This window comes from Toxotes jaculatrix, chromosome 9 (genome assembly GCF_017976425.1).
Source record: "Toxotes jaculatrix isolate fToxJac2 chromosome 9, fToxJac2.pri, whole genome shotgun sequence".
Classification (NCBI taxonomy): domain Eukaryota; kingdom Metazoa; phylum Chordata; class Actinopteri; family Toxotidae; genus Toxotes; species Toxotes jaculatrix.
The window spans coordinates 11064468-11165510 of NC_054402.1; the positions used below are offsets into that span (position 1 = coordinate 11064468).

General features: G+C 40.7%; 7 protein-coding genes across 9 annotated transcripts; 5 read left to right on the forward strand and 2 right to left on the reverse strand.

Annotated features, from left to right (window-relative positions):
- The first annotated feature begins 358 nt into the window (after nucleotides 1-358).
- On the forward strand, nucleotides 359-4206 carry si:ch211-261a10.5 (potassium channel subfamily K member 13). Its single transcript, XM_041046577.1, has 2 exons — nucleotides 359-695; nucleotides 3347-4206. The coding sequence occupies exons 1-2, from the start codon at nucleotides 359-361 to the stop codon at nucleotides 4204-4206; spliced, it is 1197 nt and encodes a 398-aa protein (XP_040902511.1).
- Nucleotides 4207-5860: 1654 nt separating this feature from the next.
- Nucleotides 5861-13829, forward strand: calm3a (calmodulin 3a (phosphorylase kinase, delta)). The gene is made up of 6 exons (XM_041045842.1): nucleotides 5861-6086; nucleotides 9729-9759; nucleotides 10160-10303; nucleotides 10969-11075; nucleotides 11578-11713; nucleotides 12064-13829. Exons 1-6 carry the CDS (start codon nucleotides 6084-6086, stop codon nucleotides 12090-12092), a joined length of 450 nt encoding a protein of 149 aa, XP_040901776.1. The 5' UTR covers nucleotides 5861-6083; the 3' UTR covers nucleotides 12093-13829.
- A 10073-nt stretch (nucleotides 13830-23902) lies between these two features.
- ptgir (prostaglandin I2 receptor) lies at nucleotides 23903-45249 on the forward strand. The gene is made up of 3 exons (XM_041047097.1): nucleotides 23903-24136; nucleotides 24355-25411; nucleotides 43819-45249. The coding sequence occupies exons 2-3, from the start codon at nucleotides 24572-24574 to the stop codon at nucleotides 44110-44112; spliced, it is 1134 nt and encodes a 377-aa protein (XP_040903031.1). The 5' UTR covers nucleotides 23903-24136; nucleotides 24355-24571; the 3' UTR covers nucleotides 44113-45249.
- Nucleotides 45250-47332: 2083 nt separating this feature from the next.
- LOC121187115 (4F2 cell-surface antigen heavy chain) lies at nucleotides 47333-51644 on the reverse strand. 2 transcript variants are annotated; one of them, XM_041046231.1, is made up of 10 exons: nucleotides 51507-51644; nucleotides 49558-49942; nucleotides 49137-49301; nucleotides 48982-49064; nucleotides 48817-48894; nucleotides 48690-48745; nucleotides 48395-48593; nucleotides 48138-48245; nucleotides 47960-48022; nucleotides 47333-47835 (listed from the first exon to the last, which is right to left on the reverse strand). In XM_041046231.1, the coding sequence occupies exons 2-10, from the start codon at nucleotides 49931-49933 to the stop codon at nucleotides 47440-47442; spliced, it is 1524 nt and encodes a 507-aa protein (XP_040902165.1). In that variant the 5' UTR covers nucleotides 49934-49942; nucleotides 51507-51644; the 3' UTR covers nucleotides 47333-47439. The 2 variants fall into 2 exon arrangements, with proteins under 2 accessions (XP_040902165.1, XP_040902164.1); XM_041046230.1 differs by lacking the exon at nucleotides 51507-51644 and adding an exon at nucleotides 50094-50279.
- Nucleotides 51645-53016: 1372 nt separating this feature from the next.
- On the reverse strand, nucleotides 53017-57798 carry ppm1na (protein phosphatase, Mg2+/Mn2+ dependent, 1Na (putative)). Its single transcript, XM_041046234.1, has 6 exons — nucleotides 57390-57798; nucleotides 56025-56596; nucleotides 54156-54273; nucleotides 53949-54063; nucleotides 53771-53834; nucleotides 53017-53172 (listed from the first exon to the last, which is right to left on the reverse strand). The coding sequence occupies exons 1-6, from the start codon at nucleotides 57796-57798 to the stop codon at nucleotides 53140-53142; spliced, it is 1311 nt and encodes a 436-aa protein (XP_040902168.1). The 3' UTR covers nucleotides 53017-53139.
- A 2-nt stretch (nucleotides 57799-57800) lies between these two features.
- On the forward strand, nucleotides 57801-73216 carry rtn2a (reticulon 2a). Of its 2 annotated transcripts, XM_041046232.1 has the most exons (11): nucleotides 57801-57931; nucleotides 60445-60912; nucleotides 61964-62017; nucleotides 62537-63133; nucleotides 64258-64464; nucleotides 68848-69055; nucleotides 69305-69443; nucleotides 70820-70889; nucleotides 70994-71040; nucleotides 71142-71200; nucleotides 72431-73216. In XM_041046232.1, exons 2-11 carry the CDS (start codon nucleotides 60882-60884, stop codon nucleotides 72504-72506), a joined length of 1488 nt encoding a protein of 495 aa, XP_040902166.1. In that variant the 5' UTR covers nucleotides 57801-57931; nucleotides 60445-60881; the 3' UTR covers nucleotides 72507-73216. The 2 variants fall into 2 exon arrangements, with proteins under 2 accessions (XP_040902166.1, XP_040902167.1); XM_041046233.1 differs by lacking the exons at nucleotides 57801-57931; nucleotides 60445-60912; nucleotides 61964-62017; nucleotides 62537-63133; nucleotides 64258-64464 and adding an exon at nucleotides 65936-66035.
- Nucleotides 73217-75467: 2251 nt separating this feature from the next.
- rhoub (ras homolog family member Ub) lies at nucleotides 75468-81856 on the forward strand. Its single transcript, XM_041045924.1, has 3 exons — nucleotides 75468-75883; nucleotides 77732-77790; nucleotides 79337-81856. Exons 1-3 carry the CDS (start codon nucleotides 75667-75669, stop codon nucleotides 79790-79792), a joined length of 732 nt encoding a protein of 243 aa, XP_040901858.1. The 5' UTR covers nucleotides 75468-75666; the 3' UTR covers nucleotides 79793-81856.
- The last annotated feature ends 19187 nt before the right edge of the window (nucleotides 81857-101043 follow it).

Below are 101043 nucleotides of genomic sequence, written 5' to 3' on the forward strand. Positions count from 1 at the left end.
TGACATGTCATAAAAGGAGAACAAAGACGGATTATTGAGCTGGAGATAAGCAGTAGCCATATATAGATCATTAAACTCACTGTTAAAGCCACCTACAGACTCAGAAGCAACCTTAGCATCACAGATTTGGATGACAGAAAAAGTTTTGAAGGTCCTGTTAATTCAAGACTAAGAAGAAATAAGAAGAAATAAGACAGAACTGAATAAATAGCAAAGAACTGGTCTCTTCGACCACTTGTATACTGATGGTACCAAACAACTAAGCAAATATTATTCATTTTGTTGCTGTTATTTAGCACATTACATTGTTTTACAGCACACAAAGAAGAAAATCCATCCACAGCCTTCACAAGTGACAATGAGGAAGGATTTCTCATGCTGCTGCCCATCCCTGATCCCCAGCAGGGAAACTGCTCGTTTTTATCTGCTCGGTGTGCTCATTGCTCTGTACATGCTGGCTGGTGCTGCTGTATTTTCTTCCTTGGAGAGACAAGCAGAGTTGCAGGCCCACCAGCTCTGGGACAGGAGACTGAGGGACTTCAGCCACAAGAATAAAATTAGTTGTGAAGACCTGAAAAATTTGTTGCGCCACTATGAAGAAGCCAGGACAGCAGGCATCCGCACAGAACGAGGCAGAGCTCTATGGGACATCCCGGGTGCTTTCTACTTTGTGGGAACTGTAGTCTCCACCATTGGTGAGTCAGAATGAATGGTATACAGGAATTAAACTATAAGCTAAAACTACAAACCTGTAACAGAATACACTGCTAGTTCTCTGATTGTCCTTCACAGCATCAGGGTAATTTTAGAGTTATCTACTTGAAATCACACCACATTCATTTCTGACTCTCTTTCTTTTATATGATCATACGATCAAGTTGCAACTTTAATTCTAACTTAGTCATGATTCTAATTTAGTTCAACATGATGAGCAAAAAAAGTAGTTTTCACAATGTAAGATGTAGTTCATCATCCAGTGAATTCTGAATCATTCTGCTACCAAAATCTTATACCATGCAAAATCACAACATGATCAGCATGAACCAATACAGAGAGGATGCCTTTATGATCAATCATTACCATATCCAAGTAACATAAATCTATAATAATTTCACAAAACTGAAATAATCATATGAACCTAACTAGTTATATGAAGCCATAATGATTTTGGGAAAGCCATCAGGGGAGAGGTATTTCAAACTCCGCTACTATCTGTGAAAATCAATATTTTGTCTGAACCTATAGAGGACAAACATGTCTCCAAGATAAAAATTAAACCAGCCTGATCTCTGAGGATCAATTTACAGCCTTTCTATTCTCCATCCTATCTTTTGGCACGCTGTGTCACTGTGGAAACTGAGCACTGAGCCCAGGTCAATTTCCTTTTTACAACAACTCCCATATTTACTGTCTCCAGTCATTTCATGATGGAACTGCACAGGCGTTCATCTTTTTTTCCTTACAACATAAAATATTGTGTTTTTCAGTGTCACAAACCCCAGATGTGATACTGAAAAACACTTCCCAGTGAACTTTCCACAATATTTTACATGTGTTATGACTCATGACGACCCACACACTTTCCTTCCTCACTTTCAGCCTTTTGGTGTAGGATATACTTACCGCATCACAGCATCACTGCAATGGTCTGTCCCCTTGACTGACCGTGGAATCATATGGATTTCCGACATTTATTGCTGATTTATGAGATCTTACCACATATGAGAGAGAGAGAGCACACATGGCTGTGTGTCCTGTGTACTCTGAGGACTCAAATGATTCAGGTTCCGGTCACAGACATCAGTGACTTCCAACATCTCTGTTATCAGAAACCCTATTGTTTTGTATGGGGAAATGTCTATGTTAACTCACTTCCAAATACTCTCAGTGGCCAAAATCACAGGAAGATTACAGAGGATGGGTGGTAATCCTGTGGGAAAAGACGCACTTGACTGAGGAAATAAGTAACTGCCTACATGTTTCTTTTTGATTAAGTGGGAAAAGTAAAAGTGGCCCACAGAGAGTGTATTAATGAACTGCCTACTGTACACTAAGGAGACAGCCCTCCTAAAGAAACAAAACAAATGTTGCATAAATGACAGATGCTGTTCAACAGCTGCTTAAGAGGTACTCACAAACATGAATAGATTTTGGTTTCAGGATGGTGCTTGTCCAATTTTAATCTGGTCATTATCTTATGAAAACAAACACAAGGAAGGACGGAAGGAGGGAAAGGGGGTGGGAGGGAAGTGGGCAGGATGTCCATTGCTACTTCATGTGGTGTTCACCACAGACTGACGCAAAGGTCACAGTATTGTTATGGTCGCAGTATGGTTCAGAGAAACTTGGAGGAAGTGTCATCACATCTGCTCAGGAACATTAAGCTCTTAATTAATGACAGAGGGTGGTGGGCATACGCAACATAAGGACTGTTAAAGCAGAGACCAGGGTTCCCATCCACCATCCGTGGTTAAGTTTAGATGATAAAAGCATTGCTCATCTGTTCTTCTGCTCATCTTGTCCTTTATTGAATGACACTATTTTCTAAGGCAAGGGTGCTTGACAGTGGCCTGCCTCCTGGAGCTACAACCAGTAGCCGGTTAGCTTACCTCAACATGAAAACTGGAAAAGTAGAAACATGTGGCCTGACTTTGTCCAAAGAAAACAAAATCCTTCCACCAGCATCTCTAAAGGTCACCAATGAATACACTGTGTTTTATTCCTGTTCCCTAAAAATGCTATAAAACTCTGGTGACACTAGAGCACAGCTGTGGGAAAGAATTCAGGGTGGATCGGCGGTTCAGTATGGCGCCTGAAGTCATGACTCCTTCTGTAACTTTGTAAACAGGTTACAAGCTTTCCCTAACCAAGAGCCAAATGCTGTGAGTGCCTCAACATAACCATTAAAAGTTTTAGAATGCTGTAGTCACTGCAAATGCGTATTTCATTATAATATTGTACATTCTGTATCAGCGTATTTGTTGTTGTAGTTTACTTGCTGAGACAAGGTTGTCTTTTATATATCTTAATGTACAACAGTTGCACACATTTCTATGTCTGAGTTTGACAGACACACCTTTGCAGTATTAATTACAGTAACTCGATCATGTCTGAACCAGAAAATATGGAAATATATATCTACAATTTATGTCATTAATCATTTTTCTTTCACATTTTAATGTGATTTGCATGTTTTTCATGTATTCTAACTTTGCAACTCAAATGCAAGCCATTGTTAGTTTGAAAAAGTACATTGTTAAACTTCTCATTTCCTTAAAAAGTGACTTTTATGAAAGTATATGGTTGGCCTTTAACCTATGCCTTTAATCCTCTGTGTTTCCTACAGGATTTGGAGTGACTGCCCCATCCACTGTGACAGGGAAGGTCTTTCTTGTTTTCTATGGGCTGCTGGGTTGCTCAGGTACCATACTTTTCTTCAATCTCTTTCTGGAGAGAGTCATAACGTTACTGAGCCTCACGATGTTCTGGTGCCACAGAAGGAGAAGCAGTCATAGCAGACTGCAGGGCACAACCAGCAAAGGTAACAGAAACGAGGAATGGAAACCATCTGTGTACCAAGTTGCGCTCATCCTTTTTATTGCTGTCCTGCTGGTTACATGTGGGGCTGCCTTCCTCTATTCAGCCATGGAGGGCTGGACTTACTTGGAATCCCTCTATTTCTGTTTTGTGGCGTTCAGCACAGTGGGCTTTGGGGACTTTGTAAGCGGCCAGAGAGAGCACCATGAGGATACGTGGGCATACCAGGTTGCTAATTGTCTCTTAATGCTATTGGGAGTCTGCTGCACTTACTCCCTCTTTAATGCCATCTCTGAGATCATCAAACTGGGACTGAACTGGATGCTCAAGAAACTGGCCTGGATGTATGGTGGTATCTGCCATTACAGACTGCAACTCAGACCACTATTCAATCTCTCTTTTTCTGACTCCGAGCCACCTGTATGTTACTGTGAAGATGGCATTCTTCATAGGCAGCAGATGAAAGCAGTTTCGAGTTCAATCCACAGTATGCTCTGGCGTGCAGGAGCTCCCAGTGCTATTGTTAAAAGTATTTGTGATGAGGCCAAAGTGGAAACACTGTATCACTTAAATTTGGACGGAGCAATGTCTGCAAAACAAGGACAAGGAAGTTATTCAACTGAAAAGAATGCAGTGTATTCTAGACCACTGCCTATTGGGACTAATTAAGATTTCATATCACAAGGCAAAAAACAGAGGTGACATACTCAGATTAGCCTGAATAGAATTTCTTTCATTTCAAGTACATTTGGTGAACTCCATTGTTGTGTGCTTCAAATCTAACATCAACAACTGCTCCAAGTTCAGACTCTCTGGTATTTAAAGAAACAGACAGAAAATCCCATCCCAGTGAGTCATCAGAAATTCCCAAAACATGACAGTTACATCATTGTACGTGCAGTAATTTACACACAAGATAAGAAAATGTTGGAAATGACCTAACCTAAGTGGAACATTGTAGATGGGGGGCACTGTGTATTACACAGACATTTGATTTGGGCAGATTACAAGACAATGGGCCAATGGGCACAGACATTCTGGCTAAGGGCCCCCTTTACAATTTGGGCCCCTGGACCTGTGCCCAGTGGACACATTCACATCCATGCATAGACCTAATACTCCCCAAAATGTCTACTTCAACCATGTGAAAGTCTATGTTCTTGTTGTTTGTTTTGGTTACACTCAACTGAGCACAGTGGTTGTGCCATGTACACGTGCAGCTGCTCTTGGTCTAAAAAAAATTATTTTGTTATCGGATCAAGCAGCAATGTGGTGAAATATTCAGACTATGAAACCAAAACAGCTTCCAGATGCTTCCTCCCACAGAGTTACCAAAAGTAAACATTTTATAGTTATCACTATGAAAGCTAGTATTTTACCATAGTCAGTGGAATTTTTGTGGTCACTATCATTAAAATGTTACCCATTCAAGGATGTAATTATCTATGTAATATCCTGTGTTTGTTTCCTGCTATCTTGCGTTTGTTTCCTGCATTCATCCATTTGCTCTCTCAGCACTCCCTCAGAACCTTCTTGTTGGGAGGCAACAGTGTTAAGCATTGTGCCACTGTGCCGCCTCTGACGCAGCACTGCATATTTTATCAATGCCAGCACTGTGGTCACTTCAGTGGGAAAGACTAAAACAATGTCTCCCTCTGCTGGAGCGCTTTGTGACTCACATCGAGATGAGTCACTGAACTGCTTACAGTGCGCTATACTGACATTTCATATGGGGGCCTGCACAAATACATGACAACAGACCATCTTTTCCCAAGTATGCACAGGTTTTGGCTCATCTTCTCATCAAGCAGTTATAAAGGCTACAGTTATATTTCTTTTTTTTTTTAAAAAAAAGGTTTTTAAAGGAAAGTTGCTGCTGGTATAACAACAGCAGCAACAACAGCACTAATAATAATCATCTCATTGTGCAGCTTTATATATATATATATATATATGTGTGTGTGTGTGTGTGTGTGTGTGTGTGTGTGTGTGTGTGTGTGTGTGTGTGTATATATGTATATATGTAAAACAACCGGAATGTGTTTTGTTATAAACATCACGGTCAGTTGGACGTTGTTAATCTTCCATACAGAGTCCCTTCTGGAGGAGCTGTGGTGGGGGTGGTATCTTTGCGCGCTTCGTTTATATAGAGCAACAAGAATTGTTGGTTTTGGTCTATGTCAAGTGTCAGATTCGCGATCAGTAATAACCATTGAATGCGCATCGCAATTAAAACACTTTCACGTGTGTAGTATCCGGTATTTTGGCAATGCACCGAGTGGGACAACCAACGATGTACCGGCGGAGGGATACGGTAATCAAACTGAGAAATAGTCACACGCAGGCGTCGCTGGATTGAGGTTTCCGGGCAACTCTGCTGCAACGCCGGGATACAGACTCCACAGATTTCCCGAAACATATGTTTCAGTAAAGTCCGATATCATTTAAATACTTCACCAGAGTACGTATCTCCTCAATAAGTTAAATACAGAGTCGTACATTGGGCGTTTTGACATCTCCACGCAGCTAAAAAACTCAACGGGACAATGGTGAGTACAGGCTAACGTCTACGTGAGTAGCCAGCAAGCGTTAGCTTAATAGCGTTAACGTCGACTGCACTGCGTTGGTCTCGACATGAACAGCCAGAAAGTAGCTAATCGTTGTTGCATTTACTCGAAAGCACAAAGGAATATCATGTTTGACGTATCTAATGACCCAATTTAAAACTCCATACGAGCTAGCAATAGCGTTCTGGTGTTTTTCCCCTATATTTTTATGCGTAAAAAAACGGCTGAAAATGCTGCGATGGATTTAACTTTACCCACTTAACCTAGTTTTCAGTGCATCACAATTGTGGTCTGTGAGTTTATGCGTAAAACCGCTCAGCAGGCGATGAGAGAAAAGCATTTTCTTCATTAGTATGTCAGCTGCGCAGCATGCACGTCGTATTGTGAGAGGAAACGGGCGGTCTGTTTCCTGCTGTAATGTAATATCGGTCCTTTAGATCGTTTGCACAAGTGTTTGTAAATACTGTGGTTTTGCCCTCCGAGCTGGATGAGGGTTTGCAGCGTTTTTTTTTATTTTTATCGTTAGCTTTGAGTCGAGAGTGGGCGTGGTGGTGGTGGAAGGGTTGCTGTGTAAAAATAGACCGTCACCGTGTTAACGTGATCTTGAAACCCTTCTCGTTAATCTTGCAAGACAGATATCATAACTCTGGCTTGAACTGTCTTGCTAACTGCCATTTTTGCCAACCCACATAACAAGTTGCTGCACCATGGGTAATGCCTCTTGCAGGCACATCAGCAGGGTGTTTTGAATGTAGTGTGACATGCGCAACAAGCGAACAAAGGTTTCAATCGCCACCAATTGCGATTACATAAGAATACAGCTCACCAGGTAGTACTATACCGCTCACTTTTAGCAACAATTGTTTGTAATTTTGCTTGGAGTTTATGAGGGTGATGTTGCATCATTTTCGGACTGCCTGTTCTCGCAGCACCACCATGACAGCATCTCCTCCGTTACGTATTGCGCCATAACGTTGAACCGCATTCTGCTCCTGCTGAATGATCCTGTTTGCCACCCCTCCTTCCGCGCCTCCCTTCCCCCCCGCATTGAACCAAACCATGCTTGGTGCAGTAGGCTGTCAGGAACCGCAGTGCCCCGCTCCAAAATGGAAACTAACTACATCAAAACATCCCTATTGTGCGACTACAAATGAATCGTTTCCTCTGTGCCTCATCCTTTATTTTTCATTCGTGTTGCTATCTGTGTTAGAAAAGAACAAACACATGGTGTGCCAAGTAAGGAAACTTGGATTGTGGTACAATAGCCTATCAGTTGCATGCTGCCCAAACAGAATTTGCTTATCTTGAAAGAAAAAAAAAACAAATAACTTGCAGCCTTTGTAATGTTCTGATCCGGTCTTGAGATTGTGACATGATCTCTTGTTTACTGATGAGTTGAAAGCCAGCAATACTGTTTTCGCTGAGCTCTTTTCACAGCAGCCGTTTAAATCCTCTAACATTCAACTGTGCTCTGCCCTGATCCAGACACTGCTTGCTTCAGCACCACCAAATTGGCTGGCAGTGGACAGAGTGGATACTCTGCAGTCTGTCTTGCTCACTTCTTTTTACCCCCTCCTCCCCCCGCCAACAGGGTGACTCATTGAAATTGACTCAAAGAACACATGGCATTACCACCACCTCGAGCTACAGAAATATTAGCTTCAATCCCTGTAGTTTAGAAAAGGCACAGGATTGTCAGAAACTTATTTAACTTTCATTTGTGATGCAACAGCATGTGGCACAACTGAAGAAAGAGTTTTGTTTGACGCATTAGTTCTGGAGCTGCTTTAATTGCTACTTTACATTGAATTTAAATAAATAACCGTATGACCGTATAGCACTATTAGCTTGTCTTCATCATTTATCTTACATCAGTACTGTAATGTTGTAGACTTGTAGGATTTGTTGTATGCAGCAGCTGAGTGATCATGCAAGTTGCCTATCAGCCATCTGAGAATCCTAACCTGACAATGTGAAGGACTACATACAGACACAAAGCAGAAAGCACTGTCAAGCAACAGTTGGCACAGGGGTTAGTCGGTGATAATGAACTGAGCCTCACGTTTGCTCAGTGAAAAAAGGCATAAAGAGGTGGTTAGTTGCGGTGATATTCAGTGTGCTACATTGGCGACCCTGTTCGTGTCTCACTAATTATAGCAGGCGTGTGTATTTCGGGCTGTGGAATATTTATACCCGTCCCTCATCACACTTTCTCAGCCTAAAGTGGGCATGTTGACTGACTTAGACAGGCCTGGTAAGACCTCACGAGGATGACAGAATGACGTCTCAGGCGAAGTTGAAAAATGTGTTGGGTTCAAAAGGGGTAAAAACCTATCTAAGTGTATCTATGAGTGTATCTATTTGATGACCCCACAACAGCAATGCAACAAGTCTTTTAAATTAAATAGAACGCACAAGGCCTAATCTTGTATAAAACACCAGCTTTAATAGAACATTAGACCCAGGTGATCAATTTGCCCTGTGTTAACTGCCCACCTAATAAAGGACAGTGAGGTTAAACAGCAGTTTAGTAGTTTTTTATTGCCCTTCATCTGTAAGCATAGTCTTTAGCTAGGTCATAGGCAATGTCTGGGTCCAGCTGTCACAATATTTTGCAGTCTCTTTTGAATGAGTTTGTTTTGTAGTGCATTTGAATTGGCAGATTTTTATTGTTTACACAGTGGGGTCTGCTGCATGTGCACATAAGCTCCTCATTGGGCTGACTTGAAGTTTATTTCTATTTAATTATTATGTTGATGATTTTCAAGTCACACCCACCAAGCATTAATCTTAATAATATCAAGCACTCACCCTCTGTAGGTGTGAAAATTTATTTGTGGTTTCCTTCTCTACAACGAAACACAGCTGTGGTTGGCTTGAATTTATGTCATGTCTTATCATGACAGAACACTAAACTAGAAACAGAAATATGAGAACATGGACACAAGTTTACTTCTCTCTTTTCTTTTTCTTTTTTTTGGCAAGACCCTCTGTGCTGTGAGCTTTCCTGTTATGTGCTGGGTTGGTGAAATAAAGAAAAGACTGTTTGAGACATACTACAGGCTACTCTCAGTCTACATCTTAATTAAGTGTAACATAGAATTAAAAGTAAGTTGTGAGGCTTTGGCTGTCAGCTGCTGCCTGTTCACAATTTTATATCAGTCAGGTTTACTCCAACCTGTGCAACTACAATCATGGTGAATTCATTAGAAAGCCTTTATCTTGAGGACCCCACCTATCATCTTTTGTTCAGTAACCTTAGGGGTTTCATGACTGTCATCTCCAAAATAGACAGGGCATCCAGAGGCCGCAAGGGTCTGAGTGATGTAGATTTCTCAATTGTAGCAGAAACGCTGTTACATTTTATTACATTTCTGTGGTGTGATTTTATGTTTGACTGCATGATATTGCTTGATTTGCTGACTTTATAATATGACCGTATAATATTTACGTTGTCTAGATGTGTATTATTTTATGTCAGCTCTATTATAGTGTCAGATAAATTCAAATGCAACTGAACTTCCTATGATTTAAAAAAAAAAAAAAGTTAACTGGCCAGTGAGAAAGATTATTTTCATTATGTACTGTCAGTGCTTTATTCATGACTTTTTCTTTTGCTAACAGGCTGATCAGCTGACAGAGGAGCAGATTGCTGGTGAGTGCATACCCCAACTCTGTGTTTTGTTTTAGCTTTAGCAGCTCCTCAATTAATCACCAAACCAAAAAACACTAAGGCGTCTTAGAGATTAAAGGAACCAGAGGTGTATGAGGATGTGAGCTGGTAGTTCAGGTCACGTCCTGTTTATTGTCATGTCCTGCTAACTAGTTAATTACACTCACATAGATTCTATAGGTGGCAATCAGACCCTGGTGATGTGGTTGAAGCAAAAATAAGCAAGAATTTGAGTCAAGAGTATCAGAATAAAACCTCACATGAAAAATAAACAGTGAAAGATAGCTTTCTTTCCAGACTACTTCAGAGATTGAAAGTGAAGTGTCTGTACCCACCTGAATACTCATGGCATACTAACGGCGTTATTTCTGTGAATGTACAGAGTTCAAGGAGGCGTTCTCGCTGTTTGACAAGGATGGTGATGGAACAATCACTACCAAGGAGCTTGGGACTGTGATGCGCTCTCTGGGACAGAACCCCACTGAGGCTGAGCTGCAGGACATGATCAATGAGGTGGATGCTGATGGTGAGGAGATAAAATACAAACACACAAGGAAATTATATCTGATAAAAGATAATTAAATACATCTGTGACATTTATGTTATGCCAGGTATGTTATGCGTGAAACCAAATTACTTAAATTTAATGCCCCAACTTTGGTGGTGCACAGTGGTAGCATCAAAAGGGACACGGTGGCAACAGGTAGGCTCGTAACATCACTGGCATGGTAGCTTTTATAAATGTGTGGCATCTTCTTAATATATGAAATTTAAAGTTGTATGTGAAAATCTTACCTAATTTTCTCACAACTCTCATGATCCTCTTGTAATTCACCGAAATAAGATGATGTCATACGATGCAAGAGCAGGTCTCATTAAATGTGGATGATGTTAGTGCTGTATGGTAATTTTACTCAGGAAACAATCTAGGCTATTAAAAGGACACATTGGACAAGAGCCCAGCCAAAGCTGATGTTATTACTTGACTTGCTAACATCTCATTATTAAAGCATTATGGTCAAGATATGTACTGAGCAGGACATTTTACAGTTGAAAGATACACTGTGAACTTGTTAGAGCTCTCTGGTTGCACAATTATGTAATGGTGCAACATCTGTTTTGGTAATTAATAATAAATAAAAACAAATAAAAACTAAATAAAAACCTCTTTCTGTTTGTATGACTGTGTAGGCAATGGTACAATTGACTTTCCTGAGTTCCTGACCATGATGGCCAGGAAGATGAAAGATACTGACAGTGAGGAGGAGATCAGAGAAGCCTTCAGAGTCTTTGACAAGGTACGTTCAGACTGAGAATATTGACTATTACAACTCAACATAATTAACAATTGTGTGTTTTCCTCAGGTCAGTTTGTGTATCTGTTTTATCTTTGTGATGGCAGGACAAAATAGGTTCAAAACCTTTTATGTTACACATTCTTGTATGTTCAGAGAGACACAGGTCAAAGGTGATTTGTACATGATGTTTCGCTGTCAGACAAGATCACTTTTATTTTCCTTTGACCAGCACCTTGTGCCATTAAAAGACTTTAAGTTGGCGTCTCCTCACTGAACGATCATCTTTAGTATGCTAACAGCAAATATTTAGCGTTCAGCCCTAAGTACAAGTGATGCTAAAGAACTACAGTTCAGGCAAATGTAACATAAATATAGTTTTCTCTGGCCCTGAGAAAACTATAGAGATTGTCATAGTAGATACTTCAGCGGTGTTTGACTCTTAGCTCTTATGTAAAATGGGGAAAAAAAACAATAACAAAAGTTCTCCTGTTGCTGTCCCCAGGATGGTAACGGCTACATCAGTGCAGCAGAGCTACGGCACGTCATGACCAACTTAGGGGAGAAGCTCACTGATGAGGAGGTGGATGAAATGATCCGCGAGGCTGACATTGATGGCGATGGTCAGGTCAACTATGAGGGTGAGATATTCTTTTTTTGTTTGCTTTCTTCCTTTTGCTGCAAATGAAAATGCATCATACCCTAAATGTGCGGATGTTAAAATTATCAGTGATTAACTAATTACAACCCTGTAGCTGCTTATGTGTGATTGTTCTCTTTTCCATTTGACTACACCCTAATCTTTGTGTTTTTACTGGAACAAGGAACAAATTTCTTGTTGTGTGAGACCGAGACCAGTTCAAATTGCAACATAAATTTAATGATAGGCTTTCACCTAATGTGAACATTTTCTTATAACAAAAGCCTGAACAGCTGCCAAAGTTTTACTGTTTGCGTCTGTCCTTTAAGCATTGTTTTCTGCTTTTTACAGAGTTTGTCCAGATGATGACTGCCAAGTGAAGAGAACACTGAAATTTCTCTCAACATTGCTTGTCCTTCTAAGATCACTGTCTTTAAGAACCAAAAAAAAAGGAACAATTATCAAATGACAAACTAACCCCCCTCCCCCCGAATCACTTATCTGTAGAATTTTGCAATTTGTGCTTCAGTACATCCAACTACTTCTAAGGTATCTGTTTAGCAAACACCAACAGAATAATCCCTAGAGAAGTTAATGGACCAAGCTTTAAGAGGGCCGAAGCCCCTGTACTTCCGACCAAGATTCTGCTGAGTCACCCAGCTCCTGATTAATTTAGAGGAAAGAGCAACACTGAAAAGGCAGAGGGATAGGAACCCATGCCACAGTTCGTATAGAGAAGTTGGCTATTTAATTGTTTCCAATTAATCTTCAACAAAGAAAATTGACATTCTTGCACCAGTGGTGATTCTTCAAACACTGAATTGAGTACTCTTCTTGCATGCACCCTTTCTGTGGCAGTCTCTTGTCACAACAAGGAGGCTCTGATCCCATCAGAGGTAGTGGTCAGATTGTGTACACACTGGAGGTATATACATAAATATATAGCTATATATCTGTAAAAATTTGTGTCACCATTGATTATTGCAAGAGCAAATAGTTGCAATGTAGGGTGTTCATTGGTGCTCGGTTTCCGGTGAGAATTCTTATACCTTGAAGAGTTCGGACAAGACTGAGAGACTGAAAAGTGCTGAAGGTTTTTTTTTCCCCCCTTGGGGATGTTACGTCGTCTTGTTTTGAGTCGCGGGCTTTACGTTGCCTGCAGCACTGATTGGAGACAGTAGTATGTTGTATTGCTTCAGGACGACTGTTGTGAAAACACACTTGAGGACTGCAGTGAATACATTTGTTCTGCAAACAGATATCCTGATGATACAATATTGATGTAATGCTTTATAAATGTGTTCTAAAAATATTAATGTATTTATGACAAACTTTGGTCACAAAATATATCCATATATATTAGTGTATCGTAAAGTTTGCAATGCCTGTTGTTGTAGTAAATGATCTGTGACATGTTTTTTTCTTTGGTTTTGAAATGTGCCATAATACTACTAAAAACTCCTCAACCCTCTTGCAAGATTCGTAGTTCATTAGAATATAATAAATCTACTTAATATAATAACATAAAAATACAGGCAGTTGAACATATTTGCACTTTGGTATAAACCATGTGGATATTACAGAGGTTTTGTTTTAAAAGAAGAAAAAGAAACCAAATGTCACTGTTGCTGCTGCTATAACAACTCATGTTTCACTCATTTCTTGTCCTTGTTGGTGTCTGATTTTCAGTTTGTAGTCCGGTGATTCAAACCTCTATCTGCTTGCTGTTTTACTGAACAGAAAACATATACTGTATATTCACAAATAAGTACTTGTGGTGGGGGTGGTATGTTTCATTTGGGCTATCAGAAGGGGGCATTCAGATGGAGATGAAATGGGTTTGTAGCAAAGAGTTCAGCTTTAGATGTGAGGCTGGTTTCAGCGTTAGGTTTTTGAACAGTTGACTAAATTTGAGAAGCAGGTTAGCTGAGGTATCTTTGATTCCTGAAAGTAGGAAACTGAAATACTGCTCTGTTTGAGGCATTTAAATTGGTTACCTTTGATTCAGATGTCGGGAAGTAAATGGTGAACGGACTGTTAACTTCTGAAGGTATCTCAAAAATGTAAAGATGTGATATATTTTCCATAAATCAATAAATTGACTGAGCTTTACTTCACCTGCATTGCATTGTCACGTTTAATCTAACACAAGTCGTGTTTTACGCAGGCACACACCCTGTTGGTTTCAAGCCAACGACTGACAAAGAAATTCACAACTGCCTCTCTATAATACTGTACTATATCCTTTCTCTGCCAGTGTCCCTGTGCCAGAAAGGAGCACTAATCTCATCCAGACAGCCTCAGATTGGGTCAGGGCAGGTCACCCTTGCCTTCACTGGAGAAACTATCCCAGGCACAGGCTATATTTAGCGGCTCATGAGATTGCTACTGGAGCCTGTGGTAATCCAGGTTAGCAAGGGTCATGACCTCTCACCCACACATACTAAATGCAAACAGGGAGTGCTGGTCTTCTCACTGACAGGCAAGATCAAGAGCCAATGGGATGAGGTTTTAACTGGGACGGGCAGATGTGATTGGATGTGTGTCCACATGCTAATCATGTGGTTAAGTAGATAAAGTAAAAGACTTAGGAAACAGGAGCACACTCAGCAGGACAATAAGAAGTGCAGCATCACACACGCAGGCAGGTGTGATTATCCCTCTCTGGTTGTGTAACTACAACAGTGTTGTGCAATACTATAATTCTCACAGAGAATTAGACTTAAGATAAAAGCTGAACTTAAATACAGTTTTAATGTACTCGACAAGTTTTAATTTTGTGCTACTTCATACTTCTACTCCACAACATGTCAGTGGGAAATGTACTTCTAAGAAATTGTACTTACTACAGCTTATCACTCCACCACTTTTAACTTGTTACAGCTATAGTTACCTACTTTTCAGAAAATATATGATGGATTTAAAAAATTAGCTGCACCTCAACCAAATAACCTACTGCTTAAATGTTAATTTGTATTAATAATCCAGTAATATAATGATATAACTTCTACTTTAAGCTTACTTTAAAATAAACTTGTAGTTGGGCTGCTCGGTTAGCTCAGTTGGTAAAGCACCAGACTCAATCTCTCGGGGTTTTGGGTTTAAGCCCCACTCCGGACGCCTCCCATGGGCCCCCCACCCGTGGGAAGTGCGGACTGGGACTGGGCGGCAGTCGCTCCCGCAACCTGGGCCTGGACCCATATAAGCAGCAGATGATGACATGACATTTTGTAGTTGGCCAATGTAGTTTAAAATTTACACGTGTAGTTTATAACAAATATTTTTGATTTGATTGTTTGTTTTTTATGAGAAGTCCTAATTAAAATGCAACTGTCAAATGGAATACAGTATTTCCCTCTTAGATGTATTGAAGTAAAAGTAATTGCATAGAATCTGAACGCTAAAGTACATCAAAACTGTATTGACTTAGAGAACTTTATAATTAAATGTACTTGGTTACTTTCCATCACTGTCGGCCACTAGATCAATTTATTACCAAGCTTCAGCTCCACACTCATAGCTGACGTGAATATCAGTCAAATTAGTCATGCCAAAGGTCTAGTGAGACCACTAACATGATCCGGTAACAAAGGATTTAAACCTAGCTTCAACACTAGGTGGTGTTGTTTCATCAAATTCTGACTCAACTTGCAAACATCTGAGTCAAGAGCAGCACATGCAGTACCAGTGTGGCTGGCACAGGAAGGAGAGAAGACACAACTGAAAACAACAAATGATTTAGTGAAGTTTTCAGCTGAAGTTGATTTAACACAAGTTGTATGTAATGCATGTTCATCTCAAAATACACAACTACAGAACTGCAGTAAGTGTGTATTTGTGTGTGTATTTGTGTGTGTGCGTGTGCGTGTTCATGCATAGATTGTATGGTAAGTCATTTGTGTGTTTGCTTTGGCATACCACACCCACTACCCATAATTGTGCACACTTTGCAATGCAACCTAATAGCCCCTTTGCTTGAGAAGAGTAGAAGAGTATTCATTTTCATTCTCATTATGCCTGGGGGGAGAGCGTTGTGGAGTGTTACATAAACTGTACTATGCGTTACAGACTAAACAATTTAACTATTTTAGGAATAATATGTTTGTGTAGTTCATTAAATGTAAATGCAAAAATCCCTCTCCTTTCTGGAATATATCCAGTATGCTCACATTATTTGTCACTGTCTTGTGTCTCCTTCCCCTGAAACCATTCATTGCCACATGTCTCTTGCAACCCTTACTCACTTCTGCATGTGACCAAAACAGTCCTGAAAACACTTTTGCTTTCTCCCGCACGCTATACTGTCTTTCTTCTTTCCTCTTCAAAATCACATGACATCCTACAACTTACCATCACCATACATTCTGACTGTAAATATTTGGACATTCGTTACATTCCACTGAAACAAGCATACATACATAAAGAGTAGTTTGTAAGGTGTGGGTATACCTTGTTTTAGCAGTTCAGTACAAGCTCTCCTCACATCTATAACTACGCTTGATCCCCTCTCACAACTCTGGCTGAATATCTGCCCAGTATGTCACATACTCCTTTAGCAAAACTGGGCTGTTAAAACAGTGTCTTCTTCAACTTTTTCAGCTTGCGACCCCTCAAATTGAAGCTATGTTTACTCGTCACCTCTCATCACAGGTGACATGTACCTGCAGTGGTTTATTTTTATTTTTGAATTCTTTTATGAGTCCAGAAGATGCAAAGATGGGGGAAAAAAGTCTAAAGTAGTAAGTTATTTTATGCAGCAGAAATATTTTTTTCACCACGCATTCATTTTGTGTCTCCATAAGTGGGTCTAAGGCATTTGTTTAGTCACTCTGCTGGTTAACTCGCTGTTATGCAGGGAGGAGTGAGCTAATTACTATCTGTCACCACTATGTGACAACTTGTTACTCCAGTTTCCCACTTCCTGCTGTTCATACTGTTTCCTGTGTGTATGACATAGAGAAACAGTTGCTTTAATTTTTGTAGATGTGTGAGAACTTATGTAAACTTTCTCTTCCCACTGGTCTGATTTTCTTTTTAGATCCTTTTTTTTTGGCATTACTGTCCTGTTTTGACAGTAGAGAGCATGAGACAGGCAGAAAATATGGGGAGATATGCAACATAGGCCCTTGACTGGTATCAAACAGGGGATACTGCGGTATCAGTCTTAGCCACTCAACCACTAGGACACCACTTCTTTCACTGCTTTCCCGGAATTTCTCAAGAACACAAATGCACATTCATTTACTACATTTTCCACTATGTTGAAAACAGATGTTCAGTAACATGTTTACCAGAAACAAATTTTCAACTTAATGCAACAATCTGATTACTACAATGCATTGATATGATATTTACTGATTTTATAAGAATGGTAAGACCAGTCTGGTGGGGAATGAATAGAACTGGGCCATGATAACTTCTGTGGAGCTAATGAAGGAATGGGGAACAGGTGAGTAGGTGGGCATGGGAATCAGGTGACTGGAAATGGCAGGAGAGGACTGAAGATTTAAAGTGACGGAAATGGGATAAACAGGCAGATGTGAATTAAATAACTAGAGAATGAGCAGGAACTGCGTCATCTCAACAGAGTGCTTGATAAGACATGTTCATCATGTTCTTTGGAAGAATCATTTCAAGAGTATTTTCAGGTAACAACCTTACTGAGAAGGTGTGGAATATTTCAGGATTTTAGATAACATTGTGCATGGACATGTAATGATTAGAATGTATCTTGCATTTCAATCACTGTTGTGTACTATCACTGTCTAATTTCTGCCATGTTATGACTGAGGCTATCTATCATGCTAGCAAATGATTATACAACATTTTAATAAGCAATAATCTGATTAACAATCTGCTATCAGTTTTCAAAATTAAAATAGCTCTAGATTATTAAAATATAATGTTAATGAAACGCAATGTAATGATAGTTGCTGTTTAGAAAAAGATGATGAAGATGGAACATTCCCTTCAATCTATAAAAGAAAGTGATGTGGGACACTCAAAGAAAACATTAGTTTTGAGAAAATCATTTTTTTTCCCTAAATGGTCAGTTCTCATAACTTTATTATTCTATCAATACATCAGTGAAGTGGTTTTAGATGGAAAATTCCCACTAGGGCCATTTTCTAATTACAGACCCCAATGCCACTCAGTTTTGTTTTGTTTTTTTCAGTCCTACATTGTCACCCGGTTTGCTCAGTTAGTAGAGCATGAGAGTCAGTCCTTCGGGGTTGTGGGTTTGAACCCCACTCCAGACTGCACCACCTCCCATGAGCCCACCACCTGTGGGATGTGCCGTAGGACTTCGCTGCATTGTGGACTGGGTGGCAGTCGCCCCCGCAACTTAGGCCTGGACCCAGATAAGCAGCAGATGATGACATGACATTCCTACGTTTAAATGTGGTTGATTTTTTAACTGGTTCTATTTATTACAGATATTACTGAGACATCATTTTACAGTTTACTGACAACAAGTTATAAACACGTTAACTCTAAAGACAAGATTGGTGACTTTTCGGATAGTGGTGTTGTTAGAATACATTTGGATGCAAATACAGATACATCCTGCCAGCAAGATGTTGATGTTAGAAACAACAACTGATGGAAAAACATTTTCTAATGCGCGTTTATGTGACTGTGGATCCATCATCACAAAGCTGAGGACTGTGAGAATGGCTCAAAGACCCAATTTGTTTTCATCTTTACATCAGAGCCTGTTTTCAGTATTCAACAAAAACCAAGCTGAAAGCAGAGGCCAAGGCAGTGCCCCAGTTAGGCTCATGAAATCTCAATAACCATCTGTTACCCGTAAGATTCAACGAGACTAGAAAGAGAAGTGAAAACTTCTTACTTCCAGCACTACAAGAAAGGGGAACTACATAGCCTTTCTTTTTCCTGTCATGAAGAGCGAGAAGGGCTGAAGTGATATTTCACTTCAGGCTGAGTGCTGTCATTTGCACTTGGTGAAACATGATGTAATTCCTGTCTATTTGTGCTTGGAGAGGTAGTTAGGATTTTTCTGGGTATAACTTCTGGTATTTCATTTTTGTTTCCTTGGAAGTCACAATCCATTGATTTGCGTGTCTGTAATGGTCTCAATATGCTTCAAACAAACTAGATCTTATCATGTGTTATCTGATCTGATCAGATCAAAATTGTTTATAGTTTAAGTGCTCCAAATGGGCTTAGTCAATCATTATAGCCATTATGTCTTTCCAAGAATTAGGTGTCTTTTGGGTGTTTTTGTGGTTTTGATTTGGTGAATTTTACAATTGGAGATGCAGGGAAATAGTACTGAAGGAAAGACTTTCTGACAGTCTTTCCTCCAAAGTTGTTAGGGTGCATTTGTTTATACACTTGAAAAGTGACAGAAGTTGCTGTGTGGGGACTGAAGAAGAGAGAAGCTATAACCCTGAAGCATACGTGAGATCTATGAAAGTACAAAACTGAGAAATACCGTATGTACCTTTGTGTATTTCTGTTTAGTGAATGATTTTAATGTTTTTGTTAAAACATCCCTAAAATGTATGTGCGTGCTTTAAAGAGAGCACATCTGCAGCTTCAGCTGTTAAGATAGAGACTACAGCAAGTGAAGCCTATGAAAAAAACAACCTCTGACAGCAGACACATCATCTTCAAATTCCATTATGGTTTGAATTACATCAAACCATGTAAGCCAAGGCAGGTCTGGCCCATTAAACCTGTATTATAGGTGCCTGTGTATTGTCTACAGGATTGGGAAAGCCCAGTCTGTTTCTGCTTAAATTTCCACTGTACCATAACTGTGTGGGTGTGTTGCTAAATACAAATAAATGATATCACAGGATGTCACATACATACGACGCGGTAACTTTAAGCTTTTCTAGTGTTTTGCCTGTTTTAGCACTATTGAGACTTTGAGTTTGGGAGAGCTGCTTCACATGCCGTATATGACATCCTCTCCTACCACTAGACATAGCACTACAATTATACACCTCACTTTGCTGTTAATATTGTAGATTTAATATATTGTATTACACAGTTATTGCATACTACTGCTGCACACCTGAGTTGGACTCTTACTGTACAATTTGTTTTATACTATTATTTTCTATCTTCTACTTATTTTCTATCATTAAGGACAGCACGCTAAGAATGTCATTGTATTCTTACATCATTGAATAAGAGTAAGTTTTGAATCTTGAATCTAGCAAGATCTCAAATTCTGATGCAACTCTTAATGTGTGGTGTGGTGTTGTGTGTTGGAGAGGTACTGGGAACTGATGTGTAATGTCAGTAAAAATACTTCCTGTGTGTGTGTGTGTGTGTGCACGTGTGTGCGCATGTGTGTGTGTGCATGCATTTCTGTGGTATCCCCGTTTACATCAGCAGTATTTCCATCACCATCTTCCATGTAAGTCTTCACAGTCAACATCAGCTCCGGTTCATTGAACAGTGTTTACCCTTGTTGATCTTAAATCCAGCTTTGAGTTGTTGGTCTCCTGAATTTAAAAACAAACACAAAGGAGGAATTTAAGTCCTGGAAGGCAGAAACTCATTCCTTCCAGGGCCTCATGACATGCACAGCTGACCATAAATGCTGGCTATTTAAATAATTTGTTTATTAATATTTCCATGACTTAAACATTTGATATTTATCGGTCAGTGAAAACATATGGTATTAATTACAGAGTACACCCTTGATAATTATGGCTATCACACTGAATAATAATAGAAAAGAAATAAGCAAAGACATGGAAACCTTTTTTGTTCTCTCTGTCATGTTCTCTCTCTCACACACACAGATGCTTCTGTCATTCTCCTCAGGTTGAGTATCTTTGTGGAGTTGGGCCGATTTTGAAATATGGTAATACACATACGTACATAAATACAAACACATACCAAATGTGACCTTTTTCTTAATCAAATTAGAACCAAGAATGTGGGTTTTTCAAATCTCTACAGATTTGAGTTAAACCTCTATTTTACATTCAGCTCTCTGTCACCGGTAAAAATCTGCTTTCAATCAGAGATGAGAAAGTCAGACAAAAACATCCAAGACCGATATTCCCTGAGCTGCGTATGTTTCGTAATTCTGGTCATGAGTGTCAGATGTTACAATCCCACCATCATCCAGTGAATTATGAGTTATGATAAATGCTCAATTTTTTACTGATACTGGGCCTTTTCCTGAAAATGTCCCATTACCGTCAGTTACTTTCTTTTTTTGCTGCAATTCTGAAGTGACGTTCATCAAATATTTATCCACATATTACTGTGAGTGGACAGAAGCCCAGTTTTCTCTGTGATTCAACAAGAGGAGGAAATGACGCTTACCAGACCAAGAATATCCATCTTATGGTGAGACAACCTCTGTTCATGTTCACTCAATTCTTTAATGTATTTGAAAGCAGCTTCATCATGGTTAGTTACTGCAGTTACCCTTTTTAACTACATCTCTGGCACTAGTAAGAAAAAAGGAAAATAGCAACATTCACCTGGACTTTGGATTTCCAAATTTGTCTTCAAGGACATTGTGCAGGCATATCTAAGACAGATCAAAGTGTTTTGAACATTATATAACATGTTTTTATGTTTCACTCAAAAGGCATACCATGTCAAAACATGTAAGTAACTGATGTATTACAAAGTTCCTGCTTGTTAAGTTGCCGATATAAAAGTATTCTATGTTTTGAATATAGTGTCTTGTTTCTTTCCTTCTTTGTGCTTTTTTAAAGTTCTTGGCTGGTGCCATTAGGCCCCGGCCCTTTCATATGTCTGCTCTACCCACCTACCCTACACCTACCTGTGTGTTTGGTGTGTTGGTCTTGAATCACCACACGTCTCATCAATTAACTACATCAACCTACAACCAAACACCAGAAACCCCTATTGTAAATCAGTACTTCACTGCACTTATTGTAAACCGCTTATGTATCATTATAAGAGCTTGTGTAAATTTACCAAGTGTTATGATCTCTGTGTCTCAGTTGGTATGTTCACAAGCTAGGCTCCTGCTTTGGGGAAAGTGTGCAAGTATGTCTGCATTTGTTTTGAGCGTCTATGTCTGCTGTATATTTAAAGATGCCAGCCTGGTTTGTTTTATGGGCAGTGCAACTGTAAACACCCTGCATGCCATCCATGTCTTAAGGTGCCCCGTGGTAGTTAAAAGTAAATTAGAGCTTTGTTTGTCAGTGAGAGCTGTAGAGGTGGAGTGGAACTCAGAAGAAGATTAAAAACAAATACCTACATGTCTTTGTCTAACAATATCACAGTGGCCCACACCAGCAAACTACCTCCCACTACCAGCTGTGTAACTGTGCATCAACACTCTGCAGTGTAAAACAAGGAGCAACTTGATCTCCATTACTCCATCCAGAACTGAACATTGGCACCACGCTGTTATCGATATGTACTGTCATTTACAGAAACAGAAGCAGGAAACAAGTAAAATTACTGAGTGGAAATTGAGCTACAAAATGTAATTACTATGCAGCTGTTTGTATTCATGGCTATTTTCTGGTGCTACATCTTATTTTAGGTGTCATGAAAAGAAACCATTAGCGAGAACAGAAATGGCTGCACAGGAATATTTATAGTATATATAGTATATATTTATAATATATATAGTAGTTTAGGGGACATAAATAGCAAATAACTAATTATTATATGATTAGTTATTGTGCTAATGATAATAATGGTCATATAACAAAAGGGATTTGTAAACCCAGTGGACTAAATTAGGATTTTTAAAAGTGAGGGGGAAATGTCCCCCAGTGGAAATCATGCGCTTGCTTCCTTAGTCCCTGTGCACATGCACAGGTGTTTTTACTTATTCTATCTGATTAGACCTCTGCTCAGTTTGGAGCTGTGTGGAGATATGCTGGGAGTCATGTGGTACATTAAACCACATGAACTGTATCAATAAGGATATTAAAGGTGTGAAAAGTGAGACAAATAATTATAAAGATGTATGTTGGTACTACTGAAACAATATTATCAGAGTGTGGGGGAAATCAGGCACAGTCTGCACGCACACAGTCCATGGAAAAAGTCTAGTCTAATCAGGAACATTAAGTGAAAACACCATGGCACGGTCCTTAACATCCATATCGCTGCCTCCAGGAAGGGTTTATCACAATGAGCAAAACATGAATCAAATGTGTGGTCAACATCAACACAAGTAACTGTTCCTTATCAGGGCCATTAAAACGGGCATTGACAACATCTATCAGTGGTGTTTTAGACATCACACATGGGTGAACAAACAAATTATGTCACATCCACTTGGGGCCAAAGTAATCAGTTTAGAAAATGACACAGCAAAGTACCAGGTCATCCTGCCCTTGCGGTAATGGATGCCCATTAACGTATGTGTTGTACGTTTACAGTACATATGGTGATCTTAAAAATAATTCATTATTTTTTAAGAAAATCACAAAACGATGTGGTTGTTAAAATCGTGTTCTGGCTGGAGGCTCCACCTCCAACCTCCAACACAATGTATACTGTAGATTCCAGAAATGAAGAATGAACCAGCAGAGCAAGAGAAGCAGAAAGAAGCAGGGAAAACATGGCCAAAGTGCACTGGCTCTCCCTTTCTTTGTTGAGTTGTACCAAAGGCTGCGTGAAATGTAAACTAGCCGAGATTAAGGCTATTCAAAACACCTTTTTAAAACCCAAGAGAGACACTGCCAAGCCAAATACTTACACAAAAGACTAATTGGATTACATTTTTTTCTGAGCTCACATGGGGAACAAGCCAACAAGTATCTGTGTCAGTACATCTGGGCCCCGTGAAACCTAATCATTTCAGTACCGGTGTTTATGTTTTGTTATCTATTTCAGTGTATACGGCAATAAAAGTTCATTAGGGTTAACCTTTAAAGTGATGTGGCCTGAGTCTTTGTTTAAAATTCAGAAAAATAAACTGATTGTGGGGGTGAGATATTTATAGCCACCGCGCTCATGATGCATCTCTATCAAACGTTTACAAGATCTTGAAACGAGGAAGAAAAGGGCAAGTTCCTCCACAGATAACTCACCGTGACTGACAACCAGCAGAAACGACCTTTTACTTCATCTTCGCATTTTCTTGCTGCTTCTTGTGAAAACCGGCGTCTGCCGGAGCATCAGTGTTGTGGGCGGGACCATACATCGAAGCGATAGAGACTGGGAGGTGAAGAGAGAAAGTCGCCGCCGAGGAGGAGCGGAGCTTTAACAGTCTCTGTCTCTCGGTCTGTGAATTGGTTGTGTGTCTGCGAACAGGTTACCGGCAAGCGGCAGTTTTAAACTCCGTATCCGAGAAAGCGGCACAGGTACAGCGCTCGGAAGTTTACGAACAAGGAGTGTGAGTCCGTGGGAAGAGAAGAAAAGGCAGACGAAGTGACTTTTGAACAGTTTTAATCCCTCGTGGTATTGCTGTTTTCCGAGTCACAGAAAGGTGAGTAATCTCTAGTCACTAAAGCTGTGATAAGAGCATTGCTAAGGGTTTCACAGGCTCAGAACAAAATAGTAGAAGAAACAGAAAGACGTTAATATACCGAGAAGAAAAACCTACACGTAATGCCACCTTTGGTGAAAGACAGTTCTATGTTTCTGTATTTAGGAAAGGCACCTGAGCACTAAGAAGCTTTTTTTCTCGTGTTATTTGTTTCACAGGAAAATTCTAAGACCGTCTGCGAGGAACAGAGACGGGAAAGTTCACCAGTCATGTTTTAAGTCAACGCAGCATTATGGGTGTCACCATACATCCCTGCCTGCTGCTTTACCAACTGATGGTATCAAGAGCTCAGGGTTCCCCTTTCTTGTCTGGGCATTCATTATTATTTTCAAACTGAGCTGGCATTTTTTTTTCTTCTTCTTCAGAGAGACAGAGATGAACAAAAGCATGGTTTCAAATGAATCATGTCATGCCTGCAATGACACTCTCACTGTGAATGAGGATGGCAAACCGATAACAAGCATCATCATGTTTTTGGCTGGCGTGGTGGGAAACCTCCTGGCTCTCTTCATCCTGGGAGTGCACCAGAAGGAGCACCGCTCCAGGTCCTCTGTCTTCTGCATCCTAGTTACTGGCCTGGCCCTCACCGACCTGCTGGGCACATGCCTCCTCAGCCCACCTGTGTTCATCTGCTACGCCCGCAACATGTCACTGATAAGTATGGGCGGCAAAAGCCTGTGCAACCTCTTTGGCTTTGCCATGAGTTTCTTCGGCCTGGCGCCCACGCTCATCCTGTGTGCCATGGCTGTTGAGCGCTGCCTGGCCATCAGTCACCCTTATTTTTACTCTGTACACATCCGCCGCAGCTTTGCCAAATTCACTCTTTTCTTTATTTACCTCTTTTCTTTGGCCTTCTGCCTCCTACCGTTCAGCGGATATGGCAAATTCAGACAGTATTGTCCTGGGACATGGTGCTTCATCAACATGGATGCGACAGGGGATGACCGGGCCAGCCTGGTGCAGGCCTTCTCACTGTCCTACTCCTCCCTCATGGCACTGCTGATCTTTGCAGTGTTTGTGTGTAATGGTTCAGTGATTGTCAGCCTGTGCCAGATGCACCGGAGCCAGGTGATGCGGCGCGGTTCGGTCGGGTCGACAGGCAGAAAGAGGAAGCTGAGCCTGGCCTGGTTCGGACACGGGGAAGAGGAGATGGACCACCTTGTTCTGCTGGCGCTCATCACTGTCATCTTTGTGATCTGCTCCCTTCCACTCACTGTAAGTTGACATTTGACCTTCCCTCAATGTATGTGTTTGAGTGTCACACAGACTGATTTACGTTTAAAATTTTATCTCCCTCTCACTCCCTGTGTTACTTCTATATCACATTTTGTGGTCCGTCTGCAGCTTTGACCACTGAATCAGAGAGATGACACCCTAATGTGTCATTTATTCAGTTGTTGAAACATGAACCAAACCTCCTTAGAGAAATTAAGAGAAGTTAGAGCAAGTTTCTTCTGAAATAGGTACAGAAAAGGGAATTTTTAAAGTTGGTGCAGGAAGCTTTAGTAATTGTTATCATTAACACGGGTCCCTGACTGGGTGTATATCTGCACTTTGTCAGTAGAGGGTAGAGTTTACAGCATGTAATCGGTGTATTTGGCATTCAAGAGAGTTTCCTGACTTGCTGTGCATCTGCACTAACATTAATTCCTTCCTCTCCTTCATTAATCATTATGTACATAGAAAGCTCAGCTAGCATGGCGACGGTTAATGTTTTTGTTGCTGTGGTATGTGCTTGTGTGCCCTGTGAAAGTCTCACTAACGGTTGTGCTTGGTTCTGCTGGCTTCACTAATAAAAGGTGTGCCTGAAATTGAAGTCAGTGTGTACGTGGATGTTTGTGTTGTGCATTTGTCTACTTAGCTCCATATCTGTCCTCGCTTTGAGTGGAGTGTGTCAAACCTGACAACCCTGGAGGACTGGTCCAGGCCCGCCTCTCCCAGAGGGCAAAGCTCTTCTGGCAGGACTCCATGGTTAGCAAGCCTCCCATCTGTGCCCCTAAACATTAGCCTGGGGTCCTGAGGAAAGTCAGATTTAGGGAGCCAGTTAGAGGATGATTAATGTGACTTACATTATAAAGGCATGTCTGCTTTTATGTCTGCGTTTGTGTTAGCTTTTTTAACAGCGGTGGTCTGATGATCAGGTGGTTTATGGGAAACAGTAAAAAGTGTTTGTTCATGTTTTCGCTCTTCGCCATCTACTCATTGTCTGCATCTGAATGGCTTGTGGTAACGCTTGGTTTGAAGGCTTGACTAATCTGTGGTGCATGATGATGATGGCATTTGCCCAGAGTCGGGGCTGAGAGCGCCGTGGGGAATAAAATGTGATGACGATATATACTTGTCAACACGCTGAGTAAGACCTCAGGAAACTGTAAACTCAACTTTACCACTTTCGTATATGCATTCTCGCAGTACAATACTCATTTATTTAAAAAAATATATTTATACTTGCAGGTTCACCAAGAACCATGTTACCACAACAGTAAAGTAGCTTGTAAATGGCTCAGTTTTAAATTTGGAATTTTCAATTTGCTCCTTTAAAATAAATCTTTGCCCTCTAAATTTATTTCGTTACTGTACAGCTCTAATTTATCAGTATTCTCAATTTAATCATCTCTGACAGTTTCTTGCAAAGCTTGCAAGCTAGATCTGTTGATCATTCCAAATCATTCAAGACCCTGTTATTACGCAATGTTCTTGTTTACTCACATCCAGGTTCATTGCTTGTGGTTGTAACCAAATGAAATGAGATGGTGGTGGTGAACTGTGTGAGTGCATGTCAACAGATGTACCACGTTTTCAGACAGATGTGGCTTCATAATTAGCATTGTTTAGTTTGCCTCAAGTCAACAGATGTCGAGGGAGAAAGGCTGATTTTGTAAGGTGCATATTTAATCGATGCCACTCTCAGTAGTGACACAGTTAAGACTCTTGCAAGCTCTGTCCTTTGCATACACAAGTATACAAGCTGCATTCAGTCATTATTCTTGCATGTACACAACAATGTGCTAGCCCAAATCGTCCAGCATGTGTTTCCGGTTGGTCTTAATTCACTCAAAGCACTTTAATGTAACTGAATATACCTTGGAGAACAATGCTTTCAAGCTTTGAAGAATGGGCCCTGTCTGCAGTTTGCTCTCATCATGCTGGCAGATGTGGCTGAAATTCAAAGCAGGTGCTGGAAACTGAATGCTTCTTCTTCTTCTTTTTTTAAATATAATTTTGGCAGAGAAGATAAAAAAAAATGTAGAATCAGAACACATTCATTATTCTGCCTGTTCTTTGCCTCACAGGCATGAATAATGTTGCATACTTTGTATTTACAGATCAAGTTGCAAGGTTATGTATTTGCTAAACGGCTTTTGGACAGTATCACTAATGAACAGAGCGGTATTTGTTCTGTGGTATCACTGTTTCTTTAGTACAGCAAGGTTATTCAGTTTTCTGGAGGGAAAAGTTCACATGGTGGTGCGATCACAGAAGCAGGAAAAGATTCTGGAAAGTGGTTAATTGTTTTTTGTGCGGTTGTGAGTGATAGGCAGATTTTTTTACCTGAATCACTCCAGCTTCCCAGGCTTGTCACACTACAAACCTGGCCTTGGGTGAAAAACTGTGCAATTCCAGCAGACAGCTGAAAAAGATAAGGTGCCATTAAGCAATAGAACTTGAGGTGATGAATTATACCACTACAGCTGTTCTGTGAGAGAACATTTGATTTGTTTGATGTAGCATGAAACATGAGGTCCTACTTGCTTTGTTCTAGGACGGACTATTGACTCATCGTTTGAAATTTAGTGCCACATGGAACACATGGTTATTGCTTGTTAAACATTTTAAAATACAGCTACAAAAATACATCTCCAGCTGAAGGGTGGGATTTTAAGCTTCCCCTCCCAGTACAATAAAACACAGTGAGAGATTAAAATATAGTTATTTGACTGCAATTCTGCTTATAAATATCTTTGGGTGTTGGACTGTTGGGTGGATAAAACGTACGTGTATATACATATGTGTATGTGTATGTGTATGCCCTGTTCTGTGTATGTGTTGCTTTCATTCTCTTGTGAGTATTTAGGGTCAGTATTTCATGGGTCTTGACAGAAGGTTTCCCTCTGAAAGAGAAATCAGTACTCCTCCGTTTGGCCTTTCTTTGCTTCTCTTTGTTCTGTCATCTTAAGTTTAAAAATGATCAAAGCTGTCTCCTGTGGGAGGGACACTTACAGACTGATAGCTTGCTTGTGACGATCACCAATATCCCTCCTCCCTGCTGTTCCCATAGGAACCACAGAAGCTGCCTGGGGGCCATATGTTGTCGGTCAATACCTGGATCAATAAAGTGCTGCTAAAGTTATTCACAAAATTGTAGGTGGTTTTAGTTCTGATTTCGAATAGTTCAGACTGTGTAAAAAGAGTATTTAGGAAGATCTCAGTACCCGCAGGGCGGATTTGTTTTCAGGTGACTATAGCAACTTTAGTCTGCAGCATCACTGATGCTTCGACTTAATGATACAAGGTTTCCATTAGTATAGCTTTTGTGTGTCAGTCTTAGTCAGCAGACTAATATTGACGTGTGTATGTCAGGGCACATGACAGGGAGTACAACAAAGATCCATAAGCTGATTATTCTTCTCTTCATTGTTGGAAGTATCACATGCATCAGAATAGTATGGTAGCTGTAATGAGATTTACACTATGTGTTCAGGAAAACAATGTACCAGAAACAAATTCTGCAGATCTTGTGGGCATTAATGTAAAGTACATAGCGGCAGGTCATAGGTTAGGACATCGGAAATGGAGTAAAGAATTAATGGCACCCTGTTTTTTGTTGTAGAACGTTGTGCTTGCATTCAGTGTTTCCTTCCAAAACACACTGTGTGTATCCTGATATACTTGTTGCACTTCCTTCTTCTTAAAACATTTGGGGAGCCTTCATTGTTTACATCCCTGTTTGCTCTGTTGACAACCTTGTTTGCATGCACAAGTAGTAAAAGTAGTAAGTAAACTAGTAGTAAAATGGAGGCCTGCCCTTAACATTGCTTCACAGCACTACATTTTGTACTCCATAGGGTACCTTTAAATAAAGCATGTTTTGGTGTCACAGTCAGATTTTAAAATTGATTGAGATGGTGTATTTTTTCAGAGGTCTCCACCCAATGCTGCAGGATTTTTTTTTCTTTTTTAATTTGAATTCAAAATTTTATGAAGTTTTATTTAATAACTTCTAGACTCAAATGGATCATGGTTGCCACTGATTTAAGCACATGGATGACTTTGACATCAACTCTGGACCTTGTCCTTCTTGTTCCTGTCCAAATTTCTCTTCATTGCAGCTACTAAGTAAAAAATGTGAAAAAAAAAAAACACACACACACACACACACACACACAGTATCAGGGTTTTAGAGACACACAGTATGTTCTGTGATTTGGAAATAGAAAAATGGAAATACCAAACCACTTCCAGTAGCTCTGAGCAAACTGGGCAAGAAGGATTGTCAAGAAGAAGATAAACAATGGCATGTAGCTCTGACACATTTACAGTCACAGGGCATTTTGCCTATGAGAGTCAGCACAGCACCTCATAAATCCTGGCAGACTAGGCACGAGGAAAAACCACACTGAAAAGCACATGGGATGAAGTCTGAAAACAGTTATGTGAAAGAGCTGGATTCAAAAGATCCTAATGTCGGAGGATACAAAAACATAATTGTTCACCTGTTTGTGAGCCTGGAGACTTAAGAAAGATTGAGGAACCATTTAACTGGAACCATATGAAGACAGATTCTAGATGAGATCTTGCTTTAACACAACATTGGGACAAACAAGATACATTTAATGATAAGGACTTTAACCTTAAGCATGCAACTAAATCAACTTTAGAATAGTTCCAAAACAGCCCGGAGCTCTTAAGTCCGTCGACAGGCCTAGTCAAAGCCTGGGCATTAAAATATGCAGAATGATGGCTGTTCATAGACACTCCCCAAATCCAGCTGTATCCACACTGAATAATCTGTGTAGACGAAGAGGGGGAAATCCCCAAATTCAGGCGAATCCAAGATAGCTCTGTGCTGTCATCCTTGTAAATGCTGCCAGATGTGATCTCAGATGAGTCTACTTATGCAACAAAAATGTGGAAATAATGATGGAATCTTTTTTGATGGCTGCGTGGAGCATGGCATTTGCATGCGTATGAGGTGTCAGATGAATCCACGTCATGGGAGTGGTACAGTTATAGATGTAAAGGCCCACATGCCGTGAGAGAGACAAGATAAGTAGCTTTGTCTCCCAAACTGTTATTGTGCTCAAGGTGCTCCAGGTGCTGCTGGGGGATAAATGTCATTGTGAGCTTTGTCCAGGTTTCTATAAGGAAAGATGATGCTCTGCAATCACCAGCTGGCTTTGTGGACTGAACAAAGAGGATTCCCTTTCTTAGTGGATGAATGCTTGATGTATTCAACATATACGCAACACACATTCATGGACTTGCACACATTGACTCAATGGTCACAAGGCTGCTGGCTAGCTAATACTGCCCTTCATATCCTGCGGTTAAATCCTGGTTTGTTGTACTTCCTCACATTTAACTCAATTTAGAGAGAAAATGGACAGCAAATGACAGAAGATCCTCAAGGTAATGAGGTGTAGATATTAGACCCTTTAATGTGTTGCTAAAATGTGCGGGGGCCGGGAGAACACGGCCCCAGGCTTCAGTCAGAGCGCAATAAGCAGTGAGCAGCTGCCAAAGACATTTATAATGGCTGGGGCACAGAATGTGGGTAAAGACAGATCAGAGACAGAAAAAAAACAACAGCATACAGTCATTGTTCCACAATGTGTTTTTAGTTATCCACATGTTGCTAATCTCACCTGTCTGCTGTTTGGTGTTTTTTTAGGGCATTTTCCCATTGAAAATAGCTGCACACAACTGTAAATGAGGCTGTGAGACCCATGAAAATGAACCAGAACTGTAAAGTAAACAGTAAATGACCAAAAAAGTGAGTTGAAAAATACTAAAATGTTCACAGGATAATTCTCTGTGAGTTCATCAGTACAAGCAACTAGTTTAGAATTACTGAAACTCCCCTCCTCAGCCACTCGAGGATCTAATCACTTAAATGTCCACATTTTTTCTCTAGAAGTGAAAACAGTGGATGCAATCGTTTTTGTGGATGACTCATAACATGTCACAGCTTTACTGTTACACCAGTGGCAAAGCCATTGCGAATTTGAAATCAGCACAGTGTTAAAATGAACACTGACCATGCGACATCGAGCAACACCCTGTTTGTGTGTTCATGTGTATTATGTCTTATTCTCTGTCCCTTCTAGTCAGACAGCTTACCACACATTTAAACTGTAGCTACACATTGAAAACATTAACATGGTGGCCCAGATATGTTTTTTGATGTGCATTCACACTTGATGAATCTTTTTGAACAAACGCCCAGCAGTGTTTGTAACAGATGTGTATTATGCAACAGGAAACGTTCTTCGCTGTTTTGCTGGCATTTCCCAGCCTGTTTTGAGCTTTCGAAAGTCATTGACAGTTCATGATGGGATCATAAAAAACAAAATAAAAAAAAAGGAAAAAAAAAAAAAAAAAACATTTTTAGTGTATATTAGCAAGCACCATTTCTTTTCAGTTATCACTGCACAATTAATGGACAGCAGGCTGCCACTAAAAGGGTGCCTGTGTGGGGGTCAGTGGACATGGTAGTGTGTGGCAAGATGTCCAGATGAGTCAAAAGTGAAAGATTTTGCCATGTACTGAAAAAAAAAAAAAGTAATTTGTCTCCCAGAAGTAGAATCTGCACTCCTGTAGCCGGACTCAGCCTCATTTTAGTTTTTCCGGTGTCTTTTAAAATTGGACACATTATTAATTATTCTCGTTTGTCATTTTTTGATGAGGTGTTTTTCAGAGTTTTTTGAACCTGCCAAACATCCATGTCAGGTTGGAGCAACAGATAATTCAATGTCCCATATTGTGGAAATGTGTTTTGTGTTTTTTTTTTTTTTTTTTTTTTTTATAAGCTCAGATGTAAAGTAAAACATATCTGTGCAACAGTCTAAACAAACTTGTGCGAGTAACTGTAGATTAAGGACAGAAAGTTTTGTTTGCAGTTCGTGTTGACAAAGATGAGCTGATTGGATCAGCAGTATAAACTGTGAATGTAGCTGTACATGTATATCATGATCCACGTTTTGCGACTTACCGATCCTCCATGTTTATGGTAGCCTTCCGCCAAATCTGATCCCCGATGATCTGTGCTCAACCAATCGGAGCATTTGCTGATGAATTGTGCACGGTTACTTGCCACCTATAAGCAAAATCTGACTGTGTGTTGCTGAAACAGAAAGAAGCTGGGGGAAAACCAATTCAACATTGTTTTCTTTGTTAACACCATTACAGAATTCTTTATAGACTCACCAGACAAACGGTACAGATGTAAGTGTTAAAATAAGGGTTTTTACTGTGGAAGTGTAATACTGTCCTGCTATTCCCTATAGAGTCAACTTCTCCAGTAGTTTTATTGCCCACATCAACTGCAGTTTATTACATTGACTAAATAATAAAATCTTATTGATCTTGGCAAATGGTATTAGTTGTGGACCTACCTTCAGGAGATGAAAAGCCATCAGCCCAGAGTAAATCTGTCTTCTCCAATCGATATCTGCCTTCAGACCCATTTGTTTAGTTACTCATGATCTGTCTGAACAGTGGGCTGGCTGTCAGCAGCTGTTATTTGAGAGACGTGTGGACAGCCTTCCTGTTCAACTGCTTCTATTTAAAAAACACATTTTTGTAATGATTTGAGTGTCAATTTGTAAGCGCACAAATGACAAAACATGCTGAAGCTGATGTACTCTACAATGTCTTCTGTGTGTAGAGTTCACACTTGGCGCACACCGTGTCACACAATGTAGGTTGTTTGCGTCACAAACCGAGACAAACATAAGGATGAATAAAAGGACCTTGCTTGCAGAAAGTGAAAATGATTATTCTGTTCTTTTTCTTCTTCTCTTGTTAACCACTGTGGAACACAGACCAATCAGTCAATTAATACATTTTTTAGCAACAGAAGCTTCAATGAATACTTTCACTTGTTGCTAGCAGGCCTCTCTCCGAAGCGTTTTTCTTTTCAGTTGTGGTTGTTTTTGAGAGAGACAGCAATAGAAGGAAGATTTCTGTTTGATGCATTGGTTTGCAAAGTCATTAGTAAGTTGTGTGTATGTGCCTAAATAGAGGTTATCCGTGAGGTTGCTGGAAATATTCACAGTAGTTGCCAAGACATACAGAAAATATCAGTAAATCTTTCTCACGCAGATGTTTACTGTATGTACAAAAGAATTATTTATTGCTCTACATGTTTGTCTTACTGGTTTCTTGCCATGTGTGTCCACAGTCGTTTGTCATCAGTCAGCACCTTCATTGTTCACACTGCATTGCGAGAAATGCGCTCCACACCCAACAGCAGGATTTCTCAACGTAAGGCTTGGGACCCCTTGTGGGGTCACATTATATGCAGAGGCTGATATATTGATATTTGTCTGTTACCAGTGTATTTATGATACATTTTTATGACAAATACTGTTTAGGTATAGGATAAGTAACAGGTAGCCCTAGGTAGACAGCTTTCTTTCAGTGAATTTTGAGCTCCATTCATGCTTTTGAAAACGTAATGTAAGAATATACCATACCATGACTTTCATGACAACTTTGGGAAAGAATAGGTTTTCACTAAACAGATGTGTGCCCTGATTGTGACATTTCCACATCACTCTCAACATGACACAAGTCAGAATTGAACCCTGTCAGATAAATGCTGAGGCTGCAGCAGCAGCAGCAGCAGCAGAAGGTAAAACATGCAGAAAGAGAGAGAAAGACAGAAGTGCTCTATAATTTTTCATTCGTGCCAACTGCATGGATGCATAAATCAGTATTAACATAACTCTCCTTTGGTACTTGCGCACGTTCTCATTTTATAAAACAGACCACAGAATTCACTCTCTACCAATATTTAATGATGAAAAAACCTATCAGTGGATTCACTGTGAGAAGTGGAGGTTACATTAATGTAAAAGTCAGCAATGTATGAATGACAAAAAGCCACCACTTTAACAGACAGGTGAAGCTAGCCAGGTTAAATATATAACCATGTCTGAAAAGAGCTTAAGAGTGATGTGCTTTTCACTCCCAAACAGACTTGGCAGAACCCAGACACCAGCTGCAGAGAGCACATTAATTAACAAACAGACCATTTTGTCCATTAAGGAATTAATGTTAATCAGCTGATCTAATCTGCCAGCGGTAATGTCTATTGTTTTAGCCTGTGACAGTGACAGTTGACTGAAACAGAGGAAGAAAAAAAAAAAAAAAAAAGCAAGGAGAGGGTTTGACAAGAAATCTGTTAAGATCTGAGGTTATGATAAATATGGGTATTTTGCCTAGATACCAGGTCCAAAATTGAACCTGCTATCTGTTAACTAATAAGGACATGTCGGTACAGTGAGAACAATAGGGCTCTTGTTTTATTCTCCACCTCTGCACCAGTCTCAGGAAATATATGACCCAACAAAACTTGGCTGAGACGCACCGGTGAAACACCCTCACATCAAACATAGCAATAAGTGAAGCAGAATATGGTTGTCATCTGTTGTGCTGAGGGACATGTGAACAAACAGCTGACATTTAGTTCAATGAAAGTCTAACAAAACAAGAAACATTTGAATCATTAAGGTGACTGCATGTTTTGGTTCAACTCAAATCTTTCGTCATGCGGAGAAAAAAAATAGTGGAGTAAGAATCCACCCACATGCTTCCAAACCCAAAATTAAATCTTTTTTAAATCTTTTATGATTTAACGGAATCACTGAGAAAAGGAAGTGTGCATGTTACTGGGTTCCTTGAGTCATAAATATTCCCCTTCCTCGTCCATGAAGTTGACTTCAACTGGCATCATAAAGGTTGTGAATCATTGCATTTGTCTTAAAAAAAACAAAAAAAAAACAAATTAGATGACCAGTTGTGCCGTGCTATGGCCTAGTAGGGTGTTCACTTTCTGTCACAAATTGTGAACAAATTTATCCAAAACCAATCCAACTGATTAGGTGTGACAGCTCAGCATGAATCACCCAGCTTTACATGTCAATAACTGATTATTCCCACATGATTTCTTCTCTTAAATTTTAGAAAACAGACATCATTAAACCCTCTTTGTGTTTCCAAAATGCTTTTCTGCTGCGAATGAGTTCTGTCCTTATGCCTTCAAAGAGAGTCACAGCCGGAGTTTGCAGACAACAGGGACTAAACAAATTCAACAAGATAATTGCAACCAGGCAGGCAGTGCAGATTCTGTGGTTCAAACTCCACTGAAGCCTAGCTGATATTTACGAGTACACAGAACCTGAAAATATGTAATGGGAATGAGACCCCCCAACCCACTATACACAAATACACACACACACACACTTCTGCTGCTGCTCCCAGAGACTCTCTCACTGTCCTAAAATTACCTTCAGTAACATTGTCATAAATGGTACAATAGCTTGATCATATGGAACTGATTACTTGGGGGAGGGGGGGGGGGGCAGTTGCTTGGTGAGAGTCTTGGAGATGAGTTTAAAAAACTTGCATCAGGATAAAAGTTCAAATATTAGTGTTTCATTTAGTATTTTGAAGTATATAGCAGTAGGGTTGTCTTGTAATGTGCTGTTGGATGGACACAACAATAACACGCACTAAAAATTAAAACTGAGGTCCAAATTCACAATTTCCTCTCAGATGCATATTTTAGGTTTACTGTTCTGTGTGGGAAGCCTCTGCGCACCTGCCATTATCCAGGTATCCTGTTATTATCTGTTGTTCAAGCATTTGCCTTAGATGCCTCTTTGCTCTTGACCTCTGGCTGACACCAACCCAGCAGGCTGGATGTTGACAGGGTGGAATGCTGGATACCAACTGTTCTGACAGAGAGAGATAATTTAGAAAAAAGCGAGCAGGCCAGGTTACCCAGGATCATTGACGATGAAAAATAAACATGCAAGCACAGCATTCACTTGTCATAATGGAAGTACCCTGTGGTTGTCTTTAACTCAGATTAGCAGCATAAAGAGGAAATGGGTTGGTTGAACACGCTGAACAAATATGCAAACCTACACAGTGAATGTGTTTTTGTTAGTTGTATACATAATCCATGGAGTGACTTTAAATAAATGCTATTATGAAAATAGTGCTGCAGCACGAACCAAAGTCAACCATGTGGTTCCTGTGTTTAACCAGACATGGTGTCGTGATCTTGCTGTTACATGAATTCACATTAGTCAAATAAAGTGTATTGTGTCATACACAGACTGTGTATTGTATTGTAATGACTTATGACTTGTTTGCTGTCAGAGTCATAAAACTGCAGGCTGGCAGCGCGTGTCAAGACTTGTAATTCTTTTCCTTATATAATGTGCTGCTGATTGTTGTATCCTGCACCCACTGAATTATCTTTGCTGACATGATCTGGAATATTAAAAAATAAAAAGCAGTAGGACATTTACAGCAGAATTATTTTTGAGCTAATTCAAGGTGCTTAAAACTTTGTTTCGGTGTGGTTACATGTTCAGTGCATTTCACAAAGCTGTATGCAGTTAGTGTCAGATAAAAGCTGAAATCTGCATGGTCTGCACATTGATTCCCTGAACGTCAGTGACAGGTAACTGATGCGCTGTGTTCACCCCCCCGCCCCTAACAAAAAAAAATCATGCATCCTGTGTCACACTTGTGTCATCATGCAAACATATATCAAAATAAATGAAAATGTCCACAGCTGACCACAGAATGTCTTTAAATAATGTCTAATTTATCATTTGCTAAAGTGATGAAATTACATACTGAAGTAGCTTGGGGTGGTGTAGATCTTGCAATTCATCGGGTGTAATGTGAGCATACCTACATGATACCTACATAATACTTGTTGTATTACTGTATTTTAACCCGGAAAGATACAGATTTTAGCTTTAAGTACCCAAAACATACCCCAAAAAATCCCAAGCTCTGGGATTTTTGATATCCTGAACAGTGACTGGAGGGCAAACCACTCAACTCACAGTAAGTTTTGGCCATTATTACCAAATGTTATGATAACAACGGTTCATTTCAGGTGTCTTCCATGAACAGAGTGCATGATGGTAAACAATACAAGCAGTCAGACATTTAGACAGGTCTATTAACATGGTTAAATCATCAGTTCATCCAAATTATACGCAACCATTTGGTCTGACATAAATGTCTATTAGATTTTCCAGAGCTACATGCTGGTTCAAGTTTGTCCAGCTATACTTATACACAGTCTTTCTTTGCTGTTGACAGCTTTAATGGACATTTTGGGTACAGTTTTGGTATTCTGGTAAGGGGTTTAGACTGATATTGAGTTTATCTAAGAATTGATTTACTACCCATCTGGTCATTTGACCCCTCCTATCGTTTCCCCAGCCAACAATGTTATCACAGATGTTATCACATCCTCCGAACTCAGGAATGAAGTTGTTGTCATAACCCATTGGAATGATGGATAAACCTACAAAAATAGGAGCCTTGTTTTAAAGCAACAGAATTATTTCAAGTGGATGTTGTTCATCGCCAGTGAAAATAAAAGATATAATTTATAATGCTCTGTCGTGCTCAACTGTTGGCAAATGAGATGATGGAGTGTGCGCATGGCTGGGAATTAGAAAATGTGGCTGTGTAGATGTGGCTGATGTCCAAGGGGGCCAACTTAAAATTGGCTCCAATAGTGAAATTAAACACAAGCATAAGTCAACAATAATTCTTAAATTCAAACTACTGCGTTCAGTTTGAAATCTCGACTTTCCAATTTTTTTTTCTAGAACATGACAAAAATCTTTCAAATGATAATCTGCCACCAATTTTAAAGTGGGCATGTGGCATCATAAACAGTTATCCACCAGCAACATCAGAGAGATACCGAACAGTGACGCTCTCGCAGCTTTATCTCTGTTGAAGAGGAACCTGTTGAGTCTGTGTCTGTTGCAACAGCTGTGAGGTTTTGCAGCACGGCCAGTGTCAAATTATTTTTATCCAGTGACAGACATCAGTGAACTTCATATTTTACTTTATCAAGTTTGAAAGCCAGCTCTTTCATCCTTTCACAGTTGCTTCTACTTCGTCTTTGGTGTTTCTATAGTGAATGATTATTTTGTCAACATTTTCTTTTTCATTTCTCCCCACAACTCCTCATCCCACACATGTAGCATGACAGCTTACTCATCAGAGAGCTCACTGTGACAATTTTAGTTTGCCTTACATTATTCTACTATTTTTTTTAAACAAATGGAGTTTCCAAACGAGTGAATCAAAGCAGGAACCAGTTGATTGTGTGCTTGTAAAATGTTTTGTTTAGTGATCTTGAACTATGGTCACTTTTCTTTCCACATAGTTGACCGGATTGAATGAGTGACAACTGTCAAAAGTCCATTTTGGAAAATGCTGGTTAAAGGTCTAATGGCTCCAGGTAACTCTCCACAACCAGAAGCACTTCTTAAAGAGGAAGCTCAGTAATGATTTTCCAGAATGAGTAATTACCCTAATGGAACTTGTCTAAGGACAAACACAGACTGTCTTTACTGTCTCGTTGCTGTCACTTATTAATGTTCTGTGTTTTGCTTTCTCGTTAGACAGGATACATTTACGTTTGTATGCTGTCTGTGATTCCTCCTAAATTAACAGCTTTGTACTGAAAGACTTAAAAATACTCCTGAAGCTTGACATCATACAAAACCTGAAGAGAAATCACCTTTATGAGCGTGAATGCTCTTGCCGTCGCTCACCCACCAGTTTTTCCTCTCTGTATCTGTTTATCTCAGATGACTGACACAAACCACCTCCTCACTAACTTCCTAACTGCCGATTGTGTAGCGGAAAAATTCCCCTTCACCGCAGACCCACTGCCAATCTTTACATATATGCACTGTATGACTCACTACCAGAATATCATCGGGTTATTCGGGAACTACATCTGGGGCAGAGGTCAGAGTGGTCAGACTGCCCAGAGACAGACCTTTATATCTGATTCCAGGTCTCGTGTTTCTGTGGTTGAAAGAGCCCGGGGGTGGGGAAATGCTGTGTATTGAAGAAACGTCTACTTGCAGTCATCTGTAAGAAATGAAAGCTGTGGCTAGAAATCCAATCAACTCCAATTCACTTTATTGGACAGCTCACAGCCATGGTGTCCAGCAGGAATAAAATGCTAGTACAGTGTGTGTAATAGGTTTTTGTATTTGTGTTGAACTTTCTTTCAACTGCACCCCCAGGCTGAGTTACGATAAATGAAGCTTTGAAAGAGCCATAGATTGTAAAGATATAAGGCAGAGCCACAGTGGAAAGACTGAGTAACATTTTCTGTGGTGTGAAGGTAAAGAAGAGGTATCGAGGAAACAGAGGTGTGTATCACCTCGCTGATGGAACCCATCAGGCCCAAAGCTAGTTTCACACACCTTTGGTAAACTTTGCTGCTGTGTCTAATCTCAAAGTCAAACCACTGCCCCTATTAAAAGAATGGTTCAGTGTTCAAGAAGGGGAAGTCTTTTGCAGGACTCTTTTTTCAGCCCTGATTAGTGTAGAGAATAGTGTGAAAGTCTGCAAATAACTCACTATTGCATGTAAAGCTGACTTGCACATTTTAATACTGAGGGTATCTGAGATGAACAAAATGAACTTGTTTATTTGCTGAACGGTTAGACAAAAAAATCAGTTTGGCCACTTAGAGGCAGCAGAAGCAAGTTGTGAACAGGTGACATACAAAGCTGAAATTTGAACTTGTTAGCAAACAATTGTAATTGCTTTGTTTGTATATTCTGCAGTTACAGAGAAACATTATCATTCTTTCAAAGTTGTCTTTCTGGCCACTTGTCAAATATAAGCCCGAACTTCACTCCCCCTTGTTCTGTTATTGGTCTCTACCAACCCCTGGCAATATCTGGCTCATTAGCTGCTAAATGCTCAGCTGTTTGCTGTCAAGTCCACCAAATCAACTTAAGAGCGGATGTGCTAATTTTGCGTTTACAGCTCATTTCTGTTGCCTCTAAGTGGCGAAAAAAGAGAAAAAGAAAATCAGATACAGCAGGTTTAAAAAACACACAGGAGATTTAAATCTTCTCTTCTTTTACTCAGACGGCAACAACACCTTTACTTTTTAAATGTTGAACTACCTTTTTAAAGACTTGTGTAGCTCTGCAGCACTTACTCTCTCTCTCTCTCTTCATGTCTTTCCTTGCTCACTGCTGTAAACAGTCCGCTCTGAAAGAGCAGTAATCTGTGCACTGCCATCCCTGTCATCCCCATGTAATGAGCTGCCGTGAAACAGGATCAGGAAGAAAGAGTTAGGAAGAGTCCTCCAGGGCCATGAGATGGAAAGTAATGGGTCATAGATCGTAGACATCCATTACGTGGTTTGTTTCCTGAAAGACGCAGCAATCAGCAGTTTCAGACAGTATCTTGTGTGTCTCTGCCATTTACGCCAGGCGAACTGGGTCCAGATACATCAGAATTCTCAGTCAGCAGGAGGTTCAAGCATTAAGTAATATCATGTAGACCTGTGAGCAGTCTAGTTCCTTTTGGTCCAGTATTTCTACACGAGTACAGACACAGTTTGCAGCGCAGTGGATGTGTATGTACTCTATGCATCTGTTACAGCACAGTGCATGCGCAAACATGCTTTCTTTTGCTGGATTTATGTCTATAAGCACGTTCATGGTATGTTCCTTCAAAGCTTTCTTGCATCGGCATGATTGTCTGCTCTCTCCTGTTGTATACCGTTTCTGGCCTGCGCTTTAACCACAGACTGATTCATTAATATGCCCCTGTTTAAGGAGAGCCTGACATCTCATCAGTTTTTGCCCCACAGCTTGCAGTGCTTGGAGAAGACAGCTAGTGATTTGTGTCCCCCTCTGCGGGGCCTGAGGTCTGCTGAGAGGACCATAAGAGGCAGGGTGGCATGCAGGGACAGAAATAAGGACGAGGATAATATCAGATCAAATTAGAATGCTTGTCTGTTAGAAATGTTTCTGGTGACGCTTCATGGTGAATAAAGTGTACGATAACTGCACGTCTCTTGTGCTCACACAAGAGACATTTGTCATTGTGTTTTTTAGGGTGTTTTATGCCAGTAGGCCTGAGATTGATTTTTTCCCCTCAAGTATTGATTCAAATAACAAATTGGTGCCATTATAAGACCTGTTTTCTTTTTTTTTTGTGCACTGCTTCAGTGTACAGATATCATGGCAAAAACTCCAAATAGATCTGTACGAGGTTGTACCTGCTCTTTATAAGCTCAAACTTAACCAAGTAAAATGATTTTAATTTCCTAGCAGCAGTTTTACACATTAGTAAAGTCTTCACAAACTAAAAATGCTCCTTAACCTTTAACCCAAGCAAAGCACTAGTGTAAAACTAGTTAGTAATCACTTAAGACACAAACTCAGTAATGGATTTACAAATAGAGGGTGCAATCCAGTCTTGGGGGTATTTATTGCATAACTTGAACATTAGACATTTTTAGATGTCTAATGTTCTATAATGCCAGCCATTAAGCAGATGAGCACAGAAACGTATGGGGAAAAACTGCCAAAGAGGCAGCATCAGGTCAAATTGTGAAATGTATGGGTTTTTTTTTTTTTTTTGCAATTGCTGTCGCAATCAAATGTCTTTAAAAGGAAACTTGTTGTCTTGTAAAAGGAACAACCCGCTGCCTCGTTTGTGTGTGCATATTAGTTCTGACTGTGTGTGTGTGTTTGTGTGTCTGTGTGAGTATTATTATAATCCATAAATGCTTTAACCTTGACCCTTTGTGAATTAAGCCTGTGAAGTCAGTGAGAATCCAACCAGCAACTTTGGTTGCGCATCGGTTGTGTAATTCAAGAAAATTTGCCCAACTTCTAGTACCTTCTAGTACTTCTAGTGATTACTTCCTAAAAAGTTAAGAACATCTATCGAGACGTTTTTTTTCCCATTTTGTTCTGTAACTACTTTGGACACACCCAAGATGACAACGCTGTTTCAGGGTTTTGAAGATGATTTTGGCTTCGAACTGTTTTGGGTTAGAACACAGTCACCGTCATCCCCTCTCTGTCTTTCTCGTGGGTGTATTTGTAGATCAGCATCTGAGTGACCACATCCGTGTGAGTTTAGCCAGTTAACGAGCGCAGAGAGGACACAATCAGCCTTGTGTCTGGTCCCTCTGGTAGTCTGGTTTGGCCTGGCTCTGGACTTGCTCCTTCTGGCCCCTCTCCCTCTGTCTCTAGCGTATTAGTTTTCAGTCCAGGCCCTAGCAACAGGGAAACATTTACACCAATGCACAAAAGCATTCAATCAGCACAAGCCATTAATTAGGCCACTGTTTGTTGGATATTTCATGGAGGAAATGGAGAATTGTTGATAGAGAAGAGGAGCGAGGTGACAAAGACGCTTCCTGGGGCCAGCTGTTGCTTCTATCCCTGCCCAGGATGAAAAAGCAGCCAGCTCCTGCTGTCTGCACTGCCTGTCTGCGCTCTGTCATACCTTAAAGGTCAATGCAGAAAAAAATTATGGTTTTATCTTGTGGCTTTGTCTTGCTCTTTGTTCAGGACACTTTGTACCTCTGAACATGAAAGGTATACTCACTCTAAGCTTGTTTTATTGGTATAAAAAGACAGATGTTAACATTTGGTGAAGCTTAGCATTACAAGATGAACCACAGTTGCAACTGACACTGAATCTAAACACACGGTCATTTGTTCTCATCTGGTTTTAAGACCAAAGTGCCGACAACTCCATCATGTTCTGCTCTTACAGAGGTTCGAATCAGGTTTGATTCGGCTCCATCCAGCAGGCAAAATGCTTAATCATGTGGGATGCTGAGAATATTACCAAAACTCTCTTCAGTGAACAAGTTCCCTGTGAATATTACTGATTAATATACAATGTTTTGATTAATCAGTTAATCAAAGGAAAGGAAAGAAGGAAGGTGGGTGGTGAGTGGAGAAGCTGAAGACGTGATGGCACTCTTCTAGATGAATGGTGAAAGTTCCAAGATTCAATCTGAGAAACTGGAAGAGTCTGTGTCTATGTGGAGGCCGCCAGCTGATTTAGTCATTAATAGGCCAGCAGTGGTAAATGAGAGGCCGGCAGTGTCTCATCCTCATCACCCTCCGAGGCTAGCTACCCACTGGCTGTGTCAAATGAAGCAGGTCCCTGCTGAAGAAGCATTCATGTTTGCCAAACCTGCTTTAGTTAAGTAAAGCTTAAAACACGGCTACGCCACAATGTGGCTACCACAGGACTGACTGAAAGCCCTGCTGGACATCGTTGTGGGACAGAAAACCAGCAGTCCTCTGCATCCTGAGACCCCAGACTGCTTGGAGGTCTTGTAGAAGGCACAATCAATTGTGTAGGTTTGGTGTCAGAAGAGGGGGTGTACAGTCAGATAAGAATTTTATGTAGCACTGAAGTGAACAGGGACAAAAACTGAATTTTGAAAAGTGAGAGGGGTGTGCTCCCAAATTACGGCCTTGTATCTAGTATCTTCTTGACTTTATCTCTGTAACCTATTAATGCTGGAAAATAACCTTCTCTGTCCTCAGATTGCCGGCTTTATCAACGCCATTCACCCATTTTGTGACGACAAGGAGAACCTAACAGCGTTCCGCTTCTACGCCTTCAACCCCATCGTGGATCCATGGGTTTTTATCATCTGCCGCAAGTCTGTGTTTCACCACTTTTGCTCTCTGCTGAGCTGCCGCTTCAGCAAAAGAGCTGTGAAGACAACAGCACACTGCACTCTGTCTTTACAGACACCGCTTAACAATCACATACAGCACAACCCACCAGACGTGACGGTTTCACAGAACCACGTGTTCTCCAGTTTACCTCTGTGACCCAACAGAAACCCTCAGCTGGGGGAGGGCGAAGGACTGGAGGCTAGGTAGACTTTCATGGCTGAAATACATTGGGGCAAATTTGTGAAGCATTACGATTTGTGTACATCAGCCATGCATTCACCAATTTAAGGCACAAAGACTTTGACAAAGAAGTAACTGTCGCAATGGAACTGATCCTTGCACTTGGTTTCCAATGTCCACCGACTGATGGAAACTGTTTCAAAGTTGCAGGGAAAGTAGTGGGATAAAACAAACCGCACTGCAACTTAGCACTAAGGAACACATCAAACCATATCATGCCTATGAATAATATACTGTAAAATAAGAATATATGCACTTGGGTAAAGCTATATGGGTAAACAATATGCATGAATGTATACTGTCCTCTTTTTCCCCTCAATCTTGGACAATGAACCGTCCACATCCACAGCATCTTTGACACTGGTGATACTCGACATGAAGACAAAGCGCTCGCACAGCTTATTTCGGTACCCATTTATCTAAGTGAGCCACTGTGTAGCCACTGATATTTTCATTTATTTGTAACATATGAAGAAGCATTCAAATTCAACCATAAACAGGCCTTACAGTTTGATAATAATCAACATGCACCCTGACAGGCAGTATTAACGCTAAAAGTTACATGGAGATGAACTTGTCATTTGTGATAGAGCAGAAATGAGTCTTTTCCGGTTGTTGTGATCAGTTAAAAGCAGAACAGCTTGTTATAAAAATGATCAAAACACTCTAGTGGTCCAACAATGCTCCAACAATGAACATAATTCATTTGTTTTTATTTAGGCCAAAGTTAGAGGTTTAATCTCTGAAGTTAACCTGCTTCTTTCCAAATCCTCTGTCAAGAAACCAGATCATTTAATCCTAAATTTAGGATTATTCAGAAATATGAGAGTTGATTTAATCAGATTTAAAAGTCTCAAACTAGTCTTAATTCCTGTTCCTGTCCAACCCATAGTGTCTGTGTATTGCATGAACATTGGTTTCCACCTCAGTGATTTCTAAGCTACCTATGATGACTGTCTGTGAATGTTCTTTTACAAGCCTTTTGCCTTTGAAAAAAAAAAAAGAAACTGCTGCTGCAAAATGCACTGTGAGAATTAATCGTTTGTTGTTGTGAATTCAGTCCTGCAAATGCATTTAAATGTAGTGTACTTGTGCCTTTTTACTGTGCTATGATGTTGTGTATCTTTATAATTCCGTTTGTTTCGCTGAGATGGTGGAGTGCAGAGATATAGGGATAACTGATGCGGCGATTTGAGTTTTTCTAGCTGTGTTGCACATTCATTTTTCGCTTTGTAGTCTCAGTCGTGCATGACTCAATGTAAGTCAGACACATTACCACTTGCACATTTTTTCAATTATTTGAGTTTTTCATCCATTAAAATGAATAAAATAATACATTTTTAAAAAAGATAGTATGGTACACATTTTGTTCATGTGAAATTAAATATTAACAAAAGAAAAACTGTCACAACTTACGTCTGTGTGTTTTCTTTAAGAGAAAAGTAAAATTTTTTTACACAAATTTACACAGATAATATAGTTTAACACTCCTGTATCCCACATTGTTCTCTATCTGTGTTCATGGATTTTTCTTGTTGGACATGAGTCCTGACCACATTTGCTGTGTTTACAGTACATGGAAAAGAAGCAGTGACAAGATAAACAGGAAAAAGACTGTTTAAGTTTAGATAATACATATACATATACATATACATAGATTTATTTGACATTATGTGCTCTGTTTTATAAGACTGTAGGAGATGTTGAAGACTACTTTTACAAAACAGTTGGGGAAAATGTTGTTGTCACAAAGTTGCATGACAACCAAAATATGTCCCATTATATTGAGTTTCAGATGGAAGTAAAAGTTGTCAGGATAAAATATTGTTGAGCTGCTTTGGAAATGACATTTTCCTCGTAAATGTGATAGATATTTTGGAGATACAGAACAGGAACATTCAGTTGCCTATAAAGCTCTGTTGTCATTTTCATGCTCATCATTGTGGAGAAATGTGGTGCAATTTCAGAAGGCGCTGCCAAAATGATCTTGTTGTTGTAGGCAAAATATTTTTGGGCTATGAATTAATTAACCTCTTCAACACGTCATGAGGCAGCAGCAGAAGAGCAAACCGACCGTTTTGAATTCAGTCTGGTTTGACAGCGCAAAACTGTAAAGCAATGTAAGAATAATTTCTTAGACGTTCTTTAGACATGAGAAACAGCTCATTTCTAAAATGTGACATGTTTAGCGACAGACGTGATTCAGAGTTATAGAAAGCAAAAGTGTTAATACTGAAAGATAAATATTTACATGTGAAATTGCCGGTTGGTGTGGGAAATAGGGAGGGTTTACTCATATAAAATTGACATGCAACATTAACAATACTGAATTCAAAAGTTGAATGATGTCGGCTTATTATGTCAACAGTTTCATTTTTATGGATTATTATTGGTTTGCCATCTTAAGAAATTCATGATTTAGTCAAATATTGACATCACAGTCTCATTTAAAATTTTATGGATGGTCAGAGCAGCAGAGCACTGTCTGGTACTATAGCACCACTATGTGGTTAAACAGTGTACTGTTCCAAAAGCAGACATGCATTTCTAAGCCATAGTTACTCCTCTGGCAATTACTGTTCAGTGACAGTATAAAAGGCAAAAAAAGATTTATTTAACATGTCGTAAGTTACTACAAAGATTCATCTGTCTCCCAGGTGTGCGTCAGCCAAAGATTGCCCAAAGGGTTTGAAAAAAATAAGAATTCACATACAAGAGTAACTAGTATCACAATGTGGTTTGTTTTATCAGCAGTTCAAAGAAGTGCCTGCAGTACCGCTGCAGTGGGGTTTTTCTTTGTTTGCGACACAGACCACATGTTCATAAGAATTACTTACATTTTTCATTAAAAGTCAAATTATGCCTGTAAATGAAAATGTTCATTTAACTTTAAAAACTTTCCAAACAAAAAAAAAAAAAAAAGATTATTGTGTTAAAGCCCTGCAGCATCTCTTCTCTACCTGATACATAAAGTTAGGTTAATGTTATATTACTATAAATAAAACATGCTCACCTCATCTCATGTATTCACCTCAATAGACATTCTCCAGAACATTAAAGTGAACTCACTGAAAACAAATGATACCACACATTACACAAATTCATTACTTTATTTTCAGTGACATCTGAGCACAAACACATCTGAACTTTAAAAAAAACGATTGAGTGATATTTGTCATTCTGTGAGAAGAAAATTCAAATCCCAGCACCTAAAATCTTCATACAGTTGACAACAGAGAAGCTCTACGAGTAGCTTCCTGCCTCAAACAGTTTTATGACGATGGCTTCGTGGGGCCGCAGCACCAGCTTGTACAGAGACGTCGACCCCAGGCGGTCCATTTCTGTGCTGGTCACAAACACTCCAGCCTCGGGCAGGCTTGAGGCCCAGGCAGGGTCCAGAGCATGAAGCTCAGGCCCGATGTTTAGTAGAACGAGGAAGTGGACACAACCCCAGGAACGCAGGAAGGCCAGGATCGTGGGAGATGAAGGAGAGGTAAGAGTGGAGTTGGAGGAGGAGTTGGTGGATGTGTTGAAGGGGAGGAAGGTGAAGCTGCCGTACAGAAGAGCTTCTTCTCTGGCTCTGGAGTGACTGAGGGAGGTAAAGAGAGCTACAGCTGAACGCTTGGCCTTCTCCGTATCCTGAGAGAGAGATGGTAGGCACAAGGGACAGAAAGTTAAACATAATAATTTAGGTAACCAATTTGTCAGGGCAGACAGGACTTATTTGGGTATTTCTAGAAGGATAACCGACTTTATTACTCACTGTGTGGGCGTGTGATGGTTCATTCTCCTCTCCACGTAACGAGCCAACATTCACAGAAGCATTCTATATGGCAGGAAGCTTTTGTTTAGTAACTTTTAAAAACTTTTAAAAATGGCTAATTCATGGACTCAAAGTCCCAAGCAGTGTTTTTTTTTTTTTTGTTGTTGTTTTTTTTAACCTGTGTTTGGTCGATCTCTTCATCATACTGGACTGCAGGTGATCCTGGCAGAGTCATCGTCAAAACCAGGAGTAATTTCTTCAAGTCATGAGATGCTTTGCCTCCAACCTGCACAAGTAGAATAATAACCTAGCTAATTCAAAGGTCCATGACATTATATAACTGATTACCTATATCTTTCAGTCAAATCTGAAATGAGCTTGTTAAAACGTTGTTAAAATTTCCTCAACCTGGGTGTATATATGCATATGTCTTACTGTCCAGCTGGGCCATATATCTTTCTCTCTTGTTTGTAGGTGTGTCTCTATAGCATCAGCCACTTCCTGGGCAGACAGGAGGTGATGTGAAGATGGCAGAATTGACCTCATGACCACATCCACCAGTGTGTTGTTGATCTGGCTGGAAGTACTCAGAGGAGGCAGGATGTCTGTTGTCGTTTGTTTTACAACCACAATCCTGAAGAGGCACACAGGTACGCACAGTTTCCAATTAGATTCATTTTATGATATGAAAACACAAATTTGCACACATTTGGATCTGCACATGCAATACCTTTCGTCCTGCTGACTGCTAAATTCCTTCAGGACACCTCTCCACACAAGCAGAGTCTGAAATGTAAATATTTCACTGGAAACGCTGCTTGTAAGAAAATTCAAAACATTAAGGAGAATCGTTTTACCTTTTCTGAATACGCCGCATCTGTGTCACAGATTGCAAAGCCTGCCACACCCTGCTCCAACCAGAACTGCAGTACATGCTGACAAAAACAATTGCTGCGTTTTAAGAAATCCAGCATCACCAAGAACTTCGTTTAGTAGCATGATCAGAGAGTAGGTTTTCACACCTGTGCAGTGTCTGAGAGGTTTGATGGCCTGTTTCCTGCTACATCTAGATCCAGTTCACAGAAGTCCAACACCACTTTGAGACCTGCAGGACCAGTGGAAAAGCGCATTAATCATCAAAGTCTCAGTCTACCTACTCAGGGTGTGCTTCACTCACCTGCTTTATTGCACTCTGCGAGCAGATGTTGGATCTGAGGCGACATTGACAAGCTTTCACCAGTCACAGTGAGGTTTTCAGAAGACGCCTCTTTATCAAACAGGCCCTCCAGGATTAGAGCCCCTATCCCCAGGGATCTGAAGTAGGGAAGCTCTTCACACAGCACTTGAGAGAGATTTTAAAAATTAGACTCAGTAATATTGCATGTCATACCTAATCCTTTCACTTTTTGTGTCTGTTTTCGTCTCAATACACTTTGTAGTTAATTATTTTTAGTGTAAACGGTATTTGGCACTTAACACTAGTATTTTAGTTTTTTTTTTAGGTTACTTATTCTTTTACATGTTCTAGTTGTTCAGTTTCTGGGATCAAATAAATGTTTTTTAAATCTTTTTTTTTTAACCACTTTTTATTCCCTCACCATTTATGCCCTTTGACCCCTCCGCCTGTGCCTCCGTGAACATGTCGGGCTGCAGCTGGTAGAACAGCGCCTTCTGCCACCACTTGAGTGGCGTTACGACCGGCCGGGGACTCGTCGCTATGATGGCGATGGAGGTGGCGAGCATAGCCACCCACGCCAGCCAGAACAGCAAGACCAGATAACAACGCACCCTCCTCCACCCCGGACCCCCCGCTGCGACTTCCAGCTCCTCCTTGGTCATGGGCTGCCACTGCTGAACCGGTTCCGGTTCAGATTCCGGGATGAGCAGCGGGGCCGTCTCTGAACCGCCCACACTGCCCGACAGCCCGGGGGCCGGAACGCTGCCGTATCCGGGGTCACCTGCGTTCAGAGGCATCCTGTCCGTCTGCAGGTAGGTGACACATAGTTAGATTAAGGGTTAAATTTCAGTTTGTATAAACATGCAGACGCCCAGGTTCAAGTTGTAGCAGGCAGGAGTTGACTAACAGTTGCTGGGCTGAAGTTTTGTTTAGACTTGTTTGTCCTGTTTTATATACCGTGCTGTCTGTATCCTCTGTGGCCTCCTTATCGGTTTGCTCCATCTAAGCCACAGGAGGACTGCAGCTGAAAACACAGGTGCTGCAAGACTCAGTGTTTCTCGAGAAAAGTGCTCGCACACTCAGCTATGATCAGAACCTGCCATCCCCTCGCGCCTACCTGTCTTACGCAGGTGTGCAAATTAATTCAATGAATTGCGTTGAAATGCTACAGGTCAGGTGATGCCGGTGGACTCACCCCACAAATTGACCACAGGCCAATTCAGTGGTGCCAATAAGCGACTGTGAGTTTCTAAGTTGGATTTTCTTTCAGGCGGACATGCTGCTCAAAGAGGAAATACCCAAGAAGGGCTGCGAGACTCTGAAAGATCTAACGAAGTCCATCTTATCCATTCTGGACTCCATTAACGATAAGACCAAGACTGTTGCTAGCATCTCTTAGCAAAGTGTCTAGCAGCAAAGCGTCTGTTATATTCCACAAATGGTAAGTCATCCATTCATTTATTTTCTTTCACACATGGACAGATTAAAAGTTTAAAATAAAATTCACCCTGATAGAAACACACCAACCCCCGTGTTACCATACAAATTCAGGCACACACAAGTAAAAGAAAGAGAACCCCTTGATTTATTTTTATGGCAGCATGGGATGGGCTGTAATATTACTTAAATGGGTGGATGAATGGAGCAGGACTTAGTTAGTGAAAATCTTGTGTCTCCAATTTGAATAATTTTGAATAATTGTAAGGATTATATGAGTCTTATTTTGGATGCCAACATGTTTATTGTTAGCATCCATTTTCCTTTTGTTAGTACATTTTCCTTTTGATCACATCTGCCTTTGTTGATTTTTTTTTTTTTTTTTTTTTTAAGTCTTCTACTCTCTTGCTGCTTCTGCTGCCCATAAGAGATTATGTCCGTTTAGATAAAGCCATAGTCTGGATTTAGATCACTTTTAGTACATAAGACACATACAACCCTCTGGCATAAGATGATAATCACAAAATAATGATAATTTCAAAAACAAAGATATTATATATATATATATATATATATATATATATATATATATATATATATATATATATATATATATATATATATATATATATATATATATATCTTTTACGTTCCCATAGTATGTTTTGCAGGTTTTCACCTGACAGTAGTTGTTAGTTTGGGCGCCCTCTAGTGGCCCCTCAGCATTGAACACCTGATAGGTTGAAGATGCCTTCTGAGTCTGAGCAACATGTCTGAACTGAGACCAGGAAAAAAAAACACAGGCACACTCAACACAGAAAGGCTTCTGCCAGGTCAAACCCAGAACCATCCTGTTGTGAGGCAACACTAACCACCCTGTCCCCATGTTGTTTCTCAAAATACCACAGAAAAGCCATCACAGTCATTACTCACAGTTTCTGTCTGAGGTTTCTTGCCTTCCCCTCTGGTTGTTTACTTCTTTTTCACCTCTACTTCCTCTTTGTCTTTGTCCACAAGTGTTTCCACAGAGTGATCCCGTCTTTAGTTGAATATTTGAGTGAGCTGCCCTAGCAGGAGTGAGGACGTGAGAAGGACACTGTCCAATCAAAGCTCTGCTCAGTCAATTAATACAGAGGTGCTGAGCCTCACCACACCCTTTCTACACATTCTGAAGAACCCATGACTTCCAATGAGAGCCCCCCTAAATCCCTCATGTGGTAGTTCTGACTTTGAACCATGCTCTTTTTATTTTTGTTAGTATTGATACTATAGATGGGCTAAATGAGGAATAGTGATATGTGTTACGTTTATGCCCAATTATGTTTCCAGTCTGTTTGCTCAGTGTTGTGCAAATATAAATGTAAATGTGTAATTTTAAAGCCAACCCTTAAATTTCAAGACAAGACATGGCCAGACAATGATGGTTTAAGACTGTCGCATTTCATTGAAAACCCCACAAGCTCCAACTTTTTTCTTTTTTGTGTGTGTGTGTGTAGAAAAACAAAGAATCAACTAAAGAGCTGTTTTTAAAGTTTTCAAGCCAAAAATGTCCAACTTTGCTGCTTCCAGCTTATGAAAAACACTAATCATGGCATAAATTAATGCCCTGTTTATCTGTCATTTTATAGTAACTATCTGTAATTTCAAATTAATAATAATGGGGGCAACTATGATTGAGCTTTATCAGGCTGTACAGATCTGTTGACTATAAAATGGCCTGCGGGAGAACAGCTTTTAAATCTAAATCACATGCTGATGTAACACATCACACATCCACTCTAAAGTGCCAGAGGGTGCAACGTTTTAATGAGGTACGTTTGCTAATTCCTGGGAATATCACATCCTTTTCCCCTTTCATGGCCCTCTACCCCTCCCCACCCCACCCCACCCTTCTCTTTTCTCCAAACCCCTCTCCTGCATTCTTTATCCTTTTGTGTCTCTCCCTCTGGCTTCCTTCTCTTATGGCGTTTATGTTCTTGCTATAACATGTCATCGCTATCTAAGTCACCTTTGCTCCTTGACAGCATTGTGCTAACTATTTACTGAGAGACCCTGCGTTCCAGCATGAGACTCTGATACACATGCAGCCGTTGTGTGGAGCACATGTATGAGGTACAATTTTTTTTTGAGGGGGGGTTACAGAGCTATTTTTTGGTTTTACATGATGTATTGCCTCAGGATAAGGAGTGTGAGTTCATTTGTTTTCCATATGTACAATTTTGTAGACAGTGTCACGCAGCAATGTAAATGAACTGATTTAAACCATAGACTGTAGCTTCATACAGAAGCCTCCAGCATGTCATGAATATTAGTGTCTCTCCAGGCGCTTTGCGGTTAAATAATATTAAATACTCTCTGTCAATAACAAATGAACACAGTGAAATGAAACAAGACTGAAGTATTGCATTTAAATTTCACTTTAATTGACCAGGAAGCAAAAGCTCAAAGAGAATACATTACATAAAGAATCGTCATTAGTTTAGTGCTCATCTAAAATGTAAATGTCTTTTAAGCTGCTCTCACAGTGAAGTTGTGGTGGGGTGAGTCTGTTTCCATGGTAGTGACTTTAATTTGAGTCCTCTTCGGAACCTTCAATGTCCTGAAATGTCACAAGACAAGACATGATGTTTCTTTCATCAAAATTGCGGCACTTTTTTCATATAACTTCAGTAGAATGTACTTTTACAAGTTTAGAAATTTAGCAAAAATGCCAAACATTTCTGGTTCCAGCTCCTAGACATTCTGAATATCTTTGGATTTTTAACAAACCAAGCAATCTGAGGATGTCAACTTAGTCTGCATTTTTCACAAAGTACTGTCATTTTATAGAGACAATGATGATTAATTATTATTATGATGAAAAACAAAGTCAATCTACTCTCATAGAAAATAAAGAAAAGCCTCATGTCTTCGTACTTTAGAAGCTAGAACTGTTATATTTTTGTCAGTTTTGCTTGAAATATCCTAAGCAATTAATCAATCAATCATTTCAGCTCTATCAATGATTAATTAATTAATTGGTTAGTCGTGAAATTAATCAGCAGATTAATCTCTACTTTTGTGTAATTTTTACAGTCTGAGGTCATGACTTATGATTTAGTCAATTTTAAGAGATCTCTCATTGATCTCTCATAATCGTTGTCAAACTGTTCGAGGCATATTAGTTTTTTTACTGTTGTCATTGCATCGTGTCTTACCATAGGCTCCTGAGTTCTGTGAGTCATGATATGTTTCTGATACGCAGAGATAATACAGTCTCGCCTGCAAAGAGAGAAAGACCAGTAGCGCTTAAAAAAGATTTTTGTTTTGATTTCCCAAAATTGATTCCACCATAAACATATCTGTATGTTTTGGGGGTTAACTGCTCAGACTCACTTGCTGGTGATACCTCCTCCTGGTGGAAGTCCTGGCATCTCTTCTGCAGCCAGGAATTTGATCACATAAAGAAGGTCAGGGTCCTCATCTCTGGACCTCATCATCTGGATAATTTCTGTGAAGTGAGGTAGTAAGAACAACATGGTGGTTAATGTGGGAAGTGACATTAGCTCAAAGTTTAGTGTGTTTTCTGGTGGAGCAAATCACCTTCCACTTTCATATCAATTTGTTGCTCCATCTCTGCCTCCTGCTGCAGTGCCTCTTGTGACACCTGGGGGGCGCCAGGGAAGCAGACAATGATAATGCTGATGTTGTCCAAGCTGCCCTGAGGAGGGAGACAGATCACACAGGATTATCAGACAAGCTTGATACAAAGTACTGAGACTGCAGTTTTAATTCAAGTGGAAATGAAATAGAGTGGTGTCAGGTAACTCAGTACATTTACTCAAGTAAAATGTAGTACTTATACTTTATGTGAGTATTATGCTACTTTATACTTCACTGAAATACTTTTTACTTCAATACACTTATATAACAGCTGTTGATACTATTGATTACTGGTTACTTTGCAGTTTTTTACAAATCTGGAATAAGCATATTAATGTAGATTTATTTATATAAATCTAGAGAGTTTAATTAGCTTCATCCAACCAGGTATTAAAATGGTGCTTGTATGTTAAATCAGTAATCATCGTCCAATATTATAATTATACAATAATATAATTCTGGCATGGGCCTTTCTACCTACATAATGACTACATGTACTTTTGATACTTTTAAGTATTTAAGTACTTTCACACTGTGGTACTGGTACTTTTACTTAACTAAAGGATCTTAACACTTCTTCCACTGCTTGAAATCTCTTGAAATAGACCTGTTGATAGGGGATGAGGTCTGTGCCAGTTTGGAAGGAGAGTCTATGGTTGATTCTACGGGTGGATTATCATGTGCTGATACATTTGCTAAACAAAGTTTGGACAACATATTAATCTCCTATAACGTCACAGTTAAGTACTTATAGAAGATTATGATAGACCTGATTTGCAGATACATTACTTTAGTCTGTGGCTTTGAGGAAATGCACCTGTGAAGTAGAGCCACACAGATAAATAAATACTAGCTTATTGCAGATATATCAGTATCCATGTACAGTATACGTTGGTTATAAGTAACAAAAAGTTGCAGTTAAAAACAAAACTCCTCTTTGATGATATAGTGTTTTTTTTTTCAGTATTGGCCAGGCTACTTTGTTATTGCAGTGTTAAACCCATCAGCCTGTTGGTTATAACATCAGAGATGCAAGCAGAGAGGCTTGTTGTGTACTGGAACATGCAGTTTCTTTAAGCCTTTTTAGGTGAAATAAATAGCAACCCATCCTGGCCAGGATAAAACTTCTGAGCTGGTATATGTTGAGCTCTCGTCAACACACTCACATTCAGTCTTAATCCGAGCCATGTGTAGCTTTTCTTCCCTCCTGTCCCCATGTCCCATGATGCCTTAATACAGCTATTTATAGGTTGGGTGAAGGGCTTGTCAGTGTTCAAACGAACAGGTACTAATAAGCATTAAGGAGACCTGCAGGAGAAATCCACTTGCATAACAATGTCAGTGTAAGTCCCACTACACCCCCTTCTTCCCATTCATAAATCCACCTGCTGTAACGCTTCTGTGTCCTTCCAGTGAGCTGAGTTTGGAGAAATTAGTAGGAGTTCTGCTGAGCTAAGACTGCAGGATAATGCTTCTGTGTGTACACAAGTGTTGGGGGTTTACGTAGCTCAGTTAATCTCTGCTTGTGGTGAATAGTAAGAAATAAGTTTTAGTCTGGAATTGCTTCACTGACAATTGGAGACATCCCGCAAATGAAAAGTTTTGTTTGGATCAAAAACTTTTCATTCTTCATCAGTTCAGGATATTTATCTGTACATACAATTTGAGATATATTTACTTTAATTATTGACCAATTTGCTGATTATTGTCTTAATTGATTGTTTGGTCTATAAAATGTCAGAAAACAGTGACAAGTGCCCATCAAAAACTCCAAGAGCCCAAGGTGACTATTATGGCCTGACATCTCACCTTATAGAGGCAGAGGTCAATGACTTGGGTACAAATCTCTCTGAGGTCATCGCACACCTGCAAACGGCTGCGCACGAAGGCACACAATTCCTCATTACCGATGGCGTCCCACACACCGTCACATGCTAGAATGAGGAACTCATCTTCAGGTGTCCTCTCCAGCTCGTACACCTCTGGCTCCGGTGACACTAGCTGCTCAGTTTGCGGCCTCCAGTCCACCTCCTTGAAGTCAAAGTCCCCCAGTGCTCGGGAAACGGCCAGCGAGCCATTGACTCTCTGCAGGGTCACCGAGCCTCCAGCGTTCTGGATACGTTCCTTTTCTCTGGGGTTGAACGGCTTGTGGTCCTCTGTGTAGAAGACCACCTGGCCCTTATGGCAGAGCAGAGTGCGGGAGTCCCCGCAGTTGATAAAGTAAATGTGACGTGGTGAAATCAGGACGGCCGCTGCAGTGGAGCCACTTCGGTCCCAGTTGTCCTGGCGAGCCAGTTTGTGCATGTGGCGGTCAATTTCCAGGAAGCCCTCACGGATCCCCTCCTTCACCTGCTCAGGGTCCTCACTCGCTGTAACCCCACCTGTGGAACATGAGGGGGCAAACATTTGGTTTAAAGGCAGACTTACACACACATACACACACTGCCATGTTGTTTGTTTAGAAGCCAGCACACATGAGACCTGGTACATACACCAGGGGGAGTGTGTTTTGCTTGATTTGTGAAATCCACATCTAGTAACATACTGCAAGGTCAGACACTAAAACCAACACTGCAGCAAGAAGACATTATCTGTGTTATCAGACTGAAGACTGAAGAGAACACTGAAACTGAAGAGCAATAACATGGCTGACACAGTGTTTCTGATTTTACATTGTCGGAAAAAAAATTGAGCTGGAATTGTTTGGTGTGTATTTAACAGAGAAAGCCTCAAAACCGTCTCACAGACGTTCAAATGTACTTGGATTTGACATCTGGATGAACAGTCCTGTTTGACCCCTGAACCCTCTAAATTACTTAAATACATACGTACGTACATAATGACGTGTTAGTTGTCTAAGGTAATGTCCTATTTAAATCGTTTTGTTTTGAATTAAATCTGCTCTTAATGAGCTACTTTCATGGACTGTGCTCATAAATCAAATCTAATTATATGTCATCAAAGGATCTGTTTTTGCGTGTTTATAACAGTTAATCAGTATAGTGCTTTATTTTGAGTGCAGTAGGTCTTATTTGCTGCACAACATATTTGTTAAGAATATTGCAAATGCAGTGTGATTTCAGTTTAAATGTTTGACATACCAAACTGTTGCTGTTACTGTTTGCCTTGCCTGAATAATTAGATTCATCTCATTAGTCACTAATTGTTCTGTACCTGTTGCCAGGATGTGATTCAGCAGGTTTTTGGAGCAGTACTGTGCCACTGTGGTGCCTGCATGTCCGTCAAAAACAGCAAAGTATCCCCACTCGGCCAGCTCTCCTCTCAGCTGGGGCATGCAGGTGTGGGCATCCTCCATCTGAGCTCTCCAGCCCTGCATGCTCGCCACAGCGTAGTTCAGTCCCGACTGAGACTCCCCCTCTGACACGCATTTCTCCAAGATGGGACGCTCCAGGTATGGGCTCGGCATCAAGTCGTCCTCATCCAAACTGTCCTCCTCTCCCCCAGGCCCTGCTTCCCTGGACCCCCCTTTGAAGAAGAAGGTGACCATCTTCTCCGTCTCCTTGACCAGCTGCCGGAGGAAGGAGGGCACCTCCACGTTGCTCGCCCGCCTGGCCGTCCTCATCACCCCGCGAAGCCTGTGCTCAAGCTTCCTGCTCGACCTGGCAGCAGCCCGTCTCCTCCTGGTGCCCCTCCTCCGGCCCTGTGTTTTCCTCAGCAGGTCCAGCGCAACAGTTAAGCTGTGTCACTCCAAGCAGGTAAACAAAAAGTGACTTTCATTAAGAATTATCCTATTAAAGGGAAAACAGAGTTGATTTTCTGTTAAAAATTATCAGGGCCATTTTTTCATCCCTTCGCCTGCTGGTAAGAGTCAGAGAATCCTTCTTGTGTCCTTTTTATTCTTTAACAGTAAGACTATAAGGTGTCTTTCGTGCTCTGTTTCTCTGTTTCTGTCTCCCTCCTCTGCTATACCCGTCCTGTATCAGCCCTGCACTTCTATTGGTCTATCTATTTCTGTTGATTTATCCCTCTGCTCTGCCCCCACCTACTGCCTCTCTCCTTGTCCCTCTTTCCCTCTCTCTCTCTCTCTGTCTGTGCTGTGTAACACTGCTGGATAATCACCTGGCCTTCAAGGCAGCCCAGATGACCTGTGTCTGCACACATGCATGGATTATGAGCTGGCTTCCAGATTTGGCATCGACTGTGATTTTCCAGTTTTCTGCCACTGTGTACTCTCTGTTCAGGGTCTAATTAAACTCTAACTTACCTGAAATTTAGTTGTTTTCTTTCCAAATATGTCACAATAATACCTTCTTATTCAGAATAAGTTGGCAAGACAGGTTTATTTGTATGCCACCTTTCAACATAGCAATTTAAAGTGCTTCCTTTTGCATAAAAAAAATTAAAAGACAAAATATAAGAGAGTCACAGGGAAACATTAAAATGCACATATAAAATCATTTTATAATAAAAGATAAAAACAAGCTAAAATTCTCCAAGTTAAATAAGGTCAGTTCTAAAGTTGCTACGTGTTGACACACCTACTCAAACCAGCCCCGTACTGTATGTGACTTGCTGATTCCCCAGCATGACAGTTGTGTGTCTTTATCTCATTATCTGTGGTGTATTTGGAGCCTCTGACCTGGTTTACATGCAGGGGCTCATGAGGTTTAATAGTGTTAAGGACTATATGTGTTTGTCCTTACCCAGCTATAAGTAGGACTAAACCTTTTATCAGCTGATGTTGGTCTCTGGTCGAAGTGTTTCAGATGAAGCGTGTTTGTTTACCTTTACCTTATCCTGTTAAGACGGAGCATGCACAAACAGGAAGACGCAGGAAGTGCATCGCCCCATGACTGTGTTGATTTATCGTGATTTGTACAGCACTTTTGAATGTTGAGTATAGAGTTGTTTTATTAAATGTAATACTTAAACAGTGATCTAGCTGATTGATAGAGTCTGACTCATACTTCTTGCATTGATAGTGAAGTCTTGCTTCTCAAAGTTAAGACCAGCCAGTCATGTACAGTCCTTCCTCTCAGCACATCATGTTTTTAGACTGTCCCATTCACATTTGTTCCATTCTTGAGAACGTGATTTTCATTACATCTGGCACAAATGTCCTTTTGGACTCAAAGATGATCTGATTTGAATTTGATGGTTAAAGGTTAAAGGTTAAGGTCACTGTGACCTCGGAAAACACATTTTTGGCCATAACTGAAGAATGAATATGCTAATTATGACAACATATTATACAACTGTCTTATAGGATACAATTATGACGTGATAACTTTTTGTATCCAAAAGGTCAAAGGTCAGTTTCACTGTTAAATCATAATGTTCTCCAAAAACACTTTTCTGGCCATTATTCAACGCATAACTCAGAAACAGAAGGGGATATTGTGAGCACATTTCACATTTGGTCAGATATTGAATTGGTGAATTGGTGTGGGTGCCTACCTTGAATCTGTGGTGACTGTAGGCCTATAGACCTTCTGCGCTTCAATTCTTCTTTGCCCTGTCATCCGTATTTGAAGCATTGTCTGCTGTGATGGCTAGAACTTTGTATCAGCTCTGAATCAGCTTTTAATGGCCAAATGTATGAACACATACAAAGAATTTAACTCAACAAGAATAAAAAAATTCAACAAAGTCCAGTCAAATTATTATTTTTTTTTTTTTTTATATATCCCTATTTTACAAATCACAAATGTGCCGCGCTGGAAATTATTCACTGGAATCATACATGTCAACATAGTGATAACTTCCATTTTGCCAAAAAATACACTTTAATAAAAATACCTTTTGTATTCAGTTCCTTCAAACTCTTCATTACATATATGAGGTTGCTAGAGGCACACAAACTAAGAGGTGGTAGTTGTAGCTCCATTTATCATCATCCAAACAGTGTACCACCATCACTTTTACAGCTGCACATTACTGCCCCCTACCTTTCACTGTTACACAGGCCTCACTTCCCAGTACAAAAAAGCTTTTAGTTGAGTCTGCACATTATTTGTTTTCCAGTTTTTATTATGAATTTTGGTTTGGTTTATTTGTATAGTTGCACTGTGTGAAACTAATATTTATTACACGTGAATCTGGTGTATGATTGGTATATCTAAAATATAGTATAGCTAACAAACCTTGCATTCTGGTAAAGCTGTGACTGATGCTTCAGCCTGTCCTGCCTATCTTCAGATGCATCCTTCTCTGTGTATGTTTTGTATATGCTCATGTTATACATTATTAATGACTCCTTCCCTTACAGCCTGCGCCTATGAGATCCTGAGATGAAGTCACATGATGATGGAGAGAGGAGAGAGGGACAGTCAGACAAAGATTAACTATGAATGGGAGATGACAACAGACTCAGACAGACACAGAGACATACTCGTACTCCTCTCCCTTTGCTGTAGCGCACACTACTACCGCTGCAGTCATAACGATACAAGTGGAGATGAAGAGAGGAGCGAATAGAGGGGAGGATGGTGGAGTGAGGCAGGGCGGGGCTGCTGAGTGACGGACTGAAAGGGCGAAAGGCAGGACAGGGAGGAAGCTGCTCAACAGACGACCAAATAACAGAAGGAGGAGGAGGAGGGAGAAAGAGAGAGAGAGAATATGTGTATCCACAGGGCGTGAGTGCCGGCAGCAGAGGAGGGGGGGGGGCTTCCAGACTGGATGGGCCCAGCGATGCCTTGATGGAGTATGGGCCAGGTTTTAGGATTCTCCCACTGCCGTGAGTCTGCTTTTTTCCCTGCTGTTTCCATCTTTGTTTCTGTGCAGCAGGTCTGCATTTGTTTATCCTCACTATACTAACGACATATATATATATATTCCAGCTCATCATCTTTTCTTGCTAACTGCTGTGAGCATCGTATGTGTTAGCTTTCCCCTCCCTCCCTCCCCTTCCTGCCTACTCTCCATTCCTCTCTCCTGCTCCTACCTTTAATAAACACATGGCTGAATGGATGGATGCAGTGCAGAAGCAGACCTATCCGTTGCCTCTCATTGATTTGCAGTTGTTTATGTGGCTGTGTACGAGAAGGTTTTGCAAGCAGGCATTTCAAGAATACAAGGGATTTTGAGCCTTTCCCATCTGTGTTTTATTTTATCTTTTTGTCACAATATCCACCTTATATTCTCCACAATTAAATGACAGCAGTTTCTGAGTATTTGCATGTGTTCATTTGCATGCAAAGGAGAATATGCTGCACTCATTGCTCTGCCTGGGTTGATTTATTAGCTAATGTCATGCTGGCTGTCTAATGTAGCCAAGGCCTTTACTGCTGCCAGTTTAGCTCTGTAAAGAAATGAGTCTGTATTCACTGACCTACACTGTGCAACTAGAAATGTCATGTTCCTGTTATCTGTCATTGATGCACACATAGTTTTATGTTTAGTGGCAAGCAATATTATTTTGTACTGACATGTAATGTTTGTTGATAAGGTTAATGACCAATATTTTCAAGGTGAAATACAGTAGAGGAGCCTAAGGTTGTCTGTGACTTCTTCAATCATATAAAGAACATTTCACTGTTATAACTAAAAAATGACTCATAGCAAGGTACTGCAGTGTCTGTTGGGGCTTTTATCTTATTACTCATTTCAATGTAGTACACCTACTTTGAATGTTTTGAGAGGCACACTGTTGAGATGAATGTGAGATGGTGGGAGGAATGAGTTTACAGCATGCAAAAGCAGCAACAGCACATTTATGTTTCTGACCTTTTTCTTCTTACTACAGCATGTTTACGAGGAGATCTAAAATTTTGACTGTTTTCTTCCAGAGGAATATGGCTCTGTGGCATCCACTCCAGACTCAACGCCACCGTGCACCGATGGTAAGAAACAGACACCTAAACACTCATGCAATACTTAAAATTCAAGAGATTCCTGCTCACTGACACGTCTTTCATTTGAAATGAATTCACCTACACACCCCTGTCATGTAACTCCTCTAATACCAGCAATGAGAATCCACAGGTTAGAAAAGACGTACAGTTATTGTTAAACCGTGGAAAGAGAGATGCTTATGCACTTATCAAAGAAGGTTTCATCTTTAGTTGTCATACACCTTTTTCTCCCAGACATCAAACTACACGCTTGGGTGCTTTCATCTGACATATTTATTCATTAAAAGCAAAATCACATTCTTTGCACAACACTGAACTAATATACTGCACATGGTATTAGCAGCAGCCTCTATAATTGAATGAACTGTCAAGTGTTGTTGTTGCCCAGAGTGTGTACAGTTTTCTATATTTACTCTCTTTTCTCTCTTTCTGTCTGTCTCTGTCTCTGTCTTTATGCCTCTCTGTGCATTTGGAGTGACCACTTTTCTGGTTTGTGTGTCCATTCAGGCGGAAACGAGGAGTCGGAGATGTGTGAGCTGCAAACAGCCAGGGAGTGGTCTGACGATGAGGAGGGGGGAGATGAAGGTCCAGATGATGATGAGGGACTGGCTTCATCCCCATCCATCTGGGGCACGCCACGTCAAAACCCCTCCGAACTGACTTTTTCTTTCATCGCCATCGCCGAGGCAGAGGCGGTGGGAGCCTCACGACACCTCCGTGACCGACGCAGGGCGGGCTCTCGGGGAAGTCGCACTCCTCTAATCCGCACGGACACCTTAGAAACACTGTTGGACTCCCCTGATGTAGACTGGGACCCAGAAGCTTTCCTCAGTCGAGAGGAAGAAGATGAGGTGCCAGAAAGGAGAGAACTTGAGAGGGTGGAGGCGAGGACAGTGAGTGTAGCGGGAACGAGGGAAAGAGAGCCGCACAGACAAACTGAGACTATTACAATCCAGCCCTCTCCCCAAAATCTGGACCCAGAAACTCAGGGGAGAGATGCAGCAATCCAAAGAGAGGAGATTCAGAGCAGTACGACCGGGACTGTCCAGCCTCCCTCTCCGCCCCCATCTTCCCAGCAGCAGAGCCCCACACAGATACTTCAGGGTGAGATGGGGAAGTTGTTGTTTTTTTCCCATAGTGTCTTTATTCTCAACAAGTGGCAAATTATTTCAAGTAGGCTGCTTAGTGCGGTAGATGATTCAGAGTTCTCTCTGTCACTCATCTGTTTGCAATGTTCAGGAGCTCATTAGTTGTACCAATAGTTCAAGTATCAGTCTGACAGACATCTGGTTGGGCTCACTGTATTTTCAGAGGATGCTCTGAGAGTCTGAGTGTGCTGATGATTTATCAAATGATGTGTCACTGTTTGCCCCTGTTCTTGGCACTGCTAATTCTTCCCAGTTCCTCCTCCCTGTCAGCAGCTATGAGCATCAAATCATTGTATGCCAAAAGATGATTATTAAGTCTGACTTATGATGACTTTTCCTTGAGGTCCACTTAATGTGATGTGGCACAGAGGCAGAAATTGTAACAAATCATAGTGACAAGTGAATTGTGGCCAAAAGTCAGTGGGGAAAAGCAACTAGAGGCACTTTATGATCTTTCTGTGTTGGAATGTAATAAATAGTCGGGTGCCATAGCACCAGATTTTTCATATTTTCCAGTCAAACTAGCCGGTGTCATACCAGTCAAAACAGACCATAAAACTATGACAAATTCACACGTATGACGTGGGTTTTGGAAATGTTTACTTGTATAAGGACGAAATTAGAATTCCACTCTTACTTTCTGCACAGGAAATTGCTCTGATGAGATGCAATGGGATCTTAGACGTAATAAACCTATACTCTCCCATTCAGTCCATACTTATTCATTTAGATGTGTGATTTATTAAATATGAAGGCAAAAATTCTGCCGTGAACATATCTTATGATCTGATTTGTTTCTAAATTAAAGTCTAAGTTGTAAATTTAAAACTAATGGACTTTAAATCATCATGCTCCTGAAATAGACATAGATTGGTTAAAATAACATAATAACATAGTCCCTTAAATTTTTCTGTAAGAGAAGTTACAAATAAGGGATGTCTAGACTTTAATCTTAAACCACAAAAAAACATTTTGCAAAAAAATATTTAACAGTCATTAATTTTAGCTCAAACTGAGCACGTACAACAAATCAGCTGAGATGTCATCATGATAGTGACATCATCTCCTGTTTCCCGGCAGCAGCAGCCTCACCGACCCCCGAGCCAGAGTCTCCCGTCACCAGGGAAACCATCTCAGTCAAGCTGCTCACATCTGTGCGACCCAGAGGCCCAGCATCCTCGTCGTCAGCGGACATTGGTCTAAATTCTCAGGAACAGCTGGTCAGCGATCACTGGTTTTCAGCACTTAACCTATCAGAGGACCCGACAGTATGCACCCACATAGCAGGTACAAGATTCAGCTGGTTATCTTTACATTTCGTCAGTCTTCAGACATTCTTCTCTGTCCCTCTACCTTACCCCCCTCCATCTCTTTGTCTTGTTGATCAACGAGCTGAGTGAGATCCTCTCACTCAGCTCGTTGATCGATGCGTAGAATAAAGGTAATATCACATTTCAGCATGGATCTTCAAGAGCAGGCAGACAAAGATAGATACCCCCCCCCCCCCCCACCCCCCACAGAAGTCATGGCTGTCCAGTGTGTCTCCATAGTAACCCTCTCTTGGGATTTCAGGAATGATTGGCTAATTGTGGGGAGAGCATTCCTGGCATTGGCTGACTTTTTGGACTCACACACCATCGCTGCTGATATCAGAATGCATTACTGTTATATACACACAGAGAGAAAGAGAGACAGGCGTGTTTGTGTGTCTGTGTGTGTTTGTGTGTGAGGTTTCTTTATTTGCAGGTTTGTGGGGTTTAGTTCACACTGTAGGAGTGAGTGAGACACAGATGAAGGGAGAAAGAGAGAGCAAGAGATCACATCCTGTCTTCCAGCTTGATGGCACTTTAAGTGGACCGTCACTCAGAGTGGAGCTCAGTCTTATTTTAGTTGATGGGGGGGGGCAGTAAACCCTCAGACTGTTGATGTATGTGTGGTCAGGCTAATGACAGAGTTTAGGGTGTCTTCAATAAATAGCACACGTGTCTATTTGTGTCATCATGTTTTTTTTTCTGGTTTTATTACTTCAGTATCAAACCTCTGTGCTCTTCTGGCAACTGAAATGTGTTTCTTAGTGTTGTAGTGTTGTGTTCGTATCGAGAACATCAGATTCTTCACCTATTCTTTGATACTGAATTCTAATGTTCCTGTTTGAGAAGATACCTAGATAACATTTGTGTACAGCTACAGCTCTTGTTAAATGAAAAAAAGATCTTTTGTAAAAACATGTAAAGTATAGTTTTGACATCTGTACAGGAACTCACATATCAAATTGGCACTTGTTTGTAATTTAAATAATACCAAAACCCTACTTGTAGGACGTTTGTGTAATAAAATAAATATGTGTTTCAGCACTCATCCCCAGAAAATCACAGCCACTGTTGCAAAAATTTCAATCACTCATCTGTTTGTTGTCAGTCGTGGTGGCAGCGAAAGGTTTGGCCTGGTGACATAACAGAAAATAAACCCTGCTTCTCCCATTTCAGTTGTCGGATGAGCCATAAATATGAGCACAACTCTATGTAACTTTTTCTGAGTTCAAAGGAATACCATAAATTCATTCTGCTTCACAGTGGATTTTTGCTTTAAGGAAGACGATCTAGTGATTTTGAGATTCTTGTGTGATTGTTGTGAATCATCTCTTTATCTGTGAAGCTCATAGAATCTCGAAGAGTTGTGGGCGGTGCTGCAAACAAGATTATTTTGGGCTGTCAGGCCTTTGGACTGCTGAGTGAGCAGAGGGGGGGGGGGTTGGCCAAAAACAGCTCAGAGGGGCGAGGGGAGCACAGTGGGACAGAGAGAGGGACAGAGGGCGTGAGGGGGAAACACTGGAGCGGCAACCAAAATGGCCAGTAAAGGTGAGACCTTGGACTTAAAGTGAAAAGATGATTTGAGACAGCAGTGTACACCTATGTAGATGATGTTTGTGTACTGTCTCAGCTACTGCAAAGAGCTGTGTTTGATTTCTGCGAGAAGAGAAAAGGCAGAGGAAAGCTACAGATTCAAGTATGAAGGAGCGGAAACCACTTCTATTCTGTAGTAGTAGACTCTTTAGCTTTGTCGCTCTTGGGTAGCGGAGAGAGGGCCAGGCAATCGGGGAACGGAAGGTGGGAACTGAGCGGATTTCTCGCTTGTCTTTGATCATTTTACAAGCAGAGTCTCTGGAGATGGTAGCTTCCGTCAGCTAGAGTCTTCGTATCAGTTGCCTTCATTTAAATTTGCAGCAGCCATTCAAATGAGTCTTAGCTGTCATGTTGTGGTATGCTGCTCGCACATTATTGTTATAGTGTGTAATAACTTTGCCAGCTGGGTTCTCTTACATTTCCGCCTGCAGTACTGCCATATTTCCTGGACGTGTGATTGAGTTGCCATGACCAGGGTCAAATGAAATGCATTCTTATGTTAAAATGAAATTGTGTCACACTCGTTTTATATATGTATAACATAGTTAAAGGGTTCGTACTCTGAAATTCTGATAGAGAAATTAGAAAATGTCCTGATGTTATATCCCAGCAGTTGGTATGCGGTGAGCAGTGGTTGTAGTGGAGTAGTAATTGCCTTCTGATTACAGGGAATTAGTTCTGAGTAGGTGAGGAAACAGCTGCACATGAAGTCCACTTTAAGTATATTAATGTAAGTACAGTAGAACGAGTTCGAGCAAGTTATATGTGGCAATAGAAAGAAACAAGATCTTAAGTAAAGCTTTTAGTCCACCCTAAGGGCACCTAAAGGCTATAATATATATAATATTTATTACACCCAATAATACCAAAGTGTTACAGAAAGATTTGCACACCACAGACATTTCAGCTGCTTGTTAATTTTAATAATAATAATAATAAAAAAGCCAGTTTATTATGCATATATCACAGCTTGTGTGTGGTTTAAAGGAAGAAAGAAAAACACTTATCTGTTTTGTCACCAGTTACATTAGATGATTGATATCTGTCTTTTTAATGTTAAGCTACCTGGTTAGTTTAGCTTAGCATAAAGACTGGACACAGGGAAACAGCTAGCTTGGCTCTGTATGAAGGCAATAAAATCCCCCTACCAGCACCTGTGCTCATTAATGAACATGTTACCTTGTTTGTTTAATCTACATGAAAACGGGTTGAGCCAGTAACCCCTCTTAAAACCACAAACTGGATTTTGTTACCTTTGGACAGACCTAGGCAGACCAGCTGTTTCCCCAAATTGTTGAACTGATCTTTCAAAATTAATAACTCCAAGGCTTTACAATATCCTCAGCATTTATTAAAAATGTAGTACACACCTCCTGCAATGCTGCTGCATAGTTGCGCCACCACAGTGTGTTTAGAAAATCCTGAGTGAGTAAAGTGTGGGTAGTGCTATTGTTCAGTGCAGTACCCATGTCTTTGAACATAGCAGTGTCTTCCATTTGTACTTTTCAAAGACATTGTGCTCAAATGAGCTTTCAGCACTATCGTGTTTTCATCATTTTACTAAATTAGTCACCTGACTCCCCATGCTGAGTAACTCTGTCCCAGAATGACAGCAGCACAGGCAAACACGTTGGCCAGGTGTTTTCCAGGGGCATCATGGGTATTAATTGTGCGCAGTGATGTTTATAAATAACCCACCTGCTGTTCAATGCGCTCTGTTCAAAGAGGCTTCCCTGTATTCTAATGCTGAGGCTTAGCTTTTCACTGAATGACAAGCACAAAGAACTACGCCTGTCTGACAGTGCAGCGCCACACAACAGACCCTGTAATTACACAACTCAGAAACGCTCCTTTAACATGGGCTGTGTGCTGTAGTTTAATCTGCTGTGTCCACATTTTGTAACTTGGTCATTCATTCAAAAAGGTTTTACGTTATATTGTATTAAGAGAAAATGCCAATATTATATCTTTAGATAAAAATATATTCCACTGTACATACTGAAGTTGTCTGCTCTAGTAAAGCATGCCTCTATGGACGCCTCGGTCTCCATGGCAGCTGTTGCTGGGTGACAGAGCAGGAAACCAACTGGGTGTGGAAAAGGGGCTGCTGAAGGTCTGACGTCTGTCAGCAGGTGCTGTTAAAGCCTGCATCTAAATTCTCTTCAACTGCTTGTTTCCCTCTTTCATCCGAGGGCTAAATTTAGCCCAGGCTGGAGCCTGAAGTGTCCTCGTAGCTGCTGTGTATGTTCTCATGCTGGAGGCTGGAAATCCCTCCCTGTATCATGTCTCCCCCTACCACTTCGCTTGGCTCCGTCCCCCTTCCTGTCCCTATGTCGGAACTACTTTATCTTTCTGACACTCTCCCTCTTCCGCCCCCCCCCCAAAAAAACGAAAAGACTTTGAGGTCAACCAAAAGCTGAGGAGGCTGAGGATTGATATTGCTGTAGCTGGTCTGTTTAAAACCAGGAAGGATGCAGTAATTCACAATGCTGTCAGCAGTGTATAGCCACAAAATCTGCAGCTTGAATTTCAGAAACCAGCTTGTTTATGATTTTTACACATATTTAACTTAATCACTTGTGGGACTATTTTTTTACCCACAAGTCTGATGATTGATCCAGTACCTACAGTCTCAGTTTCAGATTCAGTTATTAAAATTCAGTTGAATTCCCCTCTGTTTTGTTTTGTTTTGTTTTTTTGTTTTTTTTTTTTCATTTCTTAACCATTTTTGTTTCTGTTACCTGCACCTACCTTCCTTGTCTTTCAGTGATGGACCTAATTTACTGGAAGGACACAGAGCGAACGGGCATGGTGCTAACAGGGCTGGTGGTGGGCCTGCTGTCCTTGTTCCAGCTCAGCATCATCAGTGTGGTCTCCACAGTCTCCCTGGCTGTCATGTGCTTCACCATCTCCGTCCGCATCTACTACCAACTCCTCTACGCCCTCAGCTGGGGCGATGGAGAGCACCCCTTCAAGTAAGATGCTGTGGTTTTATTTAAAAGAGCAGGCAGAGTAGTCAAGATAGGCAGGATAAAAACGACAGAGCACATAGAGCTGGATTCACCCCATTAAGTCACAGCAAATGAATGTTATCTAAAACGAGCACCTGAGTTCATTCAACCAAAAGCCTTTTCAGTCCAATTTCTGTTTACTTTGTTTGATTCAGTGGATTTGCTTCATTTAAAAATGCACCTATGGTGGGATGTCATCTCATTTTCTCTCAGGTCATACTTGGACCTGGACATCAGTTTCAGTGGAGAGCAGGCTGACCTCTACATGCAGAAAGCTATCGTCATGGCTCTGTCTGCTGTTGACACTATGAAGAGACTCTTTTTTGTTGGAAACCTTTTTGAGTCCATCAAGGTGAGCTAAGCTAGGAAACTATTTTAACTGATTTGTGTGTGTGCGTGTGGGTGTGTGTGTGCGCGTGTGTGTGTGCGCGTGTGTGTGTGCGCGTGTGCATGTGTGTGCACGCGCAGGATCTTGTTTATTTTTCATCCTTAAAGATTTGCTTCATCCTATCCAGAACCTCTCCCGCTCATTAACCCAAGCATAAGTCTCCGCATTCTTTCATTGTGCTCCATCATCTATCATCTCCCTCCCTCCATCATCCCAGCTCCCTCCATCACTGGAGATGACAGCATCGCCATGCCAACCGTCTCTCTCATTATGCTAGCTCAGAGCTGTGCTTCTATCTAAGGGCACTATTACTGACAGCGACCATCAGTCCCAATGACATATTTTTGGTAATAATGTGAAAAGCAATTAGTCCTTTTGGGGAGAAAACAATCTTTTACATTAATTTGAATTGATACAAAACATACATACATAAAAAAGGAGGCAGCCTGCTTCACTCTTCTAATCTATGCTATTTATCGAGCCTCTGGATTTGCCTCTCTCACTAGCAGAGCCAAAGCATTATGTTAATATTTATAGAGTCTAAATAAATCTGACAGTATTATATGACATTTGCTGTTCCCACAGACTGTACACATTCTGTGCTTTTTGCTTTGTATTAACAGCCTATTCTTAAATGTTCTTTCCCTGAAACCTAATTCATAAAGTAGTACAACTGCTGAACAACTTACTGTTTGATACCTGGATCCTCATGTTCACACGCTGAAGTAAAAAAAAGAAAACTTTATAAAAGTGTCTGCAAAATTAAGGTATTGCTATAAGGCTGCACATGATATACACTATGTCTATTTGTAGTAATATATAGTTATAATATTGTACATGCAAAGAACCAGACCAGACAGACTTAACACATTTACAATAAATGGTGAGTCAGTGTGAGCTGACTGAGCCTCTGAATCCCAGAACATCCCACTCTCAACCCTGACCTGGCCGGTATGTGACATGACACACAGGACTCGGCATTCAGAAATACGCTGGGATAAGCTGGAGTCTCTTTACATCTGAGACGGGGGTGTCCCATATCAGGGCAACACCAGATCCCGTACACAGTGACTGAGACACTGAGTGATATAAAGGGAAACACCCAAACTTACACTGGGAGTTACGTACTTGGAGCATCTTGAGCTCTGTATTAGATTTTCACTTTATAATACAATGCAGGGAATTGAGCAATAAGGCAGCATTATTCACTTCTCCCTAAAAGAATGAAATTAAAACCACATGGAGCAGTGGTGGAGCATTTTCTTGACATCTGCATGGATCATTGATGGGAGTTTAACTCTCTGCATCTGTTTCTCTGTTTCTGTTTTTCTTGGTCTTAGTTCCTGGTTCTGATGTACCTTGTGACGTACCTAGGAGACCTGTGCAATGGCCTTACTCTGATCATCATCAGTAAGCAACAGGCATCTGTTGACTGCTGGAAATCTGGAATCTGTTAGCATACTGTGTGACTATGAAGTTAACTACTCTACTTTCCCATCCTCTTTCTTCTCCAGGTGTGATTGCTGTCTTTTCTTTGCCACTTTTCTACAGACAACGCCAGGTAATAACTCCCATAATTCATTATTTATATTGTTACTTTAAGTGGTCCTTCATGTCTGTATTCATAAACTTATATTTTTGGCCATTTCTGTTATATCACAGGAGCAAGTGGACAACCTCTTTGTGAAAATCCAGGCCCACATTGACAACATCAAGGACTTGTGAGTATGGCGCCATCTTCTGGCACATTTGTGCCATCAGCACAGCTTCAGTGGTACTTTTTCACTGAGGCACTAATGATACTAAGGATCTGTCCCCATACCAACACTTGTAGGTGCAAAATGTCAGGTGCCCTCATATGTGACATATTTCTGGTTGTTGCCAAAGCAATGCAATTAATAAAGCAGTTAAACTGGGTTATTTGAAAACATGAAGACTTACTAAACAAAATCCCTTTTTGTTTCAATTTACTCATTTATTTGAATCCCTGGATTCAATCATGTGGGCTACCATTCAGAGTTCTGAAACTAGGTTAAGGTCTAACATGTTATTATGTTGAATGATTTCGGTCTGTTAAAGAGAAATAAGATATTTCTAAATACTGCTGAGAATACTTGACAGTGTAGATTTGGGATTTTGTTTTCATGAAGAAGGATCAGTTACTGCGGAGGTTCTACCAGAACTGTGTATGATTTACACTTGATGATAATATTCATGCAGATTTCAAACACCAGTTTACAGACTTATTGCTGCCAACTAATTGGTGATTGTTTTTTTTTTTTGCTGAAATTCACCTCGGGATCGCTTTTTATTAAAGACCCAGATAGTTTCTTGCTTGATCCTTTGTACTGTTGTTTTAACCAGGAGCGTTTCATCCTGATCCATGCCGTAGAAGTGCTTCAGCCTTTTAGTCACTTAACATTGTCTATGGGAAAAATTAATGTGATCTTTTACTTTAAGAACCAGGGACACCCAAAATACCTCCTCCCACTTCGCAAGTCTGTTCCAAGTCAAAGACATCCCAGTATCCACATATAATTTCTGACAGCTACCATATGTCCCACTTGGTGAAAAGAGCTGCAGATGTGTCATCCGACCGCTGGGAAAGTGACTGGAAAGCCACCATCTGTGGCTTTCCAGTTAACAATGATGCAATCATTTCACAATATGTTTATTGTGTGTTTGGATCTGATTCCACTTAAAAATTACTCCAAATAACACAGGAGAACATAGCATAACACAGCTTATTTAGGTGATTGAAATAGTGTGACTACGAGGCCAGCAACTCAGAATAACAGGAGGTTTCCTCCTTCCCATTCGGCAGGCACATTTCCGTGTTATCTGGTGTCACATGAACATGCACTTAGGAGCTCAGTGTGGTCTTGGGGCAGACCCTGCATTTGTTGATCTGCATAAGCATATTGAAACCTTGGTCTTTTTCTCTCCCACAGCTTTAAAAGGCTGGCCCAGGGCGGTGGCCCTCCTCCTGACCCAACTCCTGGTGGCGCCAAACCCAAAATCCAGTAAATACCGATGAACAAGAACTTAAAGACAAGATCCCAGAGTTACAGGCTGTCACTCAGATGTCTTACCCAGCAGTCTGTGCTCAGAGCTCCAGAGAACAGAGCATCAGAGACTGGGGAAGGGAAGGGATGTTACTTAAAGAGACAATGATGAGGATTACGCATGGTACTTTATACTGACTCTATCTAAGTTGTGGGGTTAGAGGTTGGGGTTGGGTTCAAACTTAATCAAGGTGAAATCAAGGTGTATGAATCTTGGATGAGACTTTTGCTGCTGATGACGTCAGAGATGGAAAGACACACCAGTACGGCTCGTCACGTGTGACCATCTTTGGAAATATTTATTGTTTTTAAAATGTAAAAATGATTCAAGAAGTGTCTTAGATGGAGCTGTGATCCAAATGAGGTACTAAGACCAGAAAAGGGAAGTTCCCACTCCGACAGCTACACACCTGGGAAATAGGAAGTCAGTTTTTAAGGTCATTTAGGCTAAAGGACAAAAAAAAAAAAACTGGGGATATCATCATTTATGGCAGCATAAAACTGGCAATTAAGAATGCATGTGTCAGCACATGTACTTTTCTGAATGCATATTCATTCTCATGACTGTTTATCTGTGTATGCAAGTGTGAGTGTGTTTGTATGTATGTAATTCCTGACATACCGCTTGCTGAAATGTTACCTACAAGCAATTAAAGTCACATTTCTTCTTTATTTATTATTATTTTTTAATTTTCAGTTTATTCTCATCCACACAGACATTCACTTTCATTCACATGACCCTTATCCGAGTTTTTTTTCCTCCCCCCCAGATCTTGTTTTTTCATGTTACTTCATTGCTTACGCTCACAGTGGGTGCTGCTTTCCCTCATTCACTGATGTACATGGAAAGTTGAAATATAATATTCACAAAGAAAAGTGAGTTGAGCACACATTCAAAACTTGAGGTGTATCATAAGGACAATGAAATTACATTACAGGAAATTTATTATTGACAGAGTGTCAGAGGTGTCAGTGTTGCTGAGAAATTTCATAATGGGATTAGATGGGGAAAAAGAAGTGTTAAAATTCAGACAGATATCCTCTCTGAGCTCTTAATGTGTTTTTCTCCAGCCTTGGAGGAATCTTGTGAAGGAATGTGGGAGTGAAATACAGCAGGTGCCTTTCTAACTGCAGGTTACAGTGCATGATCTGATTCATACTTACAACTGCTGACAACCGCTTACAGCAACTTCTCCTCCCATAACAAAGCAATTCTCACATTTACCTGACCATTGCCTTCCTGAGAATAGTGTTTTGTACATGTACAAAACTTGTGTGATAGTACATGTGTACCATAACAAGGTATCTTATACAGAATTGTAAGTAAATAAATTTTAGGGTTAATAAAATTATTCAGGATACACATTTCCCTTTAGCAGTTGCTTTTAAAGCTCTCACCAACGTGTCTGTTCTTATGCCTTATTATTACATAATTTCTCTGTGTCCCACAGTGAAAGCCTTGTTATGTTAACAGACATGATCCATGACATCCAAATACATGACATCATGTGCTGCTTAGTATTGGACCTACAGTAGTTGCACGCACACTGGCCTCTGGTAGCTATTTTCTCTACTAACACAAATGAGTTTTTTTTTGTCTTGGATTTCTTCCAAGAGGAACTTCAGCAAAGTGAATGGAGGTAGCAATGAAATTAAATGCACTAATTCCCTTATATAACCACACAGCTTGGTACAAACAAAAAGATTAATTTCTTGCAATCTGTCTTGTCAAATTATATTTAAACAAAACTGCTGTTAATCTAAGCCAAACTCATCACTGTAGTAGGACTGTCTCACTAAGTCTAGACTACCACATGCTTAAGGGTTTTTTTTAATATATTTTCTGTGTGAATGAAAGATAAATTAAATCCAAACAGGAAATGAACTTTTAGTTCATTTAAAATCAATCAAAATCATTACATACATCATAGTAGTACACTGATTATTTTGTATTCTTGAAAATAACTAGAGTTTTAATCTTGGAGAAATAAACACTGAAAAGCTAAAACAAGCCTAGTGTCTTTTTCTTTTTTCTTTTTTTTTAGATAGGTGGTAGGTCCACACACCAACAAGAAGAATATAGCTAAAACCTCAAATCCACACAGGTAAACAAGCTGTAATGTGATTTAGAAAGAAATTTGAGAAACTGTATTTTACACAGGCCTCTGCAAAAGATGATCAGTCTGGATTCCCCAAAGATGGTGTCTGTAAGGGTTCACTAACAATTTGCTAGGTCACTAACACAAGGGGGCGACAAAAGTCAAGACATTAGTTCTGTCCCAAACACCTTGAAACTAGGAGACAAGATCCTCTTGGCCACTGGATCTTTTGAAAAACTACCCAACTACCCAATCAGAAGGAAAGTTATGTCTGAATGTGATCAGTTCTTATACATGTACCTCTTGAGCTATATTTTGATGTTGTACTGTACATTGTCCTGTAGCCACAGCAGTGGCTGCTCCTTCTCGGCTCAGCTGGCTTCAGACTGAATTAGGTCAGGAGGTCTGGGTTTGAAATTTCAGAACATGTCATGTTCAAAATGGACATCACAATGTCTCCTTCTGACTGGTGAGGGCAAGTCTGGACTTGCCTGCACAGGGTCTAACACACTGAGCTCATGACAGCTTCACAATTAGCTGGCCCTAGAAAATAACAGTTGGCTGTGTGTAGTAGATGGATCGATTAAAAGAATACAAATAAAAGAGAATAATGAATTAAGCAAATTGATTTTCTTCTATTCCAATTTCTCCAAAGAGTCCAGTATTGGTTATTTTCTATATTCTGTATAAAAGTTTACTTATTTCCTAGTTCAACCTGTGTCTGTTCAGCCCTCCGCTGTTGGGAGGTGAAATGGGTGGGATTAGTCAAATCAATCTAAAGACATAACGCCCCGGACCCGCCCTCGCGTTGGTAACTGCTGAGTTTCGGGCTGTAGTCGGGATGGTAATCTTGCCACACTGGATTTGACAGCGTGCAGGGCAAGAGGAAAGGTTTTACGCACGAGTCCCTCTCGCGATCATAAGCATTTTGCAAACTTGTAGTAGAGAAGGCAACCTGTTCTCATGGTGGGTGCTTCATCTGCCCGTCGGGGAGAGCGCGGTGAAGTGCTGCTGGTTTATTGAATGTCACCTCCGTTCACCATGGATTACGGAAGGACCATGGCCCCACCGGTGCCCCCACATAAACCCCAACCCGCCCGGCCGGGGCAGGCGCAGGAGCGGCTGTTGAAGTGTGTCCTGCTCGGCGACGGCGCGGTTGGAAAAACCAGTCTGGTAGTCAGCTATACAACGAACGGCTACCCAACCAAATACGTCCCTACTGCATTTGATGACTTCTCGGGTAAGGAAGATATTGCTACATCTGTTTTTCATTATCAGGTCCGTAGACATATTGCATATACGTAGATAGTCTAAGAGAAGAATATAATCCTATTTGCAAGCAATGTCACCCTTCATTATCCTAGATCAGGGGATACATTCAGGTTAATGAAACTTAAATGATATTTTTTCCACTTTGAAGTTAAATGAATTTGTTTCTACCTGCCTGTCTCTCACTGAATTTTTCAGCTTAGCACGTTTTTAGTGCACCCACCCATTCTGCCATTTCCCCCTATTATTCCACTCTTTTGATAGATATATTTGTGTTTCCTTTTATCAGTCTTCCATCAGTGTTAATGTACGTGAGTTATCCTCACTGGATGTAGCCAGGTTTCCATTTGGCACGGTTCCATTTTCCAACCTGTCGCAACCACTAGTCCCAAGGCAGACTTTGTTTAACAAAAACACCAAAATTCTTCAAAGGGGGCACTTGTCTTAAATTAATCAGTGTTGAAATGAACAATACACCTGTGACCTGCTGATCACCTTAATTGCTTCATGATCACATTTTCAGCTTTTCTTTAGAAACTTTGTAAACTGAGATGTTTTATCTACATATGAGCATATCAGCTATTATCAACTCTCCAGGATGCCAAAGTGTAAGATATGATAGTACTGACGTATGAAATATAACACATTAACAGATATTTATGCTCATTTAAAATTTAGGAAACAATACTTGACATTGAATTGTGCACACTAACTTGAAAACTTAAGCATATTTGTCATTAATCTTAGTTAATTCTCTGACAGTACACTGATGTGCAGTAAAACGAACAACTTGGCCTTCACTAATCCCATAAAACGCTCACTGGGAACACACACCGCCCTCAAGACGAACGCTGGCTCAACCCTCCCATAGGAACAGTCTCTGGTTCAGGGGTTTTGGATTGCACAACTCTGCCTATTGTTGTCAGCCTTGACCCGCGAGCCCTTTCCTCTGTACTGGAGTAGGCACATCTGTTGCAGAGGCTCTGAGGCAGAGATTGTCTTTCGCCCTGGCCTGACAGAGAGCAATTGTGCAGTTGGGGCCCTTATTGGTGATGTCATTTCTCGGTGCCCGGGATCAGAGTGCCCTCTTGAAAGCTGACTTCTCAGCACTTACGCAATGCCACAGGTGGTAGAGACACAGAGGAGCGGGAGGCTGGGAGCGGGGACGATAAGATGGAGTTTTGGTCCAGAAAATCAAAGGACTATCAAATGTCATCTCTCCTCCTGCTCTTTCTCCATGCTTTTGTTAACACAGGGTGCCATGATGCCTGTCCTACTACATGAATAGTTCCAGCAGGCTCTTTGATCAGGTGGTATGACCGACCACTCCAGGCGTATTGTAAATGTTTCCATGTGCCTGCTGCTCTGCATTGTGCTCACTCTTCTGAAAAGAATAAATGGCCCTATAATGAATCTCGCTGTAAGATGACTCATCCGCTTTTCCAATCTGGAAGTGAGGCCGATTGGAAGAGAGTCACTGAGCAAACAAAATCTGCTTTGTTTTTACCCCCCTGTTAGTCGGCCTTGGAATGGCCTCTGTCAAAACACAACAGAGAACAAAGCTCACTGAGTGGTCCAAGCGACAGTAAAGCGTTATGGTCTCAACAGTAACTGGCAGAGTGGGTGGGCCAGACCGAGCAGGCCGTCTGTGAGCTGCAAGAACAGAGCAGGGGGTCTTTGTGTTTTCAACTGGCAGGCTTTTGTTTATTCCAGAGAATATTCTGGTGGGTAGTTGCGTTAACTACTGAAGTGTCAGGTGGGAACCGGTACTCGGGCTTAAAGTAATATTTTCTCTGTCTGTCTGTTTCTGTGTCAACAGCTGTGGTTCAGGTTGATGGAAACCCGGTTAGACTACAATTGTGTGACACCGCAGGACAGGTGAGTTTTGTCTGTGCGCACACTCTCTTACACACAGAATGCATTACCTGTTAGGGCTTCTTGCCTGTTTTTTCAAGTAGCACACCATGGTAGAAACAGCAGAATTCCTACTGTCAGTCTTCATCTGTAGCAGAAATAACTTTCTCAGACATGTATAGTTTGTATTGGAGGCTAGACTGGAGGTGATGTACAAAGAATGAAAACAATTTCTTTCTGTCTGTCTCCATGGTTAAAGACACGGTGGTACAAACAACTTGCCAGGCAAAAGTTATTGACTCATAATTATGTTGGTGGGGCAATCATGAAAGGAACAGCTTGTGAAATTGTCTTATAATTTCTCTAGGGCATGGGTGGTTGTTTGATAATCCAACTCAATAGCACCCTGCCTTGGAAGCAGCATATTTGATGTTCACGGATGCAGCAAAGGGCACTGCGAGTTCTACGCTGAATCAAAGACAGTTTGGCAGTAAAGTGGAACGAGGATTTTGACAACAAGCCCCTAATACTTGTAAAACCCCACAGCATGTTGCAAGCTGCACACAGTGTTAAAACTGCGCTTACACATATGCACACAGACGCACACATGCAGACAAGCTTGGGCAAATATGGGCAGATAAAAGTCAGCAAACACTTACTGTACTTATGCAATTTCATAAGAAGCAAACTTGTGCCAGAAATGGGTCGGGGGTGTGTCAGAAAAAGAAAAAAAAAGGAATGACAGAGAAAGAAAGAAAGAAAGAAAGAAAGAAAGGGGTAGAGAGTGAATGAGAGAGTGAGCCAGGACAGAAAGACAGAAAAGGTCTGGAGAAAGACGATAACAGCTGCCGCCAAAGCTGATAAACAAAGCTGCTCCTTACTCAGAGATGTTGATACATCTGTATATTCTGCAGATGGACCTACGTCATCAGATCACAAAGCAAAGCCAAAGCTTGTGTGGGAAACTTGCAAGTTGATAAGTTTCTACTGCGCCTGTTGAGCTTCAAATCCACGTTAACCTTTTGAATTACTGATTGTTTGGGGGTTGTGTTTTGAAATCAAAAGGTGCCGCCACAGAGCGTTGTATAGTCAGAGGGGATTAGGAGTTGTGTGCTGGAAAGGAGAGCGTCAAGAGAAAGAAGGAGAGGGTTGTGTCAAGTTTCTGCCAACCTTAATCTGTGTACTCAAGGATGTGGGAGGCCCATGTTAGAGCTATGCGTCTCCAAAGTGTTAATTTAAGAGATTTACTGCAGATGATAGAAATGAGTGGGCAGGGCTCATACATGTACTGCGTATTAGCACAGTATAAACACTACCTAGGCAGTTTGTTATTTAATGATTATTGGTACAATTCCCTTTCCTGTGATGTTATTGGTGCTTGAGTGTGTTGCACAGTGTAGTGATTACTGAAAGTGCATTTGTGTGTGGTCCGTCTGGATGAGAAGTGAAGGGAAATAACTTATCACATATTGAAGATTTTGAGCAAGGCCAAGTCGAAAATCTTAAGAACTGTTTGATTTAAATCATGGACATCACTACATTGCTGAATGTCTGTTTCCATCTCCATCAGGATGAGTTTGACAAACTCCGCCACTTCTGCTACAGTCGGACTGACGCCTTGCTGCTCTGCTTCAGCGTGGTCAGCCCCGCTTCCTTTCAAAACGTCTGGGAGAAATGGGTGCCTGAAATCCGACGCCGCTGCCCTCTCACACCCGTCCTCCTCGTTGGCACACAGTGCGACCTCCGGCAGGACGTGAAGGTGCTGATCGAGTTGGCGAGGCGAAGGGAGAGGCCTGTGCCAGAGGAAGATGCCAGAGCGCTGGCGGAAAAAATTGGGGCAGTGACGTACGTTGAGTGCTCGGCGCTGACGCAAAAGAATCTGAAGGAGGTGTTTGACGCGGCCATCGCGGTGGGGCTGCGGCACTCTGACAGGATAGCGCGACGGGAGAGGAAGGTCCGCAGCACAGCTGATAAAATGAAGATGCTCTCCAAGTCCTGGTGGAAGAAGTATGTGTGCGTGCAGTAGGGAGGGTGGAGATGATTTTCCTGTGACTGACATAAAACTGGAACTGCTCATTTGTCTGGAGGGACTGACTTGGATGTAAGGACTTCTATTTTTACGATCACCTGGATGACCCCAGATGTGCTGGCCAGAATGACTTTAATTCAGTGGAGCAACAGTTTAATAGAGGTGGAGTGTGCCTGCCTGAGCTGTAGAGTGGTTGCAGGGTTGGCGTGGTTTCGCTTTGACCATAAAACATCCTCTGTTGATGCCTAAAAGACAGAGAGCATAAGGCTGTAACTGCTGTCTGCTGCTCAGAGCCAGTCTGAACTGTTAAATATGACTGTGACCAGCATTCAACCAAAAATTATGGAGCTAATAAAATTTTATGGCACATGGACTGCTTATCATACTGGACTTGTGCAAAGTAAATGTGAGCTGACATGGAGGGGTGATGTTCAGGCGGTGATGTTATGTACTAAAAGTATACTCCTCCTTTTTGTCTGATTTGATACCCTTAACGAAGTATATTATTTTATGTGTTCTACACTGTAATTCAGCCCCCAACACTTAGCTTAGACCCCAAATCGGAGATGATAAATCAAAACCAATCCAGCACCTTTGTTTTCAAAATCAGAAGCGTCTATAACTTAAATGACAAGTTGTCAATAGTCAGATCAGATCAAATTTATATTAACTCATTCTCTTTTTCGATTACAATCAAATGTACATAAATATATATGAAATCGATGAGTTCGTGTACGGATGTGTACGACTGGTTTGAATGGTGTACGTTGTTTATGAACTGTCACGTTTCTCTACACCAGCTTGTGTCTGTGCCACATTTTGAAGCATTGATACAGCTGTCACACTTTTAGCCAACCACACAGTTAGAGGTCTGTAAGCTCCTTACCAACACACATCAGCCAACCTGCCCTGGATAACACATGTCTTTTGTAGGTTTGGAAATGTCAATTGTTCACTTTGACTGAAAAGCTTCATCTGAAATGTTAAGGCCAGTTTAGTTAGTTTTCATAACTTTTTTGTTACTGTTACAAGGTTGCAGCAATACTTTGGGTAGTGCCACTGTATATTGCACTTATCACACAAACATATCACTGAAGTCTTGCCATGCAATGGCCTTTGGACCAGTGGTGTGGAAACTTTAGAATTAGACACAGAGCAGGTAAATTTATCTGTGGCATTTGAGACAAAAGTTTACTCAGTGTCACTGAAGCAGAAATAGCTGATCTGCATGTTCCCTGCACTACACCACTGGTTTGGATGATCACAGGGTCTTTCATTGTCATTGCAGCCAGGGCCTTAAATAGATAATTATCCGTCTTTGTCGGTCAGTATACTGGAGCTCTCTCCTCTTTTGAAATTACACAGTAATTGAGGTGAAATCACCAAAGAGACTGATTCTATGTTTGCTTCTTATTTTTCAGAAGCCTGTCATTCAGCTCTGTCTATTTATCTGTTCCTTCTGGGCCAATAACTGATCAACAGCAATACAGAGCAGATATATGAAACATGATATGTCATTATGTATGTTACATAGTAATCATTTATGATGTTTGTAATGTCATCAGGATAAATGTGTGTGTACATATATAAGTGACTCAGTCACTGGCTGTGCTGTCCATCTCTAAATGGTACTTAACAGTGTGAGTGTTTCAGTTGGTGTCTGATTCTGGCACGAGAGCAGTTTGTTGAGCTGTATGAACGGAACAAAATAAAATGTGAAATATTTAACCATGGAGATGTTATCTTGACCATCACACTGGAGAGGATATGATATGATATGATATGATGATAAGAGTGGGGGGGGGGGGCTTATTCATGCTTAGTTTCTATGGTCAAAGGTTATTTGAGTATGAATGGGTGTTTTGACAGATCACATATATTTTCATGTGCTTCAGTAAGAAATTTCCTACATGGACAATTGCCAAAAAAAAAAAAACAGAACTTTCCAACCAAAATGCAGATTAATATGATATTGCCAGATGTGTTCCTGCAACCTTTCAAAACTTTAGCATGATTTAAGTAGAAAACCCACTGAACTGAATAAAAAGACACTATAAGTAGGCTAATGGTGATGTTTTATCCAGAGGCTTGAAAATCTGCGGTGACGCATGTCGAAATAACAGTTGTTTTGTCCAAAAATCATTCACTATTAAGATTGGTTTAGTAAGATTATTTCCATTGTGGTTCTTGTTAAACTTAAAAATATTCACTATATAGTTCGCTGTATGGCATGCTCACTATTTTTATTGTTTGAATGCCCAATACAAATTATCATAGACCATATAGTTGTTCCATAAAGCAATGCAAAAAGCAATGTTAAATTGATAATCACTAAGCATAACCAACTATCATCAGGCAGTGCAAAGACAGAAAAAAGTTATACAGTAGTGACCCAAGTAGTTTTTCAGTTTTGCCATGTTATTCATTTGTAGTCCCCTACAAATAGCATTTGCTTAATAAGGAATAATTTAACAATTTCAGCCACTTTGTAAAATTAACTAAAAACTATATTTTTTTAAAAAGTTAGGAAGGAGTTAAATGAGAGTTCAAAGATTCAGCCTCAGGGGTTTTGTCGGCACCAAGACTTCTAACTATGCAGGATCAGATGATTATAATTACCTAAAATAGGCTTTTCCTCCTATTCATAGCTACGTGTCTACGCCACAGTATTCAACAATGGGCAGACAATGACAGTTAGCTAGGTATCTTGTACGTGTTTAGAAGCACTAATGATAGGGTAGACAGCTAAAAGAGAGTTTGTGTCGTGTGGCAGACTGCAGATGAGTATGTTGTCCAGCCTCAGAGTGGGTGAAACTAAGGTAGGAGTGGTGCCAAGTGGTCTAATTATGATAGTCAGGGTGGCTCCACTTTCCACCAATATTTTAGCAGGAAACCCCACTGTTGTGTCTTTGCAAGGCAGCCATCTTGTGAAACGTCCTCTGATTTAGCATTGTGGCTTGTGTGTTTGACTGTAATATCTAACTGTCTGCTAGACATACAACTTATTGTCCGTGGTAGGAATCTGGACATGTCAGTCACGAAACTAATAGACAGGAAACATATCAGGGCTGTGGTCTACACATCTCTCAAATTTCACAGTGAACTTGTTTGACTGTATGTACATGTCCAAGTGTCTCCCCGCTAATTTAGACTGCTCTGCTTAATCCAAATACCAAAAACTGTCCCTGAGGTAGAAAAGCGAATAAATATTCTACTGTATAAAACAGGACAGCTCAGTGTTAAGAAAACATATGGAACCATATAAACGTAAAACAAGTCAATGAGCCAACATCATCAAACCCTTGAAGACTATGGAACTTGTGTGAACTGACATAATGCTATCATCAGTGGTAATCTAACTGTATGCATTGGAACCATTTGTGGTCACAGTTTCACTGAGACAAAACCAACTCTTAAATGACCTTTGTGGCTCAGTCAAATGGCTTCCACTGTGGCAGATATTGGCCAATAGAGCTGCTCAATTTCTCTCCAAATCTGGAGATCTGGAGCTCTTCTATCTGTCCTTAGTTTGTTAGGGGACAACAACAACTGCAAGAGTGAGAGAGAGTGTAGCTTCTTCTCCCATTTTCACTTTTTATGCAAAGCTAAGCTAACAGGTTGCTGGTTCAGCTTCATGTTAACTGGATAAGCGGGAAACTGGGATTGAGTTTTTCATCTAACTTGTTAAGAAAGCAAATAATCATCTTTCCAAAAATGTTGAACTGACAAAAATATTAAAACAAGCCTGGAATTAAACCAGCATGTGTAATACGTGTGTTACCATAGAATGTAAACTCCTCATCTTGTCATTCAACTCCCCAGATTCCCAGAAATGTTAAAAAAAAAAAACAAGTTTTACTGGCAGATACAGCCCCGGATGGGAACATTTGTGGATATCCGTTTTAAATTAATGTTAGGTGAGATAATGGTGTGAAATGGGTGGCCTAGTCAACTATAGCCTGCTTCAGCTGTTAAAACTTAAATGGTCATTGAACTTTTCAGTCCTGTAAACCTGCTTCCTTACATAACTTCTGAGAATCATTTAGGTAACAACTGAACTCTGACTCCACATGAAAGAGCACCTCTGTAATCAGTTTTGATGTCTTAAAGTTGGTGAAGGATTTCTCCGGCACCCCTCGGATAATTGCCATCGTAATGACTGGTGCTCAGCCTGTGGGGCGGGATTACTGACGAACATAAACCATGTCGATCGGGTCTGTGGGGTGCGAAGGGATTCAACCAGTAGACTGTGGTTCACTTTGTACATTGTCTTTAGGATTAACTGTTGCCCAAGCTCTTGTAATGCGATGCAATATGTCTGGGGCCCTGATTAAAAGACACCCACACATAGATTTAATCAGTAACTAAGTACAGTTCATTATTCTTGACAGAAATCTGCTTTCAAAGTATGTTTAAGACCTCGGCCTCTCTCCTGTAATCCTCCCATTATAAGAGTTCATCTTCTCCTATGTTTATAGGAAAGTAAGCATTAGCAGCTGGGTCCCTATGTGCACGTGACACAGGTTTACTGAGAGGTGGGAAAGGTGTACAGGGTTCGGTGTGCTTCAAATGAACCAGGTTGTTTTAAAATTGAATTGTGTTCTTTAATATGATCTTTAGTACATTTTTCTCCATACTTTTTATAGGCAAAGCATCAATGTAGATTACTTATATGATTATATTTTTTTTCTTTTTTCAACCACTGTATCTTGACCTACAAATCAATGATGCTTTGCAAAGAAAACGACGGTTCTGATTTAGAATTGCCCTGATCGATATTTTATAATAACAATGGGTCAAATGGCTGCATGAAATGTGAAAGGGATCTTTCAGGTCATTGTTTTGGATTTACGGCCCACAACTTTACTGTTTTAGTTCACTCACCTCTCTCACCTGCGTTTTCCAGCAGTAGGGATCTGCTTTTTCAGAGAAATCGCTCCCAAGTCATGTTTCATACTCTTCTTCTAGCACTCATCTGCTTTACTTTACCAGTCATGGGGAAAACAGACATTCTGTATTGTGCAAAGGACACAGCAACAATAAAGGTCAAACAGTTATGAACAAAAAGTGAATAGAGTTTGTTAGAAAACATCTATAAAGCGAACAGATTTAGTGAGTAGAGATTTAGTCAGGTTTTATCCCATAAAGACAAAATCAGCTGTGATGTTCATATGCAGCTTTATGAATAAACATATTTCACCTGAGTTCTCTGTTCTTTTCTGAGGACCAAAGCCACCGACCTGCTGTGAGCTAACACAGTGGTTGCAGGAGGGGCCTGTCTGGCATGCTACAGTATGGCGTTACTGGCAGGATTATGTTTTAATAAGCTTACGTAAACACCCCCCACAGTGCGGTCTCATTATGAGAAGCTAATAGAGTCGCTCTGTCCCGAGGTCAGCAGGGCCTCTTTGAACAGCTCAATGTTTTGTTATAAAGAGGCCCATCTCTGCCTCCAGAACATCTGTCCTGTGGTCTGTGGAACATGTGTCTTTACTTCAGGCAAACTGTTTGGACGTACACATCTTTGCACTTGTACACTGTATTTATGTATACATATTGTGGATAACTGTAAAAGTAACTATAAAATACGATACTTTTCTGTTCAAGCAAATTCTTTGTGAGGCAATCCAGCAATTTGTCAGTCTGACATGCTGTAGTTCTTTTTTCTTTTTTCCCTTCAGTCTCCTACTCCTCTTAGTTTCCTGGAGCCTTGCTTATGTTTCGGTCTGTGTGCATATCTTTATATTTAATTTTCAATCATGTTTTTACTCATACTAGCTGCATGGCGATCCACATTAAAATGTCTCAACAACAATTGGGTTGGATTTCCATTAAATTTGGTAGATATTCATGCTCTCAGATGATAAAACTTACTGACCTGGGAGATTTCCTGATTTAGTTTTTCCTCTAGCAGAAATGTGAGACTGACATTTTAGGCTTTTAGCAAAATGTAGACAGCTGGTGAATGAATTGTAATGAAACTTGATACCGAAACTTGATACAAGTTTCCACTTATATAAAAAACTACTCAACATCTCTAAGATATACCATCACAAAATTTTGTATAGACATCATAATAACAAACAGCTGTACTTGTGTTTTTGCATTGTAACACACTATACTAAGATTGTGAACATGGTAATCATTGTACCTTCCAAACATCAGCATTTTAGCATTGCCACTGTAAGCATGTTAGCAGTATCTCCAAGCACTGGTCTGTATAAGTACAATATCACATGGCTCACAAGGCTGTCAACTCCTGGTCTTGCATTGTAGTTTGTTTTTTTTCCTTATTTTTTTTCCCCATTTTCTTTCTCTGTCATCTTATGTATAAAATAACATCTGCATTTTGAAAAGTAAACTTTTTTTTTTAAACACAAGTTACACCACACAGCTGCTCTGAGATCAAATATTGGTCTTGTTTTCAAATGATTTGTGTTTTTACTCAGACAGATTCCAAATTTCTGTCTGTAAACAAACTCGCCTGCATGTGTGGGCTTGTCACGTGTGGCCTTTACAATATTTCATTTTTTTAAGGAGGTAAACACAGAGGAAGGTTGTGTAATTTTTACGGTTAAGCACACAGCTGAAAAGATAATTGACCTTTTTCAGATGGAGTGAGCGATGACAGAAGTGGCTTCATATCTGTTCCTTATCTGCAGCTCTGCTACACAATAGAAACTCCTCCCCTTTCAGGATTGCTGTTAATAATTGACTTGAGTTATGTCAGACTTATGCTGTTACTGTTTCTAAGGTTGAGCTGTAAATATTTTGGATTCATATTCTCTGGAGTTCAGACACTAACCAGATGCTGTGTGTGCTTCTTGATAAGGAGAGCATCTGCTGTTTGCAGAACGTCTCAAGTTGCCTGCACTGTACTTGGTTTCGCTATGAAGGGCCAAGTTGTATCTGGGGCATGAAAAGTAGCCCCCCTCTAACTCTAGAAAGTGATATTGCTGATGAAACTGGAACACAGGAGTAGAGACTGTAGGGTCTAATTCAATGAAGTCGTGATTTCCGAGAGGAACCGCCTTTTTTAAAGCTTTTTTTTGTTCCTTTGCTCAGCAGATCATATTCTCTGGTTTGAATCCAACTGTACATCTGATGTCACTAACAGAGACTGTGATTGGCTCACAGCTGCAACCCACTTGGCTGATGTTATCTGATTGGCCTCCAGAGACATACGTTGTTCTCTGTGTAGCAATGGATCATGGGTGTAGTGACCTCATTTACTCTGGGACATATGTGAATGTTTTCTTCTCCTCTCCTTGTTGTCTCTCTCCTCTGCACGTTTGTATCTCTTCACCACGTGCTTCCCCTTTCTTTCTGTTGCCTCTATCACTTGCTCTCTCTTTATCAGTTCATTTTGCTGGTGCTCCCTCATTCTCTGTTTGATTGCTGACAGCCTGTATTGCTTTGATCTCTCATATGGGCCAGATAAGGGTATAGGGTGTGTGTGCACATGTTCTTGTATCCATATGCATACACACACATTCATGCCTTGTTTTCCCCTGGCCTTGATGTAGCGCAGCTTTCCACTGTTTGGACTGCAAATCCGATAGCCTTCAGTTTGACTGATTTACACAGGACAAAGACACCTCAGATAACATCTGAGTGACTCACAGGTTTTAATATTGATCACACACCCTGACTGAGCGTTTCCAAACATCCGTGCAGAATTGACATTATCAACTAAAGTGCAGTTTTATTCTTAAAGTAAACAAACACAGATGAAATCAGTCTACAGGTTTAGTGGTGACTGATAATGTCAGAGGTGGAAGCTGAATATTTACCAACCCCTGTGACTCATTAGTGGCCTGACCAGCTCAACAGGACAGGGCTGATGGACCTTGTTTTGAAAGTAAAGGTAGATCATCTAGTTCCACGCAGGCAAGATTGACTGAGTTTGTGGTCATCAATTCTACATAGAAATACTGAGACAGTGCTTCTAAGAAAGAAATGACAGCATCAAGCATTTGAGGTGACAAAGCCATCTAGTGTCCATTAGCAGCAAAAGAAAAAATAGTGTGACATCATTATAGAGCCACAGAGTCTGAGCAGAGAGAGGAGGTTGAATAGATGGATGGGTGAACCAAACATCTGATTTTGACATGAGGAGAAAGATTGACAAGAGTGAAGAGGATAAATTTGACATTCCTTAGTGCCACCAACATGTCAAAATTTTTCACTTGACCCATAAAAAATTTTCTTCTAAACATCTGTTTGCTGGATTGGCACAAAATGTGTTGACATTTGTGGTTTTGAGTGAATTATCTTGACAAACTACTGGACAGACATACCTTTCCCCCGCAGGGTGAATTATAATAACTTCTGTAATCCTCTTTTCATCTATAATGGAAAAGTAATGCGCACCACAGGTAATAGTGAGGTTCTGATCTCTGGATACAGACTTGAGAGCAGGAAAAAAGCATCACACACTCTGGCTCCATGTGTATTTTTCTTTACTAGGACAGATGACGGCTCAGCCCTCCTTAAGATCAGCTCTTCTCATCTAGCATTATCAACATTTCACTTTGTCCAGCACTTTGGATTATGACAACAATGGTCCTCTATTCTTAATGACAGTAATTTTAAACCAAACCCTGATGTTTCCTTTACCTTAACCAAGTACTAATTATGACCCAAACCGCGATCTTTCCCTCATCCTAACCAAGCAGTTTTTGTGCCTGAACCTAACCAAACCTTAACCATAGCAGTGTCAGATCAGGAAACAGTTGAATGTTCTGTTCTGGAGCACAACTACAAATGACGTATTTTGTTGTTTATTTTGGAGGACTTGTTGGAAATGTTTTTAGTCGAAGCTGTACATCCAGTGGAAACACTTATTAAATATTGCAAGTTTAATGGAATCATTTTTCCTTCCTCCAGGTTTCCTCACATCCTCATTTCTTCATCTTGCAATGACGCATTGAAGATACACAGTTTACTTCATGTTGATTCATTTTAATAAGCCGTCAGTGCCAGAAGCTGGGAAGTGTTAGATTGCCTCATCATTTGTTTCAAACTGTTTGAAATGAAGAAGTGGATCGGGTTATAAAAGCGACTGTGCGTGTTTCGTTCTCAGTTCTTGGCACTTGGTCAGCACATATGCTCTCCTGTTCAGACTGAGGAGATGCATCTTGACAGGAAACAGAGCCACTCATGGCCAGGGACTCTCTGTTCTCCTCTCTTCTCTAATGTACTTACTGATAGACACATGAAATCTGAATCTGGACCCATTGAGGCTTTAGTGCTGCAAGCCCAGACCAAGCCAGCTGTTGGCAGTTAAAGGGGCCAGTTATGTAAGTGTGTCCCTCTCTCCCTATGAGGCCCGGGCTCCCCGCCTTACGCCACGCTGTGCACAGAGCTTTTTATCGGTAACTGAGATAACACCTGCAGAAGCGCTCCACTTCCCTGTCCCTGTACAGTGGAGCAATTTCACAGCCCATTGGAGAACAACACGATTCAACTTGTACTTTCGACGTACTTTTAGTTCTTCCCTACTTTTTCTTTGTTGCAGGTTCTTTGATTTGTACTCTTATGCACTCTCTTTCACCCTCTTTATCCTCCTCACTCTTGGCAGTCTTTCTCTTGTCTTCTTTTGTTTCTTCCACACCCACGTTCACTCCCCTTTTCACCCCTCACCCCCACCCCCACCCCAAACTCTGGTCTCTTTCTTGAGTTGCTCTTTATCCCACTTCTGAATATCTGCATTCACTTTCTCAATCGAATACAAAAAACAATGACTTATTCTTTAGGCCCAACAGAGTGACCTTTACCTTCTCCTCTCTGCCCTCCCATTCGCTTTCTTTTGTGTCCTTTTTGTTCAGTCTTCACATTCACTTTTCTACAAGTTTCAGGGTTTTCTCACAAACTCTTTTTTGTTTTTGTTTTTTTACATTTTATTACATTTTTCATAGGGCATTCGTCCATACCTCTTACTCATTTATAGTCAAGCTTCTTTAAACTACAGATGTATTTATCAATCCACTCTCCATCACCAAAACCAAAACCTCTAAAACACACACATTCACACACAGACCTAGTAGTCTTTTATTCCCAACAGTGAGCTCACACTGAAACTGTGTTTGTCCACTGAAGTCAAAAGCAGAGCTGCCCCCAATGATTGATTGCTCAGTAATCCCACAGTAACAACACGACACACACAAAAATCACTGTTGTAGCGTGCACTGTTCTGTACAGGAGGTAAGGAGCCCTCAGAGACAGATCACGTGATTGGCCGAAACAGCACTTGCCCTGACGATCATCAACAGAGGATGTAAATGCTTCCATTTTTAGTGTTTAATTGCGAAAACCATTACTGTGATTCACAAAGACACAGCAGCCTTAACTAGAGCTGAACTACCCACCATGACCCTGAGACCTCTGCCCCCAGCAAGCTTTGAAATCTGAGAAAGCAGCCCTGACCTCTGACCCCAAGCCTCCCTCCTCTCACGGTAAGAGCAGCCCCCTCTTTATCCCCCTTCGGACAGGATGTGACCTATGAGAAGAGCTCTGTAGGAGGGCCTTGACCCCAGACACTGTCCAGACTATGTGTCTGGACCAACCTGATCTGAGACCAGTAGGGCGAATGCAAAAACTGACGACAAGATGTAAGAGGTTCAGATAAGTGTTAAAAGAACAATCAGCGTTTATTTCATGCTGTATCTTGTTGAACTGAAAGAATTAGTCAAGTTATTGATCAGTGTAGTGACAGAAAAATAATCTGCAACTTTTACTGATAATGAATAAATTATTTATGTCATCTTTCAAACAAGAATGCAAAATATTCTGTTGTCCCTGATTGTTTTTGTCTTATGTCAGTAATTCCCCACCTGGGGGTCAGGACCCTTCTATGGGTCACGAGATAAATTTGATGAGTTCATGAGCTGCATCATGGGATAGGTTAAAAAAACAAAAAAAGCTTATTATGATCAACCCCTGGAGTGCCTGTTTTTAACTCTTTTTGGACTCACTGAACTTTGTTTTGGACCTTGTTGGATTTTTGTTGAACTCTGTTTTGGACTATCTTGGACTTTGTTAAACTCTTTATGGACCCTTTGGACTTTTGAAAATTCTTGTTTTGGTTTCCTGAGCTTTATTAAGTAGTTACTGATTTATTTATTTTTTTTACTGTTATTTTGAAGTCATTTTACTCTGGTTTTGGTCTCTTGAGCTTTGTTCTGCCTTTCCTGTTTTATTTTGAAGCATAGTTCTCTTCCTGTCTTTGTCTTGTTTCCCGCCTTTGTTGATTGCCTGCCCCGCCCTAATGTGAACCACCTGTTGCCAATTTCCCCCAGTGTATATAAGCCTTGTTGCTCCTCTGTCTCTTTGTCAGTTCGTCTGTTGCCTTGACTGAGTAAGTATCTGTTGTCATCCCTGTTGTCAAGTCTGAGTCTGTGTTCCTGTCCAAGTGTGTCCCTGCTGTGTTTTTGCCATGCTTGTCCCAGTGGTCATGTTTGTTCCTGACCTTGAGTCTGCACCCCAGATCCTGCCTGTGTATGCTCCTGGTTTTGTCTCCTGTGTCTGAGCCTCATGTTATCTTTTGGATTCCCCTCTATTACCTGGTTCCCCCAGTAAGATTCCCTAATTTTGTTTTGTTTTTTTGTTTGTTTTTTTTGAGTTTGGGTTTCTTGAGTTTTTCTCCCTTGTGTGTGATTTTCAGTAGCCTGTTTATTGTTTTCCTGTCCATGGATTCTATGCCAGTGATTTTGAGTTTAATAAAAGGACATTATCATTATCCATCTGACTAGTGGTGTCTGCATTTAGGGTGAGTAAGCAACAGAGAGACTTTTGGTGATTTAGGCTTCATCAATGTGAAAAATCTTTATTAAGCTTACATCCAAATGTGCTGTCACTCACTGACAGCAAGGATCCCAGAGTGTTTCCATATGTTTCTGGAAATTTGGTAATTCATCATCGAGAACATAATGCCTCCCTTTGTTTTGTTCAAAGTCACGTTATCATTGCATAGTTAAGAAGTTGAAAGTGACTGATGTGAAATCCCTGTGCCGTACTAGCAGTCACTGATAATGTATCTTTGACAACAGACAGACATGATGCTAACTGTGATTGATTACTGATCCCAAGCAGGTTTCAAGTGACTGCAAGTTTTCCTAAATGAATGGAAGCTAATGGCTGCCTTGCTTAGAGGAGTAATGCATTCCTACTTATCATACGCTGTGGTATGGGGAAAAATGGAGACAAGAAGTGTGTTTTGGTTTTTGTTTTTTTTTTTTTTGGTTTATACTCATTAATCCAGCACTGAATCACTAGACTATGCTAGTTTTAGGAAAGATGTGATGTGACAAAAGTTTTTTTTTTTTTCCTTAACAAACTTCTATCCTTTTTATGTATTAAAACTTTTACTCACACCCACACATTACTGTTTTCCATTCTTTTCTGTGTCTTCTTTCAGCCATTCTTTGCCCTTTTCCATCCTCCACTTGACATTATGAATGTATCCAGTCACTGCCAGTAAAGTTTATAAGAACAAACTCTCTTTGTGATGCCACTGGGCAATGAGAATCCACATCATCCATTTGCCTTTGTTTCCCTATTTAGCTAAGGCTTTTCTCAGAGTGCACCAGTGACAGGTAGTCAAACCGCCATCCAAGCTTCTCTATTCAGTTCAGAAAATGGCTTTGATGCTTTTGATCGAAATGTTTTTGTCCGGTGCCTTTTCAGGTTGGACTGTTGATTCTTTTCTTTGTTGGTCTGCAGAGCGTCAGCCAACAAAACATCAGGAAGAGCTGAGTTGTTAAGAACAGGGAGAAGGTTTGGACGTGTTGGAAACGGGGTCATGACGTCTGGTGTGTGTCAGCAGTAAAGCTGCTTTCACCACCAGAAGCATGAGAACAATGACCTGCTGCAGGATTTCACTGAGTCTAAGTACCTGCAGTTTAATAATATGTGTTGTTCTGGTAAATGAAAAATGACCGTTTCAGTGGTTTAGTTTTGGTCCAGCAGTTCTTATTATGAAATCTCTAGATTGTGTTCTACACTCCTCTGGCTTAGTGCTGTTTGCATACATTCTCATTTTACATTTAAGGCAGCTGAAGCTTGGGCAGCTGTGGAAGGTAACTGACTATGTTTACTCAGGTATTGTACTTAACACTTGAGGTACACATACTTTTACTTGAGTGTTTCAGCTATTTTCTGCTCCATTATATTTATATTTATCTGACAATTAGAGTTACTAGTTACTTTGCAGATTAAGATTTCAACAACTCATAATGAGCGTATTAGAAAGGGAAATCCCCCTGTGATGCAACAAGGAACTTACCAACATAAACCTTGTTTTATTGGTGCTCCTACACTGTTACTGGTATTATTGTGGTTTATGCTGAAATCCACATGGTTTCCAATATTTTACAGTGGGTTTGCAAGTGTTATGTCATGTGCATGATTGGTCATATTCTCTTATTTTTAGAAGCAGAGTTGCCCATCATAACATTCATGCTCAATCAGTTGTAAAAAATTTGAATAAAAGACTTGAATTTGCATTTGAATGAAAGACTTGAACTTGCATGTACTACTATGTTACTAATAATTTACATCTGGTTGATGAAGTAAGTATGAAGTTCACTGTCTCACTCAAGGTTGAACAGCACACACAGCTGTTAATGGAATAAAACAATGTGAGTATGTGTGTGATCTCTCATATGGGACACTGCAGCTGAAGGGAGTGAACCACAGAGAGGGAGAAGGAGGTAGGGAGGGAAGGACTGAATGAGATACAGAAGGTCTGGGAAAGACGGATGGCAGGGAGAGAGAGAGCAGAGTACACAGTGAGGGAGTGTGATGTGAGTAAAAATGAGAGGGTGAATGGAGAGCTGTGCCATTTTGCCTGGTTGTGGGAAAAGAGTCATGTGACAGCCAAATTCAAGGAGAAGCTGTATTTATTGTTTTTAAGGTTTTAGTAAAAATGTGGATCATTTCCGAGGACAAAGTGAGGCTTTATCCCTGGTGGGATTTGAGAGAGAGATGGAGACAGAGAGGGGGATACAGAGGAGAAAAGAGATTGAATACCTTCACGCAGCAGCCTCCTAATTGGTCTCATTACTGTGTAACTTCCTGGTGAATGCAGGCCGCTCTGACCTTGGCCTTTGAAATATAGACCCATGGCGTCTCAGAGCTGCGGGCTGAGGGAGGACTTGGAGGAACAACCGCTCTCTCTGTCAACTAGTGCATGCCTCTGTGTGTGTGTGTGTGGATGTGGATGTGGATGGATGTGGATGGATATATGTGAATGAACAGAGTGTGTGTCTGTTCATGGGCTGCTTCTGTGTTTTTGTGTGCTTGCGTGCCCCAAAGATGACTGGGATGTGTGGGAGTTGGTGATGATCCGGCTAACGTAAATCTGGTATACTAACACAGAATCTATTTCCATGTTCAGTTTGGTGCTGAATATGAATACTACATATGGAGTCTGAGCCCTGGATTAGACAACTGGATTAAACAGCAGTTTGTGTCTGTCAGTCAGTTTCCCAGACTGACTGCTGACATACCCCATGCATGGACCTGTAAACTTACAAATGCACATTCCTCCTCATTCCTCATATTTTCACTACCGCAGCTTAAACAGGAGCACAGGAGTGTGCAGTTTTATAGTTTTTTTTCTTTTTTTTTGATCACAACCATCAGTTGTGTCTTTCCACTGCACTGTTTAACCTCTCTTTAATTGATATAAATCCATTATTTATTGCACTGAATTTTGTAACAAAAAGTTTAACAGACCTCCTGTCGTTGTGGTTAGCATTTTAGTTTAATTATAATGAATTATATAGTTTGAAGCTCATTTTCTACTTCATTACATACTCGTTTCCCTGTTTACCTTAACAGTAGGTTTTACCTCTGCACACATCTCATATCTTCCCTGTAAAGCACTGAGGAGGACACACTTATCCCATCTATTCCTTCTCTCTCATTTGGACTTTCTGTCATTCTGTGTAGCCGTCTGTTGCCTAAAATGAATGTTTGCCTGGTGACTGCGTTGGCCAGCTGCTGCAGATGTCTCAGTGGGCCTATAGATAGAATCCCTTTAGAGTGGCAGGCCAATCTCCGTGCTGAAATCAGCATCGTACTACACCCATACACCCCTGTGGCACAGTCAGGGAGGAAGCAAAATTCAGATGGATTTAAAGTCTCAGTGTACAAAAACATAAGTGCGTGCTTACATGGGCTGTCACTTGATAATTTATAACTCTACAGTCAAAGCCGTGGATAAAATCCATTTTAACATCGCTGTATGTTGAATGCTGTGGTAACCTGATTGTTGTCATTAGTATCAGATTGCTGCTGAGTGAGTCGAAGTTGAGCCGGTGCTCTGTTAGCTGTGGAAAACCTGAGTCCAAGTGACACCTGACATCTGTTTAAACAATGTTGTCATCAGGGTGTCTGTCTGCTGCTCCCTCCGGGTCTGCATGACTAACAATGTGTCTCTATTGTACCAAACTGGCTCATAATAACTTATCTAAAATTATACAAGCAAGCAATTGAACATACAAGAGTTTGTGGAACAGAAACCAAAGAAAAACAGGACCCTCCTTCATGTTATTTAAGAAACAGGGGTGGGATGCTATTAACAAAAATATTATTCTCAGTATGTTCGCGTTTTTAAATGGATGTTTTGTTTTGTTTAATGGAGGTGGGACGCAGCTGGGAGTGTTCAGGGGTCAGCTTGTAGGAGTGAGCAGCAGGTTGTCGAATGACATACAGTGTATCTGTGTTTCTGTCAAAGAGCCTTATTGATGAGCTGTCGAGCACAGACACAGATAAACAAGAGGCGGCATTCTCTCGTCCCAACATGTCACAGCATGGAAAGACAGTGTACTGTATGTCCGCCCTTATGCATTACTCTGTCCTTCCATCACCCGCTGTTACATAACCCACCCCAAACATCACTGTAATGTACTATTCATACACACAGTCCAGTGAACAATGGACCGACTGATAGGCACACAACCCACAATTTTTGAAGGCAAAAGCAGACGTGCTGTACGTACTGTACTGTACTCAATTTGATTTGCACATAATTTAAAATGCCCTCATTATTTTATAGCCTAAATGTATTAAGCAGACTTTTATCCCATAACAGCACTTGCAGCTGCCTCACACTCCACAAACTGGAGAGTGAATCAGACCCTAGAAACAACCAGTAAACCATAAATATAGTAAGATAAACAAACCCGACATGCTGCTGGATGAGGCTGCTGCGTTATATAAAGCCAGCCGCTTATTTAAGACATGTGGCCGATGCAACTGCCGTCTCATCTCTTCACCCGAAATAAGACTCGCAACCACAGCAGCTTCCAACTTACTACTAAAGAAAATATAGAAAAGAGGTCAGAGAAATAGCATAGTAACACTTTGTGTGAGCCTATGAGCTGATGGAAAGTAGGCAGGGTCGGATGAGTGATGTTTTATGGCCTGTTGATTGACAGAAGTCCTGGAGCTGCAGACAGAGGGTATGACATAACAAGGAGATGTAGAAAACGTAAATGATATGCACGGTGGCGCAGCTCCGGGCAAGACAGTCTGAGCTTGGGGGCAGAAGGGGTGTTACAGAAAGGAGATAGAGGAGGATAGAAGGGGGGAGGGAAGCAGACAAGAGGGGGCAAAGACAACAGATAAGAAGGTGGGAGGTGTGATAGAGTGGAAAAAAAACAGTGTGGAAAGTTGGATGGAGAGTGGTGAGAAGAGGATAAGGAGCAGGGGGAGGGACATCGTAATAAATCTTCTGCTGGCGAAACAGATACAGGCTGTAAAAACTGTCCCCAGAATGAATTGCTGTGAAACATACACTTCAGCCTTGTCAGTATCTCTGCAGCACTGACGTCAGAGTCTCTCAGTAAGAGGGAGAACAATAAATATCAGGCCTGTTTTGAAAGAGGTTTGTGAGGATTAGGTCTAACAAAGGACACCTGCTTACCATAGCTGCTGCTGCGAAAAGCTATAAGGCCATTTACTGGAAGTCAAGCACCCATACACACTCTCTCTCTCTCTCTCTCTCTCTCTCTCTCTCTCTCTCTCTCTCTCTCTCTCTCTCTCTCTCTCTCTCTCTCTTTGAAGGGTTAATATGGTGAACCTAGTGGACTTTGTTCTCCTATGGAACAGAGGGAGCCCCTTCCAGCAGTATAGATAAGACCAGAGAATCTTGTGTGTCGGTGTGATCATGGAACCATGCAATAAAAATAGCTCTGGAATGTCTGTAGATGTTCATTTGTTTATTTTAAGCCCACTGACACACACACCTACAGCACACCTGAGCAGCCACAGAGGTGTGGTGACACAATTCAACTTGACCTGAATACTGCACTTAACTAACTTCGACCATAAATCTTATTTTTGTGCTGTGCTTGTGTGTGTGTGTGTTGCAGGCATACCAAACCTAAAAAAGTGTGCTGAGATGTAGTCAAGAATAACTAGAGTGACACTGGGGTGACCCAAGGAGGTGTGAGGTGAGTAGTGTCGGCATCCACACTGAGGGCCTCAGTATGCTTTTAAAAAAAGTGCTTGTAAGAAAGGGGGGGGCAGGGGCTCCAACAGTGTCTGAAAGTCTCTTTCTGACAGGGCACTAAACAGATAATCAAACAATCATGTCTACTTTACTCAATTTTTGACCAGGTGTGAAAGTAGGTTTGAACTTCTCTCATGTACATGGTATGTCACTGCTGTGCCACTGTGATCTACCACTGTTCCTTCAGTTTATGCTCCACTGACAGATATCCCTTCTTATGGTAAATAAATAAATAAAATGAGACATTAAAATGCGACATTGACATATATAGATAGCATTAATGGTCAAACTGCTTGTGAACATAGTCAGCAGTGGCATGAGCCAGTAAAGAATGGTCACGAGCCTCTGGGGAGCTGTATGTGGCAGTGGAAGAAGAGTGACGTGCTGTTTTATTGTGCCATAAGTTAGTCGAACTGCAGCAAGAGACCATTGGTAAAAGCGGCAAACGGCTAAGAATCAGCATTTGATACTAAAACAAGGCTGGTATGCTGGTGGACAGCAGAATCTGCCGTTGAAAACAGTTTGTGAGTTGCACACGGCATCAGAATATCACAATAAACAGTGACATGTCATGAAGAATCAGTATGTGATGCTGAGAAGTGATATGTAACACAGCGACATGCAGTTTGTAAATGCCACAAGCCAGTCATAGAACAGCAGCAGCATACCAAAAAACAGCAGTGACATTTTTAAAATCTAAATATGCTACTAGAAAAAAAGTGGCATACTGTACAATCAGCCACTTTTCAATGCTGGCGTCACTCTTTTAGTGCGTGCAGCTGAGTGAATGGATGTCTTTGAGAAGAGACTGTCTGAAAGTATGTGCTGCTGTTCCCATTTGTATGATTCACCTTCAAGACTACAAAAGTGCAAAAGAGGCACAGAATTCTTGGAGAGACGCAGTGGGGTGCTGCCAGGAGGCTACGATGGCAGGCGAGCATGGCAATTTGATGCAGGTATAAATACTTTTGCTTTTAGATGTGGTCCAATTACGTGTCATACAATCCAGTCGTTTGAAGCACACTGAGCCCTAAAGCCGCCCAGATCTGTCGTATTTAAAGTGTGAAAGCTGATGTTTCTAGGGTGTTTGTGTAAAGTCCCCACTGAAATGCCAAAACACAAAGAAAATCTTTTCTTTATCCTTTTTTGGATGTTAAAGAACATAACTGCAAAACACTCTACATTTGTTTATCTTTTTGTTGTCAGGCAGAAAATAATGATTTGATTGTGGCTCATAAATGCTAACTGTTTAACAGGTGGCTGGTAACCCAACTCAAATCACTGTTTTATGATCACACAGACATCTGACATTACCATGGAATAAAAACGAGACTCAAAAAAAAAAAAGGAAAAAAAAGAGCAGGACAAATTCCTACTGAGAAGACAGAAAAACAAAATGTTTTTTCTCATGCAGGGGCAGACTGAAGAAAAATAACTTTTTTTTCTTGTACATCTTTTTTTCATGCAACACCTGCATATGGAAAAGACGTGTTTAAATTTAGCTAGCTCAATCTGGACGTAGCCTTACGAGACGTGCGACAGACATCGTTTTTTCAGATTTGTCCCCCAACTCCCTTGAGAGGAGGGCAGTGTGGGCAAGGATGGCTGGAGAGAGGAGAGAGATTACACACCCCTGCTGGGGCAATGAGGGCAAATAAGGGGCATGTCACACTGCCGAGAGCAGAGCCCCTTTAAGCCCAATTTCAAGGCTTTATCCCACAGCTCAGGGCTTTAAACCACATATCAGTGTTAATGCCAAATATCAGATTTAAGGCTATATAGGGCATACTGTACATGTTACTGAGTACTTTTTTTTTTGTTTTTGATTCTAATCTCGTCGAGATCTAAATGTCACAGTGGCAAAAGGGTGAAGTTATATCAACACTTAATGGTTCTGTGAAAGCTTTTATATCACCTCTGTCCAAAGTGATAAGAGCTCAGAGTGGGAAATGTGTTTCTATATTTGGTGTTTACTAAATATTAGCGTTATAATATCACCCGTGCTCTACATAGCCTTCGGTCTTAATTTTGGCATAAACAAATGAAAATCTCCGCTGTTCTGTGGCCAGATATCTCCATTATCCCCCCTCAAAATAATCTCAACAGGCAAATTATTTGTTCTGTCAGTGCACTGTTTGGAAAATAAAGACTTCGTCAGCACCTTCCTGTTTGCAACGTGACCTCCTCTTACAGGACACACAAACTTTGCATTCGTGGAAGCACACAAACACAGGCACGTGTTGAAGGCTGCACACACAAACAGGGAGACAGATGCAGGAGTGTAATGTTAATCTTTGTAGTCAAGCAGTGTGCTCAGGACAGCATGATTCAGCATTGTTGTGGCTGTGCTTGGAGACCACCTAACAAGTTTTTTTTCTGCTCTCTTCACCATTCTTCTTGTCTATCCCTGACATTTCACATGTGCTCATGAGAAGACAAGTGCATTGATTATCCATTTGTGACACTGTGAAACTCAGATTTCTCAAGCTACTTGTGCCTAATTTGAGGATCCAAATGGCAGTGAAGGCTCAGACTAAAGACTGATCGATCCCTCATCCTCCTCAGATTTAGCGTGGGAATCCCCTGGCAACTGGCTATCTCTGTGTCAGGCATCTGCCTTGTACACTATCATGTGTCACACATGTATGCAACACACATAACACATGCACACATATGAAAAAACACACACATACCATGTTCCCCCAGCTGCTGTGGGTCACTTGTTTTTGTCACTGTGACCCATGTCTTCTGTCGCTTGGGAGAAAACCGGAGCTTATCTCAGGTTACACTCAAACATCTGCCACATTTGACGCACATCTTCCCTTCTCCGTCTTTCTCACACACACATATTTTACTATTGAGTCCTTTAATCCAAGGCAATGTATGCTATTTCCTAAGGCAATCAAATATAAAATATTAATCTGCTAAGTAACTATGGCTGCAAAATAAAAGCACTATTTGAAATACAGTAGAACAGAAGAATGAAGTAGCACAAAATGGAAATACTCACAAGTACAAGTATCTCAGAACTGCCCTTAAGTACAGTATTTGACTTTACTTTCCTAGTGTGGTTGTGTGGATGAAATCTTAGCTCTCTGTATGTCTTTTTTGTGAGTTGGAGAGTTGGCTAGTACAACACAAAAAGGGCCAAAACATTTGTTTAGGGGGATTTTGAGACTAGTTTTATAGTAAAAGCCTCCCTCGTGCAAGGAAATCTGAATCAACTCTGCTTTAAAAATTGATAGAAAAAAAAATATTAGAAACATAATATCTCTCTGCTGTCAGACTGTCCACCAAAATTCCCCTTGTTTATCCATGAAAAATCCCTAAAACAACCCCGGCTCCTCCCTTTAATTTGCTGAAACCAAAGGTTTCGCTCAAAGGGACTCATATAGCCTTGTACACAAACATCATTACCTGCATGTTGAAATGAGGCGTCTCTGTGTAATGAAGAACTGCACAACACAACCTCGCACGACCTTCTCTCTGTATCTGAGCCAGAAGACTTGTTAATCCACTCCGTGATTTGGTGTAATTAAAGACCAGCGAGAACAGCTCATTTGAAAGAGTTATTGCACAAAGGAAATTCCTTTTTTTTTGTTGTTTTTTTACATTAAGTTTGTAGAAACCACGCTGTTAATTTAAAGATCGGCTTATATGTTAGAATGCAGCCAACAAAAGTCTGAAAGATTTCCGCCCCACCTTATCTTTGCATCAATTAATCAAC

Excerpts from the sequence above, each read along its gene's own strand:
- si:ch211-261a10.5 (XM_041046577.1), top strand. The coding sequence starts at position 359 with ATGAGGAAGGATTTCTCATGCTGCTGCCCATCCCTGATCCCCAGCAGG. Across the intron at positions 696-3,346 it reads AACTGTAGTCTCCACCATTG|GATTTGGAGTGACTGCCCCA; the intron begins GTGAGTCAGAAT and ends TGTTTCCTACAG.
- calm3a (XM_041045842.1), top strand. Across the intron at positions 11,076-11,577 it reads CCTTCAGAGTCTTTGACAAG|GATGGTAACGGCTACATCAG; the intron begins GTACGTTCAGAC and ends TGCTGTCCCCAG. Across the intron at positions 11,714-12,063 it reads TGGTCAGGTCAACTATGAGG|AGTTTGTCCAGATGATGACT; the intron begins GTGAGATATTCT and ends TGCTTTTTACAG.
- ptgir (XM_041047097.1), top strand. The coding sequence starts at position 24,572 with ATGAACAAAAGCATGGTTTCAAATGAATCATGTCATGCCTGCAATGAC. Across the intron at positions 25,412-43,818 it reads TCTGCTCCCTTCCACTCACT|ATTGCCGGCTTTATCAACGC; the intron begins GTAAGTTGACAT and ends CTCTGTCCTCAG.
- LOC121187115 (XM_041046230.1), bottom strand. The coding sequence starts at position 50,138 with ATGGAGCAAACCGATAAGGAGGCCACAGAGGATACAGACAGCACG. Across the intron at positions 49,943-50,093 it reads CAGAGGATACAGACAGCACG|ACGGACAGGATGCCTCTGAA; the intron begins GTATATAAAACA and ends ACCTACCTGCAG. Across the intron at positions 48,246-48,394 it reads ATATATGGCCCAGCTGGACA|GTTGGAGGCAAAGCATCTCA; the intron begins GTAAGACATATG and ends CTACTTGTGCAG.
- ppm1na (XM_041046234.1), bottom strand. The coding sequence starts at position 57,798 with ATGAGGACGGCCAGGCGGGCGAGCAACGTGGAGGTGCCCTCCTTCCTC. Across the intron at positions 54,274-56,024 it reads TTGACCTCTGCCTCTATAAG|GGCAGCTTGGACAACATCAG; the intron begins GTGAGATGTCAG and ends CTCCCTCCTCAG. Across the intron at positions 54,064-54,155 it reads AATTGATATGAAAGTGGAAG|AAATTATCCAGATGATGAGG; the intron begins GTGATTTGCTCC and ends CTCACTTCACAG.
- rtn2a (XM_041046232.1), top strand. The coding sequence starts at position 60,882 with ATGGGCCAGGTTTTAGGATTCTCCCACTGCC. Across the intron at positions 70,890-70,993 it reads CCTTACTCTGATCATCATCA|GTGTGATTGCTGTCTTTTCT; the intron begins GTAAGCAACAGG and ends TTTCTTCTCCAG. Across the intron at positions 71,041-71,141 it reads TTTTCTACAGACAACGCCAG|GAGCAAGTGGACAACCTCTT; the intron begins GTAATAACTCCC and ends GTTATATCACAG.
- rhoub (XM_041045924.1), top strand. The coding sequence starts at position 75,667 with ATGTCACCTCCGTTCACCATGGATTACGGAAGGACCATGGCCCCACCG. Across the intron at positions 75,884-77,731 it reads TGCATTTGATGACTTCTCGG|CTGTGGTTCAGGTTGATGGA; the intron begins GTAAGGAAGATA and ends CTGTGTCAACAG. Across the intron at positions 77,791-79,336 it reads TGTGTGACACCGCAGGACAG|GATGAGTTTGACAAACTCCG; the intron begins GTGAGTTTTGTC and ends CATCTCCATCAG.